The following is a 144,179-nucleotide window of genomic DNA, read 5'->3' on the forward strand; positions in this document are numbered from 1 at the left end:
CACTGCTACTGACACTGCTCCTGACACTGACACTGCTCCTGACACTGCTCCAGACACTCCTCCTGACACTGACACTGCTCCTGACACAGCTCCTGGCACTGACACTGCTCCTGACACTGACACTACACGTGACTGTGCTCCTGACACTGCTCCTGACACTGCTCCTGACACTGCTCCGGAGACTGACACTGACACTGCTCCTGAAACTACTTCTGACACAGCTCCTGACGATGACACTGCTCCTGACACTGCTTCTGACACTGAGACTGCTCCTGACACAGCTCCTGACACAGCTCCTGACACTGACACTGCTCCTGACACTGACACTGGTCCTGACACTGCTCCTGACACTGACACTGCTCCTGACACTGCTTCTGACACTGCTCGCGACATTGCTCCAGACACTGGCACTGCTCCTGAGACAGCTCGTGACACTGACACTGCTCCTGCCACTGTTCCTGACACTGCTGCTCACACTGACACTGCTCCTGACCCTGGCACTGGTCCTGACAATGCTCCTGACACTGACACTGCTCCTGACACTGCTCCTGACACAGCTGCTGACACTGACACTGTTTGTGACACTGCTCCTGAAACTGACACTGCTCCTCGAACAGCTCCTGACACTGCTGCTGATCCAGAGCATGCGCCTGATGCTGCTCCTGACACTGACACTGATCCTGACACTGCTCCTGACACTGACACTGCTCCTGGCACTGCTCCTGACACTGACACTGCTCCTGACACTGCTCCTGAGACAGCTCCTGACACCGACACTGCTCCTGCCACTGCTCCTGTCACTGCTCCTGACACTGCTCCTGACACTGACACTGCTCCTGACACTGCTCCTGACACTGACACTGCTCCTGACACTGCTCCTGACACTGCTCCTGATACTGACACTGCTCCTGACACTGCTCATGACACTGACACTGCTGCTGATCCTGACAATGCACCTGACAGTGCTCCTGACACTGACGCTGACACTGCTGATGACAGTGACACTGACACTGACACTGCTCCTGTCACTGACACTGCTCCTCAGACTGCTCTTCACACTGACACTGCTCCTGACACTGCTCCTGACACTGACACTCCTCCTGACACTGCTCCAGACACTGCTCCTGACACTGACACTGCTCCTGACACTGCTCCTGACACTGACACTGCTGCTGATCCTGACAATGCTCATGACACTGCTCCTGACACTGACGCTCACACTGCTCATGACTATGACACTGACACTGACACTGCTCCCGTCACAGACACTGATACTGCTCCTGTGTCTGACACTTGTCCTGAGACTGCTTCTGGCACTTGCTGGTCCTGAAACTGTTCCTGACATTGCGCCTGACATTGAAGCTGGTCCTGACACAGACACTGCACCTGGTACTGACACTGACACTGCTCCTGACACTGACCCTGCTCCTGACACAGCTTCTGACACTGACTCTGCTCCTGACACTGCTCCTGGCACAGACACTTCTGCTGATACTGACAATGCTCCTGTCACTGCATCTGACACTGCTCCTGATACTGACACTCTCACTGCTACTGACACTGCTCCTGACACTGACACTGCTCCTGACACTGCTCCAGACACTCCTCCTGACACTGACACTGCTCCTGACACAGCTCCTGGCACTGACACTGCTCCTGACACTGACACTACACCTCAAACTGCTCCTAACACTCCTCCTGACGCTGACACTGCTCCTGGAACTGCTCCTGACACTGACGCTGCTCCTGATGCTGACACTGACACTGCTCCTGTCACTGCTCCTGACGCTGCTCCTGACACTGCTCCTGACACAGGCACTGCACCTGGTACTGACACTGACACTGCTCCTGACACAGGCACTGTTTCTGGTACTGACACTGACACTGCTACTGACACTGCCACTGCTCCAGACGCTGCTCCAGACACTGCAACTGACACTGGCACGGGTCCTCACACTGCTCCTGACACTGACACTGCTACTGACACTGCTCCTGGCACTGCTCCTGACACTGACACTGCTGCTGATCCTGACAATGCTCCTGACACTGCTCCTGACACTGATGCTGACACTGCTCATGACTGTGACACTGACACTGACACTGCTCCCGTCACAGACACTGACACTGATCCTGACACTGACACTGCTCCTGTGTCTAACACTTGTCCTGAGACTGCTTCTGACAATGGCTGGTCCTGACGCTGATCCTGACATTGCTCCTGACATTGCCGCTGGTCCTGACACAGACGCTGCACCCTGGTACTGACACCGACACTGCTCCTGACACTGTCACTGCTCCTGACGCTGCTCCAGACACTGCAACTGACACTGGCATTGCCCCCGTCACTGATCCTGACACTGACCCTGCTCCTGACACAGCTTCTGACACTGACACTGCTCCTGACACTGCTCCTGACACTGACACTGCTCCTCACGCTGGTCCTGACAATGACACTGCCCCTGAGACTGCTCCTGACACTGACGCTGCTCCTGGCACTGCTCCTGGCACTGACACTGCCCCTGCCACTGTTCCTAACACTGCTGCTGACACGGACACTGCTCGTGACAAAGCTACTGTCACTGACACTGCCCCTGAAACTGCTCCAGAGACAGCTCCTGACACTGACACTGCTCCTGAACCTAACACTGCTCCTGACACTGCTCCAGACACTGACACTGCTCCTGACACAGCTTCTGACACTGACACTGCTCCTGACACAGCTCCTGACACAGCTCCTGACACTGACACTGACACTGCTCCTGACGCTGACACTGACACTGCTCATGACAGTGACTCTGACACTGACACTGCTCCCGGCACAGAGACTGAGACTGATCCTGACACTGACACTGCTCCTGTAACTGACACTTGTCCTGAGACTGCTTCTGACACTGGCACTGGTCCTGACACTGCTCCTTACATTGGCGCTGGTCCTGACCCTGCTCCTGACACTGACACTGCTCCTGACACTGCTCCTGACACAGACACTGCTGCTGATACTGACAATGCTCCTGACACTGCTTCTGACACTGCTCTTGAAACTGACACTGCTCCTGACACTGACACTGCACCTGACACTGCTCCTGGCACTGCTCCTTACACTGTCACTGCTGCTACCACTGCTCCTGACACTGACGCTGCTGCTGATCCTGACAATGCTCCTGACAGTGCTCCTGACACTGACGCTGACACTGCTGATGACAGTGACACTGACACTGACACTGCTCCTGTCACTGACACTGCTCCTCAGACTGCTCTTCACACTGACACTGCTCCTGACACTGCTACTGACACAGACACTGCTGCTGATACTGATAATGCTCCTGAAACTGCTCCTGACACTGACACTGCTCCTGACACAGCTCGTGACACTTATCCTGACACTGCTCCCTACACTGACACTGCTCCATGACACTGCTCCTGACTCAGCCCCTGAAACTGACCCTGCTCCTGACACTGCTCCTGACACTGCACCACACACTGACACTGCTCCTGACACAGCTCGTGACACTTATCCTGACACTGCTCCCTACACTGACACTGCTCCATGACACTGCTCCTGACTCAGCCCCTGAAACTGACCCTGCTCCTGACACTGCTCCTGACACTGCTCCACACACTGACACTGCTCCTGACACAGCTACTGTCACTGACACTGCTCCTGACACTGCTCCTGACACAACTCCTGACACTGACACTGCTCCTGAACCTGACACTGCTCCTGACACTGCTCCAGACACTGACACTGACACTGCTCCTGAAACTACTTCTGACACAGCCCGTGACGATGACACTGCTTCTGACACTGCTTCTGACACTGACACTGCTCCTGACACAGCTCCTGACACAGGTCCTGACACTGACACTGACACTGCTCCTGACACTGACACTGACACTGACACTGACACTGACACTGCTCCTGACACTGACACTGACACTGCTCATGACAGTGACCCTGATACTGACACTGCTCCCGGCACAGAGACTGAGACTGATCCTGACACTGACACTGACACTGCTCCTGACACTGACACTGCTCCTCACACTGCTCCTGACACTGGCACTGCTCCTGGCACTGCTCCTGACACTGATACTGCTGCTGATCCTGACAAAGCTCCTGACACTGCTACTGACACTGCTCGTGACGTTGCTCCAGACACTGACACTGCTCCTGACACAGCTCGTGACGGTGACACTGCTCCTGCCACTGTTCCTGACACGGCTGCTCACACTGACACTGCTCCTGACAATGGCACTGGTCCTGACACTGCTCCTGACCCTGACACTGCTCCTGACACTGCTCCTGACACTGCTCGTGACACAGGCACTGCTCCTGACAATGCACCTGACACTGACACTTCTGCTGATACTGACAATGCTTCTGTCACTGCTTCTGACACTGCTCCTGATACTGACACTCTCACTGCTACTGACACTGCTCCTGACACTGACACTGCTCCTGACACTGCTCCAGACACTCCTCCTGACACTGACACTGCTCCTGACACAGCTCCTGGCACTGACACTGCTCCTGACACTGACACTACACCTGACTGTGCTCCTGACACTGCTCCTGACACTGCTCCTGACACTGCTCCGGAGACTGACACTGACACTGCTCCTGAAACTACTTCTGACACAGCTCCTGACGATGACACTGCTCCTGACACTGCTTCTGACACTGAGACTGCTCCTGACACAGCTCCTGACACAGCTCCTGACACTGACACTGCTCCTGACAGTGCTCCTGACACTGACACTGCTGCTGATCCTGACAATGCTCCTGGCACTGCTCCTGACACTGACGTTCACACTGCTCATGACTGTGACACTGACACTGACAATGCTCCTGTCACTGCTCCTGACACTGCTCCTGAAACTGACACTGCTCCTGACACTGCTCCTGACACGGCTCCTGACACTTCTCCTGACACTGCTCGTGCACTGACACTGCTCCATGACACTGCTCCAGACACAGCTCCTGACTCTGACCCTGCTCCTGACACTGCTCCTGACACTGCTCCAGACACTGACACTGCTCCAGACACAGCTACTGTCACTGACACTGCTCCTGACACTGCTCCTGACACAACTCCTGACACTGACACTGGTCCTCACACTGCTCCTGACACTGACGCTGCTCCTCACGCTGGTCCTGACAATGATACTGACCCTGAGACAGCTCCTGACACTGACGCTGCTCCTGGCACTGCTCCTGGCACTGCTCCTGACACTGACACTGCTCCTGATGCTGACACTGACACTGCTCCTGACACCGACACTGCTCCTGTCACTGCTCGTGACGCTGACACTGCTCCTGACACTGCTCCTGGCACAGCTCCTGCCACTGACACTGCTTCTGACAATGCTCCTGACACTGCTCCTGACTCTGACACTGCTCATGGCACAGCTCCTGTCACTGCTCCTGACACTGACACTGCTCCTGACACTGACACTGCTCCTGACACTGCACCTGACACTGCTCCTGACACTGTCACTGCTGCTACCACTGCTCCTGACACAGACGCTGCTGCTGATCCTGATAATGCTCCTGACAGTGCTCCTGACACTGACGCTGACACTGCTGATGACAGTGACACTGAAACTGACACTGCTCCTGTCACTGACACTGCTCCTCAGACTGCTCTTCACACTGACACTGCTCCTGACACTGCTCCTGACACTGACGCTCACACTGCTCATGACTGTGACACTGACACTGACACTGCTCCCGTCACAGACACTGATACTGCTCCTGTGTCTGACACTTGCCTGAGACTGCTTCTGGCACTTGCTGGTCCTGAAACTGCTCCTGACATTGCGCCTGACATTGAAGCTGGTCCTGACACAGACACTGCACCTGGTACTGACAGTGACACTGCTCCTGACACTGACCCTGCTCCTGACACAGCTTCTGACACTGACACTGCTCCTGACACTGCTCCTGACACAGATACTTCTGCTGATACTGACAATGCTCCTGTCACTGCATCTCACACTGCTCCTGATACTGACACTCTCACTGCTACTGACACTGCTCCTGACACTGACACTGCTCCTGACACTGCTCCAGAAACTCCTCCTGACACTGACACTGCTCCTGACACAGCTCCTGGCACTGACACTGCCTCTGACACTGACACTACACCTCAAACTGCTCCTGACACTCCTCCTGACGCTGAAACTGCTCCTGGAACTGCTCCTGACACTGACGCTGCTCCTGATGCTGACACTGACACTGCTCCTGTCACTGCTCCTGACGCTGCTCCTGACACTGCTCCTGACACAGGCACTTGCACCTGGTACTGACACTGACACTGCTCCTGACACAGGCACTGTTTCTGGTACTGACACTGACACTGCTACTGACACTGCCACTGCTCCAGACGCTGCTCCAGACACTGCAACTGACACTGGCACGGGTCCTCACACTGCTCCTGACACTGACACTGCTGCTGATCCTGACAATGCTCCTAACACTGCTCCTGTCACTGCTTCTGACACTGCTCCTGATACTGGCACTCTCACTGCTACTGACACTGCTCCTGACACTGACACTGCTCCTGACACTGACACTACACCTCAAACTGCTCCTGACACTCCTCCTGACACTGACACTGCTCCTGACAATGCACCTGACACTGACACTGCTCCTCACACAGCTCGTGACACTGACACTGCTCCTCACACTGCTCTTCACATAGACACTGCTCCTGACACTGCTACTGACACAGACACTGCTGCTGATACTGATAATGCTCCTGAAACTGCTCCTGACCCTGACACGGCTGCTCACACTGCTCCTGATGCTGACATTGCTCCTGACACCGGTCCCGACACAGACACTGCTGCTGATGCTGACAATGCTCCTGACACTGCTCCTGACACAGACACTGCACCGAACAATGCTTCTGACACTGACACTGCTCCTGTCACTGGCACTGGTCATGACACTGCTTCTGACACTGGCGCTGGTCCTGACACTGCTCCTGACACTCACGCTGCTCCTGACACTGACACTGCTCCTGACACTGCTCCTGACACAGACACTTCTGCTGATACTGACAATGCTCCTGTCACTGCTTCTGACACTGCTCCTGATACTGGCACTCTCACTGCTACTGACACTGCTCCTGACACTGACACTGCTCGTGACACTGCTCCAGACACTCCTCCTGACACTGACACTGCTCCTGACACAGCTCCTGGCACTGACGCTGCTCCTGACACTGACACTACACCTGACTGTGCTCCTGACACTGCTCCTGACACTGCTCCTGACACTGCTCCGGAGACTGACACTGACACTGCTCCTGAAACTACTTCTGACACAGCTCCTGACGATGACACTGCTCCTGACACTGCTTCTGACACTGAGACTGCTCCTGACACAGCTCCTGACACAGCTCCTGACACTGACACTGCTCCTGACACTGCTCCTGACACTGACACTGCTGCTGATCCTGACAATGCTCCTGACACTGCTCCTGACACTGACGTTCACACTGCTCATGACTGTGACACTGACACTGACAATGCTCCTGTCACTGCTCCTGACACTGCTCCTGAAACTGACACTGCTCCTGACACTGCTCCTGACACGGCTCCTGACACTTCTCCTGACACTGCTCGTGCACTGACACTGCTCCATGACACTGCTCCAGACACAGCTCCTGACACTGACCCTGCTCCTGACACTGCTCCTGACACTGCTCCAGACACTGACACTGCTCCAGACACAGCTACTGTCACTGACACTGCTTCTGACACTGCTCCTGACACAACTCCTGACACTGACACTGGTCCTCACACTGCTCCTGACACTGACGCTGCTCCTCACGCTGGTCCTGACAATGATACTGCCCCTGAGACAGCTCCTGACACTGACGCTTCTCCTGGCACTGCTCCTGGCACTGCTCCTGACACTGACACTGCTCCTGATGCTGACACTGACACTGCTCCTGACACTGACACTGCTCCTGATGCTGACACTGACACTGCTCCTGACACCGACACTGCTCCTGTCACTGCTCCTGACGCTGACACTGCTCCTGACACTGCTCCTGACACTGACACTGCTCCTGGCACAGCTCCTGCCACTGACACTGCCCCTGACAATGCTCCTGACACTGCTGCTGACACTGACACTGCTCATGGCACAGCTCCTGTCACTGCTCCTGACACTGACACTGCTCCTGACACTGACACTGCTCCTGACACTGCACCTGACACTGCTCCTGACACTGTCACTGCTGCTACCACTGCTCCTGGCACAGACGCTGCTGCTGATCCTGACAATGCTCCTGACAGTGCTCCTGACACTGACGCTGACACTGCTGATGACAGTGACACTGACACTGACGCTGCTCCTGTCACTGACACTGCTCCTCAGACTGTTCTTCACACTGACACTGCTCCTGACACTGCTCCTGACACTGACGCTCACACTGCTCATGACTGTGACACTGACACTGACACTGCTCCCGTCACAGACACTGATACTGCTCCAGTGTCTAACACTTGTCCTGAGACTGCTTCTGGCACTTGCTGGTCCTCAAACTGCTCCTGACATTGCGCCTGACATTGAAGCTGGTCCTGACACAGACACTGCACCTGGTACTGACACTGACACTGCTCCTGACACTGACCCTGCTCCTGACACAGCTTCTGACACTGACACTGCTCCTGACACTGCTCCTGACACAGATACTTCTGCTGATACTGACAATGCTCCTGTCACTGCATCTCACACTGCTCCTGATACTGACACTCTCACTGCTACTGACACTGCTCCTGACACTGACACTGCTCCTGACACTGCTCCAGACACTCCTCCTGACACTGACACTGCTCCTGACACAGCTCCTGGCACTGACACTGCTCCTGACACTGACACTACACCTCAAACTGCTCCTGACACTCCTCCTGACGCTGACACTGCTCCTGGAACTGCTCCTGACACTGACGCTGCTCCTGATGCTGACACTGACACTGCTCCTGTCACTGCACCTGACGCTGCTCCTGACACTGCTCCTGACACAGGCACTGCACCTGGTGCTGACACTGACACTGCTCCTGACACAGGCACTGTTTCTGGTACTGACACTGACACTGCTACTGACACTGCCACTGCTCCAGACGCTGCTCCAGACACTGCAACTGGCACTGGCACGGGTCCTCACACTGCTCCTGACACTGACACTGCTCCTGACACTGACACTGCTATTGATCCTGACAATGCTCCTGACACTGCTCCTGACACTGATGCTGACACTGCTCATGACTGTGACACTGACACTGACACTGCTCCCGTCACAGACACTGACACTGATCCTGACACTGACACTGCTCCTGTGTCTAACACTTGTCCTGAGACTGCTTCTGACAATGGCTGGTCCTGACACTGCTCCTGACATTGCTCCTGACATTGCCGCTGGTCCTGACACAGACGCTGCACCTGGTACTGACACCGACACTGCTCCTGACACTGTCAATGCTCCTGACGCTGCTCCAGGCACTGCAACTGACACTGGCACTGCCCCCGTCACTGATCCTGACACTGACCCTGCTCCTGACACAGCTTCTGACACTGACACTGCTCCTGACACTGCTCCTGACACTGACACTGCTCCTCACGCTGGTCCTGACAATGACACTGCCCCTGAGACTGCTCCTGACACTGACGCTGCTCCTGGCACTGCTCCTGGCACTGCTCCTGACACTGACAGTGCTCCTGATGCTGACACTGACACTGCTCCTGACACCGACACTGCTCCTGTCACTGCTCCTGACGCTGTCACTGCTCCTGACACTGCTCCTGACACTGACACTGCTCCTGGCACAGCTCCTGCCACTGCCACTGCTCCTGGCACTGCTCCTGACACTGCTCCTGACACTGACACTGCTCATGGCACAGCTCCTGTCACTGCTCCTGACACTGACACTGCTCCTGACACTGACACTGCTCCTGACACTGCACCTGACACTGCTCCTGACACTGTCACTGCTCCTGGTACTGACACTGACACTGCTCCTGACACAGGCACTGTTTCTGGTACGGACACTGACACTGCTACTGACACTGCCACTGCTCCTGACGCTGCTTCAGACAATGCAACTGACACTGGCACGGCTCCTCACACTGCTCCTGACACTGACACAGCTCCTGACACTGCTCCTGACACTGACACTGCACCTGACACTGCTCCTGGCATTGACATTGGTCCTGACACTTCTCCTGAAACAGACACTGATCCTCACACAGCTCCTGACACTGACACTGGTCCTCACGCTGCATCTGGCACTCACACTGCTGCTGATCCTGACAATGCTCTTGACACTGCTCCAGACACTGACACTGATACTGCACCTGACACAACTCCTGAAATAGCTCCTGTAACTGACACAGCTCCTGACACTGGTCCTGACACTGACACTGCTGCTGATCCTGAGAATTCTGCAGACACTGCTCCTGACACTGAGACTGACACGGATCCTGACACTGATACTGCTCCTCACACTGCTCCTGACACTGGTACTGCTCCTGGCACTGCTCCTGACACTGCTACTGACACTGACACTGCTCCTGACACTGCTCGCGTCATTGATCCAGACACTGACACTGCTCCTGAGACAGCTCGTGACACTGACACTGCTCCTGACACTGCTCCTGACACTGCTGCTAACACTGACACTGCTCCTGATGCTGACACTGACACTGCTCCTGACACCGACACTGCTCCTGTCACTGCTCCTGACGCTGACACTGCTCCTGACACTGACACTGCTCCTGGCACAGCTCCTGCCACTGACACTGCCCCTGACAATGCTCCTGACACTGCTCCTGACACTGACACTGCTCATGGCACAGCTCCTGTCACTGCTCTTGACACTGACACTGCTCCTGACACTGACACTGCTCTTGACACTGCACCTGACACTGCTCCTGACACTGTCACTGCTGCTACCACTGCTCCTGACGCAGACGCTGCTGCTGATCCTGACAATGCTCCTGACAGTGCTCCTGACACTGACGCTGACACTGCTGATGACAGTGACACTGACACTGACACTGCTCCTGTCACTGACACTGCTCCTCAGACTGCTCTTCACACTGACACTGCTCCTGACACTGCTCCTGACACTGACGCTCACACTGCTCATGACTGTGGCACTGACACTGACACTGCTCCCGTCACAGACACTGACACTGATCCTGACACTGACACTGCTCCTGTGTCTAACACTTGCCCTGAGACTGCTTCTGACAATGGCTGGTCCTGACACTGCTCCTGACATTGCTCCTGACATTGCCGCTGGTCCTGACACAGACGCTGCACCTGGTACAGACACCGACACTGCTCCTGACACTGTCAATGCTCCTGACGCTGCTCCAGACACTGCAACTGACACTGGCACTGCCCCCGTCACTGATCCTGACACTGACCCTGCTCCTGACACAGCTTCTGACACTGACACTGCTCCTGACACTGCTCCTGACACTGACACTGCTCCTCACGCTGGTCCTGACAATGACACTGCCCCTGAGACTGCTCCTGACACTGTCGCTGCTCCTGGCACTGCTCCTGGCACTGACACTGCCCATGCCACTGTTCCTAACACTGCTGCTGAAACGGACACTGCTCGTGACAAAGCTACTGTCACTGACACTGCTCCTGAAACTGCTCCAGACACAGCTCCTCACACTGAAACTGCTCCATGACACTGCTCCTGACACAGCTCCTGACACTGACCCTGCTCCTGACACTGCTCCTGACACTGCTCCTGACACTGCTCCTGACACTGACACTGCTCATGGCACAGCTCCTGTCACTGCTCCTGACACTGACACTGCTCCTGACACTGACACTGCTCCTGACACTGCACCTGACACTGGTCCTGACACTGTCACTGCTGCTACCACTGCTCCTGACACTGACGCTGATGCTGATCCTGACAATGCTCCTGACACTGCTCCTGACACTGCTCCAGACACCCCTACTGACACTGAAACTGCTCCAGACACAGCTCCTGACACTGACACTGCTCCTGACACTGCTCCTGACACAACTCCTGACACTGACACTGGTCCTCACACTGCTCCTGACACTGACGCTGCTCCTCACGCTGGTCCTGACAATGATACTGCCCCTGAGACAGCTCCTGACACTGACGCTGCTCCTGGCACTGCTCCTGGCACTGCTCCTGACACTGACACTGCTCCTCATGCTGACACTGACACTGTTCCTGACACCTACACTGCTCCTGTCACTGCTCCTGACGCTGACACTGCTCTTGACACTGCTCCTGACACTGACACTGCTCCTGGCACAGCTCCTGCCACTGACCCTGCTCCTGACACTGCTCCTGACACTGCTCCTGACACTGACACTGCTCATGGCGCAGCTCCTGTCACTGCTCCTGACACTGACACTGCTCCTGGCACTGACACTGCTCCTGACACTGCACCTGACACTGCTCCTGACACTGTCACTGCTGCTACCACTGCTCCTGACACAGACGCTGCTGCTGATCCTGACAATGCTCCTGACAGTGCTCCTGACACTGACGCTGACACTGCTGATGACAGTGACACTGACACTGACACTGCTCCTGTCACTGACACTGCTCCTCAGACTGCTCTTCACACTGACACTGCTCCTGACACTGCTCCTGACACTGACACTCCTCCTGACACTGCTCCAGACACTGCTCCTGACACTGACACTGCTCCTGACACTGCTCCTGACACTGACACTGCTGCTGATCCTGACAATGCTCCTGACACTGCTCCTGACACTGACGCTCACACTGCTAATGACTATGACACTGACACTGACACTGCTCCCGTCACAGACACTGATACTGCTCCTGAGTCTGACACTTATCCTGAGACTGCTTCTGGCACTTGCTGGTCCTGAAACTGCTCCTGACATTGCGCCTGACATTGAAGCTGGTCCTGACACAGACACTGCACCTGGTACTGACACTGACACTGCTCCTGACACTGACCTTGCTCCTGACACAGCTTCTGACACTGACACTGCTCCTGACACTGCTCCTGACACAGACACTTCTGCTGATACTGACAATGCTCCTGTCACTGCATCTGACACTGCTCCTGATACTGACACTCTCACTGCTACTGACACTGCTCCTGACACTGACACTGCTCCTGACACTGCTCCTGACACTGACACTGCTCCTCACGCTGGTCCTGACAATGACACTGCCCCTGAGACTGCTCCTGACACTGACGCTGCTCCTGGCACTGCTCCTGGCACTGAGACTGCCCCTGCCACTGTTCCTAACACTGCTGCTGAAACGGACACTGCTCGTGACAAAGCTACTGTCACTGACACTGCCCCTGAAACTGCTCCAGAGACAGCTCCTGACACTGACACTGCTCCTGAACCTAACACTGCTCCTGACACTGCTCCAGACACTGACACTGCTCCTCACACTGCTACTGACACAGACACTGCTGCTGATCCTGTCAGTGCTGCTGACACGGCTCCTGAGACTGACACTGCTCCTGACACTGCTCCTGACACTGCTCCTGGTACTTCTCCTGACACGGCTCGTGACACTGACACTGCTCCATGACACTGCTCCTGACACAGCTCCTGACACTGACCCTGCTCCTGACACTGCTCCTGACACTGCTCCAGACACTGACACTGCTCCAGACACAGCTACTGTCACTGACACTGCTCCTGACACTGCTCCTGACACAACTCCTGACACTGACACTGGTCCTCACACTGCTCCTGACACTGACACTGCTCCTCACGCTGGTCCTGTCAATGACACTGCCCCTGAGACTGCTCCTGACACTGACGCTGCTCCTGACACTGCTCCTGGCACTGCTCCTGACACTGACACTGCTCCTGATGCTGACACTGACACTGCTCCTGACACCGACACTGCTCCTGTCACTGCTCCTGACGCTGACACTGCTCCTGACACTGCTCCTGACACCGACACTGCTCCTGTCACTGCTCCTGACGCTGACACTGCTCCTGACACTGCTCCTGACACTGACACTGCTCCTGGCACAGCTGCCGCCACTGCCACTGCTCCTGACACTGCTGCTGACACTGCTCCTGACACTGACACTGCTCATGGCACAGCTCCTGTCACTGCTCCTGACACTGACACTGCTCCTGACACTGACACTGCTCCTGACACTGCACCTGACACTGCTCCTGACACTGCACCTGACACTGCTCCTGACACTGTCACTGCTCCTGGTACTGACACTGACACTGCTCCTGACACAGGCACTGTTTCTGGTACTGACACTGACACTGCTACTGACACTGCCACTGCTCCTGACGCTGCTTCAGACAATGCAACTGACACTGGCACGGCTCCTCACACTGCTCCTGACACTGACACAGCTCCTGACACTGCTCCTGACACTGACACTGCACCTGACACTGCTCCTGGCATTGACATTGGTCCTGACACTTCTCCTGAAACAGACACTGATCCTCACACAGCTCCTGACACTGACACTGCTCCTCACTCTGCATCTGGCACTCACACTGCTGCTGACCCTGACATCGCTCTTGACACTGCTCCAGACACTGACACTGATACTGCACCTGACACAACTCCTGAAATAGCTCCTGTAACTGACACAGCTCCTGACACTGGTCCTGACACTGGCACTGCTGCTGATCCTGAGAATTCTCCTGACACTGCTCCTGACACTGAGACTGACACGGATCCTGACACTGATACTGCTCCTCACACTGCTCCTGACACTGGCACTGCTCCTGGCACTGCTCCTGACAGTGACACTGCTCCTGACTCTGATACTGCTGCTGATCCTGACAAAGCTCCTGACACTGCTACTGAGACTGCTCGTGACGTTGCTCCAGACACTGACACTGCTCCTGATACAGCTCGTGACGGTGAGACTGCTCCTGCCACTGTTCCTGACACGGCTGCTCACACTGACACTGCTCCTGACACTGGCACTGGTCCTGACACTGCTCCTGACACTGACACTGCTGCTGACACAGCTCCTGACACTGCTCGTGGCACAGACACTGCTCCTGACAATGCTCCTGACACTGACACTGCTCCTCACACAGCTCCTGAACCTGACACTGCTCCTGACACTGCTCCTGACACAGACACTTCTGCTGATATTGACAATGCTCCTGTCACTGCTTCTGTCACTGCTCCTGATACTGACACACTCACTGCTACTGACACTGCTCCTGACACTGACACTGCTCCTGACACTGCTCCAGACAGTCCTCCTGACACTGACACTGCTCCTGACACAGCTCCTGACACTGACACTGCTCCTGACACTGACACTACACCTCAAACTGCTCCTGACACTCCTCCTGACACTGACACTGCTCCTGGCACTGCTCCTGACACTGACGCTGCTCCTGATGCTGACACTGACACTGCTCCTGGCACTTCTCCTGGCGCTGCTCCTGACACTGCTCCTGACACAGGCACTGCACCTGGTACTGACACTGACACTGCTCCTGTCACAGGCACTGTTTCTGGTACTGACACTGATACTGCTACTGACACTGGCTCGGCTCCCCTCACTGCTCCTGACACTGACACTGCTCCTGTCACTGACACTGCTCCTCGGACTGCTCTTCACACTGACACTGCTGCTGACACTGCTACTGACACAGACAATGCTGCTGATACTGATAATGCTCCTGAAACTGCTCCTGACACTGACACTGCTCCTGACACAGCTCGTGACACTTCTCCTGACACTGCTCCCTACACTGACACTGCTCCATGACACTGCTCCTGACACAGCTACTGTCACTGACACTGCTCCTGACACTGCTCCTGACACAACTCCTGACACTGACACTGCTCCTGAACCTGACACTGCTCCTGACACTGCTCCAGACACTGACACTGACACTGCTCCTGAAACTACTTCTGACACAGCCCGTGACGATGACACTGCTTCCGACACTGCTTCTGACACTGACACTGCTCCTGACACAGCTCCGGACACAGCTCCTGACACTGACACTGATACTGCTCCTGACACTGACACTGACACTGACACTGACACTGCTCCTGACACTGACACTGACACTGCTCATGACAGTGACCCTGACACTGACACTGCTCCCGGCACAGAGACTGAGACTGATCCTGACACTGACACTGCTCCTGTAACTGACACTTGTCCTGAGACTGCTTCTGACACTGGCACTGGTCCTGACACTGCTCCTTACATTGGCGCTGGTCCTGACTCTGCTCCTGACACTGCTCCTGACACTGACACTGCACCTGACACTGGTCCTGACACTGACACTGCACCTGACACTGGTCCTGGCATTGACATTGGTCCTGACACTTCTCCTGAAACAGACACTGATCCTCACACAGCTCCTGACACTGACACTGCTCCTCACGCTGCATCTGGCACTCACACTGCTGCTGACCCTGACAATGCTCTTGACACTGCTCCAGACACTGACACTGATAATGCACCTGACACAACTCCTGAAATAGCTCCTGTAACTGACACAGCTCCTGACACTGGTCCTGACACTGACACTGCTGCTGATCCTGAGAATTCTCCTGACACTGCTCCTGACACTGAGACTGACACGGATCCTGACACTGATACTGCTCCTCACACTGCTCCTGACACTGGCACTGCTCCTGGCACTGCTCCTGACAGTGACACTGCTCCTGACTCTGATACTGCTGCTGATCCTGACAAAGCTCCTGACACTGCTACTGAGACTGCTCGTGACGTTGCTCCAGACACTGACACTGCTCCTGATACAGCTCGTGACGGTGAGACTGCTCCTGCCACTGTTCCTGACACGGCTGCTCACACTGACACTGCTCCTGACACTGGCACTGGTCCTGAAACTGCTCCTGACACTGACACTGCTGCTGACACAGCTCCTGACACTGCTCGTGGCACAGACACTGCTCCTGACAATGCTCCTGACACTGACACTGCTCCTCACACAGCTCCTGACACTGACACTGCTCCTGACACTGCTCCTGACACAGACACTTCTGCTGATATCGACAATGCTCCTGTCACTGCTTCTGTCACTGCTCCTGATACTGACACACTCACTGCTACTGACACTGCTCCTGACACTGACACTGCTCCTGACACTGCTCCAGACAGTCCTCCTGACACTGACACTGCTCCTGACACTGACACTACACCTCAAACTGCTCCTGACACTCCTCCTGACACTGACACTGCTCCTGGCACTGCTCCTGACACTGACGCTGCTCCTGATGCTGACACTGACACTGCTCCTGGCACTTCTCCTGGCGCTGCTCCTGACACTGCTCCTGACACAGGCACTGCACCTGGTACTGACACTGACACTGCTCCTGTCACAGGCACTGTTTCTGGTACTGACACTGATACTGCTACTGACACTGCCACTGCTCCTGACGCTGCTCCAGACACTGCAACTGACACTGGCTCGGCTCCTCACACTGCTCCTGACACTGACACTGCTCCTGTCACTGACACTGCTCCTCGGAATGCTCTTCACACTGACAGTGCTGCGGACACTGCTACTGACACAGACACTGCTGCTGATACTGATAATGCTCCTGAAACTGGTCCTGACACTGACACTGCTCCTGACACAGCTCGTGACACTTCTCCTGACACTGCTCCCTACACTGACACTGCTCCATGACACTGCTCCTGACACAGCTCCTGAAACTGACCCTGCTCCTGACACTGCTCCAGCCACTGACACTGCTCCTGACACAGCTACTGTCACTGACACGGCTCCTGACACTGCTCCTGACACAACTCCTGACACTGACACCGCTCCTGAACCTGACACTGCTCCTGACACTGCTCCAGACACTGACACTGACACTGCTCCTGAAACTACTTCTGACACAGCCCGTGACGATGACACTGCTTCTGACACTGCTTCTGACACTGACACTGCTCCTGACACAGCTCCTGACACAGCTCCTGACACTGACACTGATACTGCTCCTGACACTGACACTGACACTGACACTGACACTGCTCCTGACACTGACACTGACACTGCTCATGACAGTGACCCTGACACTGACACTGCTCACGGCACAGAGACTGAGACTGATCCTGACACTGACACTGCTCCTGTAACTGACACTTGTCCTGAGACTGCTTCTGACACTGGCACTGGTCCTGACACTGCTCCTTACATTGGCGCTGGTCCTGACTCTGCTCCTGACACTGACACTGCTCCTGACACTGATCCTGACACAGACACTGCTGCTGATACTGACAATGCTTCTGACACTGCTTCTGACACTGCTCCTGAAACTGACACTGCTCCTGACACTGACACTGACACGGATCCTGACACTGACACTGCTCCTCACACTGCTCCTGACACTGGCACTGCTCCTGGCACTGCTCCTGACACTGACGCTGCTGCTGATCCTGACACTGACACTGCTCCTCACACTGCTCCTGACACTGGCACTGCTCCTGGCACTGCTCCTGACACTGACACTGCTCCTGACACTGATACTGCTGCTGATCCTGACAAAGATCCTGACACTGCTACTGACACTGCTCGTGACGTTGCTCCAGACACTGACACTGCTCCTGACGCAGCTCGTGACGGTGACACTGCTCCTGCCACTGTTCCTGACACGGCTGCTCACACTGACACTGCTCCTGACAATGGCACTGGCCCTGACACTGCTCCTGACACTGACACTGCTCCTGACACTGCTCCTGACACTGCTCGTGACACAGACACTGCTCCTGACAATGCACCTGACACTGACACTGCTCCTCACACAGCTCGTGACACTGACACTGCTCCTACACTGCTCCTGACACAGACACTTCTGCTTATACTGACAATGCTCCTGTCACTGCTTCTGACACTGCTCCTGATACTGGCACTCTCACTGCTACTGACACTGCTCCTGACACTGACACTGCTCCTGACACTGACACTACACCTCAAACTGCTCCTGACACTCCTCCTGACACTGACACTGCTCCTGACAATGCACCTGACACTGACACTGCTCCTCACACAGCTCGTGACACTGACACTGCTTCTCACACTGCTCTTCACACAGACACTGCTCCTGACACTGCTACTGACACAGACACTGCTGCTGATACTGATAATGCTCCTGAAACTGCTCCTGACCCTGACACGGCTGCTCACACTGCTCCTGATACTGACATTGCTCCTGACACCGGTCCCGACACAGACACTGCTGCTGATGCTGACAATGCTCCTGACACTGCTCCTGACACAGACACTGCACCGAACAATGCTTCTGACACTGACACTGCTCCTGTCACTGGCACTGGTCCTGACACTGCTTCTGACACTGGCGCTGGTCCTGACACTGCTCCTGACACTCACGCTGCTCCTGACACTGACACTGCTCCTGACACTGCTCCTGACACAGACACTTCTGCTGATACTGACAATGCTCCTGTCACTGCTTCTGACACTGCTCCTGATACTGACACTCTCACTGCTACTGACACTGCTCCTGACACTGACACTGCTCCTGACACTGCTCCAGACACTCCTCCTGACACTGACACTGCTCCTGACACAGCTCCTGGCACTGACACTGCTCCTGACACTGACACTACACCTGACTGTGCTCCTGACACTGCTCCTGACACTGCTCCTGACACTGCTCCGGAGACTGACACTGACACTGCTCCTGAAACTACTTCTGACACAGCTCCTGACGATGACACTGCTCCTGACACTGCTTCTGACACTGAGACTGCTCCTGACACAGCTCCTGACACAGCTCCTGACACTGACACTGCTCCTGACACTGACACTGCTCCTGACACTGCTCCTGACACTGACACTGCTGCTGATCCTGACAATGCTCCTGACACTGCTCCTGACACTGACGTTCACACTGCTCATGACTGTGACACTGACACTGACAATGCTCCTGTCACTGCTCCTAACACTGCTCCTGACGCTGATACTGCTCCTGTCACTGGCACTGGTCCTGAAACTGCATCTGACACTGGCACTGGTCCTGACACCGCTGCTGGCACTGACACTGCCCCTGATACTGACACAGACACTGCTGCTGACACTGCTCCTGACACAGAGACTGCTGCTGATACTGACAATGCTCCTCAAACAGCTCCTGACCGTGACACGGCCCCTCACACTGTACCTGACACTGAGCTGCTCCTGACACTGCTCCTGACACAGACACTGCTGCTGATACTGACAATGCTCCTGATTCTTCTCCTGACACGGACACTGCTCCGGACAATGCTCCTGACACTGACACTGCTCCTGGCACTCCTCCTGACACTGACACAGCTCCTGACACAGCTCGTGACAGTGAAACTGCACCTGCGACTGTTCCTGACACTGCTCCTGACACTGACACTGCTCCTGACACTGCTCCTGACACTGCTCCTGACACTGGCACTGGTCCTGACACTGCTCCTGACACTGACACTGCTCCTGATACTGACACTGACACTGCTCCTGACCCTGCTCCTGACACAGAGACTGCTGCTGATACTGACAATGCTCCTCAAACTGCTCCTGACCGTGACACGGCTCCTCACACTGCACCTGAATCTGAGCTGCTCCTGACACTGCTCCTGACACAGACACTGCTGCTGATACTTACAATGCTCCTGATACTTCTCTTGACAAGGACACTGCTCCGGACAATGCTCCTGACACTGACACTGCTCCTGGCACTCATCCTGACACTGACACTGCTCCTGACACAGCTCGTGACAGTGAAACCGCACCTGCCACTGTTCCTGACACTGCTGCTCACACTGACACTGGTTCCTGACACTGGCACTGGTCCTGACACTGCTCCTGACACTGACACTGCTCCTGCCACTGCTCCTGACACTGCTCCTGACACTGACACTGCTCCTGACACTGCTCCTGACACTGCTCCTGACACTGACACTGCTCCTGACACTGACACTGCTCCTGACACTGCTCCTGACACTGACACTGCTGCTGATCCTGACAAAGCTCCTGACACTGCTCCTGACACTGACGCTGACACTGCTCATGTCTGTGACACTGACACTGACACTGCTCCCGTCACAGACACTGACACTGATCCTGACGCTGATACTGCTCCTGTGTCTGACACTTGTCCTGACACTGCTCCTGACTCTGCTCGCGACATTGCTCCAGACACTGACACTGCTCCTGACACAGCTCGTGACACTGCTGCTGACACTGACACTGCCTGTGACACTGCTCCTGAAACTGACACTGCTCCTCACACAGCGCCTGACACTGGCACTGCTCTTGGCACTGCTCCTGACACTGACACTGCTCCTGACACTGATACTGCTGCTGATACTGACAATGCTCCTGATACTTCTCCTGACACGGACACTGCTCCGGACATTGCTCCTGACACTGACACTGCTCCTCACACTGCTCTTCACACTGACACTGCTCCTGACACTGCTACTGACACAGACACTGCTGCTGATACTGATAATGCTCCTGAAAGGGCTCCTGACCCTGACACGGCTGCTCACACTGCTCCTGACACTGACACTGCTCCTGACACTGGTCCTGACACAGACACTGCTGCTGATGCTGACAATGCTCCTGACACTGCTCCTGACGCAGACACTGCTCCGAACAATGCTTCTGACACTGACACTGCTCCTGTCACTGGCACTGGTCCTGACACTGCTCCTGACACAGACACTGCTGCTGATACTGACAATGCTCCTGATACTTCTCCTGACACGGACACTGCTCCGGACATTGCTCCTGACACTGACAATGCTCCTGTCACTGACACTGGTCCTGACACTGCTTCTGACACTGGCACTGGTCCTGACACTGCTCCTGACACTGACACTGCTCCTGGCACTCCTCCTGACACTGACACTGCTCCTGATACTGACACTGCTCCTGACACTGCTCCTGACACTGCTCCTCACACTGACACTGCTCCTGACACTGCTCCTGACACTGCTCCAGTCACTGACACTGCTCCTCACACTGCTCTTCACACTGACACTGCTCCTGACACTGCTACTGACGCAGACACTGCTGCTGATACTGATAATGCTCCTGAAAGGGCTCCTGACCCTGACACGGCTGCTCACACTGCTCCTGACACTGACACTGCTCCTGACACTGGTCCTGACACAGACACCGCTGCTGATCCCGACAATGCTCTTGACACTGCTCCAGACACTGACACTGATACTGCACCTGACACAACTCCTAAAATAGCTCCTGTAACTGACACAGCTCCTGAAACTGCTCCTGACACTGACACTGCTGCTGATCCTGAGAATTCTCCTGACACTGCTCCTGACACTGACACTGACACGGATCCTGACACTGACACTGCTCCTCACACTGCTCCTGACGCTGGCACTGCTCCTGGCACTGCTCCTGACACTGATACTGCTGCTGATACTGACAAAGCTCCTGACACTGCTACTGACACTGCTCGTGACGTTGGTCCAGACACTGACACTGCTCCTGACACAGCTCGTGACGGTGAGACTGCTCCTGCCACTGTTCCTGACACGGCTGTTCACACTGACACTGCTCCTGACACTGGCACTGGTCCTCACACTGCTCCTGACACTGACAGCGCTGCTGACACTGCTCCTGACACTGCTCGTGGCACAGACACTGCTCCTGACACTGCTCCTGACACTGACGCTGCTACTGATGCTGACACTGACACTGTTCCTGGCACTTCTCCTGGCGCTGCTACTGATACTGCTCCTGACACAGGCACTGCACCTGGTACTGACACTGACACTGCTCCTGACACAGGCACTGTTTCTGCTACTGACACTGACACTGCTACTGACACTGCCACTGCTCCTGACGCTGCTCCAGACACTGCAACTGACACTGGCTCGGCTCCTAACACTGCTCCTGACACTGACACTGCTCCTGACACTGCACCTGACACTGCTCCTGACACTGTCACTGCTGCTACCACTGCTCCTGACACTGACGCTGCTGCTGATCCTGACAATGCTCCTGACAGTGCTCCTGACACTGACGCTGACGCTGCTGATGACAGTGACACTGACACTGACACTGCTCCTGTCACTGACACTGCTCCTCAGACTGCTCTTCACACTGACACTGCTCCTGACACTGCTACTGACACAGACACTGCTGCTGATACTGATAATGCTCCTGAAACTGCTCCTGACACTGACACTGCTCCTGACACAGCTCGTGACACTTATCCTGACACTGCTCCCTACCCTGACACTGCTCCATGACACTGCTCCTGACACAGCCCCTGAAACTGACCCTGCTCCTGACACTGCTCCTGACACTGCTCCACACACTGACACTGCTCCTGACACTGACACTAACACTGCTCATGACAGTGACTCTGACACTGACACTGCTCCCGGCACAGAGACTGAGACTGATCCTGACACTGACACTGCTCCTGTAACTGACACTTGTCCTGAGACTGCTTCTGACACTGGCACTGGTCCTGACACTGCTCCTGACACTGACACTGCTGCTGATCCTGAGAATTCTCCTGACACTGCTCCTGACACTGACACTTCTGCTGATACTGACAATGCTCCTGTCACTGCTTCTGACACTGCTCCTGATACTGACACTCTCACTGCTACTGACACTGCTCCTGACACTGACACTACACCTCAAACTGCTCCTCACACTCCTCCTGACACTGACACTGCTCCTGGAACTTCTCCTGACACTGACACTGCTACTGACACTGCCACTGCTCCTGACGCTGCTCCAGACACTGCAACTGACACTGGCACGGCTTCTCACATTGCTCCTGACACTGACACTGCTCCTGACACTGCTCCTGGTACTGGTCCTGACACTGACACTGCTGCTGATCCTGACAATGCTCCTGACACTGCTCCTGACACTGATGCTGACACTGCTCATGACTGTGACACTGACACTGACACTGCTCCCGTCACAGACACTGACACTGATCCTGACACTGACACTGCTCCTGTGTCTAACACTTGTCCTGAGACTGCTTCTGACACTGGCTGGTCCTGACACTGCTCCTGACATTGCTCCTGACATTGCCGCTGGTCCTGACACAGACACTGTACCTGGTACTGACGCTGACACTGCTCCTGACACTGCCACTGCTCCTGACGCTGCTCCAGACACTGCAACTGACACTGGCACTGCCCCCGTCACTGATCCTGACACTGAACCTGCTCCTGACACAGCTTCTGACTCTGACACTGCTCCTGACACTGCTCCTGACACTGCTCCTGAAACTGCTCCTGACACAGGCACTGCTCCTGGTACTGACACTGACACTGCTCCTGACACAGGCACCGCTCCTGGTACTGACACTGACACTGCTCATGACAGTGACACTGACACAGTCACTGCTCCCGGCATAGACACTGACACTGATCCTGACACTGACACTGCTCCTGTAACTGACACTTCGCCTGAGACTGCTTCTGACACTGGCACTCGTCCTGACACTGCTCCTGACAGTGCTCCTGACGCAGACACTGCTACTGAACCTACCACTGCTCCTGACACTGCTCCAGACACTGACACTGCTCATGACACTGCTCCAGACACAGACACTGCTGCTGATCCTGACAATGCTCCTGACACTGCACCTGAGACTGACACTGCTCGTGACACTGCTCCTGACACTGCTCCTGACACTGCTCCTGACACTGACACTGCCCCTGCCACTGTTCCTAACACTGCTGCTGAAACGGACACTGCTCGTGACAAAGCTACTTTCACAGACACTGCTCCTGAAACTGCTCCAGACACAGCTCCTGACACTGACACTGCTCCTGAACCTAGCACTGCTCCTGACACTGCTCCAGACACTGACACTGCTCCTCACACTGCTCCTGACACAGACACTGCTGCTGATCCTGCCAGTGCTGCTGACACGGCTCCTGAGACTGACACTGCTCCTGACACTGCTCCTGACACGGCTCCTGACACTGACACTGCTCCTGACACAGCTACTGTCACTGACACTGCTCCTGACACTGCTCCAGACACTGACACTGCTCCTGACACTGCTCCTGACACTGCTCCAGACACTGACACTGCTCCTGACACAGCTACTGTCACTGACACTGCTCCTGACACTGCTCCAGACACTGACACTGCTCCTGACACTGACACTGCTCCTGACACTGCTCCTGACACTGCTCCTCACACTGACACTGCTCCTGACACTGCTCCTGACACTGCTCCAGTCACTGACACTGCTCCTCACACTGCTCTTCACACTGACACTGCTCCTGACACTGCTACTGACACAGACACTGCTGCTGATACTGATAATGCTCCTGAAAGGGCTCCTGACCCTGACACGGCTGCTCACACTGCTCCTGACACTGACACTGCTCCTGACACTGGTCCTGACACAGACACCGCTGCTGATCCCGACAATGCTCTTGACACTGCTCCAGACACTGACACTGATACTGCACCTGACACAACTCCTAAAATAGCTCCTGTAACTGACACAGCTCCTGAAACTGCTCCTGACACTGACACTGCTGCTGATCCTGAGAATTCTCCTGACACTGCTCCTGACACTGACACTGACACGGATCCTGACACTGACACTGCTCCTCACACTGCTCCTGACGCTGGCACTGCTCCTGGCACTGCTCCTGACACTGATACTGCTGCTGATACTGACAAAGCTCCTGACACTGCTACTGACACTGCTCGTGACGTTGGTCCAGACACTGACACTGCTCCTGACACAGCTCGTGACGGTGAGACTGCTCCTGCCACTGTTCCTGACACGGCTGTTCACACTGACACTGCTCCTGACACTGGCACTGGTCCTCACACTGCTCCTGACACTGACAGCGCTGCTGACACTGCTCCTGACACTGCTCGTGGCACAGACACTGCTCCTGACACTGCTCCTGACACTGACGCTGCTACTGATGCTGACACTGACACTGTTCCTGGCACTTCTCCTGGCGCTGCTACTGATACTGCTCCTGACACAGGCACTGCACCTGGTACTGACACTGACACTGCTCCTGACACAGGCACTGTTTCTGCTACTGACACTGACACTGCTACTGACACTGCCACTGCTCCTGACGCTGCTCCAGACACTGCAACTGACACTGGCTCGGCTCCTAACACTGCTCCTGACACTGACACTGCTCCTGACACTGCACCTGACACTGCTCCTGACACTGTCACTGCTGCTACCACTGCTCCTGACACTGACGCTGCTGCTGATCCTGACAATGCTCCTGACAGTGCTCCTGACACTGACGCTGACGCTGCTGATGACAGTGACACTGACACTGACACTGCTCCTGTCACTGACACTGCTCCTCAGACTGCTCTTCACACTGACACTGCTCCTGACACTGCTACTGACACAGACACTGCTGCTGATACTGATAATGCTCCTGAAACTGCTCCTGACACTGACACTGCTCCTGACACAGCTCGTGACACTTATCCTGACACTGCTCCCTACCCTGACACTGCTCCATGACACTGCTCCTGACACAGCCCCTGAAACTGGCCCTGCTCCTGACACTGCTCCTGACACTGCTCCACACACTGACACTGCTCCTGACACTGACACTAACACTGCTCATGACAGTGACTCTGACACTGACACTGCTCCCGGCACAGAGACTGAGACTGATCCTGACACTGACACTGCTCCTGTAACTGACACTTGTCCTGAGACTGCTTCTGACACTGGCACTGGTCCTGACACTGCTCCTGACACTGACACTGCTGCTGATCCTGAGAATTCTCCTGACACTGCTCCTGACACTGACACTTCTGCTGATACTGACAATGCTCCTGTCACTGCTTCTGACACTGCTCCTGATACTGACACTCTCACTGCTACTGACACTGCTCCTGACACTGACACTGCTCCTGACACTGTTCCAGACACTCCTCCTGACACTGACACTGCTCCTGACAGAGCTCCTGGCACTGACACTGCTCCTGACACTCACACTACACCTCAAACTGCTCCTCACACTCCTCCTGACACTGACACTGCTCCTGGAACTTCTCCTGACACTGACACTGCTACTGACACTGCCACTGCTCCTGACGCTGCTCCAGACACTGCAACTGACACTGGCACGGCTTCTCACATTGCTCCTGACACTGACACTGCTCCTGACACTGCTCCTGGTACTGGTCCTGACACTGACACTGCTGCTGATCCTGACAATGCTCCTGACACTGCTCCTGACACTGATGCTGACACTGCTCATGACTGTGACACTGACACTGACACTGCTCCCGTCACAGACACTGACACTGATCCTGACACTGACACTGCTCCTGTGTCTAACACTTGTCCTGAGACTGCTTCTGACACTGGCTGGTCCTGACACTGCTCCTGACATTGCTCCTGACATTGCCGCTGGTCCTGACACAGACACTGTACCTGGTACTGACGCTGACACTGCTCCTGACACTGACGCTGCTCCTGGCATTGCTTCTGGCACTGCTCCTGACACTGACACTGCTCCTGATGCTGACACTGACACTGCTCCTGACACTGACACTGCTCCTGGAACAGCTCCTGCCACTGACACTGCTCCTGACACTGCTCCTGACACTGCTCCTGACACTGACACTGCTAATGGCACAGCTCCTGTCACTGCTCCTGACACTGACACTGCTCATGGCACAGCTCCTGTCACTGCTCCTGACACTGACACTGCTCCTGACACTGACACTGCTCCTCAGACTGCTCTTCACACTGACACTGCTCCTGACACTGCTACTGACATAGACACTGCTGCTGATACTGGTAATGCTCCTGTAACTGCTCCTGACACTGACACTGCTCCTGACACAGCTCGTGACACTTCTCCTGACACTGACACTGCTAATGGCACAGCTCCTGTCACTGCTCCTGACACTGACACTGCTCATGGCACAGCTCCTGTCACTGCTCCTGACACTGACACTGCTCCTGACACTGACACTGCTCCTGACACTGCACCTGACACTGCTCCTGACACTGTCACTGCTGCTACCACTGCTCCTGACACTGACGCTGCTGCTGATCCTGACAATGCTCCTGACAGTGCTCCTGACACTGACGCTGACACTGCTGATGACAGTGACACTGACACTGACACTGCTCCTGTCACTGACACTGCTCCTCAGACTGCTCTTCACACTGACACTGCTCCTGACACTGCTACTGACATAGACACTGCTGCTGATACTGGTAATGCTCCTGTAACTGCTCCTGACACTGACACTGCTCCTGACACAGCTCGTGACACTTCTCCTGACACTGCTCTCTACACTGACACTGCTCCATGACACTGCTCCTGACACAGCTCCTGAAACTGACCCTGCTCCTGACACTGCTCCTGACACTGCTCCACACACTGACACTGCTCCTGACACAGCTACTGTCACTGACACTGCTCCTGACACTGCTCCTGACACAACTCCTGACACTGACACTGCTCCTAAACCTGACACTGCTCCTGACACTGCTCCAGACACTGACACTGACACTGCTCCTGAAACTACTTCTGACACAGCTCCTGACGATGACACTGCTCCTGACACTGCTTCTGACACTGACAGGGCTCCTGACACAGCTCCTGACACAGCTCCTGACACTGACACTGACACTGCTCCTGACACTGACACTAACACTGCTCATGACAGTGACTCTGACACTGACACTGCTCCCGGCACAGAGACTGAGACTGATCCTGACACTGACACTGCTCCTGTAACTGACACTTGTCCTGAGACTGCTTCTGACACTGGCACTGGTCCTGACACTGCTCCTGACACTGACACTGCTCCTGACGCTGCTCCAGACACTGCAACTGACACTGGCACTGCCCCCGTCACTGATCCTGACACTGAACCTGCTCCTGACACAGCATCTGACTCTGACACTGCTCCTGACACTGCTCCTGACACTGACACTGCTCCTGGCACTGCTCCTGACACTGACGCTGCTCCTGATACTGACTCTGACACTGCTCCTGGCACTGCTCCTGACACTGCTCCTGAAACTGCTCCTGACACAGGCACTGCTCCTGGTACTGACACTGGCACTGCTCCTGACACAGGCACCGCTCCTGGTACTGACAGTGACACTGCTCATGACAGTGACACTGACACAGTCACTGCTCCCGGCATAGACACTGACACTGATCCTGACACTGACACTGCTCCTGTAACTGACACTTCGCCTGAGACTGCTTCTGACACTGGCACTCGTCCTGACACTGCTCCTGACAGTGCTCCTGACACAGACACTGCTACTGAACCTAACACTGCTCCTGACACTGCTCCAGACACTGACACTGCTCATGACACTGCTCCAGACACAGACACTGCTGCTGATCCTGACAATGCTCCTGACACTGCACCTGAGACTGACACTGCTCCTGACACTGCTCCTGACACTGCTCCTGACACTGCTCCTGACACTGACACTGCCCCTGCCACTGTTCCTAACACTGCTGCTGAAACGGACACTGCTCCTGACACAGCTACTGTCACTGACACTGCTCCTGACACTGCTCCAGACACAACTCCTGACACTGACACTGCTCCTGAACCTAACACTGCTCCTGACACTGCTCCAGACACTGACACTGCTCCTCACACTGCTCCTGACACAGACACTGCTGCTGATCCTGCCAGTGCTGCTTACACGGCTCCTGAGACTGACACTGCTCCTGACACTGCTCCTGACACAGCTCCTGACACTTCTCCTGACACTGCTCGTGACACTGACACTGATCCATGACACTGCTCCTGACACAGCTCCTGACACTGACCCTGCTCCTGACACTGCTCCTGACACTGCTCCAGACACTGACACTGATACTGCTCCTGTGTCTGACACTTGCCTGAGACTGCTTCTGGCACTTGCTGGTCCTGAAACTGCTCCTGACATTGCGCCTGACATTGAAGCTGGTCCTGACACAGACACTGCACCTGGTACTGACAGTGACACTGCTCCTGACACTGACCCTGCTCCTGACACAGCTTCTGACACTGACACTGCTCCTGACACTGCTCCTGGCACAGATACTTCTGCTGATACTGACAATGCTCCTGTCACTGCATCTCACACTGCTCCTGATACTGACACTCTCACTGCTACTGACACTGCTCCTGACACTGACACTGCTCCTGACACTGCTCCAGACACTCCTCTTGACACTGACACTGCTCCTGACACAGCTCCTGGCACTGACACTGCCTCTGACACTGACTCTACACCTCAAACTGCTCCTGACACTCCTCCTGATGCTGACACTGCTCCTGGAACTGCTCCTGACACTGACGCTGCTCCTGATGCTGACACTGACACTGCTCCTGTCACTGCTCCTGACGCTGCTCCTGACACTGCTCCTGACACAGGCACTTGCACCTGGTACTGACACTGACACTGCTCCTGACACAGGCACTGTTTTTGGTACTGACACTGACACTGCTACTGACACTGCCACTGCTCCAGACGCTGCTCCAGACACAGCAACTGACACTGGCACGGGTCCTCACACTGCTCCTGACACTGACACTGCTGCTGATCCTGACAATGCTCCTAACACTGCTCCTGTCACTGCTTCTGACACTGCTCCTGACACAGACACTGCTGCTGATACTGACAATGCTCCTGACACTGCTTCTGACACTGCTCCTGAAACTGACACTGCTCCTGATACTGACACTCTCACTGCTACTGACACTGCTCCTGACACTAACACTGCTGCTGATCCTGACAATGCTCTTGACACTGCACCTGAGACTGACACTGCTCCTGACACTGCTCCTGACACCGCTCCTGACACTGCTCCAGACACTGACACTGCTCCTCACACTGCTCCTGACACAGACACTGCTGCTGATCCTGCCAGTGATGCTGACACGGCTCCTGAGACTGACACTGCTCCAGACGCTGCTCCAGACACTGCAACTGACACTGGAACGGGTCCTCACACTGCTCCTGACACTGACACTGCTCCTGACACTGCTCCTGGCACTGCTCCTGACACTGACACTGCTGCTGATCCTGACAATGCTCCTGACACTGCTCCTGACACTGATGCTGACACTGCTCATGTCTGTGACACTGACACTGACACTGCTCCCGTCACAGACACTGACACTGCTCCCTACACTGACACTGCTCCATGACACTGCTCCTGACACAGCTCCTGAAACTGACCCTGCTCCTGACACTGCTCCAGCCACTGACACTGCTCCTGACACAGCTACTGTCACTGACACTGCTCCTGACACTGCTCCTGACACAACTCCTGACACTGACACTGCTCCTGAACCTGACACTGCTCCTGACACTGCTCCAGACACTGACACTGACACTGCTCCTGAAACTACTTCTGACACAGCCCGTGACGATGACACTGCTTCTGACACTGCTTCTGACACTGACACTGCTCCTGACACAGCTCCTGACACAGCTCCTGACACTGACACTGACACTGCTCCTGACACTGACACTGACACTGACACTGACACTGCTCCTGACACTGCTCCTGACACTGACACTGCTGCTGATCCTGACAATGCTCCTGACACTGCTCCTGACACTGACACTTGTCCTCACACTGCTCCTGACACTGACGCTGCTCCTCACGCTGGTCCTGATAATGATACTGCCCCTGAGACAGCTCCTGACACTGACGCTGCTCCTGGCACTGCTCCTGGCACTGCTCCTGACACAGACACTGCTCCTGACACTGACACTGACACTGCTCATGACAGTGACTCTGACACTGACACTGCTCCCGGCACAGAGACTGAGACTGATCCTGACACTGACACTGCTCCTGTAACTGACACTTGTCCTGAGACTGCTTCTGACACTGACACTGCTCCTGACACTGCACCTGACACTGCTCCTGACACTGTCACTGCTGCTACCACTGCTCCTGACGATGGCACTGCTCCTGACACTGCTTCTGACACTGAGACTGCTCCTGACACAGCTCCTGACACAGCTCCTGACACTGACACTGCTCCTGACACTGACACTGCTCCTGACACTGCTCCTGACACTGACGCTGCTGCTGATCCTGACAATGCTCCTGACACTGCTCCTGACACTGACGTTCACACTGCTCATGACTGTGACACTGACACTGACAATGCTCCTGTCACTGCTCCTGACACTGCTCCTGAAACTGACACTGCTCCTGACACTGCTCCTGACACGGCTCCTGACACTTCTGCTGACACTGCTCGTGCACTGACACTGCTCCATGACACTGCTCCAGACACAGCTCCTGACACTGACACTGCTCCTGACACTGCTCCTGACACTGCTCCAGACACAGCTACTGTCACTGACACTGCTCCTGACACTGCTCCTGACACAACTCCTGACACTGACACTGGTCCTCACACTGCTCCTGACACTGACGCTGCTCCTCACGCTGGTCCTGACAATGATACTGCCCCTGAGACAGCTCCTGACACTGACGCTGCTCCTCACGCTGGTCCTGACAATGATACTGCCCCTGAGACAGCTCCTGACACTGACGCTGCTCCTGGCACTGCTCCTGGCACTGCTCCTGACACAGACACTGCTCCTGACACTGACACTGTCACTGCTCATGACAGTGACTCTCACACTGACACTGCTCCCGGCACAGAGACTGAGACTGATCCTGACACTGACACTGCTCCTGTAACTGACACTTGTCCTGAGACTGCTTCTGACACTGACACTGCTCCTGACACTGCACCTGACACTGCTCCTGACACTGTCACTGCTGCTACCACTGCTCCTGACACTGACGCTGCTGCTGATCCTGACAATGCGCCTGACAGTGCTCCTGACACTGACGCTGACACTGCTGATGACAGTGACACTGACACTGACACTGCTCCTGTCACTGACACTGCTCCTCAGACTGCTCTTCACACTGACACTGCTCCTGACACTGCTACTGACACAGACACTGCTGCTGATACTGATAATGCTCCTGAAACTGCTCCTGACACTGACACTGCTCCTGACACAGCTCGTGACACTTATCCTGACACTGCTCCCTACACTGACACTGCTCCATGACACTGCTCCTGACTCAGCCCCTGAAACTGACCCTGCTCCTGACACTGCTCCTGACACTGCTCCACACACTGACACTGCTCCTGACACAGCTACTGTCACTGACACTGCTCCTGACACTGCTCCTGACACAACTCCTGACACTGACACTGCTCCTAAACCTGACACTGCTCCTGACACTGCTCCAGACACTGACACTGACACTGCTCCTGAAACTACTTCTGACACAGCTCCTGACGATGACACTGCTCCTGACACTGCTTCTGACACTGACACTGCTCCTGACACAGCTCCTGACACAGCTCCTGACACTGACACTGACACTGCTCCTGACACTGACACTAACACTGCTCATGACAGTGACTCTGACACTGACACTGCTCCCGGCACAGAGACTGAGACTGATCCTGACACTGACACTGCTCCTGTAACTGACACTTGTCCTGAGACTGCTTCTGACACTGGCACTGGTCCTGACACTGCTCCTTACATTGGCGCTGGTCCTGCCTCTGCTCCTGACACTGACACTGCTCCTGACACTGCTCCTGACACAGACACTGCTGCTGATACTGACAATGCTCCTGACACTGCTTCTGACACTGCTCCTGAAACTGACACTGCTCCTGATACTGACACTCTCACTGCTACTGACACTGCTCCTGACACTCACACTACTGCTGATCCTGACAATGCTCTTGACACTGCACCTGAGACTGACACTGCTCCTGACACTGCTCCTGACACCGCTCCTGACACTGCTCCAGACACTGACACTGCTCCTCACACTGCTCCTGACACAGACACTGCTGCTGATCCTGCCAGTGATGCTGACACGGCTCCTGAGACTAACACTGCTCCAGACGCTGCTCCAGACACTGCAACTGACACTGGAACGGGTCCTCACACTGCTCCTGACACTGACACTGCTCCTGACACTGCTCCTGGCACTGCTCCTGACACTGACACTGCTCCTGAACCTGACACTGCTCCTGACACTGCTCCAGACACTGACACTGACACTGCTCCTGAAACTACTTCTGACACAGCCCGTGACGATGACACTGCTTCTGACACTGCTTCTGACACTGACACTGCTCCTGACACAGCTCCTGACACAGCTCCTGACACTGACACTGACACTGCTCCTGACACTGACACTGACACTGACACTGACACTGCTCCTGACACTGACACTGACACTGCTCATGACAGTGACCCTGACACTGACACTGCTCCCGGCACAGAGACTGAGACTGATCCTGACACTGACACTGACACTGCTCCTGACACTGACACTGCTGCTGATCCTGACACTGACACTGCTCCTCACACTGCTCCTGACACTGGCACTGCTCCTGGCACTGCTCCTGACACTGACACTGCTCCTGACACTGATACTGCTGCTGATCCTGACAAAGCTCCTGACACTGCTACTGACACTGCTCGTGACACTGACACTGCTCCTGGCACTGCTCCTGACACTGACGCTGCTCCTGATACTGACTCTGGCACTGCTCCTGGCACTGCTCCTGACACTGCTCCTGAAACTGCTCCTGACACAGGCACTGCTCCTGGTACTGACACTGACACTGCTCCTGACACAGGCACCGCTCCTGGTACTGACACTGACACAACTCCTGACACTGACACTGGTCCTCACACTGCTCCTGACACTGACACTGCTCCTCACGCTGGTCCTGACAATGATACTGCCCCTGAGACTGCTCCTGACACTGACGCTGCTCCTGGCATTGCTTCTGGCACTGCTCCTGACACTGACACTGCTCCTGATGCTGACACTGACACTGCTCCTGACACTGACACTGCTCCTGGAACAGCTCCTGCCACTGACACTGCTCCTGACACTGCTCCTGACACTGCTCCTGACACTGACACTGCTCCTGACACAGCTACTGTCACTGACACTGCTCCTGACACTGCTCCTGACACAACTCCTGACACTGACACTGCTCCTAAACCTGACACTGCTCCTGACACTGCTCCAGACACTGACACTGACACTGCTCCTGAAACTACTTCTGACACAGCTCCTGACGATGACACTGCTCCTGACACTGCTTCTGACACTGACAGGGCTCCTGACACAGCTCCTGACACAGCTCCTGACACTGACACTGACACTGCTCCTGACACTGACACTAACACTGCTCATGACAGTGACTCTGACACTGACACTGCTCCCGGCACAGAGACTGAGACTGATCCTGACACTGACACTGCTCCTGTAACTGACACTTGTCCTGAGACTGCTTCTGACACTGGCACCGGTCCTGACACTGCTCCTGACACTGACACTGCTCCTGACGCTGCTCCAGACACTGCAACTGACACTGGCACTGCCCCCGTCACTGATCCTGACACTGAACCTGCTCCTGACACAGCATCTGACTCTGACACTGCTCCTGACACTGCTCCTGACACTGACACTGCTCCTGGCACTGCTCCTGACACTGACGCTGCTCCTGATACTGACTCTGACACTGCTCCTGGCACTGCTCCTGACACTGCTCCTGAAACTGCTCCTGACACAGGCACAGCTCCTGGTACTGACACTGGCACTGCTCCTGACACAGGCACCGCTCCTGGTACTGACAGTGACACTGCTCATGACAGTGACACTGACACAGTCACTGCTCCCGGCATAGACACTGACACTGATCCTGACACTGACACTGCTCCTGTAACTGACACTTCGCCTGAGACTGCTTCTGACACTGGCACTCGTCCTGACACTGCTCCTGACAGTGCTCCTGACACAGACACTGCTACTGAACCTAACACTGCTCCTGACACTGCTCCAGACACTGACACTGCTCATGACACTGCTCCAGACACAGACACTGCTGCTGATCCTGACAATGCTCCTGACACTGCACCTGAGACTGACACTGCTCCTGACACTGCTCCTGACACTGCTCCTGACACTGCTCCTGACACTGACACTGCCCCTGCCACTGTTCCTAACACTGCTGCTGAAACGGACACTGCTCCTGACACAGCTACTGTCACTGACACTGCTCCTGACACTGCTCCAGACACAACTCCTGACACTGACACTGCTCCTGAACCTAACACTGCTCCTGACACTGCTCCAGACACTGACACTGCTCCTCACACTGCTCCTGACACAGACACTGCTGCTGATCCTGCCAGTGCTGCTGACACGGCTCCTGAGACTGACACTGCTCCTGACACTGCTCCTGACACAGCTCCTGACACTTCTCCTGACACTGCTCGTGACACTGACACTGATCCATGACACTGCTCCTGACACAGCTCCTGACACTGACCCTGCTCCTGACACTGCTCCTGACACTGCTCCAGACACTGACACTGATTACTGCTCCTGTGTCTGACACTTGCCTGAGACTGCTTCTGGCACTTGCTGGTCCTGAAACTGCTCCTGACATTGCGCCTGACATTGAAGCTGGTCCTGACACAGACACTGCACCTGGTACTGACAGTGACACTGCTCCTGACACTGACCCTGCTCCTGACACAGCTTCTGACACTGACACTGCTCCTGACACTGCTCCTGGCACAGATACTTCTGCTGATACTGACAATGCTCCTGTCACTGCATCTCACACTGCTCCTGATACTGACACTCTCACTGCTACTGACACTGCTCCTGACACTGACACTGCTCCTGACACTGCTCCAGACACTCCTCCTGACACTGACACTGCTCCTGACACAGCTCCTGGCACTGACACTGCCTCTGACACTGACTCTACACCTCAAACTGCTCCTGACACTCCTCCTGATGCTGACACTGCTCCTGGAACTGCTCCTGACACTGACGCTGCTCCCTGATGCTGACACTGACACTGCTCCTGTCACTGCTCCTGACGCTGCTCCTGACACTGCTCCTGACACAGGCACTTGCACCTGGTACTGACACTGACACTGCTCCTGACACAGGCACTGTTTCTGGTACTGACACTGACACTGCTACTGACCACTGCCACTGCTCCAGACGCTGCTCCAGACACAGCAACTGACACTGGCACGGGTCCTCACACTGCTCCTGACACTGGACACTGCTGCTGATCCTGACAATGCTCCTAACACTGCTCCTGTCACTGCTTCTGACACTGCTCCTGACACAGACACTGCTGCTGATACTGACAATGCTCCTGACACTGCTTCTGACACTGCTCCTGAAACTGACACTGCTCCTGATACTGACACTCTCACTGCTACTGACACTGCTCCTGACACTAACACTGCTGCTGATCCTGACAATGCTCTTGACACTGCACCTGAGACTGACACTGCTCCTGACACTGCTCCTGACACCGCTCCTGACACTGCTCCAGACACTGACACTGCTCCTCACACTGCTCCTGACACAGACACTGCTGCTGATCCTGCCAGTGATGCTGACACGGCTCCTGAGACTGACACTGCTCCAGACGCTGCTCCAGACACTGCAACTGACACTGGAACGGGTCCTCACACTGCTCCTGACACTGACACTGCTCCTGACACTGCTCCTGGCACTGCTCCTGACACTGACACTGCTGCTGATCCTGACAATGCTCCTGACACTGCTCCTGACACTGATGCTGACACTGCTCATGTCTGTGACACTGACACTGACACTGCTCCCGTCACAGACACTGACACTGCTCCCTACACTGACACTGCTCCATGACACTGCTCCTGACACAGCTCCTGAAACTGACCCTGCTCCTGACACTGCTCCAGCCACTGACACTGCTCCTGACACAGCTACTGTCACTGACACTGCTCCTGACACTGCTCCTGACACAACTCCTGACACTGACACTGCTCCTGAACCTGACACTGCTCCTGACACTGCTCCAGACACTGACACTGACACTGCTCCTGAAACTACTTCTGACACAGCCCGTGACGATGACACTGCTTCTGACACTGCTTCTGACACTGACACTGCTCCTGACACAGCTCCTGACACAGCTCCTGACACTGACACTGACACTGCTCCTGACACTGACACTGACACTGACACTGACACTGCTCCTGACACTGCTCCTGACACTGACACTGCTGCTGATCCTGACAATGCTCCTGACACTGCTCCTGACACTGACACCTGTCCTCACACTGCTCCTGACACTGACGCTGCTCCTCACGCTGGTCCTGATAATGATACTGCACCTGAGACAGCTCCTGACACTGACGCTGCTCCTGCCACTGCTCCTGGCACTGCTCCTGACACAGACACTGCTCCTGACACTGACACTGACACTGCTCATGACAGTGACTCTGACACTGACACTGCTCCCGGCACAGAGACTGAGACTGATCCTGACACTGACACTGCTCCTGTAACTGACACTTGTCCTGAGACTGCTTCTGACACTGACACTGCTCCTGACACTGCACCTGACACTGCTCCTGACACTGTCACTGCTGCTACCACTGCTCCTGACGATGACACTGCTCCTGACACTGCTTCTGACACTGAGACTGCTCCTGACACAGCTCCTGACACAGCTCCTGACACTGACACTGCTCCTGACACTGACACTGCTCCTGACACTGACACTGCTCCTGACACTGCTCCTGACACTGACGCTGCTGCTGATCCTGACAATGCTCCTGACACTGCTCCTGACACTGACGTTCACACTGCTCATGACTGTGACACTGACACTGACAATGCTCCTGTCACTGCTCCTGACACTGCTCCTGAAACTGACACTGCTCCTGACACTGCTCCTGACACGGCTCCTGACACTTCTGCTGACACTGCTCGTGCACTGACACTGCTCCATGACACTGCTCCAGACACAGCTCCTGACACTGACACTGCTCCTGACACTGCTCCTGACACTGCTCCAGACACAGCTACTGTCACTGACACTGCTCCTGACACTGCTCCTGACACAACTCCTGACACTGACACTGGTCCTCACACTGCTCCTGACACTGACGCTGCTCCTCACGCTGGTCCTGACAATGATACTGCCCCTGAGACAGCTCCTGACACTGACGCTGCTCCTCACGCTGGTCCTGACAATGATACTGCCCCTGAGACAGCTCCTGACACTGACGCTGCTCCTGGCACTGCTCCTGGCACTGCTCCTGACACAGACACTGCTCCTGACACTGACACTGTCACTGCTCATGACAGTGACTCTCACACTGACACTGCTCCCGGCACAGAGACTGAGACTGATCCTGACACTGACACTGCTCCTGTAACTGACACTTGTCCTGAGACTGCTTCTGACACTGACACTGCTCCTGACACTGCACCTGACACTGCTCCTGACACTGTCACTGCTGCTACCACTGCTCCTGACACTGACGCTGCTGCTGATCCTGACAATGCGCCTGACAGTGCTCCTGACACTGACGCTGACACTGCTGATGACAGTGACACTGACACTGACACTGCTCCTGTCACTGACACTGCTCCTCAGACTGCTCTTCACACTGACACTGCTCCTGACACTGCTACTGACACAGACACTGCTGCTGATACTGATAATGCTCCTGAAACTGCTCCTGACACTGACACTGCTCCTGACACAGCTCCTGACACTTATCCTGACACTGCTCCCTACACTGACACTGCTCCATGACACTGCTCCTGACTCAGCCCCTGAAACTGACCCTGCTCCTGACACTGCTCCTGACACTGCTCCACACACTGACACTGCTCCTGACACAGCTACTGTCACTGACACTGCTCCTGACACTGCTCCTGACACAACTCCTGACACTGACACTGCTCCTAAACCTGACACTGCTCCTGACACTGCTCCAGACACTGACACTGACACTGCTCCTGAAACTACTTCTGACACAGCTCCTGACGATGACACTGCTCCTGACACTGCTTCTGACACTGACACTGCTCCTGACACAGCTCCTGACACAGCTCCTGACACTGACACTGACACTGCTCCTGACACTGACACTAACACTGCTCATGACAGTGACTCTGACACTGACACTGCTCCCGGCACAGAGACTGAGACTGATCCTGACACTGACACTGCTCCTGTAACTGACACTTGTCCTGAGACTGCTTCTGACACTGGCACTGGTCCTGACACTGCTCCTTACATTGGCGCTGGTCCTGCCTCTGCTCCTGACACTGACACTGCTCCTGACACTGCTCCTGACACAGACACTGCTGCTGATACTGACAATGCTCCTGACACTGCTTCTGACACTGCTCCTGAAACTGACACTGCTCCTGATACTGACACTCTCACTGCTACTGACACTGCTCCTGACACTCACACTACTGCTGATCCTGACAATGCTCTTGACACTGCACCTGAGACTGACACTGCTCCTGACACTGCTCCTGACACCGCTCCTGACACTGCTCCAGACACTGACACTGCTCCTCACACTGCTCCTGACACAGACACTGCTGCTGATCCTGCCAGTGATGCTGACACGGCTCCTGAGACTAACACTGCTCCAGACGCTGCTCCAGACACTGCAACTGACACTGGAACGGGTCCTCACACTGCTCCTGACACTGACACTGCTCCTGACACTGCTCCTGGCACTGCTCCTGACACTGACACTGCTGCTGATCCTGACAATGCTCCTGACACTGCTCCTGACACTGATGCTGACACTGCTCATGTCTGTGACACTGACACTGACACTGCTCCCGTCACAGACACTGACACTGCTCCCTACACTGACACTGCTCCATGACACTGCTCCTGACACAGCTCCTGAAACTGACCCTGCTCCTGACACTGCTCCAGCCACTGACACTGCTCCTGACACAGCTACTGTCACTGACACTGCTCCTGACACTGCTCCTGACACAACTCCTGACACTGACACTGCTCCTGAACCTGACACTGCTCCTGACACTGCTCCAGACACTGACACTGACACTGCTCCTGAAACTACTTCTGACACAGCCCGTGACGATGACACTGCTTCTGACACTGCTTCTGACACTGACACTGCTCCTGACACAGCTCCTGACACAGCTCCTGACACTGACACTGACACTGCTCCTGACACTGACACTGACACTGACACTGACACTGCTCCTGACACTGACACTGACACTGCTCATGACAGTGACCCTGACACTGACACTGCTCCCGGCACAGAGACTGAGACTGATCCTGACACTGACACTGTCACTGCTCCTGACACTGACACTGCTCCTGACACTGCTCCTGGCACTGCTCCTGACACTGACACTGCTGCTGATCCTGACAATGCTCCTGACACTGCTCCTGACACTGATGCTGACACTGCTCATGTCTGTGACACTGACACTGACACTGCTCCCGTCACAGACACTGACACTGCTCCCTACACTGACACTGCTCCATGACACTGCTCCTGACACAGCTCCTGAAACTGACCCTGCTCCTGACACTGCTCCAGCCACTGACACTGCTCCTGACACAGCTACTGTCACTGACACTGCTCCTGACACTGCTCCTGACACAACTCCTGACACTGACACTGCTCCTGAACCTGACACTGCTCCTGACACTGCTCCAGACACTGACACTGACACTGCTCCTGAAACTACTTCTGACACAGCCCGTGACGATGACACTGCTTCTGACACTGCTTCTGACACTGACACTGCTCCTGACACAGCTCCTGACACAGCTCCTGACACTGACACTGACACTGCTCCTGACACTGACACTGACACTGACACTGACACTGACACTGCTCCTGACACTGCTCCTGACACTGACACTGCTGCTGATCCTGACAATGCTCCTGACACTGCTCCTGACACTGACACTTGTCCTCACACTGCTCCTGACACTGACGCTGCTCCTCACGCTGGTCCTGATAATGATACTGCCCCTGAGACAGCTCCTGACACTGACGCTGCTCCTGGCACTGCTCCTGGCACTGCTCCTGACACAGACACTGCTCCTGACACTGACACTGACACTGCTCATGACAGTGACTCTGACACTGACACTGCTCCCGGCACAGAGACTGAGACTGATCCTGACACTGACACTGCTCCTGTAACTGACACTTGTCCTGAGACTGCTTCTGACACTGACACTGCTCCTGACACTGCACCTGACACTGCTCCTGACACTGTCACTGCTGCTACCACTGCTCCTGACGATGACACTGCTCCTGACACTGCTTCTGACACTGAGACTGCTCCTGACACAGCTCCTGACACAGCTCCTGACACTGACACTGCTCCTGACACTGACACTGCTCCTGACACTGCTCCTGACACTGACGCTGCTGCTGATCCTGACAATGCTCCTGACACTGCTCCTGACACTGACGTTCACACTGCTCATGACTGTGACACTGACACTGACAATGCTCCTGTCACTGCTCCTGACACTGCTCCTGAAACTGACACTGCTCCTGACACTGCTCCTGACACGGCTCCTGACACTTCTGCTGACACTGCTCGTGCACTGACACTGCTCCATGACACTGCTCCAGACACAGCTCCTGACACTGACACTGCTCCTGACACTGCTCCTGACACTGCTCCAGACACAGCTACTGTCACTGACACTGCTCCTGACACTGCTCCTGACACAACTCCTGACACTGACACTGGTCCTCACACTGCTCCTGACACTGACGCTGCTCCTCACGCTGGTCCTGACAATGATACTGCCCCTGAGACAGCTCCTGACACTGACGCTGCTCCTCACGCTGGTCCTGACAATGATACTGCCCCTGAGACAGCTCCTGACACTGACGCTGCTCCTGGCACTGCTCCTGGCACTGCTCCTGACACAGACACTGCTCCTGACACTGACACTGTCACTGCTCATGACAGTGACTCTCACACTGACACTGCTCCCGGCACAGAGACTGAGACTGATCCTGACACTGACACTGCTCCTGTAACTGACACTTGTCCTGAGACTGCTTCTGACACTGACACTGCTCCTGACACTGCACCTGACACTGCTCCTGACACTGTCACTGCTGCTACCACTGCTCCTGACACTGACGCTGCTGCTGATCCTGACAATGCGCCTGACAGTGCTCCTGACACTGACGCTGACACTGCTGATGACAGTGACACTGACACTGACACTGCTCCTGTCACTGACACTGCTCCTCAGACTGCTCTTCACACTGACACTGCTCCTGACACTGCTACTGACACAGACACTGCTGCTGATACTGATAATGCTCCTGAAACTGCTCCTGACACTGACACTGCTCCTGACACAGCTCGTGACACTTATCCTGACACTGCTCCCTACACTGACACTGCTCCATGACACTGCTCCTGACTCAGCCCCTGAAACTGACCCTGCTCCTGACACTGCTCCTGACACTGCTCCACACACTGACACTGCTCCTGACACAGCTACTGTCACTGACACTGCTCCTGACACTGCTCCTGACACTACTCCTGACACTGACACTGCTCCTAAACCTGACACTGCTCCTGACACTGCTCCAGACACTGACACTGACACTGCTCCTGAAACTACTTCTGACACAGCTCCTGACGATGACACTGCTCCTGACACTGCTTCTGACACTGACACTGCTCCTGACACAGCTCCTGACACAGCTCCTGACACTGACACTGACACTGCTCCTGACACTGACACTAACACTGCTCATGACAGTGACTCTGACACTGACACTGCTCCCGGCACAGAGACTGAGACTGATCCTGACACTGACACTGCTCCTGTAACTGACACTTGTCCTGAGACTGCTTCTGACACTGGCACTGGTCCTGACACTGCTCCTTACATTGGCGCTGGTCCTGCGTCTGCTCCTGACACTGACACTGCTCCTGACACTGCTCCTGACACAGACACTGCTGCTGATACTGACAATGCTCCTGACACTGCTTCTGACACTGCTCCTGAAACTGACACTGCTCCTGATACTGACACTCTCACTGCTACTGACACTGCTCCTGACACTCACACTACTGCTGATCCTGACAATGCTCTTGACACTGCACCTGAGACTGACACTGCTCCTGACACTGCTCCTGACACCGCTCCTGACACTGCTCCAGACACTGACACGGCTCCTCACACTGCTCCTGACACAGACACTGCTGCTGATCCTGCCAGTGATGCTGACACGGCTCCTGAGACTGACACTGCTCCAGACGCTGCTCCAGACACTGCAACTGACACTGGAACGGGTCCTCACACTGCTCCTGACACTGACACTGCTCCTGACACTGCTCCTGGCACTGCTCCTGACACTGACACTGCTGCTGATCCTGACAATGCTCCTGACACTGCTCCTGACACTGATGCTGACACTGCTCATGTCTGTGACACTGACACTGACACTGCTCCCGTCACAGACACTGACACTGCTCCCTACACTGACACTGCTCCATGACACTGCTCCTGACACAGCTCCTGAAACTGACCCTGCTCCTGACACTGCTCCAGCCACTGACACTGCTCCTGACACAGCTACTGTCACTGACACTGCTCCTGACACTGCTCCTGACACAACTCCTGACACTGACACTGCTCCTGAACCTGACACTGCTCCTGACACTGCTCCAGACACTGACACTGACACTGCTCCTGAAACTACTTCTGACACAGCCCGTGACGATGACACTGCTTCTGACACTGCTTCTGACACTGACACTGCTCCTGACACAGCTCCTGACACAGCTCCTGACACTGACACTGACACTGCTCCTGACACTGACACTGACTCTGACACTGACACTGCTCCTGACACTGACACTGACACTGCTCATGACAGTGACCCTGACACTGACACTGCTCCCGGCACAGAGACTGAGACTGATCCTGACACTGACACTGACACTGCTCCTGACACTGACACTGCTGCTGATCCTGACACTGACACTGCTCCTCACACTGCTCCTGACACTGGCACTGCTCCTGGCACTGCTCCTGACACTGACACTGCTCCTGACACTGATACTGCTGCTGATCCTGACAAAGCTCCTGACACTGCTACTGACACTGCTCGTGACACTGACACTGCTCCTGGCACTGCTCCTGACACTGACGCTGCTCCTGATACTGACTCTGGCACTGCTCCTGGCACTGCTCCTGACACTGCTCCTGAAACTGCTCCTGACACAGGCACTGCTCCTGGTACTGACACTGACACTGCTCCTGACACAGGCACCGCTCCTGGTACTGACACTGACACAACTCCTGACACTGACACTGGTCCTCACACTGCTCCTGACACTGACACTGCTCCTCACGCTGGTCCTGACAATGATACTGCCCCTGAGACTGCTCCTGACACTGACGCTGCTCCTGGCATTGCTTCTGGCACTGCTCCTGACACTGACACTGCTCCTGATGCTGACACTGACACTGCTCCTGACACTGACACTGCTCCTGGAACAGCTCCTGCCACTGACACTGCTCCTGACACTGCTCCTGACACTGCTCCTGACACTGACACTGCTCCTGACACAGCTACTGTCACTGACACTGCTCCTGACACTGCTCCTGACACAACTCCTGACACTGACACTGCTCCTAAACCTGACACTGCTCCTGACACTGCTCCAGACACTGACACTGACACTGCTCCTGAAACTACTTCTGACACAGCTCCTGACGATGACACTGCTCCTGACACTGCTTCTGACACTGACAGGGCTCCTGACACAGCTCCTGACACAGCTCCTGACACTGACACTGACACTGCTCCTGACACTGACACTAACACTGCTCATGACAGTGACTCTGACACTGACACTGCTCCCGGCACAGAGACTGAGACTGATCCTGACACTGACACTGCTCCTGTAACTGACACTTGTCCTGAGACTGCTTCTGACACTGGCACTGGTCCTGACACTGCTCCTGACACTGACACTGCTCCTGACGCTGCTCCAGACACTGCAACTGACACTGGCACTGCCCCCGTCACTGATCCTGACACTGAACCTGCTCCTGACACAGCATCTGACTCTGACACTGCTCCTGTCACTGCTCCTGACACTGACACTGCTCCTGGCACTGCTCCTGACACTGACGCTGCTCCTGATACTGACTCTGACACTGCTCCTGGCACTGCTCCTGACACTGCTCCTGAAACTGCTCCTGACACAGGCACTGCTCCTGGTACTGACACTGGCACTGCTCCTGACACAGGCACCGCTCCTGGTACTGACACTGACACTGCTCATGACAGTGACACTGACACAGTCACTGCTCCCGGCATAGACACTGACACTGATCCTGACACTGACACTGCTCCTGTAACTGACACTTCGCCTGAGACTGCTTCTGACACTGGCACTCGTCCTGGCACTGCTCCTGACAGTGCTCCTGACACAGACACTGCTACTGAACCTAACACTGCTCCTGACACAGCTCCAGACACTGACACTGCTCATGACACTGCTCCAGACACAGACACTGCTGCTGATCCTGACAATGCTCCTGACACTGCACCTGAGACTGACACTGCTCCTGACACTGCTCCTGACACTGCTCCTGACACTGCTCCTGACACTGACACTGCCCCTGCCACTGTTCCTAACACTGCTGCTGAAACGGACACTGCTCCTGACACAGCTACTGTCACTGACACTGCTCCTGACACTGCTCCAGACACAACTCCTGACACTGACACTGCTCCTGAACCTAACACTGCTCCTGACACTGCTCCAGACACTGACACTGCTCCTCACACTGCTCCTGACACAGACACTGCTGCTGATCCTGCCAGTGCTGCTGACACGGCTCCTGAGACTGACACTGCTCCTGACACTGCTCCTGACACAGCTCCTGACACTTCTCCTGACACTGCTCGTGACACTGACACTGATCCATGACACTGCTCCTGACACAGCTCCTGACACTGACCCTGCTCCTGACACTGCTCCTGACACTGCTCCAGACACTGACACTGCTCCAGACACAGCTACTGTCACTGACACTGCTCCTGACACTGCTCCTGACACAACTCCTGACACTGACACTGGTCCTCACACTGCTCCTGACACTGACACTGCTCCTGACGCTGCTCCAGACACTGCAACTGACACTGGCACGGCTTCTCACATTGCTCCTGACACTGACACTGCTCCTGACACTGCTCCTGGTACTGGTTCTGACACTGACACTGCTGCTGATCCTGACAATGCTCCTGACACTGCTCCTGACACGGATGCTGACACTGCTCATGACTGTGACACTGACACTGACACTGCTCCCGTCACAGACACTGATACTGCTCCTGTGTCTGACACTTGCCTGAGACTGCTTCTGGCACTTGCTGGTCCTGAAACTGCTCCTGACATTGCGCCTGACATTGAAGCTGGTCCTGACACAGACACTGCACCTGGTACTGACAGTGACACTGCTCCTGACACTGACCCTGCTCCTAACACAGCTTCTGACACTGACACTGCTCCTGACACTGCTCCTGGCACAGATACTTCTGCTGATACTGACAATGCTCCTGTCACTGCATCTCACACTGCTCCTGATACTGACACTCTCACTGCTACTGACACTGCTCCTGACACTGACACTGCTCCTGACACTGCTCCAGACACTCCTCCTGACACTGACACTGCTCCTGACACAGCTCCTGGCACTGACACTGCCACTGACACTGACTCTACACCTCAAACTGCTCCTGACACTCCTCCTGACGCTGACACTGCTCCTGGAACTGCTCCTGACACTGACGCTGCTCCTGATGCTGACACTGACACTGCTCCTGTCACTGCTCCTGACGCTGCTCCTGACACTGCTCCTGACACAGGCACTTGCACCTGGTACTGACACTGACACTGCTCCTGACACAGGCACTGTTTCTGGTACTGACACTGACACTGCTACTGACACTGCCACTGCTCCAGACGCTGCTCCAGACACTGCAACTGACACTGACACGGGTCCTCACACTGCTCCTGACACTGACACTGCTGCTGATCCTGACAATGCTCCTAACACTGCTCCTGTCACTGCTTCTGACACTGCTCCTGACACAGACACTGCTGCTGATACTGACAATGCTCCTGACACTGCTTCTGACACTGCTCCTGAAACTGACACTGCTCCTGATACTGGCACTCTCACTGCTACTGACACTGCTCCTGACACTAACACTGCTGCTGATCCTGACAATGCTCTTGACACTGCACCTGAGACTGACACTGCTCCTGACACTGCTCCTGACACCGCTCCTGACACTGCTCCAGACACTGACACTGCTCCTCACACTGCTCCTGACACAGACACTGCTGCTGATCCTGCCAGTGATGCTGACACGGCTCCTGAGACTGACACTGCTCCAGACGCTGCTCCAGACACTGCAACTGACACTGGAACGGGTCCTCACACTGCTCCTGACACTGACACTGCTCCTGACACTGCTCCTGGCACTGCTCCTGACACTGACACTGCTGCTGATCCTGACAATGCTCCTGACACTGCTCCTGACACTGATGCTGACACTGCTCATGTCTGTGACACTGACACTGACACTGCTCCCGTCACAGACACTGACACTGCTCCCTACACTGACACTGCTCCATGACACTGCTCCTGACACAGCTCCTGAAACTGACCCTGCTCCTGACACTGCTCCAGCCACTGACACTGCTCCTGACACAGCTACTGTCACTGACACTGCTCCTGACACTGCTCCTGACACAACTCCTGACACTGACACTGCTCCTGAACCTGACACTGCTCCTGACACTGCTCCAGACACTGACACTGACACTGCTCCTGAAACTACTTCTGACACAGCCCGTGACGATGACACTGCTTCTGACACTGCTTCTGACACTGACACTGCTCCTGACACTGCTCCTGACACAGCTCCTGACACTGACACTGACACTGCTCCTGACACTGACACTGACACTGACGCTGACACTGCTCCTGACACTGACACTGCTGCTGATCCTGACAATGCTCCTGACACTGCTCCTGACACTGACGTTCACACTGCTCATGACTGTGAGACTGACACTCACAATGCTCCTGTCACTGCTCCTGACACTGCTCCTGAAACTGACACTGCTCCTGACACTGCTCCTGACACGGCTCCTGACACTTCTCCTGACACTGCTCGTGCACTGACACTGCTCCATGACACTGCTCCAGACACAGCTCCTGACACTGACCCTGCTCCTGACACTGGTCCTGACACTGCTCCAGACACAGCTACTGTCACTGACACTGCTCCTGACACTGCTCCTGACACAACTCCTGACACTGACACTTGTCCTCACACTGCTCCTGACACTGACGCTGCTCCTCACGCTGGTCCTGATAATGATACTGCCCCTGAGACAGCTCCTGACACTGACGCTGCTCCTGGCACTGCTCCTGGCACTGCTCCTGACACAGACACTGCTCCTAACACTGACACTGACACTGCTCATGACAGTGACTCTGACACTGACACTGCTCCCGGCACAGAGACTGAGACTGATCCTGACACTGACACTGCTCCTGTAACTGACACTTGTCCTGAGACTGCTTCTGACACTGACACTGCTCCTGACACTGCACCTGACACTGCTCCTGACACTGTCACTGCTGCTACCACTGCTCCTGACGATGACACTGCTCCTGACACTGCTTCTGACACTGAGACTGCTCCTGACACAGCTCCTGACACAGCTCCTGACACTGACACTGCTCCTGACACTGACACTGCTCCTGACACTGCTCCTGACACTGACGCTGCTGCTGATCCTGACAATGCTCCTGACACTGCTCCTGACACTGACGTTCACACTGCTCATGACTGTGACACTGACACTGACAATGCTCCTGTCACTGCTCCTGACACTGCTCCTGAAACTGACACTGCTCCTGACACTGCTCCTGACACGGCTCCTGACACTTCTCATGACACTGCTCGTGCACTGACACTGCTCCATGACACTGCTCCAGACACAGCTCCTGACACTGACACTGCTCCTGACACTGCTCCTGACACTGCTCCAGACACAGCTCCTGTCACTGACACTGCTCCTGACACTGCTCCTGACACAACTCCTGACACTGACACTGGTCCTCACACTGCTCCTGACACTGACGCTGCTCCTCACGCTGGTCCTGACAATGATACTGCCCCTGAGACAGCTCCTGACACTGACGCTGCTCCTCACGCTGGTCCTGACAATGATACTGCCCCTGAGACAGCTCCTGACACTGACGCTGCTCCTGGCACTGCTCCTGGCACTGCTCCTGACACAGACACTGCTCCTGACACTGACACTGTCACTGCTCATGACAGTGACTCTCACACTGACACTGCTCCCGGCACAGAGACTGAGACTGATCCTGACACTGACACTGCTCCTGTAACTGACACTTGTCCTGAGACTGCTTCTGACACTGACACTGCTCCTGACACTGCACCTGACACTGCTCCTGACACTGTCACTGCTGCTACCACTGCTCCTGACACTGACGCTGCTGCTGATCCTGACAATGCTCCTGACAGTGCTCCTGACACTGACGCTGACACTGCTGATGACAGTGACACTGACACTGACACTGCTCCTGTCACTGACACTGCTCCTCAGACTGCTCTTCACACTGACACTGCTCCTGACACTGCTACTGACACAGACACTGCTGCTGATACTGATAATGCTCCTGAAACTGCTCCTGACACTGACACTGCTCCTGACACAGCTCGTGACACTTATCCTGACACTGCTCCCTACACTGACACTGCTCCATGACACTGCTCCTGACTCAGCCCCTGAAACTGACCCTGCTCCTGACACTGCTCCTGACACTGCTCCACACACTGACACTGCTCCTGACACAGCTACTGTCACTGACACTGCTCCTGACACTGCTCCTGACACAACTCCTGACACTGACACTGCTCCTAAACCTGACACTGCTCCTGACACTGCTCCAGACACTGACACTGACACTGCTCCTGAAACTACTTCTGACACAGCTCCTGACGATGACACTGCTCCTGACACTGCTTCTGACACTGACACTGCTCCTGACACAGCTCCTGACACAGCTCCTGACACTGACACTGACACTGCTCCTGACACTGACACTAACACTGCTCATGACAGTGACTCTGACACTGACACTGCTCCCGGCACAGAGACTGAGACTGATCCTGACACTGACACTGCTCCTGTAACTGACACTTGTCCTGAGACTGCTTCTGACACTGGCACTGGTCCTGACACTGCTCCTTACATTGGCGCTGGTCCTGCCTCTGCTCCTGACACTGACACTGCTCCTGACACTGCTCCTGACACAGACACTGCTGCTGATACTGACAATGCTCCTGACACTGCTTCTGACACTGCTCCTGAAACTGACACTGCTCCTGATACTGACAATCTCACTGCTACTGACACTGCTCCTGACACTCACACTGCTGCTGATCCTGACAATGCTCTTGACACTGCACCTGAGACTGACACTGCTCCTGACACTGCTCCTGACACCGCTCCTGACACTGCTCCAGACACTGACACTGCTCCTCACACTGCTCCTGACACAGACACTGCTGCTGATCCTGCCAGTGATGCTGACACGGCTCCTGAGACTGACACTGCTCCAGACGCTGCTCCAGACACTGCAACTGACACTGGAACGGGTCCTCACACTGCTCCTGACACTGACACTGCTCCTGACACTGCTCCTGGCACTGCTCCTGACACTGACACTGCTCCTGACACTGCTCCAGACACTGACACTGACACTGCTCCTGAAACTACTTCTGACACAGCCCGTGACGATGACACTGCTTCTGACACTGGTTCTGACACTGACACTGCTCCTGACACAGCTCCTGACACAGCTCCTGACACTGACACTGACACTGCTCCTGACACTGACACTGACACTGACACTGACACTGCTCCTGACACTGACACTGACACTGCTCATGACAGTGACCCTGACACTGACACTGCTCCCGGCACAGAGACTGAGACTGATCCTGACACTGACACTGCTCCTGTAACTGACACTTGTCCTGAGACTGCTTCTGACACTGGCACTGGTCCTGACACTGCTCCTTACATTGGCGCTGGTCCTGACTCTGCTCCTGACACTGACACTGCTCCTGACACTGCTCCTGACACAGACACTGCTGCTGATACTGACAATGCTTCTGACACTGCTTCTGACACTGCTCCTGAAACTGACACTGCTCCTGACACTGACACTGACACGGATCCTGACACTGACACTGCTCCTCACACTGCTCCTGACACTGGCACTGCTCCTGGCACTGCTCCTGACACTGACACTGCTGCTGATCCTGACACTGACACTGCTCCTCACACTGCTCCTGACACTGGCACTGCTCCTGGCACTGCTCCTGACACTGACACTGCTCCTGACACTGATACTGCTGCTGATCCTGACAAAGATCCTGACACTGCTACTGACACTGCTCGTGACGTTGCTCCAGACACTGACACTGCTCCTGACACAGCTCGTGACGGTGACACTGCTCCTGCCACTGTTCCTGACACGGCTGCTCACACTGACACTGCTCCTGACAATGGCACTGGCCCTGACACTGCTCCTGACACTGACACTGCTCCTGACACTGCTCCTGACACTGCTCGTGACACAGACACTGCTCCTGACAATGCACCTGACACTGACACTGCTCCTCACACAGCTCGTGACACTGACACTGCTCCTACACTGCTCCTGACACAGACACTTCTGCTGATACTGACAATGCTCCTGTCACTGCTTCTGACACTGCTCCTGATACTGGCACTCTCACTGCTACTGACACTGCTCCTGACACTGACACTGCTCCTGACACTGACACTACACCTCAAACTGCTCCTGACACTCCTCCTGACACTGACACTGCTCCTGACAATGCACCTGACACTGACACTGCTCCTCACACAGCTCGTGACACTGACACTGCTCCTCACACTGCTCTTCACACAGACACTGCTCCTGACACTGCTACTGACACAGACACTGCTGCTGATACTGATAATGCTCCTGAAACTGCTCCTGACCCTGACACGGCTGCTCACACTGCTCCTGATACTGACATTGCTCCTGACACCGGTCCCGACACAGACACTGCTGCTGATGCTGACAATGCTCCTGACACTGCTCCTGACACAGACACTGCACCGAACAATGCTCCTGACACTGGCACTGCTCCTGGCACTGCTCCTGACACTGATACTGCTGCTGATCCTGACAAAGCTCCTGACACTGCTACTGACACTGCTCGTGACGTTGCTCCAGACACTGACACTGCTCCTGACACAGCTCGTGACGGTGACACTGCACCTGCCACTGTTCCTGACACGGCTGCTCACACTGACACTGCTCCTGACAATGGCACTGGTCCTGACACTGCTCCTGACACTGACACTGCTCCTGACACTGCTCCTGACACTGCTCGTGACACAGGCACTGCTCCTGACAATGCACCTGACACTGACACTTCTGCTGATACTGACAATGCTTCTGTCACTGCTTCTGACACTGCTCCTGATACTGACACTCTCACTGCTACTGACACTGCTCCTGACACTGACACTGCTCCTGACACTGCTCCAGACACTCCTCCTGACACTGACACTGCTCCTGACACAGCTCCTGGCACTGACACTGCTCCTGACACTGACACTACACCTGACTGTGCTCCTGACACTGCTCCTGACACTGCTCCTGACACTGCTCCGGAGACTGACACTGACACTGCTCCTGAAACTACTTCTGACACAGCTCCTGACGATGACACTGCTCCTGACACTGCTTCTGACACTGAGACTGCTCCTGACACAGCTCCTGACACAGCTTCTGACACTGACACTGCTCCTGACACTGCTCCTGACACAGATACTTCTGCTGATACTGACAATGCTCCTGTCACTGCATCTCACACTGCTCCTGATACTGACACTCTCACTGCTACTGACACTGCTCCTGACACTGACACTGCTCCTGACACTGCTCCAGACACTCCTCCTGACACTGACACTGCTCCTGACACAGCTCCTGGCACTGACACTGCCTCTGACACTGACACTACACCTCAAACTGCTCCTGACACTCCTCCTGACGCTGACACTGCTCCTGGAACTGCTCCTGACACTGACGCTGCTCCTGATGCTGACACTGACACTGCTCCTGTCACTGCTCCTGACGCTGCTCCTGACACTGCTCCTGACACAGGCACTTGCACCTGGTACTGACACTGACACTGCTCCTGACACAGGCACTGTTTCTGGTACTGACACTGACACTGCTACTGACACTGCCACTGCTCCAGACGCTGCTCCAGACACTGCAACTGACACTGGCACGGGTCCTCACACTGCTCCTGACACTGACACTGCTGCTGATCCTGACAATGCTCCTAACACTGCTCCTGTCACTGCTTCTGACACTGCTCCTGACACAGACACTGCTGCTGATACTGACAATGCTCCTGACACTGCTTCTGACACTGCTCCTGAAACTGACACTGCTCCTGATACTGACACTCTCACTGCTACTGACACTGCTCCTGACACTAACACTGCTGCTGATCCTGACAATGCTCTTGACACTGCACCTGAGACTGACACTGCTCCTGACACTGCTCCTGACACCGCTCCTGACACTGCTCCAGACACTGACACTGCTCCTCACACTGCTCCTGACACAGACACTGCTGCTGATCCTGCCAGTGATGCTGACACGGCTCCTGAGACTGACACTGCTCCAGACGCTGCTCCAGACACTGCAACTGACACTGGAACGGGTCCTCACACTGCTCCTGACACTGACACTGCTCCTGACACTGCTCCTGGCACTGCTCCTGACACTGACACTGCTGCTGATCCTGACAATGCTCCTGACACTGCTCCTGACACTGATGCTGACACTGCTCATGTCTGTGACACTGACACTGACACTGCTCCCGTCACAGACACTGACACTGCTCCCTACACTGACACTGCTCCATGACACTGCTCCTGACACAGCTCCTGAAACTGACCCTGCTCCTGACACTGCTCCAGCCACTGACACTGCTCCTGACACAGCTACTGTCACTGACACTGCTCCTGACACTGCTCCTGACACAACTCCTGACACTGACACTGCTCCTGAACCTGACACTGCTCCTGACACTGCTCCAGACACTGACACTGACACTGCTCCTGAAACTACTTCTGACACAGCCCGTGACGATGACACTGCTTCTGACACTGCTTCTGACACTGACACTGCTCCTGACACTGCTCCTGACACAGCTCCTGACACTGACACTGACACTGCTCCTGACACTGACACTGACACTGACACTGACACTGCTCCTGACACTGACACTGCTGCTGATCCTGACAATGCTCCTGACACTGCTCCTGACACTGACGTTCACACTGCTCATGACTGTGAGACTGACACTCACAATGCTCCTGTCACTGCTCCTGACACTGCTCCTGAAACTGACACTGCTCCTGACACTGCTCCTGACACGGCTCCTGACACTTCTCCTGACACTGCTCGTGCACTGACACTGCTCCATGACACTGCTCCAGACACAGCTCCTGACACTGACCCTGCTCCTGACACTGGTCCTGACACTGCTCCAGACACAGCTACTGTCACTGACACTGCTCCTGACACTGCTCCTGACACAACTCCTGACACTGACACTTGTCCTCACACTGCTCCTGACACTGACGCTGCTCCTCACGCTGGTCCTGATAATGATACTGCCCCTGAGACAGCTCCTGACACTGACGCTGCTCCTGGCACTGCTCCTGGCACTGCTCCTGACACAGACACTGCTCCTAACACTGACACTGACACTGCTCATGACAGTGACTCTGACACTGACACTGCTCCCGGCACAGAGACTGAGACTGATCCTGACACTGACACTGCTCCTGTAACTGACACTTGTCCTGAGACTGCTTCTGACACTGACACTGCTCCTGACACTGCACCTGACACTGCTCCTGACACTGTCACTGCTGCTACCACTGCTCCTGACGATGACACTGCTCCTGACACTGCTTCTGACACTGAGACTGCTCCTGACACAGCTCCTGACACAGCTCCTGACACTGACACTGCTCCTGACACTGACACTGCTCCTGACACTGCTCCTGACACTGACGCTGCTGCTGATCCTGACAACGCTCCAGACACTGCTCCTGACACTGACGTTCACACTGCTCATGACTGTGACACTGACACTGACAATGCTCCTGTCACTGCTCCTGACACTGCTCCTGAAACTGACACTGCTCCTGACACTGCTCCTGACACGGCTCCTGACACTTCTCATGACACTGCTCGTGCACTGACACTGCTCCATGACACTGCTCCAGACACAGCTCCTGACACTGACACTGCTCCTGACACTGCTCCTGACACTGCTCCAGACACAGCTCCTGTCACTGACACTGCTCCTGACACTGCTCCTGACACAACTCCTGACACTGACACTGGTCCTCACACTGCTCCTGACACTGACGCTGCTCCTCACGCTGGTCCTGACAATGATACTGCCCCTGAGACAGCTCCTGACACTGACGCTGCTCCTCACGCTGGTCCTGACAATGATACTGCCCCTGAGACAGCTCCTGACACTGACGCTGCTCCTGGCACTGCTCCTGGCACTGCTCCTGACACAGACACTGCTCCTGACACTGACACTGTCACTGCTCATGACAGTGACTCTCACACTGACACTGCTCCCGGCACAGAGACTGAGACTGATCCTGACACTGACACTGCTCCTGTAACTGACACTTGTCCTGAGACTGCTTCTGACACTGACACTGCTCCTGACACTGCACCTGACACTGCTCCTGACACTGTCACTGCTGCTACCACTGCTCCTGACACTGACGCTGCTGCTGATCCTGACAATGCGCCTGACAGTGCTCCTGACACTGACGCTGACACTGCTGATGACAGTGACACTGACACTGACACTGCTCCTGTCACTGACACTGCTCCTCAGACTGCTCTTCACACTGACACTGCTCCTGACACTGCTACTGACACAGACACTGCTGCTGATACTGATAATGCTCCTGAAACTGCTCCTGACACTGACACTGCTCCTGACACAGCTCGTGACACTTATCCTGACACTGCTCCCTACACTGACACTGCTCCATGACACTGCTCCTGACTCAGCCCCTGAAACTGACCCTGCTCCTGACACTGCTCCTGACACTGCTCCACACACTGACACTGCTCCTGACACAGCTACTGTCACTGACACTGCTCCTGACACTGCTCCTGACACAACTCCTGACACTGACACTGCTCCTAAACCTGACACTGCTCCTGACACTGCTCCAGACACTGACACTGACACTGCTCCTGAAACTACTTCTGACACAGCTCCTGACGATGACACTGCTCCTGACACTGCTTCTGACACTGACACTGCTCCTGACACAGCTCCTGACACAGCTCCTGACACTGACACTGACACTGCTCCTGACACTGACACTAACACTGCTCATGACAGTGACTCTGACACTGACACTGCTCCCGGCACAGAGACTGAGACTGATCCTGACACTGACACTGCTCCTGTAACTGACACTTGTCCTGAGACTGCTTCTGACACTGGCACTGGTCCTGACACTGCTCCTTACATTGGCGCTGGTCCTGCCTCTGCTCCTGACACTGACACTGCTCCTGACACTGCTCCTGACACAGACACTGCTGCTGATACTGACAATGCTCCTGACACTGCTTCTGACACTGCTCCTGAAACTGACACTGCTCCTGATACTGACAATCTCACTGCTACTGACACTGCTCCTGACACTCACACTGCTGCTGATCCTGACAATGCTCTTGACACTGCACCTGAGACTGACACTGCTCCTGACACTGCTCCTGACACCGCTCCTGACACTGCTCCAGACACTGACACTGCTCCTCACACTGCTCCTGACACAGACACTGCTGCTGATCCTGCCAGTGATGCTGACACGGCTCCTGAGACTGACACTGCTCCAGACGCTGCTCCAGACACTGCAACTGACACTGGAACGGGTCCTCACACTGCTCCTGACACTGACACTGCTCCTGACACTGCTCCTGGCACTGCTCCTGACACTGACACTGCTCCTGACACTGCTCCAGACACTGACACTGACACTGCTCCTGAAACTACTTCTGACACAGCCCGTGACGATGACACTGCTTCTGACACTGGTTCTGACACTGACACTGCTCCTGACACAGCTCCTGACACAGCTCCTGACACTGACACTGACACTGCTCCTGACACTGACACTGACACTGACACTGACACTGCTCCTGACACTGACACTGACACTGCTCATGACAGTGACCCTGACACTGACACTGCTCCCGGCACAGAGACTGAGACTGATCCTGACACTGACACTGCTCCTGTAACTGACACTTGTCCTGAGACTGCTTCTGACACTGGCACTGGTCCTGACACTGCTCCTTACATTGGCGCTGGTCCTGACTCTGCTCCTGACACTGACACTGCTCCTGACACTGCTCCTGACACAGACACTGCTGCTGATACTGACAATGCTTCTGACACTGCTTCTGACACTGCTCCTGAAACTGACACTGCTCCTGACACTGACACTGACACGGATCCTGACACTGACACTGCTCCTCACACTGCTCCTGACACTGGCACTGCTCCTGGCACTGCTCCTGACACTGACACTGCTGCTGATCCTGACACTGACACTGCTCCTCACACTGCTCCTGACACTGGCACTGCTCCTGGCACTGCTCCTGACACTGACACTGCTCCTGACACTGATACTGCTGCTGATCCTGACAAAGATCCTGACACTGCTACTGACACTGCTCGTGACGTTGCTCCAGACACTGACACTGCTCCTGACACAGCTCGTGACGGTGACACTGCTCCTGCCACTGTTCCTGACACGGCTGCTCACACTGACACTGCTCCTGACAATGGCACTGGCCCTGACACTGCTCCTGACACTGACACTGCTCCTGACACTGCTCCTGACACTGCTCGTGACACAGACACTGCTCCTGACAATGCACCTGACACTGACACTGCTCCTCACACAGCTCGTGACACTGACACTGCTCCTACACTGCTCCTGACACAGACACTTCTGCTGATACTGACAATGCTCCTGTCACTGCTTCTGACACTGCTCCTGATACTGGCACTCTCACTGCTACTGACACTGCTCCTGACACTGACACTGCTCCTGACACTGACACTACACCTCAAACTGCTCCTGACACTCCTCCTGACACTGACACTGCTCCTGACAATGCACCTGACACTGACACTGCTCCTCACACAGCTCGTGACACTGACACTGCTCCTCACACTGCTCTTCACACAGACACTGCTCCTGACACTGCTACTGACACAGACACTGCTGCTGATACTGATAATGCTCCTGAAACTGCTCCTGACCCTGACACGGCTGCTCACACTGCTCCTGATACTGACATTGCTCCTGACACCGGTCCCGACACAGACACTGCTGCTGATGCTGACAATGCTCCTGACACTGCTCCTGACACAGACACTGCACCGAACAATGCTCCTGACACTGGCACTGCTCCTGGCACTGCTCCTGACACTGATACTGCTGCTGATCCTGACAAAGCTCCTGACACTGCTACTGACACTGCTCGTGACGTTGCTCCAGACACTGACACTGCTCCTGACACAGCTCGTGACGGTGACACTGCACCTGCCACTGTTCCTGACACGGCTGCTCACACTGACACTGCTCCTGACAATGGCACTGGTCCTGACACTGCTCCTGACACTGACACTGCTCCTGACACTGCTCCTGACACTGCTCGTGACACAGGCACTGCTCCTGACAATGCACCTGACACTGACACTTCTGCTGATACTGACAATGCTTCTGTCACTGCTTCTGACACTGCTCCTGATACTGACACTCTCACTGCTACTGACACTGCTCCTGACACTGACACTGCTCCTGACACTGCTCCAGACACTCCTCCTGACACTGACACTGCTCCTGACACAGCTCCTGGCACTGACACTGCTCCTGACACTGACACTACACCTGACTGTGCTCCTGACACTGCTCCTGACACTGCTCCTGACACTGCTCCGGAGACTGACACTGACACTGCTCCTGAAACTACTTCTGACACAGCTCCTGACGATGACACTGCTCCTGACACTGCTTCTGACACTGAGACTGCTCCTGACACAGCTCCTGACACAGCTCCTGACACTGACACTGCTCCTGACACTGCTCCTGACACTGACACTGCTGCTGATCCTGACAACGCTCCTGGCACTGCTCCTGACACTGACGTTCACACTGCTCATGACTGTGACACTGACACTGACAATGCTCCTGTCACTGCTCCTGACACTGCTCCTGAAACTGACACTGCTCCTGACACTGCTCCTGACACGGATCCTGACACTTCTCCTGACACTGCTCGTGCACTGACACTGCTCCATGACACTGCTCCAGACACAGCTCCTGACTCTGACCCTGCTCCTGACACTGCTCCTGACACTGCTCCAGACACTGACACTGCTCCAGACACAGCTACTGTCACTGACACTGCTCCTGACACTGCTCCTGACACAACTCCTGACACTGACACTGGTCCTCACACTGCTCCTGACACTGACGCTGCTCCTCACGCTGGTCCTGACAATGATACTGCCCCTGAGACAGCTCCTGACACTGACGCTGCTCCTGGCACTGCTCCTGGCACTGCTCCTGACACTGACACTGCTCCTGATGCTGACACTGACACTGCTCCTGACACCGACACTGCTCCTGTCACTGCTCCTGACGCTGACACTGCTCCTGACACTGCTCCTGGCACAGCTCCTGCCACTGACACTGCTCCTGACAATGCTCCTGACACTGCTCCTGACTCTGACACTGCTCATGGCACAGCTCCTGTCACTGCTCCTGACACTGACACTGCTCCTGACACTGACACTGCTCCTGACACTGCACCTGACACTGCTCCTGACACTGTCACTGCTGCTACCACTGCTCCTGACACAGACGCTGCTGCTGATCCTGATAATGCTCCTGACAGTGCTCCTGACACTGACGCTGACACTGCTGATGACAGTGACACTGACACTGACACTGCTCCTGTCACTGACACTGCTCCTCAGACTGCTCTTCACACTGACACTGCTCCTGACACTGCTCCTGACACTGACGCTCACACTGCTCATGACTGTGACACTGACACTGACACTGCTCCCGTCACAGACACTGATACTGCTCCTGTGTCTGACACTTGCCTGAGACTGCTTCTGGCACTTGCTGGTCCTGAAACTGCTCCTGACATTGCGCCTGACATTGAAGCTGGTTCTGACACAGACACTGCACCTGGTACTGACAGTGACACTGCTCCTGACACTGACCCTGCTCCTGACACAGCTTCTGACACTGACACTGCTCCTGACACTGCTCCTGACACAGATACTTCTGCTGATACTGACAATGCTCCTGTCACTGCATCTCACACTGCTCCTGATACTGACACTCTCACTGCTACTGACACTGCTCCTGACACTGACACTGCTCCTGACACTGCTCCAGACACTCCTCCTGACACTGACACTGCTCCTGACACAGCTCCTGGCACTGACACTGCCTCTGACACTGACACTACACCTCAAACTGCTCCTGACACTCCTCCTGACGCTGACACTGCTCCTGGAACTGCTCCTGACACTGACGCTGCTCCTGATGCTGACACTGACACTGCTCCTGTCACTGCTCCTGACGCTGCTCCTGACACTGCTCCTGACACAGGCACTTGCACCTGGTACTGACACTGACACTGCTCCTGACACAGGCACTGTTTCTGGTACTGACACTGACACTGCTACTGACACTGCCACTGCTCCAGACGCTGCTCCAGACACTGCAACTGACACTGGCACGGGTCCTCACACTGCTCCTGACACTGACACTGCTGCTGATCCTGACAATGCTCCTAACACTGCTCCTGTCACTGCTTCTGACACTGACACTGCTCCTGACACTGACACTACACCTCAAACTGCTCCTGACACTCCTCCTGACACTGACACTGCTCCTGACAATGCACCTGACACTGACACTGCTCCTCACACAGCTCGTGACACTGACACTGCTCCTCACACTGCTCTTCACATAGACACTGCTCCTGACACTGCTACTGACACAGACACTGCTGCTGATACTGATAATGCTCCTGAAATTGCTCCTGACGCTGACACGGCTGCTCACACTGCTCCTGATGCTGACATTGCTCCTGACACCGGTCCCGACACAGACACTGCTGCTGATGCTGACAATGCTCCTGACACTGCTCCTGACACAGACACTGCACCGAACAATGCTTCTGACACTGACACTGCTCCTGTCACTGGCACTGGTCATGACACTGCTTCTGACACTGGCGCTGGTCCTGACACTGCTCCTGACACTCACGCTGCTCCTGACACTGACACTGCTCCTGACACTGCTCCTGACACAGACACTTCTGCTGATACTGACAATGCTCCTGTCACTGCTTCTGACACTGCTCCTGATACTGACACTCTCACTGCTACTGACACTGCTCCTGACACTGACACTGCTCCTGACACTGCTCCAGACACTCCTCCTGACACTGACACTGCTCCTGACACAGCTCCTGGCACTGACGCTGCTCCTGACACTGACACTACACCTGACTGTGCTCCTGACACTGCTCCTGACACTGCTCCAGACACAGCTCCTGTCACTGACACTGCTCCTGACACTGCTCCTGACACAACTCCTGACACTGACACTGGTCCTCACACTGCTCCTGACACTGACGCTGCTCCTCACGCTGGTCCTGACAATGATACTGCCCCTGAGACAGCTCCTGACACTGACGCTGCTCCTCACGCTGGTCCTGACAATGATACTGCCCCTGAGACAGCTCCTGACACTGACGCTGCTCCTGGCACTGCTCCTGGCACTGCTCCTGACACAGACACTGCTCCTGACACTGACACTGTCACTGCTCATGACAGTGACTCTCACACTGACACTGCTCCCGGCACAGAGACTGAGACTGATCCTGACACTGACACTGCTCCTGTAACTGACACTTGTCCTGAGACTGCTTCTGACACTGACACTGCTCCTGACACTGCACCTGACACTGCTCCTGACACTGTCACTGCTGCTACCACTGCTCCTGACACTGACGCTGCTGCTGATCCTGACAATGCGCCTGACAGTGCTCCTGACACTGACGCTGACACTGCTGATGACAGTGACACTGACGCTGACACTGCTCCTGTCACTGACACTGCTCCTCAGACTGCTCTTCACACTGACACTGCTCCTGACACTGCTACTGACACAGACACTGCTGCTGATACTGATAATGCTCCTGAAACTGCTCCTGACACTGACACTGCTCCTGACACAGCTCGTGACACTTATCCTGACACTGCTCCCTACACTGACACTGCTCCATGACACTGCTCCTGACTCAGCCCCTGAAACTGACCCTGCTCCTGACACTGCTCCTGACACTGCTCCACACACTGACACTGCTCCTGACACAGCTACTGTCACTGACACTGCTCCTGACACTGCTCCTGACACAACTCCTGACACTGACACTGCTCCTAAACCTGACACTGCTCCTGACACTGCTCCAGACACTGACACTGACACTGCTCCTGAAACTACTTCTGACACAGCTCCTGACGATGACACTGCTCCTGACACTGCTTCTGACACTGACACTGCTCCTGACACAGCTCCTGACACAGCTGCTGACACTGACACTGACACTGCTCCTGACACTGACACTAACACTGCTCATGACAGTGACTCTGACACTGACACTGCTCCCGGCACAGAGACTGAGACTGATCCTGACACTGACACTGCTCCTGTAACTGACACTTGTCCTGAGACTGCTTCTGACACTGGCACTGGTCCTGACACTGCTCCTTACATTGGCGCTGGTCCTGCCTCTGCTCCTGACACTGACACTGCTCCTGACACTGCTCCTGACACAGACACTGCTGCTGATACTGACAATGCTCCTGACACTGCTTCTGACACTGCTCCTGAAACTGACACTGCTCCTGATACTGACACTCTCACTGCTACTGACACTGCTCCTGACACTCACACTGCTGCTGATCCTGACAATGCTCTTGACACTGCACCTGAGACTGACACTGCTCCTGACACTGCTCCTGACACCGCTCCTGACACTGCTCCAGACACTGACACTGCTCCTCACACTGCTCCTGACACAGACACTGCTGCTGATCCTGCCAGTGATGCTGACACGGCTCCTGAGACTGACACTGCTCCAGACGCTGCTCCAGACACTGCAACTGACACTGGAACGGGTCCTCACACTGCTCCTGACACTGACACTGCTCCTGACACTGCTCCTGGCACTGCTCGTGACACTGACACTGCTCCTGACACTGCTCCAGACACTGACACTGACACTGCTCCTGAAACTACTTCTGACACAGCCCGTGACGATGACACTGCTTCTGACACTGGTTCTGACACTGACACTGCTCCTGACACAGCTCCTGACACAGCTCCTGACACTGACACTGACACTGCTCCTGACACTGACACTGACACTGACACTGACACTGCTCCTGACACTGACACTGACACTGCTCATGACAGTGACCCTGACACTGACACTGCTCCCGGCACAGAGACTGAGACTGATCCTGACACTGACACTGCTCCTGTAACTGACACTTGTCCTGAGACTGCTTCTGACACTGGCACTGGTCCTGACACTGCTCCTTACATTGGCGCTGGTCCTGACTCTGCTCCTGACACTGACACTGCTCCTGACACTGCTCCTGACACAGACACTGCTGCTGATACTGACAATGCTTCTGACACTGCTTCTGACACTGCTCCTGAAACTGACACTGCTCCTGACACTGACACTGACACGGATCCTGACACTGACACTGCTCCTCACACTGCTCCTGACACTGGCACTGCTCCTGGCACTGCTCCTGACACTGACACTGCTGCTGATCCTGACACTGACACTGCTCCTCACACTGCTCCTGACACTGGCACTGCTCCTGGCACTGCTCCTGACACTGACACTGCTCCTGACACTGATACTGCTGCTGATCCTGACAAAGATCCTGACACTGCTACTGACACTGCTCGTGACGTTGCTCCAGACACTGACACTGCTCCTGACACAGCTCGTGACGGTGACACTGCTCCTGCCACTGTTCCTAACACGGCTGCTCACACTGACACTGCTCCTGACAATGGCACTGGCCCTGACACTGCTCCTGACACTGACACTGCTCCTGACACTGCTCCTGACACTGCTCGTGACACAGACACTGCTCCTGACAATGCACCTGACACTGACACTGCTCCTCACACAGCTCGTGACACTGACACTGCTCCTACACTGCTCCTGACACAGACACTTCTGCTGATACTGACAATGCTCCTGTCACTGCTTCTGACACTGCTCCTGATACTGGCACTCTCACTGCTACTGACACTGCTCCTGACACTGACACTGCTCCTGACACTGACACTACACCTCAAACTGCTCCTGACACTCCTCCTGACACTGACACTGCTCCTGACAATGCACCTGACACTGACACTGCTCCTCACACAGCTCGTGACACTGACACTGCTCCTCACACTGCTCTTCACACAGACACTGCTCCTGACACTGCTACTGACACAGACACTGCTGCTGATACTGATAATGCTCCTGAAACTGCTCCTGACCCTGACACGGCTGCTCACACTGCTCCTGATACTGACATTGCTCCTGACACCGGTCCCGACACAGACACTGCTGCTGATGCTGACAATGCTCCTGACACTGCTCCTGACACAGACACTGCACCGAACAATGCTCCTGACACTGGCACTGCTCCTGGCACTGCTCCTGACACTGATACTGCTGCTGATCCTGACAAAGCTCCTGACACTGCTACTGACAATGCTCGTGACGTTGCTCCAGACACTGACACTGCTCCTGACACAGCTCGTGACGGTGACACTGCACCTGCCACTGTTCCTGACACGGCTGCTCACACTGACACTGCTCCTGACAATGGCACTGGTCCTGACACTGCTCCTGACACTGACACTGCTCCTGACACTGCTCCTGACACTGCTCGTGACACAGGCACTGCTCCTGACAATGCACCTGACACTGACACTTCTGCTGATACTGACAATGCTTCTGTCACTGCTTCTGACACTGCTCCTGATACTGACACTCTCACTGCTACTGACACTGCTCCTGACACTGACACTGCTCCTGACACTGCTCCAGACACTCCTCCTGACACTGACACTGCTCCTGACACAGCTCCTGGCACTGACACTGCTCCTGACACTGACACTACACCTGACACTGCTCCTGACACTGACACTGCTGCTGATCCTGACAATGCTCCTGGCACTGCTCCTGACACTGACGTTCACACTGCTCATGACTGTGACACTGACACTGACAATGCTCCTGTCACTGCTCCTGACACTGCTCCTGAAACTGACACTGCTCCTGACACTGCTCCTGACACGGATCCTGACACTTCTCCTGACACTGCTCGTGCACTGACACTGCTCCATGACACTGCTCCAGACACAGCTCCTGACTCTGACCCTGCTCCTGACACTGCTCCTGACACTGCTCCAGACACTGACACTGCTCCAGACACAGCTACTGTCACTGACACTGCTCCTGACACTGCTCATGACACAACTCCTGACACTGACACTGGTCCTCACACTGCTCCTGACACTGACGCTGCTCCTCACGCTGGTCCTGACAATGATACTGCCCCTGAGACAGCTCCTGACACTGACGCTGCTCCTGGCACTGCTCCTGGCACTGCTCCTGACACTGACACTGCTCCTGATGCTGACACTGACACTGCTCCTGACACCGACACTGCTCCTGTCACTGCTCCTGACGCTGACACTGCTCCTGACACTGCTCCTGGCACAGCTCCTGCCACTGACACTGCTCCTGACAATGCTCCTGACACTGCTCCTGACTCTGACACTGCTCATGGCACAGCTCCTGTCACTGCTCCTGACACTGACACTGCTCCTGACACTGACACTGCTCCTGACACTGCACCTGACACTGCTCCTGACACTGTCACTGCTGCTACCACTGCTCCTGACACAGACGCTGCTGCTGATCCTGATAATGCTCCTGACAGTGCTCCTGACACTGACGCTGACACTGCTGATGACAGTGACACTGACACTGACACTGCTCCTGTCACTGACACTGCTCCTCAGACTGCTCTTCACACTGACACTGCTCCTGACACTGCTCCTGACACTGACGCTCACACTGCTCATGACTGTGACACTGACACTGACACTGCTCCCGTCACAGACACTGATACTGCTCCTGTGTCTGACACTTGCCTGAGACTGCTTCTGGCACTTGCTGGTCCTGAAACTGCTCCTGACATTGCGCCTGACATTGAAGCTGGTCCTGACACAGACACTGCACCTGGTACTGACAGTGACACTGCTCCTGACACTGACCCTGCTCCTGACACAGCTTCTGACACTGACACTGCTCCTGACACTGCTCCTGACACAGATACTTCTGCTGATACTGACAATGCTCCTGTCACTGCATCTCACACTGCTCCTGATACTGACACTCTCACTGCTACTGACACTGCTCCTGACACTGAGACTGCTCCTGACACTGCTCCAGACACTCCTCCTGACACTGACACTGCTCCTGACACAGCTCCTGGCACTGACACTGCCTCTGACACTGACACTACACCTCAAACTGCTCCTGACACTCCTCCTGACGCTGACACTGCTCCTGGAACTGCTCCTGACACTGACGCTGCTCCTGATGCTGACACTGACACTGCTCCTGTCACTGCTCCTGACGCTGCTCCTGACACTGCTCCTGACACAGGCACTTGCACCTGGTACTGACACTGACACTGCTCCTGACACAGGCACTGTTTCTGGTACTGACACTGACACTGCTACTGACACTGCCACTGCTCCAGACGCTGCTCCAGACACTGCAACTGACACTGGCACGGGTCCTCACACTGCTCCTGACACTGACACTGCTGCTGATCCTGACAATGCTCCTAACACTGCTCCTGTCACTGCTTCTGACACTGACACTGCTCCTGACACTGACACTACACCTCAAACTGCTCCTGACACTCCTCCTGACACTGACACTGCTCCTGACAATGCACCTGACACTGACACTGCTCCTCACACAGCTCGTGACACTGACACTGCTCCTCACACTGCTCTTCACATAGACACTGCTCCTGACACTGCTACTGACACAGACACTGCTGCTGATACTGATAATGCTCCTGAAATTGCTCCTGACGCTGACACGGCTGCTCACACTGCTCCTGATGCTGACATTGCTCCTGACACCGGTCCCGACACAGACACTGCTGCTGATGCTGACAATGCTCCTGACACTGCTCCTGACACAGACACTGCACCGAACAATGCTTCTGACACTGACACTGCTCCTGTCACTGGCACTGGTCATGACACTGCTTCTGACACTGGCGCTGGTCCTGACACTGCTCCTGACACTCACGCTGCTCCTGACACTGACACTGCTCCTGACACTGCTCCTGACACAGACACTTCTGCTGATACTGACAATGCTCCTGTCACTGCTTCTGACACTGCTCCTGATACTGACACTCTCACTGCTACTGACACTGCTCCTGACACTGACACTGCTCCTGACACTGCTCCAGACACTCCTCCTGACACTGACACTGCTCCTGACACAGCTCCTGGCACTGACGCTGCTCCTGACACTGACACTACACCTGACTGTGCTCCTGACACTGCTCCTGACACTGCTCCTGACACTGCTCCGGAGACTGACACTGACACTGCTCCTGAAACTACTTCTGACACAGCTCCTGACACTGACCCTGCTCCTGACACTGCTCCTGACACTGCTCCAGACACTGACACTGCTCCAGTCACAGCTACTGTCACTGACACTGCTTCTGACACTGCTCCTGACACAACTCCTGACACTGACACTGGTCCTCACACTGCTCCTGTCACTGACGCTGCTCCTCACGCTGGTCCTGACAATGATACTGCCCCTGAGACAGCTCCTGACACTGACGCTTCTCCTGGCACTGCTCCTGGCACTGCTCCTGACACTGACACTGCTCCTGATGCTGACACTGACACTGCTCCTGACACCGACACTGGTCCTGTCACTGCTCCTGACGCTGACACTGCTCCTGACACTGCTCCAGACACTGACACTGCTCCAGACACAGCTACTGTCACTGACACTGCTTCTGACACTGCTCCTGACACAACTCCTGACACTGACACTGGTCCTCACACTGCTCCTGTCACTGACGCTGCTCCTCACGCTGGTCCTGACAATGATACTGCCCCTGAGACAGCTCCTGACACTGACGCTTCTCCTGGCACTGCTCCTGGCACTGCTCCTGACACTGACACTGCTCCTGATGCTGACACTGACACTGCTCCTGACACCGACACTGCTCCTGTCACTGCTCCTGACGCTGACACTGCTCCTGACACTGCTCCTGACACTGACACTGCTCCTGGCACAGCTCCTGCCACTGACACTGCCCCTGACAATGCTCCTGACACTGCTGCTGACACTGACACTGCTCATGGCACAGCTCCTGTCACTGCTCCTGACACTGACACTGCTCCTGACACTGACACTGCTCCTGACACTGCACCTGACACTGCTCCTGACACTGTCACTGCTGCTACCACTGCTCCTGGCACAGACGCTGCTGCTGATCCTGACAATGCTCCTGACAGTGCTCCTGACACTGACGCTGACACTGCTGATGACAGTGACACTGACACTGACACTGCTCCTGTCACTGACACTGCTCCTCAGACTGTTCTTCACACTGACACTGCTCCTGACACTGCTCCTGACACTGACGCTCACACTGCTCATGACTGTGACACTGCTCCTGACACTGCTCCAGACACTCCTCCTGACACTGACACTGCTCCTGACACAGCTCCTGGCACTGACACTGCTCCTGACACTGACACTACACCTCAAACTGCTCCTGACACTCCTCCTGACGCTGACACTGCTCCTGGAACTGCTCCTGACACTGATGCTGCTCCTGATGCTGACACTGACACTGCTCCTGTCACTGCACCTGACGCTGCTCCTGACACTGCTCCTGACACAGGCACTGCACCTGGTACTGACACTGACACTGCTCCTGACACAGGCACTGTTTCTGGTACTGACACTGACACTGCTACTGACACTGCCACTGCTCCAGACGCTGCACCAGACACTGCAACTGACACTGGCACGGGTCCTCACACTGCTCCTGACACTGACACTGCTCCTGACACTGACACTGCTATTGATCCTGACAATGCTCCTGACACTGCTCCTGACACTGATGCTGACACTGCTCATGACTGTGACACTGACACTGACACTGCTCCCGTCACAGACACTGACACTGATCCTGACACTGACACTGCTCCTGTGTCTAACACTTGTCCTGAGACTGCTTCTGACAATGGCTGGTCCTGACACTGCTCCTGACATTGCTCCTGACATTGCCGCTGGTCCTGACACAGACGCTGCACCTGGTACTGACACCGACACTGCTCCTGACACTGTCAATGCTCCTGACGCTGCTCCAGACACTGCAACTGACACTGGCACTGCCCCCGTCACTGATCCTGACACTGACCCTGCTCCTGACACAGCTTCTGACACTGACACTGCTCCTGACACTGCTCCTGACACTGACACTGCTCCTCATGCTGGTCCTGACAATGACACTGCCCCTGAGACTGCTCCTGACACTGACGCTGCTCCTGGCACTGCTCCTGGCACTGACACTGCCCCTGCCACTGTTCCTAACACTGCTGCTGAAACGGACACTGCTCGTGACAAAGCTACTGTCACTGACACTGCTCCTGAAACTGATCCAGACACAGCTCCTGACACTGACACTGCTCCATGACACTGCTCCTGACACAGCTCCTGACACTGACCCTGCTCCTGACACTGCTCCTGACACAACCCCTGACACTGACACTTGTCCTCACACTGCTCCTGACACTGACACTGCTCCTCACGCTGGTCCTGGCAATGACACTGTCCCTGAGACTGCTCCTGACACCGACGCTGCTCCTGGCACTGCTCCTGGCACTGCTCCTGACACTGACACTGCTCCTGATGCTGACACTGACACTGCTCCTGACACCGACACTGCTCCTGGCACAGCTCCTGCCACTGCCACTGCTCCTGGCACTGCTCCTGACACTGCTCCTGACACTGACACTGCTCATGGCACAGCTCCTGTCACTGCTCCTGACACTGACACTGCTCCTGACACTGACACTGCTCCTGACACTGCACCTGACACTGCTCCTGACACTGTCACTGCTCCTGGTACTGACACTGACACTGCTCCTGACACAGGCACTGTTTCTGGTACTGACACTGACACTGCTACTGACACTGCCACTGCTCCTGACGCTGCTTCAGACAATGCAACTGACACTGGCACGGCTCCTCACACTGCTCCTGACACTGACACAGCTCCTGACACTGCTCCTGACACTGACACTGCACCTGACACTGCTCCTGGCATTGACATTGGTCCTGACACTTCTCCTGAAACAGACACTGATCCTCACACAGCTCCTGACACTGACACTGCTCCTCACGCTGCATCTGGCACTCACACTGCTGCTGATCCTGACAATGCTCTTGACACTGCTCCAGACACTGACACTGATACTGCACCTGACACAACTCCTGAAATAGCTCCTGTAACTGACACAGCTCCTGACACTGGTCCTGACACTGACACTGCTGCTGATCCTGAGAATTCTGCAGACACTGCTCCTGACACTGAGACTGACACGGATCCTGACACTGATACTGCTCCTCACACTGCTCCTGACACTGGTACTGCTCCTGGCACTGCTCCTGACACTGCTACTGACACTGACACTGCTCCTGACACTGCTCGCGTCATTGCTCCAGACACTGACACTGCTCCTGAGACAGCTCGTGACACTGACACTGCTCCTGACACTGCTCCTGACACTGCTGCTAACACTGACACTGCTCCTGATGCTGACACTGACACTGCTCCTGACACCGACACTGCTCCTGTCACTGCTCCTGACGCTGACACTGCTCCTGACACTGCTCCTGGCACAGCTCCTGCCACTGACACTGCTCCTGACAATGCTCCTGACACTGCTCCTGACTCTGACACTGCTCATGGCACAGCTCCTGTCACTGCTCCTGACACTGACACTGCTCCTGACACTGCACCTGACAATGCTCCTGACACTGTCACTGCTGCTACCACTGCTCCTGACACAGACGCTGCTGCTGATCCTGATAATGCTCCTGACAGTGCTCCTGACACTGACGCTGACACTGCTGATGACAGTGACACTGACACTGACACTGCTCCTGTCACTGACACTGCTCCTCAGACTGCTCTTCACACTGACACTGCTCCTGACACTGCTCCTAACACTGACGCTCACACTGCTCATGACTGTGACACTGACACTGACACTGCTCCCGTCACAGACACTGATACTGCTCCTGTGTCTGACACTTGCCTGAGACTGCTTCTGGCACTTGCTGGTCCTGAAACTGCTCCTGACATTGCGCCTGACATTGAAGCTGGTCCTGACACAGACACTGCACCTGGTACTGACAGTGACACTGCTCCTGACTCTGCTCCTGACACTGACACTGCTCCTGACACTGCTCCTGACACAGACACTGCTGCTGATACTGACAATGCTTCTGACACTGCTTCTGACACTGCTCCTGAAACTGACACTGCTCCTGACACTGACACTGACACGGATCCTGACACTGTCACTGCTCCTCACACTGCTCCTGACACTGGCACTGCTCCTGGCACTGCTCCTGACACTGACACTGCTGCTGATCCTGACACTGACACTGCTCCTCACGCTGCTCCTGACACTGGCACTGCTCCTGGCACTGCTCCTGACACTGACACTGCTCCTGACACTGATACTGCTGCTGATCCTGACAAAGATCCTGACACTGCTACTGACACTGCTCGTGACGTTGCTCCAGACACTGACACTGCTCCTGACACAGCTCGTGACGGTGACACTGCTCCTGCCACTGTTCCTGACACGGCTGCTCACACTGACACTGCTCCTGACAATGGCACTGGCCCTGACACTGCTCCTGACACTGACACTGCTCCTGACACTGCTCCTGACACTGCTCGTGACACAGACACTGCTCCTGACAATGCACCTGACACTGACACTGCTCCTCACACAGCTCGTGACACTGACACTGCTCCTACACTGCTCCTGACACAGACACTTCTGCTGATACTGACAATGCTCCTGTCACTGCTTCTGACACTGCTCCTGATACTGGCACTCTCACTGCTACTGACACTGCTCCTGACACTGACACTGCTCCTGACACTGACACTACACCTCAAACTGCTCCTGACACTCCTCCTGACACTGACACTGCTCCTGACAATGCACCTGACACTGACACTGCTCCTCACACAGCTCGTGACACTGACACTGCTCCTCACACTGCTCTTCACACAGACACTGCTCCTGACACTGCTACTGACACAGAAACTGCTGCTGATACTGATAATGCTCCTGAAACTGCTCCTGACCCTGACACGGCTGCTCACACTGCTCCTGATACTGACATTGCTCCTGACACCGGTCCCGACACAGACACTGCTGCTGATGCTGACAATGCTCCTGACACTGCTCCTGACACAGACACTGCACCGAACAATGCTCCTGACACTGGCACTGCTCCTGGCACTGCTCCTGACACTGATACTGCTGCTGATCCTGACAAAGCTCCTGACACTGCTACTGACACTGCTCGTGACGTTGCTCCAGACACTGACACTGCTCCTGACACAGCTCGTGACGGTGACACTGCTCCTGCCACTGTTCCTGACACGGCTGCTCACACTGACACTGCTCCTGACAATGGCACTGGTCCTGACACTGCTCCTGACACTGACACTGCTCCTGACACTGCTCCTGACACTGCTCGTGACACAGGCACTGCTCCTGACAATGCACCTGACACTGACACTTCTGCTGATACTGACAATGCTTCTGTCACTGCTTCTGACACTGCTCCTGATACTGACACTCTCACTGCTACTGACACTGCTCCTGACACTGACACTGCTCCTGACACTGCTCCAGACACTCCTCCTGACACTGACACTGCTCCTGACACAGCTCCTGGCACTGACACTGCTCCTGACACTGACACTACACCTGACTGTGCTCCTGACACTGCTCCTGACACTGCTCCTGACACTGCTCCGGAGACTGACACTGACACTGCTCCTGAAACTACTTCTGACACAGCTCCTGACGATGACACTGCTCCTGACACTGCTTCTGATACTGAGACTGCTCCTGACACAGCTCCTGACACAGCTCCTGACACTGACACTGCTCCTGACACTGCTCCTGACACTGACACTGCTGCTGATCCTGACAATGCTCCTGGCACTGCTCCTGACACTGACGTTCACACTGCTCATGACTGTGACACTGACACTGACAATGCTCCTGTCACTGCTCCTGACACTGCTCCTGAAACTGACACTGCTCCTGACACTGCTCCTGACACGGCTCCTGACACTTCTCCTGACACTGCTCGTGCACTGACACTGCTCCATGACACTGCTCCAGACACAGCTCCTGACTCTGACCCTGCTCCTGACACTGCTCCTGACACTGCTCCAGACACTGACACTGCTCCAGACACAGCTACTGTCACTGACACTGCTCCTGACACTGCTCCTGACACAACTCCTGACACTGACACTGGTCCTCACACTGCTCCTGACACTGACGCTGCTCCTCACGCTGGTCCTGACAATGATACTGCCCCTGAGACAGCTCCTGACACTGACGCTGCTCCTGGCACTGCTCCTGGCACTGCTCCTGACACTGACACTGCTCCTGATGCTGACACTGACACTGCTCCTGACACCGACACTGCTCCTGTCACTGCTCCTGACGCTGACACTGCTCCTGACACTGCTCCTGGCACAGCTCCTGCCACTGACACTGCTCCTGACAATGCTCCTGACACTGCTCCTGACTCTGACACTGCTCATGGCACAGCTCCTGTCACTGCTCCTGACACTGACACTGCTCCTGACACTGACACTGCTCCTGACACTGCACCTGACACTGCTCCTGACACTGTCACTGCTGCTACCACTGCTCCTGACACAGACGCTGCTGCTGATCCTGATAATGCTCCTGACAGTGCTCCTGACACTGACGCTGACACTGCTGATGACAGTGACACTGACACTGACACTGCTCCTGTCACTGACACTGCTCCTCAGACTGCTCTTCACACTGACACTGCTCCTGACACTGCTCCTAACACTGACGCTCACACTGCTCATGACTGTGACACTGACACTGACACTGCTCCCGTCACAGACACTGATACTGCTCCTGTGTCTGACACTTGCCTGAGACTGCTTCTGGCACTTGCTGGTCCTGAAACTGCTCCTGACATTGCGCCTGACATTGAAGCTGGTCCTGACACAGACACTGCACCTGGTACTGACAGTGACACTGCTCCTGACACTGACCCTGCTCCTGACACAGCTTCTGACACTGACACTGCTCCTGACACTGCTCCTGACACAGATACTTCTGCTGATACTGACAATGCTCCTGTCACTGCATCTCACACTGCTCCTGATACTGACACTCTCACTGCTACTGACACTGCTCCTGACACTGACACTGCTCCTGACACTGCTCCAGACACTCCTCCTGACACTGACACTGCTCCTGACACAGCTCCTGGCACTGACACTGCCTCTGACACTGACACTACACCTCAAACTGCTCCTGACACTCCTCCTGACGCTGACACTGCTCCTGGAACTGCTCCTGACACTGACGCTGCTCCTGATGCTGACACTGACACTGCTCCTGTCACTGCTCCTGACGCTGCTCCTGACACTGCTCCTGACACAGGCACTTGCACCTGGTACTGACACTGACACTGCTCCTGACACAGGCACTGTTTCTGGTACTGACACTGACACTGCTACTGACACTGCCACTGCTCCAGACGCTGCTCCAGACACTGCAACTGACACTGGCACGGGTCCTCACACTGCTCCTGACACTGACACTGCTGCTGACACTGACACTACACCTCAAACTGCTCCTGACACTCCTCCTGACACTGACACTGCTCCTGACAATGCACCTGACACTGACACTGCTCCTCACACAGCTCGTGACACTGACACTGCTCCTCACACTGCTCTTCACATAGACACTGCTCCTGACACTGCTACTGACACAGACACTGCTGCTGATACTGATAATGCTCCTGAAACTGCTCCTGACCCTGACACGGCTGCTCACACTGCTCCTGATGCTGACATTGCTCCTGACACCGGTCCCGACACAGACACTGCTGCTGATGCTGACAATGCTCCTGACACTGCTCCTGACACAGACACTGCACCGAACAATGCTTCTGACACTGACACTGCTCCTGTCACTGGCACTGGTCATGACACTGCTTCTGACACTGGCGCTGGTCCTGACACTGCTCCTGACACTCACGCTGCTCCTGACACTGACACTGCTCCTGACACTGCTCCTGACACAGACACTTCTGCTGATACTGACAATGCTCCTGTCACTGCTTCTGACACTGCTCCTGATACTGACACTCTCACTGCTACTGACACTGCTCCTGACACTGACACTGCTCCTGACACTGCTCCAGACACTCCTCCTGACACTGACACTGCTCCTGACACAGCTCCTGGCACTGACGCTGCTCCTGACACTGACACTACACCTGACTGTGCTCCTGACACTGCTCCTGACACTGCTCCTGACACTGCTCCGGAGACTGACACTGACACTGCTCCTGAAACTACTTCTGACACAGCTCCTGACGATGACACTGCTCCTGACACTGCTTCTGACACTGAGACTGCTCCTGACACAGCTCCTGACACAGCTCCTGACACTGACACTGCTCCTGACACTGCTCCTGACACTGACACTGCTGCTGATCCTGACAATGCTCCTGACACTGCTCCTGACACTGACGTTCACACTGCTCATGACTGTGACACTGACACTGACAATGCTCCTGTCACTGCTCCTGACACTGCTCCTGAAACTGACACTGCTCCTGACACTGCTCCTGACACGGCTCCTGACACTTCTCCTGACACTGCTCGTGCACTGACACTGCTCCATGACACTGCTCCAGACACAGCTCCTGACACTGACCCTGCTCCTGACACTGCTCCTGACACTGCTCCAGACACTGACACTGCTCCAGACACAGCTACTGTCACTGACACTGCTTCTGACACTGCTCCTGACACAACTCCTGACACTGACACTGGTCCTCACACTGCTCCTGACACTGACGCTGCTCCTCACGCTGGTCCTGACAATGATACTGCCCCTGAGACAGCTCCTGACACTGACGCTTCTCCTGGCACTGCTCCTGGCACTGCTCCTGACACTGACACTGCTCCTGATGCTGACACTGACACTGCTCCTGACACCGACACTGCTCCTGTCACTGCTCCTGACGCTGACACTGCTCCTGACACTGCTCCTGACACTGACACTGCTCCTGGCACAGCTCCTGCCACTGACACTGCCCCTGACAATGCTCCTGACACTGCTGCTGACACTGACACTGCTCATGGCACAGCTCCTGTCACTGCTCCTGACACTGACACTGCTCCTGACACTGACACTGCTCCTGACACTGCACCTGACACTGCTCCTGACACTGTCACTGCTGCTACCACTGCTCCTGGCACAGACGCTGCTGCTGATCCTGACAATGCTCCTGACAGTGCTCCTGACACTGACGCTGACACTGCTGATGACAGTGACACTGACACTGACACTGCTCCTGTCACTGACACTGCTCCTCAGACTGTTCTTCACACTGACACTGCTCCTGACACTGCTTCTGACACTGACGCTCACACTGCTCATGACTGTGACACTGCTCCTGACACTGCTCCAGACACTCCTCCTGACACTGACACTGCTCCTGACACAGCTCCTGGCACTGACACTGCTCCTGACACTGACACTACACCTCAAACTGCTCCTGACACTCCTCCTGACGCTGACACTGCTCCTGGAACTGCTCCTGACACTGACGCTGCTCCTGATGCTGACACTGACACTGCTCCTGTCACTGCACCTGACGCTGCTCCTGACACTGCTCCTGACACAGGCACTGCACCTGGTACTGACACTGACACTGCTCCTGACACAGGCACTGTTTCTGGTACTGACACTGACACTGCTACTGACACTGCCACTGCTCCAGACGCTGCTCCAGACACTGCAACTGACACTGGCACGCGTCCTCACACTGCTCCTGACACTGACACTGCTCCTGACACTGACACTGCTATTGATCCTGACAATGCTCCTGACACTGCTCCTGACACTGATGCTGACACTGCTCATGACTGTGACACTGACACTGACACTGCTCCCGTCACAGACACTGACACTGATCCTGACACTGACACTGCTCCTGTGTCTAACACTTGTCCTGAGACTGCTTCTGACAATGGCTGGTCCTGACACTGCTCCTGACATTGCTCCTGACATTGCCGCTGGTCCTGACACAGACGCTGCACCTGGTACTGACACCGACACTGCTCCTGACACTGTCAATGCTCCTGACGCTGCTCCAGACACTGCAACTGACACTGGCACTGCCCCCGTCACTGATCCTGACACTGACCCTGCTCCTGACACAGCTTCTGACACTGACACTGCTCCTGACACTGCTCCTGACACTGACACTGCTCCTCACGCTGGTCCTGACAATGACACTGCCCCTGAGACTGCTCCTGACACTGACGCTGCTCCTGGCACTGCTCCTGGCACTGACACTGCCCCTGCCACTGTTCCTAACACTGCTGCTGAAACGGACACTGCTCGTGACAAAGCTACTGTCACTGACACTGCTCCTGAAACTGCTCCAGACACAGCTCCTGACACTGACACTGCTCCTGACACTGACCCTGCTCCTGACACAGCTTCTGACACTGACACTGCTCCTGACACTGCTCCTGACACAGATACTTCTGCTGATACTGACAATGCTCCTGTCACTGCATCTCACACTGCTCCTGATACTGACACTCTCACTGCTACTGACACTGCTCCTGACACTGACACTGCTCCTGACACTGCTCCAGACACTCCTCCTGACACTGACACTGCTCCTGACACAGCTCCTGGCACTGACACTGCCTCTGACACTGACACTACACCTCAAACTGCTCCTGACACTCCTCCTGACGCTGACACTGCTCCTGGAATTGCTCCTGACACTGACGCTGCTCCTGATGCTGACACTGACACTGCTCCTGTCACTGCTCCTGACGCTGCTCCTGACACTGCTCCTGACACAGGCACTTGCACCTGGTACTGACACTGACACTGCTCCTGACACAGGCACTGTTTCTGGTACTGACACTGACACTGCTACTGACACTGCCACTGCTCCAGACGCTGCTCCAGACACTGCAACTGACACTGGCACGGGTCCTCACACTGCTCCTGACACTGACACTGCTGCTGATCCTGACAATGCTCCTAACACTGCTCCTGTCACTGCTTCTGACACTGACACTGCTCCTGACACTGACACTACACCTCAAACTGCTCCTGACACTCCTCCTGACACTGACACTGCTCCTGACAATGCACCTGACACTGACACTGCTCCTCACACAGCTCGTGACACTGACACTGCTCCTCACACTGCTCTTCACATAGACACTGCTCCTGACACTGCTACTGACACAGACACTGCTGCTGATACTGATAATGCTCCTGAAACTGCTCCTGACCCTGACACAGCTGCTCACACTGCTCCTGATGCTGACATTGCTCCTGACACCGGTCCCGACACAGACACTGCTGCTGATGCTGACAATGCTCCTGACACTGCTCCTGACACAGACACTGCACCGAACAATGCTTCTGACACTGACACTGCTCCTGTCACTGGCACTGGTCATGACACTGCTTCTGACACTGGCGCTGGTCCTGACACTGCTCCTGACACTCACGCTGCTCCTGACACTGACACTGCTCCTGACACTGCTCCTGACACAGACACTTCTGCTGATACTGACAATGCTCCTGTCACTGCTTCTGACACTGCTCCTGATACTGACACTCTCACTGCTACTGACACTGCTCCTGACACTGACACTGCTCCTGACACTGCTCCAGACACTCCTCCTGACACTGACACTGCTCCTGACACAGCTCCTGGCACTGACGCTGCTCCTGACACTGACACTACACCTGACTGTGCTCCTGACACTGCTCCTGACACTGCTCCTGACACTGCTCCGGAGACTGACACTGACACTGCTCCTGAAACTACTTCTGACACAGCTCCTGACGATGACACTGCTCCTGACACTGCTTCTGACACTGAGACTGCTCCTGACACAGCTCCTGACACAGCTCCTGACACTGACACTGCTCCTGACACTGCTCCTGACACTGACACTGCTGCTGATCCTGACAATGCTCCTGACACTGCTCCTGACACTGACGTTCACACTGCTCATGACTGTGACACTGACACTGACAATGCTCCTGTCACTGCTCCTGACACTGCTCCTGAAACTGACACTGCTCCTGACACTGCTCCTGACACGGCTCCTGACACTTCTCCTGACACTGCTCGTACACTGACACTGCTCCATGACACTGCTCCAGACACAGCTCCTGACACTGACCCTGCTCCTGACACTGCTCCTGACACTGCTCCAGACACTGACACTGCTCCAGACACAGCTACTGTCACTGACACTGCTTCTGACACTGCTCCTGACACAACTCCTGACACTGACACTGGTCCTCACACTGCTCCTGACACTGACGCTGCTCCTCACGCTGGTCCTGACAATGATACTGCCCCTGAGACAGCTCCTGACACTGACGCTGCTCCTGGCACTACTCCTGGCACTGCTCCTGACACTGACACTTCTGCTGATACTGACAATGCTCCTGTCACTGCTTCTGACACTGCTCCTGATACTGACACTCTCACTGCTACTGACACTGCTCCTGACACTGACACTGCTCCTGACACTGCTCCAGACACTCCTCCTGACACTGACACTGCTCCTGACACAGCTCCTGGCACTGACACTTCTCCTGACACTGACACTACACCTCAAACTGCTCCTCACACGCCTCCTGACACTGACACTGCTCCTGGAACTTCTCCTGACACTGACACTGCTACTGACACTGCCACTGCTCCTGACGCTGCTCCAGACACTGCAACTGACACTGGCACGGCTTCTCACATTGCTCCTGACACTGACACTGCTCCTGACACTGCTCCTGGTACTGGTCCTGACACTGACACTGCTGCTGATCCTGACAATGCTCCTGACACTGCTCCTGACACTGATGCTGACACTGCTCATGACTGTGACACTGACACTGACACTGCTCCCGTCACAGACACTGACACTGATCCTGACACTGACACTGCTCCTGTGTCTAACACTTGTCCTGAGACTGCTTCTGACACTGGCTGGTCCTGACACTGCTCCTGACATTGCTCCTGACATTGCCGCTGGTCCTGACACAGACACTGTACCTGGTACTGACGCTGACACTGCTCCTGACACTGCCACTGCTCCTGACGCTGCTCCAGACACTGCAACTGACACTGGCACTGCCCCCGTCACTGATCCTGACACTGAACCTGCTCCTGACACAGCTTCTGACTCTGACACTGCTCCAGACACTGCTCCTGACACTGACACTGCTCCTGGCACTGCTCCTGACACTGACGCTGCTCCTGATACTGACTCTGACACTGCTCCTGGCACTGCTCCTGACACTGCTCCTGAAACTGCTCCTGACACAGGCACTGCTCCTGGTACTGACACTGACACTGTTCCTGACACAGGCACCGCTCCTGGTACTGACACTGACACTGCTCATGACAGTGACACTGACACAGTCACTGCTCCCGGCATAGACACTGACGCTGATCCCGACACTGACACTGCTCCTGTAACTGACACTTCGCCTGAGACTGCTTCTGACACTGACACTCGTCCTGACACTGCTCCTGACAGTGCTCCTGACACAGACACTGCTACTGAACCTAACACTGCTCCTGACACTGCTCCAGACACTGACACTGCTCATGACACTGCTCCAGACACAGACACTGCTGCTGATCCTGACAATGCTCCTGACACTGCACCTGAGACTGACACTGCTCCTGACACTGCTCCTGACACTGCTCCTGACACTGCTCCTGACACTGACACTGCCCCTGCCACTGTTCCTAACACTGCTGCTGAAACGGACACTGCTCGTGACAAAGCTACTTTCACAGACACTGCTCCTGAAACTGCTCCAGACACAGCTCCTGACACTGACACTGCTCCTGAACCTAACACTGCTCCTGACACTGCTCCAGACACTGACACTGCTCCTCACACTGCTCCTGACACAGACACTGCTGCTGATCCTGCCAGTGCTGCTGACACGGCTCCTGAGACTGACACTGCTCCTGACACTGCTCCTGACACGGCTCCTGACACTTCTCCTGACACTGCTCGTGACACTGACACTGATCCATGACACTGCTCCTGACACAGCTCCTGACACTGACCCTGCTCCTGACACTGCTCCTGACACTGCTCCAGACACTGACACTGCTCCAGACACAGCTACTGTCACTGACACTGCTCCTGACACTGCTCCTGACACAACTCCTGACACTGACACTGGTCCTCACACTGCTCCTGACACTGACACTGCTCCTCACGCTGGTCCTGACAATGATACTGCCCCTGCGACTGCTCCTGACACTGACGCTGCTCCTGGCATTGCTTCTGGCACTGCTCCTGACACTGACACTGCTCCTGATGCTGACACTGACACTGCTCCTGACACTGACACTGCTCCTGGCACAGCTCCTGCCACTGACACTGCTCCTGACACTGCTCCTGACACTGCTCCTGACACTGACACTGCTCATGGCACAGCTCCTGTCACTGCTCCTGACACTGACACTGCTCCTGACACTGACACTGCTCCGGACACTGCACCTGACACTGCTCCTGACACTGTCACTGCTGCTACCACTGCTCCTGACACTGACGCTGCTGCTGATCCTGACAATGCTCCTGACAGTGCTCCTGACACTGACGCTGACACTGCTGATGACAGTGACACTGACACTGACACTGCTCCTGTCACTGACACTGCTCCTCAGACTGCTCTTCACACTGACACTGCTCCTGAAACTGCTACTGACATAGACACTGCTCCTGACACTGCTCCTGACACTGACACTGCTCCTGGCACTGCTCCTGACACTGACGCTGCTCCTGATACTGACTCTGACACTGCTCCTGGCACTGCTCCTGACACTGCTCCTGAAACTGCTCCTGACACAGGCACTGCTCCTGGTACTGACACTGACACTGCTCCTGACACAGGCACCGCTCCTGGTACTGACACTGACACTGCTCATGACAGTGACACTGACACAGTCACTGCTCCCGGCATAGACACTGACACTGATCCTGACACTGACACTGCTCCTGTAACTGACACTTCGCCTGAGACTGCTTCTGACACTGGCACTCGTCCTGACACTGCTCCTGACAGTGCTCCTGACACAGACACTGCTACTGAACCTAACACTGCTCCTGACACTGCTCCAGACACTGACACTGCTGCTGATACTGACAATGCTCCTGACACTGCTTCTGACACTGCTCCTGAAACTGACGCTGCTCCTGACACTGACACTGCACCTGACACTGCTCCTGGCACTGCCACTGGTCCTGACACTGCTCCTGAAACTGACACTGGTCCTCACACTGCTCCTGACACTGACACTGCTCCTGTCACTGACACTGGTGCTGACACTGCTTCTGACACTGGCACTGGTCCCGACACTGCTCCTGACACTTACCCTGCACCTGAAACAGCTCCTGACACTGCTCCTGACACTGACGCTGCTCCTGACACTGACACTGCTCCTGGCACTGCTCCTGACACTGACGCTGCTCCTGATGCTGACACTGACACTGCTCCTGGCACTGCTCCTGACGCTGCTCCTGACACTGCTCCTGACACAGGCACTGCTCCTGGTACTGACACTGACACTGCTCCTGACACAGGCACTGTTTCTGGCACTGACACTGACACTGCTACTGACATTGCCACTGCTCCTGACGCTGCTTTAGACAATGCAACTGACACTGGCACGGCTCCTCACACTGCTCCTGACACTGACACTGCTCCTGACACTGCTCCTGACACTGCTCCGGAGACTGACACTGACACTGCTCCTGAAACTACTTCTGACACAGCTCCTGACGATGACACTGCTCCTGACACTGCTTCTGACACTGAGACTGCTCCTGACACAGCTCCTGACACAGCTCCTGACACTGACACTGCTCCTGACACTGCTCCTGACACTGACACTGCTGCTGATCCTGACAATGCTCCTGACACTGCTCCTGACACTGACGTTCACACTGCTCATGACTGTGACACTGACACTGACAATGCTCCTGTCACTGCTCCTGACACTGCTCCTGAAACTGACACTGCTCCTGACACTGCTCCTGACACGGCTCCTGACACTTCTCCTGACACTGCTCGTACACTGACACTGCTCCATGACACTGCTCCAGACACAGCTCCTGACACTGACCCTGCTCCTGACACTGCTCCTGACACTGCTCCAGACACTGACACTGCTCCAGACACAGCTACTGTCACTGACACTGCTTCTGACACTGCTCCTGACACAACTCCTGACACTGACACTGGTCCTCACACTGCTCCTGACACTGACGCTGCTCCTCACGCTGGTCCTGACAATGATACTGCCCCTGAGACAGCTCCTGACACTGACGCTGCTCCTGGCACTACTCCTGGCACTGCTCCTGACACTGACACTGCTCCTCATGCTGACACTGACACTGCTCCTGACACCTACACTGCTCCTGTCACTGCTCCTGACGCTGACACTGCTCTTGACACTGCTCCTGACACTGACACTGCTCCTGGCACAGCTCCTGCCACTGACACTGCTCCTGACGCTGCTCCTGACACTGCTCCTGACACTGACACTGCTCATGGCACAGCTCCTGTCACTGCTCCTGACACTGACACTGCTCCTGGCACTGACACTGCTCCTGACACTGCACATGACACTGCTCCTGACACTGTCACTGCTGCTACCACTGCTCCTGACACAGACGCTGCTGCTGATCCTGACAATGCTCCTGCCAGTGCTCCTGACACTGACGCTGACACTGCTGATGACAGTGACACTGACACTGACACTGCTCCTGTCACTGACACTGCTCCTCAGACTGCTCTTCACACTGACACTGCTCCTGACACTGCTCCTGGCACTGACACTCCTCCTGACACTGCTCCAGACACTGCTCCTGACACTGACACTGCTCCTGACACTGACACTGCTCCTGACACTGCTCCTGACACTGACACTGCTGCTGATCCTGACAATGCTCCTGACACTGCTCCTGACACTGACGCTCACACTGCTAATGACTATGACACTGACACTGACACTGCTCCCGTCACAGACACTGATACTGCTCCTGAGTCTGACACTTATCCTGAGACTGCTTCTGGCACTTGCTGGTCCTGAAACTGCTCCTGACATTGCGCCTGACATTGAAGCTGGTCCGGACACAGACACTGCACCTGGTACTGACACTGACACTGCTCCTGACACTGACCTTGCTCCTGACACAGCTTCTGACACTGACACTGCTCCTGACACTGCTCCTGACACAGACACTTCTGCTGATACTGACAATGCTCCTGTCACTGCATCTGACACTGCTCCTGATACTGACACTCTCACTGCTACTGACACTGCTCCTGACACTGACACTGCTCCTGACACTGCTCCTGACACTGACACTGCTCCTCACGCTGGTCCTGACAATGACACTGCCCCTGAGACTGCTCCTGACACTGACGCTGCTCCTGGCACTGCTCCTGGCACTGAGACTGCCCCTGCCACTGTTCCTAACACTGCTGCTGAAACGGACACTGCTCGTGACAAAGCTACTGTCACTGACACTGCCCCTGAAACTGCTCCAGAGAGAGCTCCTGACACTGACACTGCTCCTGAACCTAACACTGCTCCTGACACTGCTCCAGACACTGACACTGCTCCTCACACTGCTACTGACACAGACACTGCTGCTGATCCTGTCAGTGCTGCTGACACGGCTCCTGAGACTGACACTGCTCCTGACACTGCTCCTGACACTGCTCCTGGTACTTCTCCTGACACGGCTCGTGACACTGACACTGCTCCATGACACTGCTCCTGACACAGCTCCTGACACTGACCCTGCTCCTGACACTGCTCCTGACACTGCTCCAGACACTGACACTGCTCCAGACACAGCTACTGTCACTGACACTGCTCCTGACACTGCTCCTGACACAACTCCTGACACTGACACTGGTCCTCACACTGCTCCTGACACTGACACTGCTCCTCACGCTGGTCCTGTCAATGACACTGCCCCTGAGACTGCTCCTGACACTGACGCTGCTCCTGACACTGCTCCTGGCACTGCTCCTGACACTGACACTGCTCCTGATGCTGACACTGACACTGCTCCTGACACCGACACTGCTCCTGTCACTGCTCCTGACGCTGACACTGCTCCTGACACTGCTCCTGACACTGACACTGCTCCTGGCACAGCTGCCGCCACTGCCACTGCTCCTGACACTGCTGCTGACACTGCTCCTGACACTGACACTGCTCATGGCACAGCTCCTGTCACTGCTCCTGACACTGACACTGCTCCTGACACTGCACCTGACACTGCTCCTGACACTGTCACTGCTCCTGGTACTGACACTGACACTGCTCCTGACACAGGCACTGTTTCTGGTACTGACACTGACACTGCTACTGACACTGCCACTGCTCCTGACGCTGCTTCAGACAATGCAACTGACACTGGCACGGCTCCTGACACTGCTCCTGACACTGACACAGCTCCTGACACTGCTCCTGACACTGACACTGCACCTGACACTGCTCCTGGCATTGACATTGGTCCTGACACTTCTCCTGAAACAGACACTGATCCTCACACAGCTCCTGACACTGACACTGCTCCTCACTCTGCATCTGGCACTCACACTGCTGCTGACCCTGACATCGCTCTTGACACTGCTCCAGACACTGACACTGATACTGCACCTGACACAACTCCTGAAATAGCTCCTGTAACTGCCACAGCTCCTGACACTGGTCCTGACACTGGCACTGCTGCTGATCCTGAGAATTCTCCTGACACTGCTCCTGACACTGAGACTGACACGGATCCTGACACTGATACTGCTCCTCACACTGCTCCTGACACTGGCACTGCTCCTGGCACTGCTCCTGACAGTGACACTGCTCCTGACTCTGATACTGCTGCTGATCCTGACAAAGCTCCTGACACTGCTACTGAGACTGCTCGTGACGTTGCTCCAGACACTGACACTGCTCCTGATACAGCTCGTGACGGTGAGACTGCTCCTGCCACTGTTCCTGACACGGCTGCTCACACTGACACTGCTCCTGACACTGGCACTGGTCCTGACACTGCTCCTGACACTGGCACTGGTCCTGACACTGCTCCTGACACTGACACTGCTGCTGACACAGCTCCTGACACTGCTCGTGGCACAGACACTGCTCCTGACAATGCTCCTGACACTGACACTGCTCCTCACACAGCTCCTGAACCTGACACTGCTCCTGACACTGCTCCTGACACAGACACTTCTGCTGATATTGACAATGCTCCTGTCACTGCTTCTGTCACTGCTCCTGATACTGACACACTCACTGCTACTGACACTGCTCCTGACACTGACACTGCTCCTGACACTGCTCCAGACAGTCCTCCTGACACTGACACTGCTCCTGACACAGCTCCTGACACTGACACTGCTCCTGACACTGACACTACACCTCAAACTGCTCCTGACACTCCTCCTGACACTGACACTGCTCCTGGCACTGCTCCTGACACTGACGCTGCTCCTGATGCTGACACTGACACTGCTCCTGGCACTTCTCCTGGCGCTGCTCCTGACACTGCTCCTGACACAGGCACTGCACCTGGTACTGACACTGACACTGCTCCTGTCACAGGCACTGTTTCTGGTACTGACACTGATACTGCTACTGACACTGGCTCGGCTCCTCTCACTGCTCCTGACACTGACACTGCTCCTGTCACTGACACTGCTCCTCGGACTGCTCTTCACACTGACACTGCTGCTGACACTGCTACTGACACAGACAATGCTGCTGATACTGATAATGCTCCTGAAACTGCTCCTGACACTGACACTGCTCCTGACACAGCTCGTGACACTTCTCCTGACACTGCTCCCTACACTGACACTGCTCCATGACACTGCTCCTGACACAGCTACTGTCACTGACACTGCTCCTGACACTGCTCCTGACACAACTCCTGACACTGACACTGCTCCTGAACCTGACACTGCTCCTGACACTGCTCCAGACACTGACACTGACACTGCTCCTGAAACTACTTCTGACACAGCCCGTGACGATGACACTGCTTCTGACACTGCTTCTGACACTGACACTGCTCCTGACACAGCTCCTGACACAGCTCCTGACACTGACACTGATACTGCTCCTGACACTGACACTGACACTGACACTGACACTGCTCCTGACACTGACACTGACACTGCTCATGACAGTGACCCTGACACTGACACTGCTCCCGGCACAGAGACTGAGACTGATCCTGACACTGACACTGCTCCTGACACTGATACTGCCACTGACACTGCTCCTGACACTGCTCCTGACACTGCTCCTGACACTGACACTGCTCATGGCACAGCTCCTGTCACTGCTCCTGACACTGACACTGCTCCTGACACTGCACCTGACACTGCTCCTGACACTGTCACTGCTGCTACCACTGCTCCTGACACTGACGCTGCTGCTGATCCTGACAATGCTCCTGACAGTGCTCCTGACACTGACGCTGACACTGCTGATGACAGTGACACTGACACTGACACTGCTCCTGTCACTGACACTGCTCCTCAGACTGCTCTTCACACTGACACTGCTCCTGACACTGCTACTGACACAGACACTGCTGCTGATACTGATAATGCTCCTGAAACTGCTCCTGACACTGACACTGCTCCTGACACAGCTCGTGACACTTATCCTGACACTGCTCCCTACACTGACACTGCTCCATCACACTGCTCCTGACACAGCCCCTGAAACTGACCCTGCTCCTGACACTGCTCCTGACACTGCTCCACACACTGACACTGCTCCTGACACAGCTACTGTCACTGACACTGCTCCTGACACTGCTCCTGACACAACTCCTGACACTGACACTGCTCCTATACCTGACACTGCTCCTGACACTGCTCCAGACACTGACACTGACACTGCTCCTGAAACTACTTCTGACACAGCTCCTGACGATGACACTGCTCCTGACACTGCTTCTGACACTGACACTGCTCCTGACACAGCTCCTGACACAGCTCCTGACACAGCTCCTGGCACTGACACTGACACTGCTCCTGACACTGACACTAACACTGCTCATGACAGTGACTCTGACACTGACACTGCTCCCGGCACAGAGTACTGAGACTGATCCTGACACTGACACTGCTCCTGTAACTGACACTTGTCCTGAGACTGCTTCTGACACTGGCACTGGTCCTGACACTGCTCCTGACACTGACACTGCTGCTGATCCTGAGAATTCTCCTGACACTGCTCCTGACACTGACACTTCTGCTGATACTGACAATGCTCCTGTCACTGCTTCTGACACTGCTCCTGATACTGACACTCTCACTGCTACTGACACTGCTCCTGACACTGACACTGCTCCTGACACTGCTCCAGACACTCCTCCTGACACTGACACTGCTCCTGACACAGCTCCTGGCACTGACACTGCTCCTGACACTGACACTACACCTCAAACTGCTCCTCACACGCCTCCTGACACTGACACTGCTCCTGGAACTTCTCCTGACACTGACACTGCTACTGACACTGCCACTGCTCCTGACGCTGCTGCAGACACTGCAACTGACACTGGCACGGCTTCTCACATTACTCCTGACACTGACACTGCTCCTGACACTGCTCCTGGTACTGGTCCTGACACTGACACTGCTGCTGATCCTGACAATGCTCCTGACACTGCTCCTGACACTGATGCTGACACTGCTCATGACTGTGACACTGACACTGACACTGCTCCCGTCACAGACACTGACACTGATCCTGACACTGACACTGCTCCTGTGTCTAACACTTGTCCTGAGACTGCTTCTGACACTGGCTGGTCCTGACACTGCTCCTGACATTGCTACTGACATTGCCGCTGTTCCTGACACAGACACTGTACCTGGTACTGACGCTGACACTGCTCCTGACACTGCCACTGCGCCTGACGCTGCTCCAGACACTGCAACTGACAGTGGCACTGCCCCCGTCACTGATCCTGACACTGAACCTGCTCCTGACACAGCTTCTGACTCTGACACTGCTCCTGATACTGCTCCTGACACTGACACTGCACCTGGCACTGCTCCTGACACTGACGCTGCTCCTGATACTGACTCTGACACTGCTCCTGGCACTGCTCCTGACACTGCTCCTGAAACTGCTCCTGACACAGGCACTGCTCCTGGTACTGACACTGACACTGCTCCTGACACAGGCACCGCTCCTGGTACTGGCACTGACACTGCTCATGACAGTGACACTGACACAGTCACTGCTCCCGGCATAGACACTGACACTGATCCTGACACTGACACTGCTCCTGTAACTGACACTTCGCCTGAGACTGCTTCTGACACTGGCACTCGTCCTGACACTGCTCCTGACAGTGCTCCTGACACAGACACTGCTACTGAACCTAACACTGCTCCTGACACTGCTCCAGACACTGACACTGCTCATGACACTGCTCCAGACACAGACACTGCTGCTGATCCTGACAATGCTCCTGACACTGCACCTGAGACTGACACTGCACCTGACACTGCTCCTGGCACTGCCACTGGTCCTGACACTGCTCCTGAAACTGACACTGGTCCTCACACTGCTCCTGACACTGACACTGCTCCTCACGCTGGTCCTGACACAACTCCTGACACTGACACTGGTCCTCACACTGCTCCTGACACTGACACTGCTCCTCACGCTGGTCCTGACAATGATACTGCCCCTGAGACTGCTCCTGACACTGACGCTGCTCCTGGCATTGCTTCTGGCACTGCTCCTGACACTGACACTGCTCCTGATGCTGACACTGACACTGCTCCTGACACTGACACCGCTCCTGGCACAGCTCCTGCCACTGACACAGCTCGTGACGGTGACACTGCTCCTGCCACTGTTCCTGACACGGCTGCTCACACTGACACTGCTCCTGACAATGGCACTGGCCCTGACACTGCTCCTGACACTGACACTGCTCCTGACACTGCTCCTGACACTGCTCGTGACACAGACACTGCTCCTGACAATGCACCTGACACTGACACTGCTCCTCACACAGCTCGTGACACTGACACTGCTCCTACACTGCTCCTGACACAGACACTTCTGCTGATACTGACAATGCTCCTGTCACTGCTTCTGACACTGCTCCTGATACTGGCACTCTCACTGCTACTGACACTGCTCCTGACACTGACACTGCTCCTGACACTGACACTACACCTCAAACTGCTCCTGACACTCCTCCTGACACTGACACTGCTCCTGACAATGCACCTGACACTGACACTGCTCCTCACACGGCTCGTGACACTGACACTGCTCCTCACACTCCTCTTCACTCAGACACTGCTCCTGACACAGCTACTGACACAGACACTGCTGCTGATACTGATAATGCTCCTGAAACTGCTCCTGACCCTGACACGGCTGCTCACACTGCTCCTGATACTGACATTGCTCCTGACACCGGTCCCGACACAGACACTGCTGCTGATGCTGACAATGCTCCTGACACTGCTCCTGACACAGACACTGCACCGAACAATGCTTCTGACACTGACACTGCTCCTGTCACTGGCACTGGTCCTGACACTGCTTCTGACACTGGCGCTGGTCCTGACACTGCTCCTGACACTCACGCTGCTCCTGACACTGACACTGCTCCTGACACTGCTCCTGACACAGACACTGCTCCTGACACTGACACTGACACTGCTCATGACAGTGACTCTGACACTGACACTGCTCCCGGCACAGAGACTGAGACTGATCCTGACACTGATACTGCTCCTGTAACTGACACTTGTCCTGAGACTGCTTCTGACACTGGCACTGGTCCTGACACTGCTCCTTACATTGGCGCTGGTCATGACTCTGCTCCTGACACTGACACTGCTCCTGTTGCTGACACTGACACTGCTCCTGACACCGACACTGCTCCTGACACTGCTTCTGACACTGGCACTGGTCCTGACACTGCTCCTGACCCTGACACTCCTCCTGATGCTGACAATGCTCCTGATACTGCTCCTGACACGGACACTGCTCCGGACAATGCTCCTGACACTGACACTGCTCCTGTCACTGACACTGGTGCTGACACTGCTTCTGACACTGGCACTGGTCCCGACACTGCTCCTGACACTTACCCTGCTCCTGAAACAGCTCCTGACACTGCTCCTGACACTGACGCTGCTCCTGACACTGACACTGCTCCTGGCACTGCTCCTGACACTGACGCTGCTCCTGATGCTGACACTGACACTGCTCCTGGCACTGCTCCTGACGCTGCTCCTGACACTGCTCCTGACACAGGCACTGCTCCTGGTACTGACACTGACACTGCTCCTGACACAGGCACTGTTTCTGGTACTGACACTGACACTGCTACTGACACTGCCACTGCTCCTGACGCTGCTTTAGACAATGCAACTGACACTGGCACGGCTCCTCACACTGCTCCTGACACTGACACTGCTCCTGACACTGCTCCTGACACTGACACTGCACCTGTCACTGCTCCCGACGCTGACACTGCTCCTGACAGTGCTCTTGACACTGACACTGCTCCTGGCACAGCTCCTGCCACTGACACTGCTCCTGACACTGCTCCTGACACTGCTCCTGACACTGACACTGCTCATGGCACAGCTCCTGTCACTGCTCCTGACACTGACACTGCTCCTGACACTGCACCTGACACTGCTCCTGACACTGTCACTGCTGCTACCACTGCTCCTGACACTGACGCTGCTGCTGATCCTGACAATGCTCCTGACAGTGCTCCTGACACTGACACTGCTCCTGTCACTGACACTGCTCCTCAGACTGCTCTTCACACTGACACTGCTCCTGACACTGCTACTGACACAGACACTGCTGCTGATACTGATAATGCTCCTGAAACTGCTCCTGACACTGACACTGCTCCTGACACAGCTCGTGACACTTATCCTGACACTGCTCCCTACCCTGACACTGCTCCATGACACTGCTCCTGACACAGCCCCTGAAACTGACCCTGCTCCTGACACTGCTCCTGACACTGCTCCACACACTGACACTGCTCCTGACACTGACACTAACACTGCTCATGACAGTGACTCTGACACTGACACTGCTCCCGGCACAGAGACTGAGACTGATCCTGACACTGACACTGCTCCTGTAACTGACACTTGTCCTGAGACTGCTTCTGACACTGGCACTGGTCCTGACACTGCTCCTGACACTGACACTGCTGCTGATCCTGAGAATTCTACTGACACTGCTCCTGACACTGACACTTCTGCTGATACTGACAATGCTCCTGTCACTGCTTCTGACACTGCTCCTGATACTGACACTCTCACTGCTACTGACACTGCTCCTGACACTGACACTGCTCCTGACACTGCTCCAGACACCCCTCCTGACACTGACACTGCTCCTGACAGAGCTCCTGGCACTGACACTGCTCCTGACACTGACACTACACCTCAAACTGCTCCTCACACTCCTCCTGACACTGACACTGCTCCTGGAACTTCTCCTGACACTGACACTGCTACTGACACTGCCACTGCTCCTGACGCTGCTCCAGACACTGCAACTGACACTGGCACGGCTTCTCACATTGCTCCTGTCACTGACACTGCTCCTGACACTGCTCCTGGTACTGGTCCTGACACTGACACTGCTGCTGATCCTGACAATGCTCCTGACACTGCTCCTGACACTGATGCTGACACTGCTCATGACTGTGACACTGACACTGACACTGCTCCCGTCACAGACACTGACACTGATCCTGACACTGACACTGCTCCTGTGTCTAACACTTGTCCTGAGACTGCTTCTGACACTGGCTGGTCCTGACACTGCTCCTGACATTGCTCCTGACATTGCCGCTGGTCCTGACACAGACACTGTACGTGGTACTGACGCTGACACTGCTCCTGACACTGCCACTGCTCCTGACGCTGCTCCAGACACTGCAACTGACACTGGCACTGCCCCCGTCACTGATCCTGACACTGAACCTGCTCCTGACACAGCTTCTGACTCTGACACTGCTCCTGACACTGCTCCTGACACTGACACTGCTGCTGGCACTGCTCCTGACACTGACGCTGCTCCTGATACTGACTCTGACACTGCTCCTGGCACTGCTCCTGACACTGCTCCTGAAACTGCTCCTGACTCAGGCACTGCTCCTGGTACTGACACTGACACTGCTCCTGACACAGGGACCGCTCCTGGTACTGACACTGACACTGCTCATGACAGTGACACTGACACAGTCACTGCTCCCGGCATAGACACTGACACTGATCCTGACACTGACACTGCTCCTGTAACTGACACTTCGCCTGAGACTGCTTCTGACACTGGCACTCGTCCTGACACTGCTCCTGACAGTGCTTCTGACACAGACACTGCTACTGGACCTAACACTGCTCCTGACACTGCTCCAGACACTGACACTGCTCATGACACTGCTCCAGACACAGACACTGCTGCTGATCCTGACAATGCTCCTGACACTGCACCTGAGACTGACACTGCTCGTGACACTGCTCCTGACACTGCTCCTGACACTGCTCCTGACACTGACACTGCCCCTGCCACTGTTCCTAACACTGCTGCTGAAACGGACACTGCTCGTGACAAAGCTACTTTCACAGACACTGCTCCTGAAACTGCTCCAGACACAGCTCCTGACACTGACACTGCTCCTGAACCTAACACTGCTCCTGACACTGCTCCAGACACTGACACTGCTCCTCACACTGCTCCTGACACAGACACTGCTGCTGATCCTGCCAGTGCTGCTGACACGGCTCCTGAGACTGACACTGCTCCTGACACTGCTCCTGACACGGCTCCTGACACTTCTCCTGACACTGCTCGTGACACTGACACTGATCCATGACACTGCTCCTGACACAGCTCCTGACACTGACCCTGCTCCTGACACTGCTCCTGACACTGCTCCAGACACTGACACTGCTCCAGACACGGCTACTGTCACTGACACTGCTCCTGACACTGCTCCTGACACAACTCCTAAACCTGACACTGCGCCTGACACTGCTCCAGACACTGACACTGACACTGCTCCTGAAACTACATCTGACACAGCTCCTGACGATGACACTGATCCTGACACTGCTTCTGACACTGACACTGCTCCTGACACAGCTCCTGACACAGCTCCTGACACTGACACTGACACTGCTCCTGACACTGACACTAACACTGCTCATGACAGTGACTCTGACACTGACACTGTTCCCGGCACAGAGACTGAGACTGATCCTGACACTGACACTGTTCCTGTAACTGACACTTGTCCTGAGACTGCTTCTGACACTGGCACTGGTCCTGACACTGCTCCTTACATTGGCGCTGGTCCTGCCTCTGCTCCTGACACTGACACTGCTCCTGACACTGCTCCTGACACAGACACTGCTGCTGATACTGACAATGCTCCTGACACTGCTTCTGACACTGCTCCTGAAACTGACACTGCTCCTGATACTGACACTCTCACTGCTACTGACACTGCTCCTGACACTCACACTGCTGCTGATCCTGACAATGCTCTTGACACTGCTCCAGACACTGACACTGATACTACACCTGACACAACTCCTGAAATAGCTCCTGTAACTGACACTGCTCCTGACACTGCTCCTGACACTGACACTGCTGCTGATCCTGAGAATTCTTCTGACACTGCTCCTGACACTGACACTTCTGCTGATACTGACAATGCTCCTGTCACTGCTTCTGACACTGCTCCTGATACTGACACTCTCACTGCTACTGACACTGGTCCTGACACTGCTCCTGACACAACTCCTGACACTGACACTGGTCCTCACACTGCTCCTGACACTGACACTGCTCCTCACGCTGGTCCTGACAATGATACTGCCCCTGAGACTGCTCCTGACACTGACGCTGCTCCTGGCATTGCTTCTGGCACTGCTCCTGACACTGACACTGCTCCTGATGCTGACACTGACACTGCTCCTGACACTGACACTGCTCCTGGTACAGCTCCTGCCACTGACACTGCTCCTGACACTGCTCCTGACACTGCTCCTGACACTGACACTGCTCATGGCACAGCTCCTGTCACTGCTCCTGACACTGACACTGCTCCTGACACTGACACTGCTCCTGACACTGCACCTGACACTGCTACTGACACTGACACTGCTCCTGACACTGCTCCTGACACTGACACTGCTGCTGATCCTGACGCTGATACTGCTCCTGTGTCTGACACTTGTCCTGACACTGCTCCTGACACTGCTCGCGACATTGCTCCAGACACTGACACTGCTCCTGACACAGCTCGTCACACTGCTGCTGACACTGACACTGCCTGTGGAACTGCTCCTGAAACTGACACTGCTCCTCACACAGCTCCAGACACTGGCACTGCTCTTGGCACTGCTCCTGACACTGACACTGCTCCTGACACTGATACTGCTGCCGATCCTGACAAAGCTCCTGACACAGCTACTGACACTGCTCGTGACGTTGCTCCAGACACTGACACTGCTCCTGACACAGCTCGTGACGGTGACACTGCTCCTGCCACTGTTCCTGACACGGCTGCTCACACTGACACTGCTCCTGACAATGGCACTGGTCCTGACACTGCTCCTGACACTGACACTTCTCCTGACACTGCTCCTGAGACTGCTGCTGACACTGACACTGTTTGTGACACTGCTCCTGAAACTGACACTGCTCCTCGAACAGCTCCTGACACTGCTGCTGACACTGACACTGCTGCTGATCCTGACACTGCTCCTGACACTGCTCCTGACACTGACACTGCTCCTGCCACTGCTCCTGACACTGCTCCTGACACTGATCCTGACACTGACACTGCTCCTGACACTGCTCCTGACACTGCTCCTGACACTGACACTGCTACTGACACTGCCACTGTTCCTGATACTGACTCTGACACTGCTCCTGGCACTGCTCCTGACACTGCTCCTGAAACTGCTCCTGACACAGGCACTGCTCCTGGTACCGACACTGACACTGCTCCTGACACAGGCACCGCTCCTGGTACTGACACTGACACTGCTCATGACAGTGACACTGACACAGTCACTGCTCCCGGCATAGACACTGACACTGATCCTGACACTGACACTGCTCCTGTAACTGACACTTCGCCTGAGACTGCTTCTGACACTGGCACTCGTCCTGACACTGCACCTGACACAGCTCCTGAAACTGACCCTGCTCCTGAAACTGCTCCAGACACAGCTCCTGACACTGACACTGCTCCTGAACCTAACACTGCTCCTTACACTGCTCCAGACACTGACACTGCTCCTCACACTGCTCCTGACACAGACACTGCTGCTGATCCTGCCAGTGATGCTGACACGGCTCCTGAGACTGACACTGCTCCTGACACTGCTCCTGACGTGGCTCCTGACACTTCTCCTGACACTGCTCGTGACACTGACACTGATCCATGACACTGCTCCTGACACTGCTCCTGACACTGACCCTGCTCCTGACACTGCTCCTGACACTGCTCCAGACACTGACACTGCTCCAGACACAGCTACTGTCACTGACACTGCTCCTGTCACTGGCACTGGTCCTGACACTGCTTCTCACACTGGCGCTGGTCCTGAAACTGCTCCTGACACTGACGCTGCTCCTGACACTGCACCTGACACTGCTCCTGACACTGTCACTGCTGCTACCACTGCTCCTGACACTGACGCTGCTGCTGATCCTGACAATGCTCCTGACAGTGCTCCTGACACTGACGCTGACACTGCTGGTGACAGTGACACTGACACTGACACTGCTCCTGTCACTGACACTGCTCCTCAGACTGCTCTTCACACTGACACTGCTCCTGACACTGCTACTGACACAGACACTGCTGCTGATACTGATACTGCTCCTGAAACTGCGCCTGACCCTGACACGGCTGCTCACACTGCTCCTGATACTGACATTGCTCCTGACACTGGTCCTGACACTGATGCTGACACTGCTCATGACTGTGACACTGACACTGACACTGCTCCCGTCACAGACACTGACACTGATCCTGACACTGACACTGCTCCTGTGTCTAACACTTGTCCTGAGACTGCTTCTGACACTGGCTGGTCCTGACACTGCTCCTGACATTGCTCCTGACATTGCCGCTGGTCCTGACACAGACACTGTACGTGGTACTGACGCTGACACTGCTCCTGACACTGCCACTGCTCCTGACGCTGCTCCAGACACTGCAACTGACACTGGCACTGCCCCCGTCACTGATCCTGACACTGAACCTGCTCCTGACACAGCTTCTGACTCTGACACTGCTCCTGACACTGCTCCTGACACTGACACTGCTCCTGGCACTGCTCCTGACACTGACGCTGCTCCTGATACTGACTCTGACACTGCTCCTGGCACTGCTCCTGACACTGCTCCTGAAACTGCTCCTGACACAGGCACTGCTCCTGGTACTGACACTGACACTGCTCCTGACACAGGCACCGCTCCTGGTACTGACACTGACACTGCTCATGACAGTGACACTGACACAGTCACTGCTCCCGGCATAGACACTGACACTGAGCCTGACACTGACACTGCTCCTGTAACTGACACTTCGCCTGAGACTGCTTCTGACACTGGCACTCGTCCTGACACTGCTCCTGACAGTGCTTCTGACACAGACACTGCTACTGAACCTAACACTGCTCCTGACACTGCTCCAGACACTGACACTGCTCATGACACTGCTCCAGACACAGACACTGCTGCTGATCCTGACAATGCTCCTGACACTGCACCTGAGACTGACACTGCTCGTGACACTGCTCCTGACACTGCTCCTGACACTGACACTGCCCCTGCCACTGTTCCTAACACTGCTGCTGAAACGGACACTGCTCGTGACAAAGCTACTTTCACAGACACTGCTCCTGAAACTGCTCCAGACACAGCTCCTGACACTGACACTGCTCCTGAACCTAACACTGCTCCTGACACTGCTCCAGACACTGACACTGCTCCTCACACTGCTCCTGACACAGACACTGCTGCTGATCCTGCCAGTGCTGCTGACACGGCTCCTGAGGCTGACACTGCTCCTGACACTGCTCCTGACACGGCTCCTGACACTTCTCCTGACACTGCTCGTGACACTGACACTGATCCATGACACTGCTCCTGACACAGCTCCTGACACTGACCCTGCTCCTGACACTGCTCCTGACACTGCTCCAGACACTGACACTGCTCCAGACACGGCTACTGTCACTGACACTGCTCCTGACACTGCTCCTGACACAACTCCTGACACTGACACTGGTCCTCACACTGCTCCTGACACTGACACTGCTCCTCACGCTGGTCCTGACAATGATACTGCCCCTGAGACTGCTCCTGACACTGACGCTGCTCCTGGCATTGCTTCTGGCACAGCTCCTGCCACTGACACTGCTCCTGACACTGCTCCTGACACTGCTCCTGACACTGACACTGCTCATGGCACAGCTCCTGTCACTGCTCCTGACACTGACACTGCTCCTGACACTGACACTGCTCCTGACACTGCACCTGACACTGCTCCTGACACTGTCACTGCTGCTACCACTGCTCCTGACACTGACGCTGCTGCTGATCCTGACAATGCTCCTGACAGTGCTCCTGACACTGACGCTGACACGGCTGATAACAGTGACACTGACACTGACACTGCTCCTGTCACTGACACTGCTCCTCAGACTGCTCTTCACACTGACACTGCTCCTGACACTGCTACTGACATAGAGACTGCTCCTGACACTGCTCCTGACACTGACACTGCTCCTGGCACTGCTCCTGACACTGACGCTGCTCCTGATACTGACTCTGGCACTGCTCCTGGCACTGCTCCTGACACTGCTCCTGAAACTGCTCCTGACACAGGCACTGCTCCTGGTACTGACACTGACACTGCTCCTGACACAGGCACCGCTCCTGGTACTGACACTGACACAACTCCTGACACTGACACTGGTCCTCACACTGCTCCTGACACTGACACTGCTCCTCACGCTGGTCCTGACAATGATACTGCCCCTGAGACTGCTCCTGACACTGACGCTGCTCCTGGCATTGCTTCTGGCACTGCTCCTCACACTGACACTGCTCCTGATGCTGACACTGACACTGCTCCTGACACTGACACTGATCCTGGAACAGCTCCTGCCACTGACACTGCTCCTGACACTGCTCCTGACACTGCTCCTGACACTGACACTGCTAATGGCACAGCTCCTGTCACTGCTCCTGACACTGACACTGCTCATGGCACAGCTCCTGTCACTGCTCCTGACACTGACACTGCTCCTGACACTGACACTGCTCCTGACACTGCACCTGACACTGCTCCTGACACTGTCACTGCTGCTACCACTGCTCCTGACACTGACGCTGCTGCTGATCCTGACAATGCTCCTGACAGTGCTCCTGACACTGACGCTGACACTGCTGATGACAGTGACACTGACACTGACACTGCTCCTGTCACTGACACTGCTCCTCAGACTGCTCTTCACACTGACACTGCTCCTGACACTGCTACTGACATAGACACTGCTGCTGATACTGGTAATGCTCCTGTAACTGCTCCTGACACTGACACTGCTCCTGACACAGCTCGTGACACTTCTCCTGACACTGCTCCCTACACTGACACTGCTCCATGACACTGCTCCTGACACAGCTCCTGAAACTGACCCTGCTCCTGACACTGCTCCTGACACTGCTCCACACACTGACACTGCTCCTGACACAGCTACTGTCACTGACACTGCTCCTGACACTGCTCCTGACACAACTCCTGACACTGACACTGCTCCTAAACCTGACACGGCTCCTGACACTGCTCCAGACACTGACACTGACACTGCTCCTGAAACTACTTCTGACACAGCTCCTGACGATGACACTGCTCCTGACACTGCTTCTGACACTGACAGGGCTCCTGACACAGCTCCTGACACAGCTCCTGACATTGACACTGCTGCTGACACTGGCACTACACCTCAAACTGCTCCTGACACTCCTCCTGACACTGACACTGCTCCTGGCACTGCTCCTGACACTGACGCTGCTCCTGATGCTGACACTGACACTGTTCCTGGCACTTCTCCTGGCGCTGCTCCTCACACTGCTCCTGACACAGGCACTGCACCTGGTACTGACACTGACACTGCTCCTGACACAGGCACTGTTTCTGGTACTGACACTGACACTGCTACTGACACTGCTACTGCTCCTGACGCTGCTCCAGACACTGCAACTGACACTGGCACGGCTCCTCACACTGCTCCTGACACTGACACTGCTCCTGACACTGCTCCTGACACTGACACTGCACCTGACACTGCTCCTGGCACTGCCACTGGTCCTGACACTGCTCCTGAAACTGACACTGGTCCTCACACTGCTCCTGACACTGACGCTGCCCCTCACGCTGGTCCTGACAATGATACTGCCCCTGAGACAGCTCCTGACACTGACGCTGCTCCTGGCACTGCTCCTGGCACTGCTCCTGACACTGACACTGCTCCTGATACTGACACTGACACTGCTCCTGACACCGACACTGCACCTGTCACTGCTCCTGACGCTGACACACCTCCTGACACTGCTCCTGACACTGACACTGCTCCTGGCGCAGCTCCTGCCACTGACACTGCTCCTGACACTGCTCCTGACACTGACACTGCTCATGGCACAGCTCCTGTCACTGCTCCTGGCACTGACACTGCTCCTGACACTGACACTGCTCCTGACACTGCACCTGACACTGGTCCTGACACAGACACTGCTGCTGATGCTGACAATGCTCCTGACACTGCTCCTGACACAGACACTGCTCCGAACAATCGTCCTGACACTGACACTGCCCCTGTCACTGGCACTGGTCCTGACACTGCTTCTCACACTGGCGCTGGTCCTGAAACTGCTCCTGACACTGACGCTGCTCCTGACACTGACACTGACACTGCTCCTGACACTGCTACTGACACTGACACTGCTCCTGACACTGCTCCTGACACTGACACTGCTGCTGATCCTGACGCTGATACTGCTCCTGTGTCTGACACTTGTCCTGACACTGCTCCTGACACTGCACGCGACATTGCTCCAGACACTGACACTGCTCCTGACACAGCCCGTCACACTGCTGCTGACACTGACACTGCTTGTGGAACTGCTCCTGAAACTGACACTGCTCCTCACACAGCTCCAGACACTGGCACTGCTCTTGGCACTGCTCCTGACACTGACACTGCTCCTGACACTGATACTGCTGCCGATCCTGACAAAGCTCCTGACACAGCTACTGATACTGCTCGTGACGTTGCTCCAGACACTGACACTGCTCCTGACACAGCTCGTGACGGTGACACTGTTCCTGCCACTGTTCCTGACACGGCTGCTCACACTGACACTGCTCCTGACAATGGCACTGGTCCTGACACTGCTCCTGACACTGACACTTCTCCTGACACTGCTTCTGAGACTGCTGCTGACACTGACACTGTTTGTGACACTGCTCCTGAAACTGACACTGCTCCTCGAACAGCTCCTGACACTGCTGCTGACACTGACACTGCTGCTGATCCTGACACAGCTCCTGACACTGCTCCTGACACTGACACTGCTCCTGCCACTGCTCCTGACACTGCTCCTGACACTGATCCTGACACTGACACTGCTCCTGACACTGCTCCTGACACTGCTCCTGACACTGACACTGCTACTGACACTGCCACTGCTCCTGATACTGACTCTGACACTGCTCCTGGCACTGCTCCTGACACTGCTCCTGAAACTGCTCCTGACACAGGCACTGCTCCTGGTACTGACACTGACACTGCTCCTGACACAGGCACCGCTCCTGGTACTGACACTGACACTGCTCATGACAGTGACACTGACACAGTCACTGCTCCCGGCATAGACACTGACACTGATCCTGACACTGACACTGCTCCTGACACTGACACTGCTGCTGATCCTGACGCTGATACTGCTCCTGTGTCTGACACTTGTCCTGACACTGCTCCTGACACTGCTCGCGACATTGCTCCAGACACTGACACTGCTCCTGACACAGCTCGTCACTCTGCTGCTGACACTGACACTGCTTGTGGAACTGCTCCTGAAACTGACACTGCTCCTCACACAGCTCCAGACACTGGCACTGCTCTTGGCAATGCTCCTGACACTGACACTGCTCCTGACACTGATACTGCTGCCGATCCTGACAAATCTCCTGACACAGCTACTGACACTGCTCGTGACGTTGCTCCAGACACTGACACTGCTCCTGACACAGCTCGTGACGGTGACACTGCTCCTGCCACTGTTCCTGACACGGCTGCTCACACTGACACTGCTCCTGGCAATGGCACTGGTCCTGACACTGCTCCTGACACTGACACTGCTCATGACACTGCTCCAGACACAGACACTGCTGCTGATCCTGACAATGCTCCTGACACTGCACCTGAGACTGACACTGCTCCTGACACTGCTCCTGACACCGCTCCTGACACTGCTCCTGACACTGACACTGCCCCTGCCACTGTTCCTAACACTGCTGCTGAAACGGACACTGCTCGTGACAAAGCTACTTTCACAGACACTGCTCCTGAAACTGCTCCAGACACAGCTCCTGACACTGACACTGCTCCTGAACCTAACACTGCTCCTGACACTGCTCCAGACACTGACACTGCTCCTGATGCTGACACTGACACTGCTCCTGACACTGACACTGCTCCTGGCACAGCTCCTGCCACTGACACTGCTCCTGACACTGCTCCTGACACTGACACTGCTCATGGCACAGCTCCTGTCACTGCTCCTGACACTGACACTGCTCCTGACACTGCACCTGACACTGCTCCTGACACTGTCACTGCTGCTACCACTGCTCCTGACACTGACGCTGCTGCTGATCCTGACAATGCTCCTGACAGTGCTCCTGACACTGACGCTGACACTGCTGATGACAGTGACACTGACACTGACTCTGCTCCTGTCACTGACACTGCTCCTCAGACTGCTCTTCACACTGACACTGCTCCTGACACTGCTACTGACACAGACACTGCTGCTGATACTGATAATGCTCCTGTAACTGCTCCTGACACAGCTCGTGATACTTCTCCTGACACTGCTCCCTACACTGACACTGCTCCATGACACTGCACCTGACACTGCTCCTGAAACTGACCCTGCTCCTGACACTGCTCCTGACACTGCTCCAGTCACTGACACTGCTCCTGACACAGCTACTGTCACTGTCACTGCTCCTGACACTGCTCCTGACACAACTCCTGACACTGACACTGCTCCTGAACCTGACACTGCTCCTGACACTGCTCCAGACACTGACACTGACACTGCTCCTGAAACTACTTCTGACACAGCTCCTGACGATGACACTGCTCCTGACACTGCTTCTGACACTGACACTGCTCCTGACACAGCTCCTGACACAGCTCCTGACACTGACACTGACACTGCTCCTGACGCTGACACTGACACTGCTCATGACAGTGACTCTGACACTGACACTGCTCCCGGCACAGAGACTGAGGCTGATCCTGACACTGACACTGCTCCTGTAACTGACACTTGTCCTGAGACTGCTCCTGACACTGACACTGCTGCTGATCCTGAGAATTCTCCTGACACTGCTCCTGACACTGACACTGACACGGATCCTGACACTGACACTGCTCCTCACACTGCTCCTGACGCTGGCACTGCTCCTGGCACTGCTCCTGACACTGATACTGCTGCTGATCCTGACAAAGCTCCGGACACTGCAACTGACACTGACACTGCTCCTGACACAGCTCCTGACACAGCTCCTGACACTGACACTGACACTGCTCCTGACGCTGACACTGACACTGCTCATGACAGTGACTCTGACACTGACACTGCTCCCGGCACAGAGACTGAGACTGATCCTGACACTGACACTGCTCCTGTAACGGACACTTGTCCTGAGACTGCTCCTGACACTGACACTGCTGCTGCTCCTGACAAAGCTCCTGACACTGCTACTGACACTGACACGGATCCTGACACTGACACTGCTCCTCACACTGCTCCTGACGGTGAGACTGCTCCTGCCACTGTTCCTGACACGGCTGTTCACACTGACACTGCTCCTGACACTGGCACTGGTCCTGACAATGCTCCTGACACTGACACTGCTGCTGACACTGCTCCTGACACAGCTCGTGGCACAGATACTGCTCCTGACAATGCTCCTGACACTGACACTGCTTCTCACACAGCTCCTGACACAGACACTGCTCCTGACACTGCTCCTGACACAAACACTTCTGCTGATACTGACAATGCTCCTGTCACTGCTTCTGTCACTGCTCCTGATACTGATACACTCACTGCTACTGACACTGCTCCTGACACTGACACTGCTACTGACACTGCTCCTGACACTGCTCCTGACGCTGGCACTGCTCCTGACACAGCTACTGTCACTGTCACTGCTCCTGACACTGCTCCTGACACAACTCCTGACACTGACACTGCTCCTGAACCTGACACTGCTCCTGACACTGCTCCAGACACTGACACTGACACTGCTCCTGAAACTACTTCTGACACAGCTCCTGACGATGACACTGCTCCTGACACTGCTTCTGACACTGACACTGCTCCTGACAGCTCCTGACACAGCTCCTGACACTGACACTGACACTGCTCCTGACACTGGCACTACACCTCAAACTGCTCCTGACACTCCTCCTGACACTGACACTGCTCCTGGCACTGCTCCTGACACTGACGCTGCTCCTGATACTGACACTGACACTGCTCCTGACACCGACACTGCACCTGTCACTGCTCCTGACGCTGACACACCTCCTGACACTGCTCCTGACACTGACACTGCTCCTGGCGCAGCTCCTGCCACTGACACTGCTCCTGACACTGCTCCTGACACTGACACTGCTCATGGCACAGCTCCTGTCACTGCTCCTGGCACTGACACTGCTCCTGACACTGACACTGCTCCTGACACTGCACCTGACACTGCTCCTGAAACTGTCACTGCTACTACCACTGCTCCTGACACTGACGCTGCTGCAGATCCTGACAATGCTCCTGACAGTGCTCCTGACACTGACGCTGACACTGCTGATGACAGTGACACTGACACTGACACTGCTCCTGCCACTGACACTGCTCCTCACACTGCTCTTCACACAGACACTGCTCCTGACACTGCTACTGACACAGACACTGCTGCTGATACTGATACTGCTCCTGAAACTGCTCCTGACCCTGACACGGCTGCTCACACGGCTCCTGATACTGACATTGCTCCTGACACTGGTCCTGACACAGACACTGCTGCTGATGCTGACAATGCTCCTGACACTGCTCCTGACACAGACACTGCTCCGAACAATCGTCCTGACACTGACACTGCTCCTGTCACTGGCACTGGTCCTGACACTGCTTCTCACACTGGCGCTGGTCCTGAAACTGCTCCTGACACTGACGCTGCTCCTGACACTGACACTGACACTGCTCCTGACACTGCTACTGACACTGACACTGCTCGTGACACTGCTCCTGACACTGACACTGCTGCTGATTCTGACGCTGATACTGCTCCTGTGTCTGACACTTGTCCTGACACTGCTCCTGACACTGCTCGCGACATTGCTCCAGACACTGACACTGCTCCTGACACAGCTCGTCACACTGCTGCTGACACTGACACTGCTTGTGGAACTGCTCCTGAAACTGACACTGCTCCTCACACAGCTCCAGACACTGGCACTGCTCTTGGCACTGCTCCTGACCCTGACACTGCTCCTGACACTGATACTGCTGCCGATCCTGACAAAGCTCCTGACACAGCTACTGACACTGCTCGTGACGTTGCTCCAGACACTGACACTGCTCCTGACACAGCTCGTGACGGTGACACTGCTCCTGCCACTGTTCCTGACACGGCTGCTCACACTGACACTGCTCCTGACAATGGCACTGGTCCTGACACTGCTCCTGACACTGACACTTCTCCTGACACTGCTCCTGAGACTGCTGCTGACACTGACACTGTTTGTGACACTGCTCCTGAAACTGACACTGCTCCTCGAACAGCTCCTGACACTGCCGCTGACACTGACACTGCTGCTGATCCTGACACTGCTCCTGACACTGCTCCTGACACTGACACTGCTCCTGCCACTGCTCCTGACACTGCTCCTGACACTGATCCTGACACTGACACTGATCCTGACACTGCTCCTGACACAGCTCCTGACACTGACACTGCTACTGACACTGCCACTGCTCCTGATACTGACTCTGACACTGCTCCTGGCACTGCTCCTGACACTGCTCCTGAAACTGCTCCTGACACAGGCACTGCTCCTGGTACTGATACTGACACTGCTCCTGACACAGGCACCGCTCCTGGTACTGACACTGACACTGCTCATGACAGTGACACTGACACAGTCACTGCTCCCGGCATAGACACTGACACTGATCCTGACACAGACACTGCTGCTGATACTGACAATGCTCCTGACACTGCTTCTGACTCTGCTCCTGAAACTGACACTGCTCCTGACACAGCTCGTCACACTGCTGCTGACACTGACACTGCTTGTGGAACTGCTCCTGAAACTGACACTGCCCCTCACACAGCTCCAGACACTGGCACTGCTCTTGGCACTGCTCCTGACACTGACACTGCTCCTGACACTGATACTGCTCCTGACACTGCTCCAGACACCCCTCCTGACACTGACACTGCTCCTGACACAGCTCCAGACACAGACACTGCTCCTGACACTGCTCCTGACACAGACACTGCTACTGATACTGACAATGCTCCTGACGCTGCTCCTGGCACAAACATGGCTCCGAACGATGCTCCTGACACTGACACTGCTCCTGTCACTGACACCGGTCCTGACACTGCTTCTGACACAGGCACTGGTCCTGACACTGCTCCTGACCCTGACACTCCTCCTGATGCTGACAATGCTCCTGATACTGCTCCTGACACGGACACTGCTCCGGACAATGCTCCTGACACTGACACTGCTCCTGTCACTGACACTGGTGCTGACACTGCTTCTGACACTAGCACTGGTCCCGACACTGCTCCTGACACTTACCCTGCTCCTGAAACAGCTCCTGACACTGCTCCTGACACTGACAATGCTCCTGGCACTGCTCCTGACACTGACGCTGCTCCTGATGCTGACACTGACACTGCTCCTGGCACTGCTCCTGACGCTGCTCCTGACACTGCTCCTGACACAGGCACTGCTCCTGGTACTGACACTGACACTGCTCCTGACACAGGCACTGTTTCTGGTACTGACACTGACACTGCTACTGACACTGCCACTGCTCCTGACGCTGCTTTAGACAATGCAACTGACACTGGCACGGCTCCACACACTGCTCCTGACACTGACACTGCTCCTGACACTGCTCCTGACACTGACACTGCACCTGTCACTGCTCCTGGCATTGACACTGGTCCTGACACTGCTCCTGAAACAGACACTGATCCTCACACAGCTCCTGACACTGACACTGCTCCTCACGCTGCTCCTGACACTCACACCGCTGCTGATCCTGACAATGCTCTTGACACTGCTCCAGACACTGACACTGATACTGCACCTGACACAACTCCTGAAATAGCTCCTGTAACTGACACAGCTCCTGACACTGCTCCTGACACTGACACCGCTGCTGATCCTGAGAATTCTCCTGACACTGCTCCTGACACTGACACTGACACGGATCCTGACACTGACACTGCTCCTCACACTGCTCCTGACGCTGGCACTGCTCCTGGCACTGCTCCTGACACTGACACTGCAGCTGATCCTGACAAAGCTCCTGACACTGCTACTGACACTACCCGTGACGTTGCTTCAGACACTGACACTGCTCCTGACACAGCTCGTGACGGTGACACTGCTCCTGCCACTGTTCCTGACACGGCTGCTCACACTGACACTGCTCCTGACAATGGCACTGGCCCTGACACTGCTCCTGACACTGACACTGCTCCTGACACTGCTCCTGACACTGCTCGTGACACAGACACTGCTCCTGACAATGCTCCTGACACTGACACTGCTCCTCACACAGCTCGAGAGACTGACAATGCACCTACACTGCTCCTGACACAGACACTTCTGCTGATACTGACAATGCTCCTGTTACTGCTTCTGACACTGCTCCTGATACTGACACTCTCACTGCTCCTGACACTCCTCCTGACACTGAGACTGTTCCTGGCACTGCTCCTGACACTGACGCTGCTCCTGATGCTGACACTGACACTGCTCCTGGCACTTCTCCTGGCGCTGCTCCTGACACTGCTCCTGACACAGGCACTGCACCTGGTACTGACACTGACACTGCTCCAGACACTGACACTGCTCCTGACACAGCTACTGTCACTGTCACTGCTCCTGACACTGCTCCTGACACAACTCCTGACACTGACACTGCTCCTGAACCTGACACTGCTCCTGACACTGCTCCAGACACTGACACTGACACTGCTCCTGAAACTACTTCTGACACAGCTCCTGACGATGACACTGCTCCTGACACTGCTTCTGACACTGACACTGCTCCTGACACAGCTCCTGACACAGCTCCTGACACTGACACTGACACTGCTCCTGACGCTGACACTGACACTGCTCATGACAGTGACTCTGACACTGACACTGCTCCCGGCACAGAGACTGAGACTGATCCTGACACTGACACTGCTCCTGTAACTGACACTTGTCCTGAGACTGCCTCTGACACTGGCACTGGTCCTGACACTGCTCCTTACATTGGCGCTGGTCCTGACTCTGCTCCTGACACTGACACTGCTCCTGACACTGCTCCTGACACAGACACTGCTGCTGATACTGACAATGCTCCTGACACTGCTTCTGACACTGCTCCTGAAACTGACACTGCTCCTGATACTGACACTCTCACTGCTACTGACACTGCTCCTGACACTCACACTGCTGCTGATCCTGACAATGCTCTTGACACTGCTCCAGACACTGACACTGATACTGCACCTGACACAACTCCTGAAATAGCTCCTGTAACTGACACTGCTCCTGACACTGCTCCTGACACTGACACTGCTGCTGATCCTGAGAATTCTCCTGACACTGCTCCTGACACTGACACTGACACGGATCCTGACACTGACACTGCTCCTCACACTGCTCCTGACACTGGCACTGTTCCTGGCACTGCTCCTGACACTGACACTGCTGCTGATCCTGACAAAGCTCCTGACACTGCTACTGACACTGCTCGTGACGTTGCTCCTGACACTGACACTGCTCCTGACACAGCTCGTGACGGTGATACTAGTCCTGATACTGTTCCTGACACGGCTGCACACACTGACACTGCTCCTGACAATGGCACTGGTCCTGACACTGCTCCTGACACTGACACTGCTCCTGACACTGCTCCTGACACTGCTCGTGACACAGACACTGCTCCTGACAATGCTCCTGACACTGACACTGCTCCTCACACAGCTCGTGACACTGACACTGCTCCTACACTGCTCCTGACACAGACACTTCTGCTGATACTGACAATGCTCCTGTAACTGCTTCTGACACTGCTCCTGATACTGACACTCTCACTGCTACTGACACTGCTCCTGACACTGACACTGCTCCTGACACTGCTTCAGACACTCCTCCTGACACTGACACTGCTCCTGACGCAGCACCTGACACTGACACTGCTCCTGACACTGACACTACACCTCAAACTGCTCCTGACACTCCTCCTGACACTGACACTGCTCCTGGCACTGCTCCTGACACTGACGTTGCTCCTGATGCTGACACTGAAACTGCTCCTGGCACTGCTCCTGACGCTGCTCCTGACACTGCTCCTGACACAGGCACTGCACCTGGTACTGACACTGACACTGCTCCTGACACAGGCACTGTTTCTGGTACTGACACTGACACTGTTACTGAGACTGCCACTGCTCCTAACGCTGCTCCAGACACTGCAACTGACACTGACACTGCTCCTGACACTGCTCCTGACACTGTCGCTGCTGCTGATCCTGACAATGCTCCTGACAGTGCTCCTGGCACTGACGCTGGCACTGCTGATGACTGTGACACTGACACTGACACTGCTCCTGTCACTGGCACTGCTCCTCAGTCTGCTCTTCACACTGACACTGCTCCTGACACTGCTACTGATACAGACACTGCTGCTGATACTGATAATGCTCCTGAACCTGCTCCTGACACTGACACTGCTCCTGACACAGCTCGTGACACTTCTCCTGACACTGCTCCCTACACTGACACTGCTCCTGACACAGCTCCTGACACTGACACTGCTCCTGAACCTGACACTGCTCCCGACACTGCTCCAGACACTGACACTGACACTGCTGCTGACACTACTCCTGACACAGCTCGTGACACTGACACTGGCACTGCTCCAGACACTGACACTGACACTGCTCCTGACAGTGACACTGACACTGACACTGCTCCCGACACTGACACCGACTCTGAACCTGACACTGACACTGCTCCTGTAACTGACACTTGTCCTGACACTGCTTCTGACACTGGCACTACTCCTGACACTGCTCCTGACACTGCTCCTGACATTGGCGCCGGTCCTGACTCTGCTCCTGACACTGACACTGCTACTGACACTGCTACTGACACTGCTCCTGACACTGCTCCTGACACTGACACTGACACTGCTCCTGGCACTGCTCCTGACACTGACGCTGCTCCTGATACTGGCTCTGACACTGCTCCTGACACTGACACAGCTCCAGACACTGCTCCTAACACTGACACTGCTCCAGCCACTGCTCCGCACACTGATCCTGATAATGCTCCTGACACTGCTCCTGACACTGACGCTGACACTGCTCATGACAGTGACACTGACACTGACATTGCTCCCGACACTGACACTGACGCTGTTCCTGTCACAGCTCCTGACACTGCTCCTAACCCTGACACTGGACCTGACACTGCTCCTGAAACTGACACTGGCCCTGACACTGACACTGCTCCTCACACTGCTCCTGACACTGTTCCTGACACTGACACAGATCCTGACACTGCTCCTGGCTCTGACACTGCGCCTGACACTACTGCTGATGCTGACACTGCTCCTGCCATTGACACTGCTCCTGACACTGCTCCTCACACTGACACTGCACCTGCACAGGGACTGCTCCTGGTACTGTCACTGACGCTGCGCCTGACACTGCTCCAGACACTGATACTGACACTGCTCCTGCAACTACTTCTGACACAGTTCCTGACAATGACACTCTTCCTGACACTACTTCTGACACTGACACTGATCCTGACACTGACACTGCCCCTGTAACTGACACTTGTCCTGACACTGCTTCTGACACTGGCACTGTTCCTGACACTGCTCCTGATACTGCTCCTGACATTGGCGCTGGTTCTGTCACTGCTCCTGACACTGACACTGCTACTGACACTGCTCCTGACACTGCTGCTGACGCTGACACTGCTGCTGATCCTGATAATGCTCCTGACGCTGCTCCTGACACTGACACTGCTAATGACACTGCTCCTGACACTGACACTGCTCCTCACACTGCTCCTGACACAGACACTACACCTGATACTGAGACTGACATTGCTCCCGACACTGACACTGACTGTGTTCCTGACACTGCTCCTGACACCGCCCCAGACACTGACATTGACAATGCTCCTGACACTACACCTGACAGAGCTCCTGACACTGACACTGCTCCTGGCACTGCTCCTGACACTGACACTGCTCGTGGCACTGCTCCTGACACTGACACTGCTCCAGCCACTGCTGCTGACACTGACACTACTGCTGATCCTGATAATGCTCCTGACACTGCTCCTGACACTGACACTGCCTAATGACACTGCTCCTGTCACTGGCACTGGTCCTGACACTGCTTCTCACACTGGCGCTGGTCCTGAAACTGCTCCTGACACTGACGCTGCTCCTGACACTGACACTGACAGTGCTCCTGACACTGCTACTGACACTGACACTGCTCCTGACACTGCTCCTGACACTGACACTGCTGCTGATCCTGACGCTGATACTGCTCCTGTGTCTGACACTTGTCCTGACACTGCTCCTGACACTGCTCGCGACATTGCTCCAGACGCTGACACTGCTCCTGACACAGCTCGTCACACTGCTGCTGACACTGACACTGCTTGTGGAACTGCTCCTGAAACTGACACTGCTCCTCACACAGCTCGTGACACTGACACTGCTCCTACACTGCTCCTGACACAGACACTTCTGCTGATACTGACAATGCTCCTGTAACTGCTTCTGACACTGCTCCTGATACTGACACTCTCACTGCTACTGACACTGCTCCTGACACTGACACTGCTCCTGACACTGCTTCAGACACTCCTCCTGACACTGACACTGCTCCTGACGCAGCACCTGACACTGACACTGCTCCTGACACTGACACTACACCTCAAACTGCTCCTGACACTCCTCCTGACACTGACACTGCTCCTGGCACTGCTCCTGACACTGACGTTGCTCCTGATGCTGACACTGAAACTGCTCCTGGCACTGCTCCTGACGCTGCTCCTGACACTGCTCCTGACACAGGCACTGCACCTGGTACTGACACTGACACTGCTCCTGACACAGGCACTGTTTCTGGTACTGACACTGACACTGTTACTGAGACTGCCACTGCTCCTAACGCTGCTCCAGACACTGCAACTGACACTGACACTGCTCCTGACACTGCTCCTGACACTGTCGCTGCTGCTGATCCTGACAATGCTCCTGACAGTGCTCCTGGCACTGACGCTGGCACTGCTGATGACTGTGACACTGACACTGACACTGCTCCTGTCACTGGCACTGCTCCTCAGTCTGCTCTTCACACTGACACTGCTCCTGACACTGCTACTGATACAGACACTGCTGCTGATACTGATAATGCTCCTGAACCTGCTCCTGACACTGACACTGCTCCTGACACAGCTCGTGACACTTCTCCTGACACTGCTCCCTACACTGACACTGCTCCTGACACAGCTCCTGACACTGACACTGCTCCTGAACCTGACACTGCTCCCGACACTGCTCCAGACACTGACACTGACACTGCTGCTGACACTACTCCTGACACAGCTCGTGACACTGACACTGGCACTGCTCCAGACACTGACACTGACACTGCTCCTGACAGTGACACTGACACTGACACTGCTCCCGACACTGACACCGACTCTGAACCTGACACTGACACTGCTCCTGTAACTGACACTTGTCCTGACACTGCTTCTGACACTGGCACTACTCCTGACACTGCTCCTGACACTGCTCCTGACATTGGCGCCGGTCCTGACTCTGCTCCTGACACTGACACTGCTACTGACACTGCTACTGACACTGCTCCTGACACTGCTCCTGACACTGACACTGACACTGCTCCTGGCACTGCTCCTGACACTGACGCTGCTCCTGATACTGGCTCTGACACTGCTCCTGACACTGACACAGCTCCAGACACTGCTCCTAACACTGACACTGCTCCAGCCACTGCTCCGCACACTGATCCTGATAATGCTCCTGACACTGCTCCTGACACTGACGCTGACACTGCTCATGACAGTGACACTGACACTGACATTGCTCCCGACACTGACACTGACGCTGTTCCTGTCACAGCTCCTGACACTGCTCCTAACCCTGACACTGGACCTGACACTGCTCCTGAAACTGACACTGGCCCTGACACTGACACTGCTCCTCACACTGCTCCTGACACTGTTCCTGACACTGACACAGATCCTGACACTGCTCCTGGCTCTGACACTGCGCCTGACACTACTGCTGATGCTGACACTGCTCCTGCCATTGACACTGCTCCTGACACTGCTCCTCACACTGACACTGCACCTGCACAGGGACTGCTCCTGGTACTGTCACTGACGCTGCGCCTGACACTGCTCCAGACACTGATACTGACACTGCTCCTGCAACTACTTCTGACACAGTTCCTGACAATGACACTCTTCCTGACACTACTTCTGACACTGACACTGATCCTGACACTGACACTGCCCCTGTAACTGACACTTGTCCTGACACTGCTTCTGACACTGGCACTGTTCCTGACACTGCTCCTGATACTGCTCCTGACATTGGCGCTGGTTCTGTCACTGCTCCTGACACTGACACTGCTACTGACACTGCTCCTGACACTGCTGCTGACGCTGACACTGCTGCTGATCCTGATAATGCTCCTGACGCTGCTCCTGACACTGACACTGCTAATGACACTGCTCCTGACACTGACACTGCTCCTCACACTGCTCCTGACACAGACACTACACCTGATACTGAGACTGACATTGCTCCCGACACTGACACTGACTGTGTTCCTGACACTGCTCCTGACACCGCCCCAGACACTGACATTGACAATGCTCCTGACACTACACCTGACAGAGCTCCTGACACTGACACTGCTCCTGGCACTGCTCCTGACACTGACACTGCTCGTGGCACTGCTCCTGACACTGACACTGCTCCAGCCACTGCTGCTGACACTGACACTACTGCTGATCCTGATAATGCTCCTGACACTGCTCCTGACACTGACACTGCCTAATGACACTGCTCCTGTCACTGGCACTGGTCCTGACACTGCTTCTCACACTGGCGCTGGTCCTGAAACTGCTCCTGACACTGACGCTGCTCCTGACACTGACACTGACAGTGCTCCTGACACTGCTACTGACACTGACACTGCTCCTGACACTGCTCCTGACACTGACACTGCTGCTGATCCTGACGCTGATACTGCTCCTGTGTCTGACACTTGTCCTGACACTGCTCCTGACACTGCTCGCGACATTGCTCCAGACGCTGACACTGCTCCTGACACAGCTCGTCACACTGCTGCTGACACTGACACTGCTTGTGGAACTGCTCCTGAAACTGACACTGCTCCTCACACAGCTCCAGACACTGGCACTGCTCTTGGCACTGCTCCTGACCCTGACACTGCTCCTGACACTGATACTGCTGCCGATCCTGACAAAGCTCCTGACACAGCTACTGACACTGCTCGTGACGTTGCTCCAGACACTGACACTGCTCCTGACACAGCTCTTGACGGTGACACTACTCCTGCCACTGTTCCTGACACGGCTGCTCACACTGACACTGCTCCTGACAATGGCACTGGTCCTGACACTGCTCCTGACACTGACACTTCTCCTGACACTGCTCCTGAGACTGCTGCTGACACTGACACTGTTTGTGACACTGCTCCTGAAACTGACACTGCTCCTCGAACAGCTCCTGACACTGCTGCTGACACTGACACTGCTGCTGATCCTGACACTGCTCCTGACACTGCTCCTGACACTGACACTGCTCCTGCCACTGCTCCTGACACTGCTCCTGACACTGATCCTGACACTGACACTGCTCTTGACACTGCTCCTGACACTGCTCCTGACACTGACACTGCTACTGACACTGCCACTGCTCCTGACACAGGCACTGTTTCTGGTACTGACACTGACACTGTTACTGAGACTGCCACTGCTCCTGACGCTGCTCCAGACACTGCAACTGACACTGACACTGCTCCTGATACTGCTCCTGACACTGTCGCTGCTGCTGAACCTGACAATGCTCCTGACAGTGCTCCTGGCACTGACGCTGGCACTGCTGATGACTGTGACACTGACACTGACACTGCTCCTGTCACTGGCACTGCTCCTCAGTCTGCTCTTCACACTGACACTGCTCCTGACACTGCTACTGATACAGACACTGCTGCTGATACTGATAATGCTCCTGAACGTGCTCCTGACACTGACACTGCTCCTGACACAGCTCGTGACACTTCTCCTGACACTGCTCCCAACACTGACACTGCTCCTGACACAGCTCCTGACACTGACACTGCTCCTGAACCTGACACTGCTCCCGACACTGCTCCAGACACTGACACTGACACTGCTCCTGACACTACTCCTGACACAGCTCCTGACACTGACACTGGCACTGCTCCAGACACTGACACTGACACTGCTCCTGACAGTGACACTGACACTGACACTGCTCCCGACACTGACACCGACTCTGAACCTGACACTGACACTGCTCCTGTAACTGACACTTGTCCTGACACTGCTTCTGACACTGGCACTACTCCTGACACTGCTCCTGACACTGCTCCTGACATTGGCGCCGGTCCTGACTCTGCTCCTGACACTGACACTGCTACTGACACTGCTACTGACACTGCTCCTGACACTGCTCCTGACACTGACACTGACACTGCTCCTGGCACTGCTCCTGACACTGACGCTGCTCCTGATACTGGCACTGACACTGCTCCTGACACTGACACAGCTCGAGACACTGCTCCTAACACTGACACTGCTCCAGCCACTGCTCCGCACACTGATCCTGATAATGCTCCTGACACTGCACCTGACACTGACACTGCTCCTGACACTGCTCCTGACACTGACACTGCTGCTGACACAGCTCCTGACACTGACACTGCTCCTGAACCTGACACTGCTCCTGACACTGCTCCAGACACTGACACTGACACTGACACTGCTCCAGACACAGCTCCTGTCACTGACACTGCGCCTGACACTGCTCCTGAAACAGCTCCTGACACTGACACTGCTCCTCAACCTGACACTGCTCCTGACACTGCTCCAGACACTGACACTGACACTGCTCCTGAAACTACTTCTGACACAGCTCCTGACAATGGCACTGCTCCTGACACTTCTTCTGACACTGACACAGATCCTGACACTACTCCTGTCACAGCTCCTGACTCTGACTCTGACACTACTCCTGACACTGACGCTGACACTGCTCATGACAGTGACACTGACACTGACACTGCTCCCGACACTGACACTACTCCAGACACTGCTCCTAACACTGACACTGCTCCAGCCACTGCTCCGCACACTGATCCTGATAATGCTTCTGACACTGCACCTGGCACTGACACTGCTCCTGACACTGTTCCTGACACTGACACAGCTGCTGACACAGCTACTGACACTGACACTGCTCCCGACACTGCTCCAGACATTGCACCTGACACTGCTCCTGACACTGACTCTGTTGCTGATCCTGATAATGCTCCTGAAACTGCTCCTGACACTGCCACTGCTCCTCACACTGCTCCTGACACTGCTGCTGACACTGACACTGCTGATGATCCTGATAATGCTCCTGACACTGCTCCTGACACTGACACTGCTAATGACACTGCTCCTGACACTGACTCTGCTCCTCCCACTGCTCGTGACACAGACACTGCTCCTGATGCTGAGACTGACACTGCTGCTGACACAGCTCATGTCACTGACACTACGCCTGACACTGCTCCTGTCACAGCTCCTGACACTGACACTGCTCCTGATCCTGACACTGCTCCTGACACTGCTCCTGACACTCTCCTGACACAGCTCCTGACACTGACACTGGCACTGCTCCAGACACTGACACTGACACTGCTCATGACAGTGACACTGACACTGACACTGCTCCCGACACTGACACTGGTCCTGACACTGCTTCTGACAGTGGCACTGTTCCTGACACTGCTCCTGACATTGGCGCTGGTCCTGACTCTGCTCCTGACACTGACACTGCTACTGACACTGCTCCTCACACTGACACTGCTCCTGCCACAGCTCGTTACACAGACACTGCTGCTGATACTAACAATGATTCTGCATTGCTCCTGACACTGCTCCTGACACTGCTCCTGACACTGCTCCTGACACTGACACTGCTCCTCACACTGCTCCTGTCACTGACACCGCTCCTGAGACTACTCCTAACACTGACACTGCTCCTGACACTGCTGCTGACCCTGACACTGCTCCTGCCACAGCTTCTGTCACTGACACTGTGCCTGACACTGCTCTTGACACAGCTCCTGACACTGACACTGCTCCTGACACTGACACTGCTCCTGACACTGACACTGCTCCTCACACTGCTCCTGTCGCTGGCACTGCTCCTGGAACTGCTCCTGACACTGATACTGCTGCTGATCCTGACAACGCTCCGGACACTGCTACTGACACTGACACTGCTCCTGACACAGCTCCTGACACAGCTCCTGACACTGACACTGACACTGCTCCTGACGCTGACACTGACACTGCTCATGACAGTGACTCTGACACTGACACTGCTCCCGGCACAGAGACTGAGACTGATCCTGACACTGACACTGCTCCTGTAACTGACACTTGTCCTGAGACTGCTCCTGACACTGACACTGCTGCTGCTCCTGACAAAGCTCCTGACACTGCTACTGACACTGACACGGATCCTGACACTGACACTGCTCCTCACACTGCTCCTGACGGTGAGACTGCTCCTGCCACTGTTCCTGACACGGCTGTTCACACTGACACTGCTCCTGACACTGGCACTGGTCCTGACAATGCTCCTGACACTGACACTGCTGCTGACACTGCTCCTGACACAGCTCGTGGCACAGATACTGCTCCTGACAATGCTGCTGACACAACTCCTGACACTGACACTGCTCCTGAACCTGACACTGCTCCTGACACTGCTCCAGACACTGACACTGACACTGCTCCTGAAACTACTTCTGACACAGCTCCTGACGATGACACTGCTCCTGACACTGCTTCTGACACTGACACTGCTCCTGACACTGGCACTACACCTCAAACTGCTCCTGACACTCCTCCTGACACTGACACTGCTCCTGGCACTGCTCCTGACACTGACGCTGCTCCTGATGCTGACACTGACAGTGTTCCTGGCACTTCTCCTGGCGCTGCTCCTGACACTGCTCCTGACACAGGCACTGCACCTGGTACTGACACTGACACTGCTCCTGACACAGGCACTGTTTCTGGTGCTGACACTGACACTGCTACTGACACTGCTACTGCTCCTGACGCTGCTCCAGACACTGCAACTGACACTGGCACGGCTCCTCACACTGCTCCTGACAGTGACACTGCTCCTGACACTGCTCCTGACACTGACACTGCACCTGACACTGCTCCTGGCACTGCCACTGGTCCTGACACTGCTCCTGAAACTGACACTGGTCCTCACACTGCTCCTGACACTGACACTGCCCCTCACGCTGGTCCTGACAATGATACTGCCCCTGAGACAGCTCCTGACACTGACGCTGCTCCTGGCACTGCTCCTGGCACTGCTCCTGACACTGACACTGCTCCTGATACTGACACTGACACTGCTCCTGACACCGACACTGCACCTGTCACTGCTCCTGACGCTGACACACCTCCTGACACTGCTCCTGACACTGACACTGCTCCTGGCGCAGCTCCTGCCACTGTCACTGCTCCTGACACTGCTCCTGACACTGACACTGCTCATGGCACAGCTCCTGTCACTGCTCCTGGCACTGACACTGCTCCTGACACTGACACTGCTCCTGACACTGCACCTGACACTGCTCCTGACACTGTCACTGCTACTACCACTGCTCCTGACACTGACGCTGCTGCAGATCCTGACAATGCTCCTGACAGTGCTCCTGACACTGACGCTGACACTGCTGATGACAGTGACACTGACACTGACACTGCTCCTGCCACTGACACTGCTCCTCACACTGCTCTTCACACAAACACTGCTCCTGACACTGCTACTGACACAGACACTGCTGCTGATACTGATACTGCTCCTGAAACTGCTCCTGACACTGACACGGCTGCTCACACTGCTCCTGATACCGACATTGCTCCTGACACTGGTCCTGACACAGACACTGCTGCTGATGCTGACAATGCTCCTGACACTGCTCCTGACACAGACACTGCTCCGAACAATCGTCCTGACACTGACACTGCTCCTGTCACTGGCACTGGTCCTGACACTGCTTCTCACACTGGCGCTGGTCCTGAAACTGCTCCTGACACTGACGCTGCTCCTGACACTGACACTGACAGTGCTCCTGACACTGCTACTGACACTGACACTGCTCCTGACACTGCTCCTGACACTGACACTGCTGCTGATCCTGACGCTGATACTGCTCCTGTGTCTGACACTTGTCCTGACACTGCTCCTGACACTGCTCGCGACATTGCTCCAGACGCTGACACTGCTCCTGACACAGCTCGTCACACTGCTGCTGACACTCACACTGCTTGTGGAACTGCTCCTGAAACTGACACTGCCCCTCACGCAGCTCCAGACACTGGCACTGCTCTTGGCACTGTTCCTGACCCTGACACTGCTCCTGACACTGATACTGCTCCTGACACTGCTCCAGACACCCCTCCTGACACTGACACTGCTCCTGACACAGCTCCAGACACTGACACTGCTCCTGACACTGCTCCTGACACAGACACTGCTACTGATACTGACAATGCTCCTGACGCTGCTCCTGGCACAAACATGGCTCCGAACGATGCTCCTGACACTGACACTGCTCCTGTCACTGACACCGGTCCTGACACTGCTTCTGACACTGACACTGCTCCTGACACTGACTCTGTTGCGGATCCTGATAATGCTCCTGAAACTGCTCCTGACACTGCCACTGCTCCTCACACTGCTCCTGACACTGCTGCTGACACTGACACTGCTGATGATCCTGATAATGCTCCTGACACTGCTCCTGACACTGACACTGCTAATGACACTGCTCCTGACACTGACTCTGCTCCTCCCACTGCTCGTGACACAGACACTGCTCCTGATGCTGAGACTGACACTGCTCCTGACACAGCTCATGTCACTGACACTACGCCTGACACTGCTCCTGTCACAGCTCCTGACACTGACACTGCTCCTGATCCTGACACTGCTCCTGTCACTGCTCCTGACACTACTCCTGACACAGCTCCTGACACTGACACTGGCACTGCTCCAGACACTGACACTGCTCCTGCCACAGCTCGTTACACAGACACTGCTGCTGATACTAACAATGATTCTGCATTGCTCCTGACACTGCTCCTGACACTGCTCCTGACACTGCTCCTGACACTGACACTGCTCCTCACACTGCTCCTGTCACTGACACCGCTCCTGAGACTACTCCTAACACTGACACTGCTCCTGACACTGCTGCTGACCCTGACACTGCTCCTGCCACAGCTCCTGTCACTGACACTGTGCCTGACACTGCTCTTGACACAGCTCCTGACACTGACACTGCTCCTGACACTGACACTGCTCCTCACACTGCTCCTGACGCTGGCACTGTTCATGGCACTGCTCCTGACACTGATACTGCTGCTGATCCTGACAAAGCTCCGGACACTGCTACTGACACTGACACTGCTCCTGACACAGCTCCTGACACAGCTCCTGACACTGACACTGACACTGCTCCTGACGCTGACACTGACACTGCTCATGACAGTGACTCTGACACTGACACTGCTCCCGGCACAGAGACCGAGACTGATCCTGACACTGACACTGCTCCTGTAACTGACACTTGTCCTGAGACTGCTCCTGACACTGACACTGCTGCTGCTCCTGACAAAGCTCCTGACACTGCTACTGACACTGACACGGATCCTGACACTGACACTGCTCCTCACACTGCTCCTGACGGTGAGACTGCTCCTGCCACTGTTCCTGACACGGCTGTTCACACTGACACTGCTCCTGACACTGGCACTGGTCCTGACAATGCTCCTGACACTGACACTGCTGCTGACACTGCTCCTGACACAGCTCGTGGCACAGATACTGCTCCTGACAATGCTCCTGACACTGACACTGCTTCTCACACAGCTCCTGACACAGACACTGCTCCTGACACTGCTCCTGACACAAACACTTCTGCTGATACTGACAATGCTCCTGTCACTGCTTCTGTCACTGCTCCTGATACTGATACACTCACTGCTACTGACACTGCTCCTGACACTGACACTGCTACTGACACTGCTCCAGACACTCCTCCTGACACTGACACTGCTCCTGACACAGCTCCTGACACTGACACTGCTCCTGACACTGGCACTACACCTCAAACTGCTCCTGACACTCCTCCTGACACTGACACTGCTCCTGGCACTGCTCCTGACACTAACGCTGCTCCTGACACTGCTCCTGACACTGCTCCTGACGCTGGCACTGCTCCTGACACAGCTACTGTCACTGTCACTGCTCCTGACACTGCTCCTGACACAACTCCTGACACTGACACTGCTCCTGAACCTGACACTGCTCCTGACACTGCTCCAGACACTGACACTGACACTGCTCCTGAAACTACTTCTGACACAGCTCCTGACGATGACACTGCTCCTGACACTGCTTCTGACACTGCTCCTGAAACTGACACTGCTCCTGACACAGCTCGTCACACTGCTGCTGACACTGACACTGCTTGTGGAACTGCTCCTGAAACTGACACTGCCCCTCACACAGCTCCAGACACTGGCACTGCTCTTGGCACTGCTCCTGACACTGACACTGCTCCTGACACTGATACTGCACCTGACACTGCTCCAGACACCCCTCCTGACACTGACACTGCTCCTGACACAGCTCCAGACACTGACACTGCTCCTGACACTGCTCCTGACACAGACACTGCTACTGATACTGACAATGCTCCTGACGCTGCTCCTGGCACAAACATGGCTCCGAACGATGGTCCTGACACTGACACTGCTCCTGTCACTGACACCGGTCCTGACACTGCTTCTGACACTGGCACTGGTCCTGACACTGCTCCTGACCCTGACACTCCTCCTGATGCTGACAAGGCTCCTGATACTGCTCCTGACACGGACACTGCTCCGGACAATGCTCCTGACACTGACACTGCTCCTGTCACTGACACTGGTGCTGACACTGCTTCTGACACTAGCACTGGTCCCGACACTGCTCCTGACACTTACCCTGCTCCTGAAACAGCTCCTGACACTGCTCCTGACACTGACAATGCTCCTGGCACTGCTCCTGACACTGACGCTGCTCCTGATGCTGACACTGACACTGCTCCTGGCACTGCTCCTGACGCTGCTCCTGACACTGCTCCTGACACAGGCACTGCTCCTGGTACTGACACTGACACTGCTCCTGACACAGGCACTGTTTCTGGTACTGACACTGACACTGCTACTGACACTGCCACTGCTCCTGACGCTGCTTTAGACAATGCAACTGACACTGGCACGGCTCCTCACACTGCTCCTGACAGTGACACTGCTCCTGACACTGCTCCTGACACTGACACTGCACCTGACACTGCTCCTGGCACTGCCACTGGTCCTGACACTGCTCCTGAAACTGACACTGGTCCTCACACTGCTCCTGACACAGCTCCTGACACTGACACTGACACTGGTCCTGACGCTGACACTGACACTGCTCTTGACAGTGACTCTGACACTGACACTGCTCCCGGCACAGAGACTGAGACTGATCCTGACACTGACACTGCTCCTGTAACTGACACTTGTCATGACACTGCTCCTGACACTGACACTGCTCCTGCCACAGCTCGTTACACAGACACTGCTGCTGATACTAACAATGATTCTGCATTGCTCCTGACACTGCTCCTGACACTGCTCCTGACACTGCTCCTGACACTGACACTGCTCCTGACACTGCTCCTGACACTGCTCGTGACACAGACACTGCTCCTGACAATGCTCCTGACACTGCACCTGAGACTGACACTGCTCCTGACACTGCTCCTGACACTGCTCGTGACACAGACACTGCTCCTGACAATGCTCCTGACACTGCACCTGAGACTGACACTGCTCCTGACGCAGCACCTGACACTGACACTGCTCCTGACACTGACACTACACCTCAAACTGCTCCTGACACTCCTCCTGACACTGACACTGCTGCTGATCCTGAGAATTCTCCTGACACTGCTTCTGACACTGCTCCTGAAACTGACACTGCTCCTGATACTGACACTCTCACTGCTACTGACACTGCTCCTGACACTCACACTGCTGCTGATCCTGACAATGCTCTTGACACTGCTCCAGACACTGACACTGATACTGCACCTGACACAACTCCTGAAATAGCTCCTGTAACTGACACTGCTCCTGAGACTGCTCCTGACACTGACACTGCTGCTGATCCTGAGAATTCTCCTGACACTGCTCCTGACACTGACACTGACACGGATCCTGATACTGACACTGCTCCTCACACTGCTCCTGACACTGGCACTGTTCCTGGCACTGCTCCTGACACTGACACTGCTGCTGATCCTGACAAAGCTCCTGACACTGCTACTGACACTGCTCGTGACGTTGCTCCTGACACTGACACTGCTCCTGACACAGCTCGTGACGGTGATACTGCTCCTGATACTGTTCCTGACACGGCTGCACACACTGACACTGCTCCTGACAATGGCACTGGTCCTGACACTGCTCCTGACACTGACACTGCTCCTGACACTGCTCCTGACACTGCTCGTGACACAGACACTGCTCCTGACAATGCTCCTGACACTGACACTGCTCCTCACACAGCTCGTGACACTGACACTGCTCCTACACTGCTCCTGACACAGACACTTCTGCTGATACTGACAATGCTCCTGTAACTGCTTCTGACACTGCTCCTGATACTGACACTCTCACTGCTACTGACACTGCTCCTGACACTGACACTGCTCCTGACACTGCTTCAGACACTCCTCCTGACACTGACACTGCTCCTGACGCAGCACCTGACACTGACACTGCTCCTGACACTGACACTACACCTCAAACTGCTCCTGACACTCCTCCTGACACTGACACTGCTCCTGGCACTGCTCCTGACACTGACGCTGCTCCTGATGCTGACACTGAAACTGCTCCTGGCACTGCTCCTGACGCTGCTCCTGACACTGCTCCTGACACAGGCACTGCACCTGGTACTGACACTGACACTGCTCCTGACACAGGCACTGTTTCTGGTACTGACACTGACACTGTTACTGAGACTGCCACTGCTCCTGACGCTGCTCCAGACACTGCAACTGACACTGACACTGCTCCTGACACTGCTCCTGACACTGACGCTGCTGCTGATCCTGACAATGCTCCTGACAGTGCTCCTGGCACTGACGCTGGCACTGCTGATGACTGTGACACTGACACTGACACTGCTCCTGTCACTGGCACTGCTCCTCAGTCTGCTCTTCACACTGACACTGCTCCTGACACTGCTACTGATACAGACACTGCTGCTGATACTGATAATGCTCCTGAACCTGCTCCTGACACTGACACTGCTCCTGACACAGCTCGTGACACTTCTCCTGACACTGCTCCCTACACTGAAACTGCTCCTGACACAGCTCATGTCACTGACACTACGCCTGACACTGCTCCTGACAGAGCTCATGACACTGACACTGCTCCTGAACCTGACACTGCTCCTGACACTGCTCCAGACACTGACACAGCACTGCTCCTGGAACTACTTCTGACACAGCTCCTGACAATGACACTGCTCCTGAACCTGACACTGCTCCTGTAACTGACACTTGTCCTGACACTGCTTCTGACACTGGCACTGTTCCTGACACTGCTCCTGACACTGCTCCTGACATTGTTGCTGCTCCTGACACTGCTCCCGACACTGACGCTGACACCGCACCTGAAATTACTACTGACACAGTTCCTGACAATGACACTGCTCCTGTAACTGACACTTGTCCTGACACTGCTTCTGACACTGGCACTGTTCCTGACACTGCTCCTGACATTGGCGCTGGTCCTGACTCTGCTCTTGACACTGACGCTGCTACTGACACTGCTCCTGACACTGCTCCTGAAACTGACACTGACACTGCCCCTGGCACAGCTCGTTACACAGACACTGCTGCTGATACTAACAATGATTCTGCACTGCTCCTGACACTGACACTGCTGCTGATCCTGAGAATGCTACTGACACTGCTCCAGACACTGACACTGACACTGCTCCTGACACTATTCCTGACACAGCTCTGACACTGACAGTGGCACTGATCCAGACACTGACACTAACACTGCTCCTGACACTACTCCTGACACAGCTCATGACACTGACAGTGGCACTGCTCCAGACACTGACACTGACACTGCTCATGACAGTGACACTGACACTGACACTGCTCCCGACACTGACACCGACTCTGATCCTGACACTGACACTGCTCCTGTAACTGACACTTGTCCTGACACTGCTTCTGCCACTGGCACTGTTCCTGACACTGCTCCTGACACTGCTCCTGACATTGTTGCTGCTCCTGACTCTGCCCCTGGCACTGACGCTGACACTGCTCATGACAGTGACACTGACACTGACACTGCTCCCGACACTCACACTGACACTGTTCCTCACACAGCTCCTGACACTGCTCCTAACACTGACACTGGTCCTGACACTGCTCCTGATGCTGACACAGGTCCTGACACTGACACTGCTCCTCACACTGCTCCTGACACTGACAATGCTCCTGACACTGCTCCTGACACTGACACAGCTCCTGACACTGCTACTGAAACTGATACTGACACTGCCCCTGGCACTGCTCCTGACACTGACACTGGTCCTCACACTACTCCTGACACTGACACTGCTCCTGCCACAGCTCGTTACACAGACACTGCTGCTGATACTAACAATGATTCTGCACTGTTCCTGACACTGCTCCTGACACTGCTCCTGACACTGACAGTGCTGCTGATCCTGAGAATGCTACTGACACTGCTCCTGACACTGACACTGCTGCTGATCCAGAGAATGCTCCTGACACTGCTCCTGACACTGACCCTGGTCCTGACACTGCTCCTGAAACTGACACTGGTCCTGAAACTGCTCTTGACACTGTTCCTGACACTGACTCTGCTCCTGATACTGCTCCTGACACTGACACTGCTCCTCACACTGCAGCTGACACAGACACTACTCCTGATACTGAGACTGACACTGCTCCCGACACTGACACTGACTCTGTTCCTGACACAGCTCCTGACACTGCTCCTGACACTGACACTGGTACTGACTCTGCTCCTGAAACTGGCACTGGTCCTGCAACTGACACTGCTCCTCACACTGCTCCTGACACTGACACTGCTCCTGACACTGACACTGCTCATGACAATGCTCCTGTCACACACACTGCTGCTGATCCTGACAACGCTCCTGACACAGCTCCTGTCACTGACACAGCTCCTGACACTGACACTGCTGCTGACACTGCTACTGACACTGCTCCTGTCACTGACGCTGCTCCTGACACTGCTGCTGACACTGACACTGCTGCTGATCCTGCCAATGCTCCTGCCACTGCTCCAGACACTAACACTGACACTGCACCTGACACTACTCCTGAAACAGATAATGACGCTGACACTGCCCCTGACACTGCTCTTGACACTGTTCCTGACACTGACTCTGCTCCTGATACTGCTCCTGACACTGACACTGCTCACGACACCGCTCCGGACACTGTCACCGATCCTGACACTGCTCCTGGCACTGACATAGCTCCTGAAACTGCTCCTGACACTGACACTGGTCCTGACACTGCTCCTGACACTGCTCCTGACACAGCTCCTGACACTGACACTGCTCCTGAATCTGGCACTGCTCCTGACACTGCTCCAGACACTGACACTGTTCCTCACACTGCTCCTGACACAGCTCCTGACACTGACACTGCTCCTGAACAGGACACTGGTCCTGCCACTGCTCCTGAAACTGACACTGGTCCTGCCGCTGCTCCTAACACTGCTCCTGACACTGATCCTGACACTGACACAGCTCCTGACACCGCTCCTGACACTGATACTGCTGCTGATCCTGACAATGCTCCCGACACTGCTACTGACACTGACACTGCTCCAGACACTGCTCGTGACATTGCTCCAGATACTGACACTGCTCCAGACACAGTTCGTGGCAGTGACACTGCTCCTGCCAATGTTCCTGCCACTGCTACTCACACTGACACTGCTCCTGACACTGGCACTGTTCCTGACACTGCTCCTGAGACTGCTCCTGACATTGGCACCGGTTCTGTCTCTGCTCCTGACACTGACACTGCTACTGACACTGGTCCTGACACTGCTCCTGACACTGACCCTGCTGCTGCTCCTGACAATGCTCCTGACACTGCTCCTGACACTGACGCTGACACTGCTCATGACAGTGACACTGACACTGACATTGCTCCCGACACTGACACTGACGCTGTTCCTGTCACAGCTCCTGACACTGCTCCTAACCCTGACACTGGACCTGACACTGCTCCTGAAACTGACACTGGCCCTGACACTGACACTGCTCCTCACACTGCTCCTGACACTGACACTGCTCCTGACACTGTTCCTGACACTGACACAGATCCTGACACTGCTCCTGGCTCTGACACTGCGCCTGACACTACTGCTGATGCTGACACTGCTCCTGCCATTGACACTGCTCCTGACACTGCTCCTCACACTGACACTGCACCTGCACAGGGACTGCTCCTGGTACTGTCACTGACGCTGCGCCTGACACTACTCCAGACACTGATACTGACACTGCTCCTGCAACTACTTCTGACACAGTTCCTGACAATGACACTCTTCCTGACACTACTTCTGACACTGACACTGATCCTGACACTGACACTGCCCCTGTAACTGACACTTGTCCTGACACTGCTTCTGACACTGGCACTGTTCCTGACACTGCTCCTGAGACTGCTCCTGACATTGGCGCTGGTTCTGTCACTGCTCCTGACACTGACACTGCTACTGACACTGCTCCTGACACTGCTGCTGACGCTGACACTGCTGCTGATCCTGATAATGCTCCTGACGCTGCTCCTGACACTGACACTGCTAATGACACTGCTCCTGACACTCACACTGCTCCTCACACTGCTCCTGACACAGACACTACACCTGATACTGAGACTGACATTGCTCCCGACACTGACACTGACTGTGTTCCTGACACAGCTCCTGACACTGCTCCTGACACTGACACTGGTCCTGACACTGCTCCTGAAACTGACACTGGCCCTGCAACTGACACTGCTCCTCACACTGCTCCTGACACTGACTATGCTCATGACACTGCTCCTGACACTGAGACTGCTCCTGAACCTGACACTGCTCCTGACACTGCTCCAGACACTGACACTGCTGCTGATCCTGAGAATGCTGCTGACACTGCTCCTGACACCGACACTGACACTCCTCCTGACACTGACACTGCTCCTGACACCGCCCCAGACACTGACATTGACAATGCTCCTGACACTACACCTGACAGAGCTCCTGACACTGACACTGCTCCTGGCACTGCTCCTGACACTAACACTGCTCGTGGCACTGCTCCTGACACTGACACTGCTCCAGCCACTGCTGCTGACACTGACACTACTGCTGATCCTGATAATGCTCCTGACACTGCTCCTGACACTGACACTGCCTAATGACACTGCTCCTGACACTGACACTGCTCCTCACACTGCTCCTGACACAGTCACTACTCCAGACACTGAGACTGACACTGCTCCTGACACTGCTCCTGACACTGCTCCTGATACTGACACTGCTCCAGAGACAGCTCCTGTCACTGACACTGCGCCTGACACTGCTCCTAACACAGCTCCTGACACTGACACTCCTCCTGAACCTGACACTGCTCCTGTAACTGACGCTTGTCCTGACACTGCTTCTGACACTGGCACTGTTCCTGACACTGCTCCTGACACTGCTCCTGACATTGTTGCTGCTCCTGACACTGCTCCCGACACTGACGCTGACACCGCACCTGAAATTACTACTGACACAGTTCCTGACAATGACACTGCTCCTGTAACTGACACTTGTCCTGACACTGCTTCTGACACTGGCACTGTTCCTGACACTGCTACTGACATTGGCGCTGGTCCTGACTCTGCTCTTGACACTGACGCTGCTACTGACACTGCTCCTGACACTGCTCCTGAAACTGACACTGACACTGCCCCTGGCACAGCTCGTTACACAGACACTGCTGCTGATACTAACAATGATTCTGCACTGCTCCTGACACTGCTCCTGACACTGACACTGCTGCTGATCCTGAGAATGCTACTGACACTGCTCCAGACACTGACACTGACACTGCTACTGACACTACTCCTGACACAGCTCTGACGCTGACAGTGGCACTGATCCAGACACTGACACTAACACTGCTCCTGACACTACTCCTGACACAGCTCATGACACTGACAGTGGCACTGCTCCAGACACTGACACTGACACTGCTCATGACAGTGACACTGACACTGACACTGCTCCCGACACTGACACCGACTCTGATCCTGACACTGACACTGCTCCTGTAACTGACACTTGTCCTGACACTGCTTCTGCCACTGGCACTGTTCCTGACACTGCTCCTGACATTGTTGCTGCTCCTGACTCTGCCCCTGGCACTGACGCTGACACTGCTCATGACAGTGACACTGACACTGACACTGCTCCCGACACTCACACTGACACTGTTCCTGACACAGCTCCTGACACTGCTCCTAACACTGACACTGGTGCTGACACTGCTCCTGATGCTGACACAGGTCCTGACACTGACACTGCTCCTCACACTGCTCCTGACACTGACAATGCTCCTGACACTGCTCCTGACACTGACACAGCTCCTGACACTGCTCCTGAAACTGATACTGACACTGCCCCTGGCACTGCTCCTGACACTGACACTGGTCCTCACACTACTCCTGACACTGACACTGCTCCTGCCACAGCTCGTTACACAGACACTGCTGCTGATACTAACAATGATTCTGCACTGCTCCTGACACTGCTCCTGACACTGCTCCTGACACTGACAGTGCTGCTGATCCTGAGAATGCTACTGACACTGCTCCTGACACTGACACTGCTGCTGATCCAGAGAATGCTCCTGACACGGCTCCTGACACTGACCCTGGTCCTGACACTGCTCCTGAAACTGACACTGGTCCTGAAACTGCTCTTGACACTGTTCCTGACACTGACTCTGCTCCTGATACTGCTCCGGACACTGACACTGCTCACGACACCGCTCCGGACACTGTCACCGATCCTGACACTGCTCCTGGCACTGACACAGCTCCTGAAACTGCTCCTGACACTGACACTGGTCCTGACACTGCTCCTGACACTGCTCCTGACACAGCTCCTGACACTGACACTGCTCCTGAATCTGGCACTGCTCCTGACACTGCTCCAGACACTGACACTGTTCCTCACACTGCTCCTGACACAGCTCCTGACACTGACACTGCTCCTGAACAGGACACTGGTCCTTGCACTGCTCCTGAAACTGACACTGGTCCTGTCGCTGCTCCTAACTCTGCTCCTGACACTGCTCCTGACACTGACACAGCTCCTGACACCGCTCCTGCCACTGATACTGCTGCTGATCCTGACAATGCTCCCGACACTGCTCCTGACACTGACACTGCCCCTGACACTGCTCGTGACATTGCTCCAGATACTGACACTGCTCCAGACACAGCTCGTGGCAGTGACACTGCTCCTGCCAATGTTCCTGCCACTGCTACTCACACTGACACGGCTCCTGACACTGGCACTTTTCGGACACTTCTCCTGACCCTGACACTGCTGCTGACAATGCTGCTGACGCTGACACTGCTGCTGATCCTGATAATGCTCCTGACGCTGCTCCAGACACTGATACTGCTAATGACACTGCTCCTGACACTGACACTGCTCCTCACACTGCAGCTGACACAGACACTACTCCTGATACTGAGACTGACACTGCTCCCGACACTGACACTGCTCCAGACACTGCTCCTAACACTGACACTGCTCCAGCCACTGCTCCGCACACTGATCCTGATAATGCTTCTGACACTGCACCTGGCACTGACACTGCTCCTGACACTGTTCCTGACACTGACACTGCTGCTGACACAGCTACTGACACTGACACTGCTCCCGACACTGCTCCAGACATTGCACCTGACACTGCTCCTGACACTGACTCTGTTGCTGATCCTGATAATGCTCCTGAAACTGCTCCTGACACTGCCACTGCTCCTCACACTGCTCCTGACACTGCTGCTGACACTGACACTGCTGATGATCCTGATAATGCTCCTGACACTGCTCCTGACACTGACACTGCTAATGACACTGCTCCTGACACTGACACTGCTTCTCCCACTGCTCCTGACACAGACACTGCTCCTGATGCTGAGACTGACACTGTTCCTGACACAGCTCATGTCACTGACACTACGCCTGACACTGCTCCTGACACAGCTCATGACACTGACACTGCTCCTGAACCTGACACTGCTTCTGACACTGCTCCAGACACTGACACAGCACTGCTCCTGAAACTACTTCTGACACAGCTCCTGACAATGACACTGCTCCTGACACTTCTTCTGGCACTGACACTGCTCCTGACACTACTCCTGTCACAGCTACTGACTCTGACACTGACACTACTCCTGACACTGACACTGACACTACTGATGACACTGACACTGACACTGACACTGACACTGATCCTGACACTGACACTGCTCCTGTAACTGACACTTGTCCTCACACTGCTTCTGACACTGGCACTGTTCCTGACACTGCTCCTGCCACTGACACTACTCCTGACACTGACACTGGTCCTGACACTGCTCCCGACACTGCTCCAGACACTCCTCCTGACACTGACAATGCTCCTGTCACAGCTCCTGACACTGACACTGCTGCTGACACTGACACTGCTCCTGAAACGGCTCCTGACACAGACACTGCTCCGGACAATTCTCCTGACACTGACACTGCTCCAGTCACTGACACTGGTCCTGACACTGCCTCTGACACTGGCACTGGTCCTGTCACTGCTCCTGACACTGACACTGCACCTGATACTGACACTGACACTGCTCCTGACACTGCTACTGACACTGACACTGCTCCTGACACTGCCCGTGACAATTCTCCAGACACTGACACTGCTCCTGACACAGCACATGATAGTGACACTGCTCCTGCCACTGTTCCTGACACTGCTGCTCACGCTGACACTGCTCCTGGCACTGGCACTGGTCCTGACACTGCTCCTGACACTGACACTGCTCCTGACAATGCTCCTGACACTGCTCGTGACACTGACACTGCTGATGATACTGACAATGCTCCTGACACTGCTTCTGACACTGCTCATGAAACTGACTCTGCTCCTGATGCTGACACTCTCACTGCTACTGACTCTGCTCCTGACACTGACACTGCTGCGGATCCTGACAATGCTCCTGACACTGCTACCGACACTGCTACTGACACTACTCATGACACTGCTGCTGACACTGTCACAGCTGCTGATCCTGATAATGCTCCTGACACTGCTCCTGACACTGACACTGCTAATGACACTGCTCCTGACACTGACACTGCTCCTCCCACTGCTCCTGACACTGACACTGCTCCTGATGCTGAGACTGACACTGCTCCTGACACTGTTAATGGCACTGACACTGCCCCTGACACGGCTCCTAACACAGGTGCTGACACTGAAACTGCTCCTGACACAGCTCATGTCACTGACACTACGCCTGACACTGCTCCTGACACAGACACTACTCCAGACACTGAGACTGACACTGCTCCTGACACTGCTCCTGACACTGCTCCTGATACTGACACTGCTCCAGACACAGCTCCTGTCACTGACACTGCGTCTGACGCTGCTCCTGACACAGCTCCTGACACTGATACTGCTCCTGAACCTGACACTGCTCCTGACACTGCTCCAGACACTGACGCTGCTGCTGATCCTGAGAATGCTGCTGACACTGCTCCTGACACCGACACTGACACTCCTCCTGACACTGACACTGCTCCTGACACCGCTCCAGACACTGACATTGACAATGCTCCTGACACTACACCTGACAGAGCTCCTGACACTGACACTGCTCCTGACACTGCTCCTGACACCGACACTGACACTCCTCCTGACACTGACACTGCTCCTGACACCGCTCCAGACACTGACATTGACAATGCTCCTGACACTACAACTGACAGAGCTCCTGACACTGACACTGCTCCTGGCACTGCTCCTGACACGGCTCCTGTCACTGACACTGCGCCTGACACTGATCCTGATACAGCTCCTGACACCAACACTGACACTGCTCCTGGCACTGCACGTGACACTGACACTAGTCCTCACACTGCTCCTGACACTGACACTGCTCCTGCCACAGCTCTTCACACAGACACTGCTGCAGATACTAGCAATGATCCTGCACGGCTCCTGACACTGACACTGCACCAGCCACTGCTACTGACACTGCTCCTGACACTGCTCCTGACACAGCTCCTGACACTGACACTGCTCCTGACATTGCTCCAGATACTGACACTGCTCCTGACACAGCTCGTGACAGTGACACAGCTCCTGCCACTGTTCCTGACACTGCTACTCACACTGACACTGCTCCTGACACTGGCACTGGTCCTGACACTGCTCCTGACACTGACACTGGTCCTGACGCAGCTCCTAACACTACTCCTGACACTGCTCCTGACACTGACACAGCTCCTGACACCGCTCCTGACACTGATACTGCTGCTGATCCTGACAATGCTCCCGACACTGCTACTGACACTGACACTGCTCCAGACACTGCTAGAGACATTGCTCCAGATACTGACACTGCTCCTGACACAGCTCGTGACAGTGACAGAGCTCCTGCCACTGTTCCTAACACTGCTCCTGACACTGACACTGCTCCTGACACTGCTCCTGTCACTGACACTGCTACTGATCCTGAGAAACTGCCTGACACTGGTCCTGACACTGACACTGCTCCTGACACTGCTCCTGACACTGACACTGCTCCGAACACTGCTACTGATCCTGAGAAAGTGCCTGACACTGGTCCAGACACGGACACTGCTCCTGACACTGCTCCTGACACTGACACTGCTCCTCACACTGCTCCTGACACAGACACTACTCCAGACACTGAGACTGACTCTGCTCCTGACACTGCTCCTGACACTGCTCCTGATACTGACACTGCTCCAGACACAGCTCCTGTCACTGACACTGCTCCCGACACTGCTCCTGACACAGCTCCTGACACTGACACTGCTCATGAACCTGACACTGCTCCTGACACTGCTCCAGACACTGACACTGACCCTGCTCCTGAAACTACTTCTGACACAGCTCCTGACAATGACACTGCTCATGACACTGCTTCTGACACTGACGCTGCTACTGACACTGCTCCTGACACAGCTCCTGACACTGACACTGTTCCTGAGCCTGAAACTGCTCCTGACACCGCTCCAGACACTGACATTGACAATGCTCCTGACACTACACCTGACAGAGCTCCTGACACTGACACTGCTCCTGGCACTGCTCCTGACACTGACACTGCTCGTGGCACTGCTCCTGACACTGACACTGCTCCTGACACAGCACATGATAGTGACACTGCTCCTGCCACTGTTCCTGACACTGCTGCTCACGCTGACACTGCTCCTGGCACTGGCAGTGGTCCTGACACTGCTCCTGACGGAGCTCCTGACACTGACACTGCTCCGGAAGCTGACACTGACCCTGACGCCGCCCCAGACACTGCCACTGGTCCTGACACTGCTCCTGACACTGCACCTGACACTGACACTGCACCTGACACTGCTCCTTACACTAACACTGCTCCTGAGACAGCTCCTGACACTGTCACTGCTCCTGACAGTGACACTGACACTGTTCCCGACACTGCTACTGTAACAGCTCCTGACACTGCTGCTGACACTGACACTGCTGCTGATCCTGATAATGCTCCTGACACTGCTCCTGACACTGACTGTGGTAATGACACTGCTCCTGACACTGACACTGCTCCTCACACAGCTCCTGACACTGACACTGCTCCTGATACTGAGACTGACACTCCTCCAGACACTGCTCCTGACACTGACACTGCCCCTAACACTGTTCCTAACCCTGGTGCTGACACTGACACTGCTCCTGACACAGCTCCTGTCACTGACACTGCACCTGACACTGCTCCTGACACAGCTCATGACACCGACACTGACACTGCTCCTGGCACTGCACGTGACACTGACACTGGTCCTCACACTGCTCCTGACACTGACACTGCTCCTGACACTGACACTGCTCCTGCCACAGCTCCTCACACAGACACTGCTGCTGATTCTAACAATGATCCTGCACTGCTCCTGACACTGACACTGCTCTTGACACTGCTCCTAACACTGACACTGGTCCTGTAACTGACACTTGTCCTGACACTGCTTCTGACTCTGGCGATGTTCCTGACACTGCTCCTGACATTGGCGCTGGTCCTGACACTGCTCCTGACACTGACACTGCTCCTGACACTGGCACTGGCCCTGACACTGCTCCTGACACTGCTCCTGACACAGACACTACTCCAGACACTGAGACTGACACTGCTCCTGACACTGCTCCTGACACTGACAATGCTCCTGACACTGCTCCTGACACTGACACTGCTCCTGACGCTGGTGCTGACACTGCTCCTGACACTGACACTGCACCCGCACAGGGACTGCTCCTGGTATTGACACTGACGCTGCTCCTGACCCTGCTCCAGACACTGATACTGACACTACTCTTGAAACAACTTCTGACACAGATCCTGACAATGACACTCCTCCTGACACTGCTTCTGACACTGACAATGCTCCTGACACTGCACCTGACGAAGCTCCTGACACTGACACTGCTCCGGAAAATGACACTGCTCCTGACGCCGCTCCAGACACTGACACTAACACTGCTCCTGACACTACTCCTGACACAGCTCCTGACACTGACACTGACACTGCTCCTGGCACTGACACTGATACTGCTCATGGTAGTGACACTGACACTGACACTGCTCCCGACACTGACACTGACACTGATCCTGACACTGACACTGCCCCTGTAACTGACACTTGTCCTGACACTGCTTCTGACACTGGCACTGTTCCTGACACTGCTCCTGTGACTGCTCCTGACATTGGCGCTGGTTCTGTCTCTGCTCCTGACAGTGACGCTGCTGCTGATCCTGACAATGCTCCTGACACTGCTCCTGACACTGACACTGCTAATGACACTGCTCCTGACACTGGCACTGCTCCTCCCACTGCTGCTGACACTGACACTGCTCCTGATGCTGAGACTGACACTGCTCCTGACACTGTTAATGGCACAGACACTGCCCCTGACACTGCTCCTAACACAGGTGCTGACACTGAAACTGCTCCTGACACAGCTCATGTCACTGACACTACGCCTGACAGTGCTCCTGACACAGACACTACTCCAGACACTGAGACTGACACTGCTCCTGACACTGCTCCTGACACTGCTCCTGATACTGACACTGCTCCAGACACAGCTCCTGTCACTGACACTGCGCCTGACACTGCTCCTGACACAGCTCCTGACACTGAGACTGCTCCTGAACCTGACACTGCTCCTGACACTGCTCCAGACACTGACACTGCTGCTGATCCTGAGAATGCTGCTGGCACTGCTCCTGACACCGACACTGACACTCCTCCAGACACTGACACTGCTCCTGACACCGCTCCAGACACTGACATTGACAATGCTCCTGACACTACACCTGACAGAGCTCCTGACACTGACACTGCTCCTGGCACTGCTCCTGACACTGACACTGCTCGTGGCACTGCTCCTGACACTGACACTGCTCCTGACACAGCACATGATAGTGACCCTGCTCCTGCCACTGTTCCTGACACTGCTGCTCACGCTAACACTGCTCCTGGCACTGGCACTGGTCCTGCCACTGCTCCTGACACTGACACTGCTCCTGAAACTGCTCCTGACACTGCTCGTGACACTGACACTGCTGCTGATACTCACAATGCTCCTGACACTGCTTCTGACACTGCTCATGAAACTGACACTGCTCCTGATGCTGACACTCTCACTGCTACTGACTCTGCTCCTGACACTGACACTGCTGCGGATCCTGACAATGCTCCTGACACTGCTACCGACACTGCTACTGACACTACTCATGACACTGCTGCTGACACTGTCACAGCTGCTGATCCTGATAATGCTCCTGACACTGCTCCTGACACTGACACTGCTAATGACACTGCTCCTGACACTGGCACTGCTCCTCCCACTGCTCCTGACACTGACACTGCTCCTGATGCTGAGACTGACACTGCTCCTGACACTGTTAATGGCACTGACACTGCCCCTGACACTGCTCCTAACACAGGTGCTGACACTGAAACTGCTCCTGACACAGCTCATGTCACTGACACTACGCCTGACAGTGCTCCTGACACAGACACTACTCCAGACACTGAGACTGACACTGCTCCTGACACTGCTCCCGACACTGCTCCTGACACTGACACTGCTCGTGGCACTGCTCCTGACACTGACACTGCTCCAGCCACTGCTGCTGACACTGACACTACTGCTGATCCTGATAATGCTCCTGACACTGCTCCTGACACTGACACTGCCTAATGACACTGCTCCTGACACTGACACTGCTCCTCACACTGCCCTTGACACAGACACTACTCCAGACACTGAGACTGACACTGCTCCTGACACTGCTCCTGACACTGCTCCTGATACTGACACTGCTCCTGACACTGACACTGCTGCGGATCCTGACAATGCTCCTGACACTGCTACCGACACTGCTACTGACACTACTCATGACACTGCTGCTGACACTGTCATAGCTGCTGATCCTGATAATGCTCCTGACACTGCTCCTGACACTGACACTGCTAATGACACTGCTCCTGACACTGAAACTGCACCTCCCACTGCTCCTGACACTGACACTGCTCCCGATGCTGAGACTGATACTGCTCCTGACACTGTTAATGGCACTGACACTGCCCCTGTCACTGCTCCTAACACAGGTGCTGACACTGAAACTGCTCCTGACACAGCTCATGTCACTGACAATACGCCTGACAGTGCTCCTGACACAGACACTACTCCAGACACTGAGACTGACACTGCTCCTGACACTGCTCCTGATACTGACACTGCTCCAGACACAGCTCCTGTCACTGACACTGGGCCTGACACTGCTCCTGACACAGCTCCTGACACTGAGACTGCTCCTGAACCTGACACTGCTCCTGACACTGCTCCAGACACTGACACTGCTGCTGATCCTGAGAATGCTGCTGACACTGCTCCTGACACCGACACTGACACTCCTCCTGACACTGACACTGCTCCTGACACCGCCCCAGACACTGACATTGACAATGCTCCTGACACTACACCTGACAGAGCTCCTGACACTGACACTGCTCCTGGCACTGCTCCTGACACTGACACTGCTCGTGGCACTGCTCCTGACACTGACACTGCTCCAGCCACTGCTGCTGACACTGACACTACTGCTGATTCTGATAATGCTCCTGACACTGCTCCTGACACTGACACTGCCTAATGACACTGCTCCTGACACTGACACTGCTCCTCACACTGCTCCTGACACGGTCACTACTCCAGACACTGCTCCTGACACTGACCCTGGTCCTGACACTGCTCCTGAAACTGACACTGGTCCTGAAACTGCTCTTGACACTGTTCCTGACACTGACTCTGCTCCTGATACTGCTCCTGACACTGACACTGCTCACGACACCGCTCCGGACACTGTCACCGATCCTGACACTGCTCCTGGCACTGACACAGCTCCTGAAACTGCTCCTGACACTGACACTGGTCCTGACACTGCTCCTGACACTGCTCCTGACACAGCTCCTGACACTGACACTGCTCCTGAATCTGGCACTGCTCCTGACACTGCTCCAGACACTGACACTGTTCCTCACACTGCTCCTGACACAGCTCCTGACACTGACACTGCTCCTGAACAGGACACTGGTCCTTGCACTGCTCCTGAAACTGACACTGGTCCTGTCGCTGCTCCTAACTCTGCTCCTGACACTGCTCCTGACACTGACACAGCTCCTGACACCGCTCCTGCCACTGATACTGCTGCTGATCCTGACAATGCTCCCGACACTGCTACTGACACTGACACTGCCCCTGACACTGCTCGTGACATTGCTCCAGATACTGACACTGCTCCAGACACAGCTCGTGGCAGTGACACTGCTCCTGCCAATGTTCCTGCCACTGCTACTCACACTGACACGGCTCCAGACACTGGCACTTTTCGGACACTTCTCCTGACCCTGACACTGCTGCTGACAATGCTGCTGACGCTGACACTGCTGCTGATCCTGATAATGCTCCTGACGCTGCTCCAGACACTGATACTGCTAATGACACTGCTCCTGACACTGACACTGCTCCTCACACTGCAGCTGACACAGACACTACTCCTGATACTGAGACTGACACTGCTCCCGACACTGACACTGACTCTGTTCCTGACACAGCTCCTGACACTGCTCCTGACACTGACACTGGTACTGACTCTGCTCCTGAAACTGGCACTGGTCCTGCAACTGACACTGCTCCTCACACTGCTCCTGACACTGACACTGCTCATGACAATGCTCCTGTCACACACACTGCTGCTGATCCTGACAATGCTCCTGACACAGCTCCTGTCACTGACACAGCTCCTGACACTGACACTGCTGCTGACACTGCTACTGACACTGCTCCTGTCACTGACGCTGCTCCTGACACTGCTGCTGACACTGACACTGCTGCTGATCCTGCCAATGCTCCTGCCACTGCTCCAGACACTAACACTGACACTGCACCTGACACTACTCCTGAAACAGATAATGACGCTGACACTGCCACTGACACTGCTCTTGACACTGTTCCTGACACTGACTCTGCTCCTGATACTGCTCCTGACACTGACACTGCTCACGACACCGCTCCGGACACTGTCACCGATCCTGACACTGCTCCTGGCACTGACATAGCTCCTGAAACTGCTCCTGACACTGACACTGGTCCTGACACTGCTCCTGACACTGCTCCTGACACAGCTCCTGACACTGACACTGCTCCTGAATCTGGCACTGCTCCTGACACTGCTCCAGACACTGACACTGTTCCTCAGACTGCTCCTGACACAGCTCCTGACACTGACACTGCTCCTGAACAGGACACTGGTCCTGCCACTGCTCCTGAAACTGACACTGGTCCTGCCGCTGCTCCTAACACTGCTCCTGACACTGATCCTGACACTGACACAGCTCCTGACACCGCTCCTGACACTGATACTGCTGCTGATCCAGACAATGCTCCCGACACTGCTACTGACACTGACACTGCTCCAGACACTGCTCGTGACATTGCTCCAGATACTGACACTGCTCCAGACACAGTTCGTGGCAGTGACACTGCTCCTGCCAATGTTCCTGCCACTGCTACTCACACTGACACTGCTCCTGACACTGGCACTGTTCCTGACACTGCTCCTGAGACTGCTCCTGACATTGGCACCGGTTCTGTCTCTGCTCCTGACACTGACACTGCTACTGACACTGGTCCTGACACTGCTCCTGACACTGACCCTGCTGCTGCTCCTGACAATGCTCCTGACACTGCTCCTGACACTGACGCTGACACTGCTCATGACAGTGACACTGACACTGACATTGCTCCCGACACTGACACTGACGCTGTTCCTGTCACAGCTCCTGACACTGCTCCTAACCCTGACACTGGACCTGACACTGCTCCTGAAACTGACACTGGTCCTGACACTGACACTGCTCCTCACACTGCTCCTGACACTGACACTGCTCCTGACACTGTTCCTGACACTGACACAGATCCTGACACTGCTCCTGGCTCTGACACTGCGCCTGACACTACTGCTGATGCTGACACTGCTCCTGCCATTGACACTGCTCCTGACACTGCTCCTCACACTGACACTGCACCTGCACAGGGACTGCTCCTGGTACTGTCACTGACGCTGCGCCTGACACTGCTCCAGACACTGATACTGACACTGCTCCTGCAACTACTTCTGACACAGTTCCTGACAATGACACTCTTCCTGACACTACTTCTGACACTGACACTGATCCTGACACTGACACTGCCCCTGTA

This window comes from Calliopsis andreniformis, unplaced genomic scaffold (genome assembly GCF_051401765.1).
Source record: "Calliopsis andreniformis isolate RMS-2024a unplaced genomic scaffold, iyCalAndr_principal scaffold0120, whole genome shotgun sequence".
NCBI classification, from domain to species: Eukaryota; Metazoa; Arthropoda; class Insecta; order Hymenoptera; family Andrenidae; genus Calliopsis; species Calliopsis andreniformis.